At 41.9% G+C, this 144,179-nt stretch overlaps 1 protein-coding gene across 5 annotated transcripts; it reads left to right on the top strand.

Annotated features, from left to right (window-relative positions):
* Nucleotides 1-57,632: 57,632 nt before the first annotated feature.
* Nucleotides 57,633-119,626, top strand: LOC147451243 (phosphatidylinositol-3-phosphatase SAC1-like). Of its 5 annotated transcripts, none has more exons than XM_086520207.1 (16): nucleotides 57,633-58,061; nucleotides 58,507-58,711; nucleotides 58,787-58,952; nucleotides 72,536-72,758; nucleotides 73,458-73,534; nucleotides 73,638-73,825; nucleotides 73,913-74,010; nucleotides 74,252-74,385; nucleotides 74,455-74,589; nucleotides 77,840-78,245; nucleotides 78,788-78,909; nucleotides 78,985-79,098; nucleotides 117,116-117,340; nucleotides 117,469-117,651; nucleotides 118,463-118,571; nucleotides 118,679-119,626. In XM_086520207.1, the coding sequence occupies exons 1-16, from the start codon at nucleotides 57,918-57,920 to the stop codon at nucleotides 118,919-118,921; spliced, it is 2,772 nt and encodes a 923-aa protein (XP_086376333.1). In that variant the 5' UTR covers nucleotides 57,633-57,917; the 3' UTR covers nucleotides 118,922-119,626. The 5 variants fall into 5 exon arrangements, with proteins under 5 accessions (XP_086376333.1, XP_086376334.1, XP_086376336.1 ...); XM_086520208.1 differs by having other exon boundaries at nucleotides 57,634-58,061; nucleotides 77,933-78,245; XM_086520209.1 differs by having other exon boundaries at nucleotides 57,933-58,069.
* Nucleotides 119,627-144,179: the final 24,553 nt, after the last annotated feature.

Genomic DNA, 144,179 nt, shown 5'->3' with positions numbered 1-144,179 from the left:
TATGATTTCGTAATTGAGTTTCTACCCAAAGTCTACTATGGCAAAAGTGTCTTTATATTCAATCCCACAGGAATTAACTATCACTTTTTCTAGCAGTCCTAAGGGTCTTTCAATATGTCCATCAGCCAATTGCAACTTCATTCGAGTTTGTCTAATGGCTGGTTGTCCCCAGGATTCCCATACTGTTTTTGTGGCTATGGCTATGCCTGCCCCACTATCCGTAATTGCCATGGTTTCAATGTCATTATATTTCATTGGAAGGGTGGTGTTTCCTTCTTCCCCTTCGTAGTGTTCTCCGACTTTGTTCATTGGAACAGATCGGATCTCTTTGTTGTCCATTTTGTGTTTCAATTTTTCCAAAAATTTTACGATGAGCCCCGTTATCCCCACCTTCTCTAGGGTTTTATGTAGATCATTCCATAAATATGGTCTGATTTTTAACAGTTTTCCCAAAGTAAGAGTGTATTGGATGGGTGTAGACATGTTGAATGAATATTTTCTACTTCCGGGGTCTGTTCCACTCTCTTTACTTGAGTCGTCTTACACACTATGGATTCATCTTCGTTATCTCCCAAGTAAGATGGTAATGTTTTTAAGGTCAATGGTTTAGACATTCTTGAAGTTTCAGATCTGCAATCCCCGTACAAGGATTGTACATCAATGTCCATATTAGGAGGTAGATTGTCTAACCAAACTTCCTCTATAGGAGCTGACTTTAGAGTTAGGCTCCCATCATTGATCTCTCGAACTTTTTCCCATAAGTGTCCTAGCTAGTCTTCCTCTATGAATGGAATTTCGTGTAAGGCATCTTCGCTGTCCGGCACTATAAGTTCTAGCTCTTTTGGTTCAATGTGGGGTTCTACCACCACTTCGGATTTTTCTTTAGTGTCTCTTACCACAAGCTCCTCAGGTTTTGCCATACTTTTGAGCTTGGATTTTTGTTTTTCTAGCATTTCTTGCGTGATTCTTACCAAATTTTGATAAGCTTCAAGCTTAGCTGCTTCCATGTCTGGAGAAGGATAGTTTTTCCATTTGTTTTCCATGTTTTGGCCTGTTGTAAGTCCTGCTTGGTAGGCTTCCAAGGCTGCATTAATAGGCTCAAAAATTTTATCAACCAAAATTGATCCTCCAGATTTCACGGTTGTTTCTTTGATTTCACTTTCAGGTTCTTTCACCTTTTCTTGGAATAGATTTTTTGCTTTCTCCTCGATTTCAGCTCGTTGTTTCTGTTTTCTCAATTCATACCTTTTGCTTCTGCTTCTTTTGATCTTTTGAGAGGGAGCTTTTGTGTTCTCCAAATCATTAGAGGAGTTATGTTTCTTTTTCTTAGCCTGAGCTCTAGTGATTACCTTGACTGGAACAATCGGTTGACTCTCAGATTAGCTACTATGTATCACTTGGACTACATTTACTACTATTTTTTCCTTGTTTAAAGGATTTTTGGGACAATCTTCTGGGAAGTGTCCTCCCTTTTTGCAACATTGTATGCAATAAGCTTCAATTGGCTTGAGGTTCTTGTCAGGCTCTGGGCATTCATTTTTTCAATGATCATCTGCACCACAGTTGTGACAGTTTCCCATTCTTGGCTTAATCATGGGTCTTACCATAGGAGGTCTAACACCTTGATTAGCTACATAATACATTGGTGTGAGCTCTGGTGGAGCATAAGTCATGGGTTCTTCCATTGGTGGTGGATGTGAATTATACCAATCTCCTTCTACCATTATTGTAGATGGACTAGGCTCATCATAGGGTGTTAGGGTGTAACAGGCAATAGTGCTTGTTCATCTATGACTCCTTCTGAATGCATGTACTTTACAGGCACTGCATTATGTCATGAATAGGAGATTGTTGACCCAACGCAGGTTGAGGTTTTTCCTTACCCATCGGTGGTCTTTGAGTTGGTGCCATGTTAGGCTGGTATCTATACATGGGTTGTCCTTGTGGGCTCATGGGCAGGTACTGAACATTCCCATCATACTTTGGTTGGAAATAGCACTTATTGGTCTCATGGTTGGTCCATTTATCCTCGATTGTACACCATTTTTGCGGTCTAATTGGTTGGCCCTGTTGAGATATCCCTTGCCCTGGTCCCCTCATAGGTTCTTTCTGCATGTTATGCATCATGTCATTCATCCTTTTAAGCATGTCTTCTATGGCTGAAAGTGGTGCTACAGCAGCCGTTCCCACTTGTGATGGTTTAGTGGATGTTGTTTTCTCACTTTGATTATCCTTAGGGACATCTTCTTTGTTGAAATTATCACAATTGTCTCTTAAGTCAATAGCATCTGACACGCATGCTTCTAGGGTTGTATGCTTCTTGCTATACAGTATAGCATGAAGTTCTTTGTTTAGCAGTCCCTCTAGCAACAATGATACTAGTCGTTCTTCTGCAAGTATCTCTAGCTCTGGGTATCTGGCAATGTATTGCTTCATTCGAGTTGCACAATCCCTAACAGACTCACCTTGTTTCTGTTTAAAGCTGTAGATTTGAGCTATTGTATTGTATTTGCTCCCCGTTTTGGAACAAGCAGCTACAAATCCTTGAGCTAATGTGTTCAAGTCCATGATTGACCTTGGGGAAATGTTTTGGAATCATATCAATGCTTTTCCTTCTAATGTCATTCCAAACCCCTCGAATTGAGTATGGAAATCGAATATCGTTCTACTCTTAGCACTTGCTTAAAGCTTGCTAAGTGGTCGTATGGATCCCCTAATCCACTGTATTTTCTGACCCATTTCTAAAAATCAGCTGGCCTGACACGTCTGTTTGATTCAACTCCCGGTCTCCTAGCAGTTGGTCATGTTCCGAGTCCTTCAAACTAGTCTGTTGGAAATAGTGACTCATGTAGCCCTGGACTAGCCTTAGTGTCACCCAGTTTTCTACGTGATGAGGTGGTTTCTCGTTTCTCAACATTACTCTCAAATGATCTCTCACAGTGTTCATCTCTTCAAATTGTTTCTGATCCTTGTCCCAATATCCAATCCCTTATGGAATACCCTTGGTATTTGGTTTGTTCTACCTCCTCAGAAGTCATCATAACAAAGTTGTTGTTATAACAATCCCTAAACAGGTAGGTTGGTAGGTCTGCTGATCCCTTATCCTTGATCTTGAAGATATAGATGATCTTCATGGCCGTCAATTGTCCTAATTTGCATGCGAAGTCCACAGAAGATCTTTACATTTCTATTCTCCCAACAATAGACTCCGATCCTAGGATTATCAGTACTAAGCCGTTTCAAGGGCTTCAAATCAACTTGATCGTATCCCTCGAATTCTAAAGTTGGTGGTCCTTCTTTTGCAGCCATATCTGAAATTATACTATTTACTTCTAACCCCCATTTGTCTATCACGTCAGGGTTTTCGACTTGGAAATACTGAGTTCCGTTTCGATCCATGTCCATTTTTCCTTGTTTGTTTTCCCTAATCTCTTCTTTAAACTCAATACCATGGTCATCAATGCGAATGGCATACTCTTCGTTAGGATCCAGGTAAACCTGAGCTCCATGGTGATTAGTCTTATAGAGAGAGCATATGCTTGTAGCGCATTGTCGTCCCAGTTTCCGAGTGAGTCGAATAGGAAGACATTTCAGATGTCAAATCAAAAAAAGTGTCTGAGACTTCTTCAAGGATAGTGTGCAAGGAATTGCCTTGATTCACGCTTTCTTCAGTGGATACTCTATTGGAGGTTTCTCCAAATATGCCTTGATTTCATAGTACACGACCAGATCTAAGGTTCATAAATACTTATGCAGCCCTAGATAGAGTACTTACCTTTGGATTGACTTGTTGTCAATTTCTTCCACTTGACTGGATTGCACTTTCTGTCAAGCTACCAATTCCTCGTCTGCAACCTGATTCCTGTACAAATTTGATCAAGTTAGCTAGTCTTCTATAAACACAGTATAGTTTTTGCTAGCTGTTGTGATTGGTCTATGGGTATCACTGCAAATCGAGCTAATTGAGTCAATCGTTGTAATTTTCAAACTCGACTTTGGCAAAAATCAAAGGATTAATCTGCAACCTAGAAACTGAGTTAACATGTATCAATCTGGATCCGATTGAATCGAAAATTTCCCGGTGGCTTTGTATTATGTTGATCTAACACTGTACAAGTTCAAAAGTCAAAAATGGTGGCTCTTTGTAGCAGTAGTAAATAATCACGTTTATTTACTTTTGTCAATTTTTTACACTTTTTGGATTGATTTGCCAAGTATACAACCTGTTAAGGTCCTTGGATAAGTTTCAACAAGTTTATACAAAATCTGTTCAAGTTTATCAATTGTTTTGTGTCCGTAGACTCTGATTTCAAGAATCTAGCCTAAGTCTTACTTTTGTGATCCAAGTTTCACCAAACTTGATTTATAAGGTCTATTTGCTATGCTTGACCCTGTGGTATGCTCAAATATGCAAAATTGTCAATTTTTGGCGCAGGTGTAAATAATCACGATTATCTACTTTGGCTAACTTTTTACAAGTTTTTGTCCCAACCTTTGCACAGATCTGTTAATCACCTCTACTTAAGGTCTCTAGCCAAGTTCATCAAATTTGGACAATTTTTGGTCAAATGGTCATCAATTTTTGGTCCGTAGACTGACTTTGCAAATTTGATCACAATTTTCAATCCAAAGATCCAAATCTCACCAAATTTGGTTTGTGGGCTTATTACAACATGTAAAACCAGTGGTATGCTAACCTAGTCAAAAAAGTTGAAAAATGGGGCAGATGTAAATAATCGCGATTATTTACTTCTGTCAAATTTTTGCATCTTTTTTATCAACTGAGCATGTACACATGGCTAACCCATCAATACAAGCCTATGAATCAATTTTCATCAAGTTTGGACTTAGTTTTCCGCCATTTACACTCAAGTATTCAACAGTTAGTACAAACTTTAGTTTTTATCCAGTTTTTTGCCAGTTTGGTGATCCAAATCCAATGTGCCTTTACAAAGGGTGTTTGTACACATGCAATGAATCACTGGTATCAACCTTGGTCAAATCTGAGCTGAAAGTAAATAATCGTGATTATTTATTTCAGGCTTGAAATTAACCAATTTTTGTACTTTTTCCAAGGACAATCATTTCATGAGTTGTTTTAAGCCTATGAATTAAGTCAAACTTAATTTGGCCTAAGATGTCAAGAAAAAGCAAATAATCTGAGTTTTGGCCAACAAATGTGGGACATGTGTCTAACCTCACTCTCCTATCTTATTGCAGTTTTAGCCAGAACCACGATTAAATTGTCAATCCATGGGACGAAGCTGACTCGACTAGTGCATAGAGGCTACAAGAGGTTGTCAATCTCTCGGAAAACAACTAACAACTCGCATCTAACTCAAGCTACACTCAAGTGACTGAAATCATCAAAAGCCAATCGCTCATCGACAAACAAATCACATCCATTACAGCATCAAATGACATCCAAATGTAACGAAACTTCTAGGAAAAGTTTATAAGACCTAAGCACACATGCTTATGGTCTCACACCCCACTTTAGGTCAAGTTCCAAAATCGCGATTATTAACAGCAGTGGATTTTTGACCTAGTCGTTTTCGACCCATAATGTACCTAAATGCTTAGCAATGATTCTCCAATACCCCGCCTATCCGTAGTTTTTTATTTTGAAGTATAAATTCCTAATTATGATGAAATTAGGCCGCGGATCAGCGACACCAAAAGCTACAACTTATTGTGATGTGTTTACATCAATGCGTAGAGCTCTTACCTGCGGTTGCAATGCAGCAAACAAAACTGCAATGTGACAACCGAGGAAGGAGTAGGAAGCGTGAGAAGGAGAGAAGTAAGCGCCGTTAGCTCACGCTGTGTATTTCATTATCCAAACTTACAAATAACTTACAAAAATGTCTTTTATACCTTAGCCAAGGTTTTTGGTGGTCAAAACTAATAATCTGGGAGCTCTAACTAAAGATAGGCAATGACAGGTTGATACAATTTGGAAGCTTGTAGCCCCGGCTCATCAATTACAAGGTTTATCCAAAAAATAGGAGTTATAATATTCCCAATTTATCAAAAATAATAAGTGTTTTTTGAAAGCTCCGAAAAATGATATCCGTGCTAGCTTGCTGCTAACATACATAGAGACATTGCTATGTAAATTTGGACTTGAGGATTGCAAACCTATTGCCACTCCCCTGGAAACAGGTTTGAAGTTGAGTCTACATGATGTTGGTGATCATGTTGATGTCACTCTTTACCAAACTGTTGTTGGCTGCCTCATTTTTGAATGCAACACGAGGCCGCATATTCAGTTTGCAGTCTCACAGGTCAGCAGACTTATGCATAGCCCAGAGTCTAAGCATCGGCAGGCTGTCAAGAGGATTTTCCGCTATTTGAGTGGCACTTTACATCTTGGCTTGTTTTATCCCAAGGGGGGATCATTGTCGCCAGACATACATGCTTTTTCAGACTCAGATTGAGCTAGTTGTTTTGACATGCGAGTGTCCACCTGTGGTTTTTGTTTCATGCTTGGCAGTTCATGTATATCATGGTTGAGCAAGAAGCAACCTACTGTGGCCACTTCTAGTTGTAAAGCTGAGTATAGGGCAGTCTTCGCAGCTACGGTTGAGTGTGTATGGCTCATACGCCTTATGGCTGATTTGGGTGTTGGACAGGACACTGCCAACACTATCCGCATTGGTAGTTGTGAGGGACCCAATTTTTCATGCTCGCACAAAGCACATTAAGGTGCATTACCACTATGTCAGGGAGAGGCTCTCAGCAGGAGAGATCAGGTTGGCTTATGTGCCAACACAAGACAACCTTGCAGATCTTTTCACAAAGGCATTGTCTTGTGAGGAGTTCGAAGATTTCCGCGGAGCGTTGGGCTTACTCCCCTTTTGTAGACTGATCATGTCCTCAAGGCATGGCACTTCCCTTTACTCATGTGCCAGCTCTCATTCACCGCATCACTCCATGGGGGATTTGTTACCATATACATGTGGTAGTGATGTTGTGAACGCACTAGGACCGCCGGGGCATTTTTTTTCCCTCTTTAGGAGGTTTTTCCCCCCCATGCATTGTATATACATCCATTCATTCTAGGGCTATCTATCTTTTCATTGCACACTAAGTATACACTCTGTATTGTGTGCCTTGAGCTTCCTTCGTCTTCTCCAAGCTGTGTGTGTTTTCCTGCAACCCTAATTCCAACAGTGTTTTCACATCACTACCACATGTATATGGTAACATAAAGATCCACTCTTAATTAGTAATTTTCTTGATTAAAATTGATAAGTAATTACAATCTTTTGGACCTTAAATTTCAACATCATTACAGTTCAGGTCTCAATAGATAACCAAGAATTTTGTGTAATCTTCGATTGCTGAACTAGTATGCCTTAAAGGAAAAGAATTTGTTTCTAGAGCAATACTCCTTTTTTTAATATAAGCACAAATAGAGATAATTAGAAAGCCAAAAATAAAAATACAATGTCTAGGGATGAATCACTAGTAGATGGCTAGTCCATCTACCCATGGAGACTCTATTTGAAAAAGAGGAATGCTTCTTGCTTGAATCTTTGTGCTTGCTGCATTATATGTTATGAAAAAGACTACTTTCATGTGCTTCAAAAGGGCTTCCCATGACACCTTTTTTGAGAGGGTGGCTACTTAATACATGCACAATTGAATGTCAACAATGACTTGTGGTGTTGAGGTAAGTATGAGGTTGTTGATTTTGACTGTGTGGTCCTTATAGCCTCTGAAAATAGGTGCACGGTTGTCATAGAAAGTGTACTAGTGTCATGATCTATTTGTATGTACAATGTGTACTTTTTCCATTATCACTTTCTCTAGAAAAGATGTACCATGTACTAGTAGCAAGCATCATGACCACTAAGAGGTTTTGGTGGGGAGAGAGAGAGAGAGAGAGAGAGAGAGAGAGGTTGTCTATGTGTGAGACTATGTGTTGGTGGTTCGAGGGGGAGCAACCTTTGTAGTTTGGAAGCAATGCAAAGCAAGCATTATTTTTTGAGTGCCATGTGGTGTCCTTAGTGATGGAGTGCTCTATGTAATGGATCTATGAAGAATACGAAAGGGACATCAGGAGTTACATTTGGCAACAAGGCTCACCAAATTTTTTTCTTCTAACTAAAGAGAAAAAGGATACAATACAAACTTTACAAGCGTTTAGGTCAAAATTTGGACTATTTGTTGGTTTTTACACTGAAGATTGTAAAATTCATTCAAGGCGAGCTCGAAATCTAGCCATGGTTTTGCAATTTTATGTTATAAATACACTGAAGGCAGATTTTTGGGGAACATATATATTCATAAGGTTGCACGAAAAGGACCAGAGGTACTAGGGCCCTGCAAAGAGGATAAGCTCTTTTGCTTTCTTGCCAGGGCCTTTTTGCAGATGGGGTGGTGCCAAAAAGGTGCTTGTAAAGGGGGGAAAGGGGTTGGCTTGGGGGTCCCGGGGGGATTATAAAGAGGGAGAGAGAGTGCCGTGGGAAGGGTATATGGGAAAATGGGGAGCAGTAGAGGATGCGTGAGTGTAGTGGACGGGTGGTCGGGAAAGGTGGTGAAGCTGGGGGCGGCCACCAGGGTGGGCGACTTTCTGCAGAGCTACCCTCTCTGCCAACTCTGGCTCCTTCATGACGTCGATGAGGATGATGATGATGAGTACGAGCAAGCAGAGGAAGCCCAGATCAGGAAAGGCCCCCTGCCTCACTCCTGCACCATGCACATGGGCGGCCTCTACCTCCTCCGCCCGTCTCTGCGCCTCAAACGCTGGCTTTCCGAGCAAACACCCTCCCGCGCTGCAGCACCGTCATCTCCTTCTCTGACCTCTTCCTCGTCCTCTTCCCGGTTGCCCAAGCTGCACCCGCTTGTAGTACGGTTTCCATGCATTTCAAAGTCCTCTTAAGTCGCTCCACTACATAGCTGCAAAGCATCGGAGGTCGCTCATTTTTATCCAGACTGATGGAACCTCCCTTTCCTTGAGGCTTTTCTTGCTGAAGTGATCTTTTCTCTCCGCTACTCCATGAAGATAGCAGTCGCTTGCTAATGGATGCAACTTGCATGTACTTCTGGCGCTTGCAGACACTCAAGAGCTATCATTACAATACTAAGCAGTTCAAGCCACAACTTCATATCTCTGAGTGTTCCATTTTGAGCACACCAAGATACACCTAGTTACATACATATAGCTTCAACATACACACCTACTCATATACCTTAAACAAGGAGATATTGCAGTAAGCAATGGCTTGCTACTACTCCTTTGCTCCTTGTACCACTGTTCATTTAAGGATCTTTTCACAAAAGATAATGTGTACTTGAGATTTCTTACCCTCAAATTGAAGGATTAATCCATGATTTGCGCACACTGCTAAATACACTAAATCTTGAATGGTGATGTTATTTAGTTGAGGAATTTAGCCTTTCAGATTAATGGAACCCATCTAAACTAGGTGATCATCGATCTACAAATAGATCGATGGTCACGTATTATAGAATTCCATAGTTTGACTTGCAGTTTACGTAAGGATCGTCCGAGGAAAAGATCAAGCTAGGATTATGGCATACTTTCCTCCCTTCCTCTACCTTTAAGGGAAACTCAGACAATAATCATTTGTGCATATTGTTCATGTTCCCCTATGGTTCTCAAGGTTTCCCCTTTCTAATTATTCCAAAATTAATATGTCATCATGGTGCTAGGTTGTGATCTTCATTTCTTTGCAATTCCTTGGTAAAACAACTCTGAAATATAAGCACGTTTTCAACCATACCATTTGTAGCTTTAACATTTTGAGATTAAAACCCTCAAACACCATGTCAATGCTACATAGAAACACAATAGGAAAGAGTTGATGATGATGAGGACATATTTTTTGGATCAAAATATCCCATCACTCATAGACACGGATTTCATTAACGTAATCACAATCATGTGATTACGTCAATAACTCTAGTATTTGCACAAGAAAATCACGTGATCACGTTAATTATTAACGTAACTTTGATTATGACCTGCAAAAAATCCATAGAGCCAGTTACCTTCCGGGGTTTTCATTTTTCCCTGCGAGGCCCGCCGCGCTTTTTCATTTTCCCGACGGACCCGTCGGGCAATTACATATACCCGGCGGACCCGGCGGGAAAATGAAATAGGCCGGCGGGAGTAATTATATATAGTAAACACTGTGTTAGCCGCGGTCCTTTAGCTAGGCAAATGCTTGGGGAGTGTATCCGAGTGCCAGGTATAGTCATCTCCTTGTGAATTGACTTAAGGTTACAAAGTCACGGGTCTTTTTTTTGGGTCGAGTATGATTCTTAAATCGGTAACCACTTCTAAAAAATTTTAATTCGTTTACCGACATAAAGACACGAAACCAAAACAACTGAAAACTTGCAGAGTCATGCTCATTGCGAATAAGTCGTTGGTCCAAATGAGGGTTGTAATTGGTTTTAGAAGATGAGAATATGTAAATGACGAGTCGATAGTCAAGGGTCGGATGTCCTGTACTAGTGTACTCGACATATAAAGATCCTTGAAGTCTTGCATTTTTCACCATCATAGATTTGAGTTGATTTTACACTTGTCACTCCACAATATAAGAGCTGTAATCCTTAATTAGGTTAAAATAGCTTTTATATATTGAATCAGTTGCATGGGGGGCTACAATCTTTCACTCGGTACAAGTAGTCCTCAATTGAGTGATCATATTGAAGATTTATTTGCGTTAGTTCATGCATTGGTTTATACAGAGATTGCATTATGTATTACGATAGATTACTAGTACATGAAATGACCAAACATATATTTTATTGCTTTTGTTTGTTTTTTGTAGCAATTGAAATTAGATGTGTCTTATTGTTTGCAAATCAAAGTGGACATATAAATAATTATTATAATAACAATTGCATTGAGAGATTCATAGCATTGTTGTAGTTATTATACCGTGTATAAACTGTATTGCAATGTGTATGTTTGCTCACAATGACTAGCGTGCATTGAAAATCTCATATTGTGCATCATGGTTACTTTCATATTGAATGGTTTTTAAATTTTAATATATATTGAAAATAAGAAAAATGTTTCAAAAACTGAACATCTGATTCTTTTGTCTTTAGTTTAAATTTAAAAGCAATGGAGCAAAATGTGCGCACAAGCGGTATGAAGAAGCCAAAGAATAAAAAAGCTCTTGGCAAAAAGTGGGATTATACTCACAACATATGTGGCCGATATATGGAGTGGCAATGTAAATTTTGTCACACAACAAAATCAGGCGATGCACCACGTATTAGAGATCATTTTCTGGGTAGCGTTAAAACGAGTTGTAAAAAATGTGAACATCCTCAGGCACCTGCAGTTGCAAAGCGTTTGAGAGAAGAGCTCGCCAAAAAGGGTGGTAAGAGACAACAGATATATAGCTCTGTGGCTTTGATTCAAGAGTTCTCAGAGCCAAATATTAACTCTGCAGATCCTGTAGTGACGCCAACTAACCTTGGAGAACAACCTGCATAGGGAGAGGAAATTCCAAGCAGTGTTCCTTTTAAGTGTCACAATGAAGGTGGACTTAATCAAATGCATCAAAAATCCTTACATCAAAGCTTTCGAGTACAGTCTCTAGAAGAAGCACGATCTACACTTGCCAAAGCAATATTCCTTACTGGAACTGCTTTGGTCATGGTAGACAGTAATCATTGGAAGGCTGCTTGGAGAAAAATCGATGAGTTTGGCCCGGAATTTTTAGCTCCTTCTTATCACACGACATGAAATGTTTTCTTGGAAGAATGTTACATCGAAGTCAAAGAGCGTGTTGGCAAAATAATACTTGGAAATATTTCGCTTTCGGGATATATGATTGTGAGTGATGGCTGATCAAATGTTCAAAGAAGACCACTGATCAATGTAATGCTGGTTTGTCCAAGGGGAGAAATGCTTTTAAAGGTGATTCATAGTTCTGGTGCAATTAAAAGTGGCAAATACATTTCTGAGGTCTTGATTAATGTAATTAAAAAAATTGGTATTGAACATGTCGTTCAAGTAGTCATAGACAACACAAAGAATTGTAAAAACGCTAGTAAATTAATAAAGAAGTTCTTTTCACACATTATTGTCAATAGTTGTACTATGCACAACTTAAACTTGGTGCTGAAAGATTGGTACACTAGCGAAAAAACCACATGGTTCGCCAAAATAATTGATACAGCGCGTCAGGTTGTGAAATTTATCGTAAAACGACAAAGAGTGATCGATTTGTATAGGATGTGCATGTCAGTGATGTTGAAACTGTCTGTTGAAACTCCGTTTTGCACACACTTTTATACCTTGGAATCACTTCTCCGCAATAAATGTGTTGTGATTTGCACATTTAATTGCGCGGCCTTTGATGAATGGCAGCTTGAGCAGAAAGAAAAAGTGAAAGATAAAATTATATGTCTACGTGGCAATGTAAACAAAGCTGCTTAGTGGAGGAGTGTAATGGATCATACCATATAATGATGGCCGTTATGTTCGTGATCCGCAATCTTGATCAAAGGGCGCCAAACTTGGGCAAAGTGTGGATGACATGGTGGTCAATCCAACAGAGTCGTGAAAATCTCGAAGAGCTGGAAGAGTCTGTAGTAGAGAAGGAGTGGCGACTACCATTCTCTGGCAAACAGCAAAACATTTTGGCCAAGTATTTTCATACAAGGTGGAAGAGCGCTCATAGTCCACTCCATAGTGTTGCTTACATGCTCGATCTGGAGTATTGAAATTTAGATCTGATGTCCAATACAGAGGTAGTAAGCGATTTCTATCACGTGATCAACACATTCTACTCCAACGTTCAAGACGAGATTGATTGCATCAAAGAAATGAGTGCATTTATATTAAAAGAAGGTCCTTTTGTGAATGATTTTGTACAGGTAATGGCAAAAGAGCAACCTGCATGCAAGTGGTGGATGATGAATGGTGGAGAGAATTACTCTACCTTACGTCCCCTTGCAATCAAAGTAGTGGCACAATGTGCAGCAAACTCAAGTTCAAAGAGAAACTGGAGTATGTAGAAGTATGTTCACAGCACTATTCGCAACAGACTATTACCAGACAGAGAGGAAAAATTAGTGTATATGTTTTGCAACGAAAAGATATTGAATCACATTGAAAGTGATGGCTACGAGGAGAAAATGCCAACCTGGTTGTATGATTGTCAAATGAAGACGAAGAAGAGTTCAATGTTAGTGTATCTCAATGCACTATAGACAAAATAGAAGAGAATTTGATAATAGATGTGGAGGTTGAATTACAAGGAGAACCACAATACTCAGACTTAGAACCAGATAACAACTTTACAGATTCAATATAGCTTGAGAGTAGAATTAAGATCGTGTCAAAACCATTGTAAAAGACCTTCTATTCAAATGTGTTTTGATCATATACAATGCTTCATATTCGCGATTATACATAGTTTGTCGATCTCAATTGCGTTGCTCTGAAGCAGCATCTTGCTCATCAAACAGATTTCTAATTGTGCTAGGGGTATCTTGGCAAGCTTGCTTGAATTTATACTCATTTGCCATGCCAAACATAATATATATTCCTTGTGGGATATCTTGTGAACAGATTGTGCATCAGCTATTATTTTGCATTAAACAAATAAGACAAACAAAGTGATAATAATGACCACATGTCAATGTATAATATCCACTCCATCCATCAAAACTCTTATAGTAAACTGGACATTGGGAAGATGAGGATGCATCTGAAGTAGACGAGGACACCGAATTTGGATGCAGGACAAGGTGGCTAATGTGTGTTCCTTGTACAGGCGTTGGATTCACTCGCTGTGTTAGATTTTGAACGTCCTCACCTAAGCAGTGAATGCTTTTCTCCATCTGGACTTGTGAGGGTTGGGGTGTCTGGGTGGCTATAGAAATCCGTGTTATTTCTACATCTTTCTCTGCCAACTGTGTCATGTAAATATCCTTCCCTCTCTTTAACTATAGGTCGGCGCCTTCCACTATCAATGCCAGCTCATCTTGGGTGAAAGTGACACAACTCTCTCTTATATCATGAAGGGCAACAGTTATCTCCTTTGATGAAAAGTCTGGCCGTTGTTGCACAAAGTGAACATATAACATTTTTGCAAAATATAGCACACAATCTGCATTGTGCATGGGATGGCCATAAACTTCCAAGTAAATCCTCTTAGCGTTTTCTTTGATCGCATCATGATTGCACTTGGAAACCTTCCACCTTCCTTTCTTGATCTCTCCGTCCTCACATGGCCATATCGTCTTGATCATGTTCTTCGTTACTTCTTTATTGATCTCTTTCCATTGTATGTGGTTTGGATTTGCCCATTTTGAGAGTCGTCGAGCAGTACACGTTGCTTGTTGTGCCGACATACCGTGTGCTAGAGACTTCATGCGCTGAAATGCATTAACAGCCGCTCGTTGTTGATCATCGGGCACTGATTGGGTGTCAATATCTTGTTCTTCATCGGTCATTTTCTCTTGGAGTTGCAATCAACATATAGACAAATATTCAATATCATTAGCAAATAAATATTATCACGATTCAATAGTCTCACAGATGCACAAGATAGCAACTTCTTGTCTACTACATAAGACGTCAAAATCCACTAAATCAAACCACAACTAATGCAACTAATTGAACCACAAGGAAAATTTGAAATACCGACACTCAACACGATAAATTTGAAATGACTAAAGATAATTGACTCAATTAGGTGAACCACTTCAAACCAGATAATACACTTCAATAAAAAATAGAATACCCTGGACAAGACATGTATATCATAAAAATGTTTAGATCGGATAAAGTGATGGTGCAAGCTCAACAAGGGGACGTTGGACATGGTTAGGGTCTGTCTTTAATTGTTCTTAAAAAAATATCAATACGTCAGAAGCATTTCTTCTTTGTATTGATGCTCTTTTAGCTTCATCCAACAATCTACTTTAATCCAAATAGCCCTCATAACATCTTCGTCCAGGTGGTGAAAAACTTCTTCTGGAAAATAACTTTTCTGGCTGCACTCCAAAAATCTGACAGCATGTCGAATAGATAGCCCAATACATAAATGTCACTCGCTTTTGTGTATGCATCTGTGCACTGTGGATCTTATAGTTCTGGAGCAATCTACGGTCTCTTAGCCATCTCGGCATCCCCTGCTCTCTGTGCCTCCAAAATTGTAGAGTCTGACTGTGCACTTGGATGCAGATAATTAATTGTTGCGCGCTTAGCTTGCATTATGAGCATCATTCTCCAATCAATGATGCTGACGCGGGGTTTATTGGTGCGAGTAAAGTCAAACATTATGTTGAATGGGTGCAGGTCACTGTGCACTATTCCGACCGAGTGGACAGCCGCAACGCCATCGATTAAGGCATGACAAATGGCTGGCATCTGCTCGATCACTACTTTGATCCGCGCCATGTTTATCTCTTGTACAAGAAGTGTAAGGACATGGGTCCTACAGGCAAGGCCACCGGCACGGCCGGATAGTGTGTATGCTAGGGGGAGGCTATAAGATAGCATGGTTGGGTGGAGACTAGCACACGCATTACCACCGCCCTTTCACTGGTATCCGAGCTATTTTTGGGAGGAGGCAAAAAGCGGGTTGCATGTGCATGCGACGTTCGGCTTCTCTCCCACATTCTACAGACAACGACGTCTCCGCTGTGTAGTAAAAGAAGACAGGTACACTTTCCTGTGTGCAACGCATGGACAGATAGCGACAACCGACCGCGATCGCCCCATGTACGTCCTCCACAGTGCACGACTAAGGTGGGCGACCAAGGCAAACTTGACCGACAACTCGACGGCACCGAGGCTCCGAAGGCTTCCATTGGTGCCTTTGGCTACGCGTGTAGGAAGGCCCGCTTAACCCTTGAAGAAGGGTTGAACCCACCCCATGAGGGTAAGAGGCCAACACTTTAGCATCACGCTATTGACCCTTGTTGTGTATAACAAAGAAAGATAGCATGCTTGTGTTGAAAGGAAAACTAGAAGGAAAGGGAAAGCTTCAAACTTCAAGAAAGTAGCTTCACCCTTCCTTTTCACTTCTTGGAGGAAGGCAAGTTTTCCTCCAAAAATTCTTTTTTCCTCAAGGAGGTAGCTTCAAAGTGAAGAAAAGCCTTCACAAAAACGACGAGTTTCTGTGAAGAACCAACAAAGGTGTTCTTACGACGAATGACACGTGAAGCGCTCCAATTCTTGCAAGACAAGGTTCGCATGCAACAAAAATCGTGGAGCATACAAAACACAAATACTTCAATTTCACAAGGTACAAGTTGACATTTTTTTCTCTCTCTTTGCATTAGTGTGTGTTTACCATGGCTACTTAGGATATCCCACCTACACACACGTTTGATTTTGAGCACATAGATCAAAATCAGGGCACCATGGGTGCGGCTAACACTAATATGCATGATGACGATGATCTAGGAGATCATGGCCTTGTAGGTATGGCTGCTTTCAAGACTTTGAAAAATCACCAAAGCATACTTGAACACAACCTCTCTGCACTTAATGCAAATGTTACCAATCTTACGGAGTTACTTGTGAAATTTATGAATTCACAGACGAATCAAGGAGCCACAAGTGGCACGGTTCAAGGGAACCAAGATCGCACGACTCAAGGAGTCCAAGAGACAAGTGCTGCAGAAGATGCAGAAGGTAGCAATGCATTACTTAAGACTATCACCATTCCTGAGTTTCACAGAGAAGAGCGTGATCGCAACAAGGATGCTGTCAATACGTTCTTACACAAATCATAGATTGAGACACACCCCGGATATAAAGACGGATGTGGAAACAAGTCTATCTCTTAAAGGCAAGGCCTATAAGTGGTGGATGACATTTCCAATAGATGCCCGTCCGCCATCTTGGGTTGCATTTCAAGCTTCTTTCTCCAAAGAGTTTTTGGACTCCAATGAAGAAGATAAGAATTGGTTAGCATGGGATGCATGCCGCATGTCTAGCCTCTCTCTCACACGGTATCTTTCTAAGTATGGAGAAATCATATTAAAACTAGAAGGTCTAGATGAATTCCAAAATATACGGGGTTTTAATAGGTGCCTTGACAAAGACTATCGTCTTCATGTCAAGACCCAACATCCAAAAACTTTGGAAGAAGCCATCAGTCATGCCCAAAGATATGATGATGACCAAGAGAGGAAAGGAATTGTTCCCTACTTAAGAATACTTTTGCTAAGAGCCAATGGCAAGGTAGATCTCCCACACATTCCAAGAGGAATAAGAGACAATCTACCTCTCCACGCCCACCAGAGGCTAAGAAGTCTAAGCAATCACGAGATACTCCATGTGGGTCTCTCAGCACTGCTGATTTTGAGCATGCGAAGAAACACAATTTGTGTTTTAGATGTCTTTCGGACCAACATAACAAGAAAGATTGTCCTCTTTTGCAAGGCAAAGAAAAGGCCATGCACACGGTGCAATGCCTCACATTAGATTCATCTCCTAAATATTGTGATGTAAAGGTTCTTCATATGGAAGAAAAGCACAAGTGTTGTGTGCCTGCTTCAATGTGGCAGCCCACCTTTGGGCCCCATGATTTGATTCGCATGCATGGCACTATTAACGAACAACGTGTTCGTATTTTAGTGGATCATGGTGCAACACATAACTTCTTGGACTATAAGCTAGTCAAGAAATTGAAGCTTACACAGACTTCCTGCTCTCACAAGTATGCGGTGGAGTAGATGTCTGGGAATGATAAAGAAGTATGGGACACGGTAGTTCAAGGGGTTGAGCTTATTGTTCAAGATCATACGATGACCCTTGACTTCCAAGTTATGAACATGGACCGTGCTGATGTAGTTTTAGGACGGGAGTGGCTGCATGGTTTAGCAAACACATTGCACACTACTTATGAACACAACTCCTTATCCTTTATGGCCAATGGTAAACATGTGCTTTCACTTAGTGAGAAAAATATACCATCTACACCTCTTATATGTACAGCCGAGTTTTCTCTTTTGCAGAAAGTAGATTTAATAGATGAAGTCTTTTTGTATTACTACTTGTCTCCAAGTCTTGTGAATTCTCAAGAGCAAAGTGCAGTGAATTCTAGTAATGGTATGCAAAGTGCAATGAATTATAATGGTATGCAAAACACAATGAATTCTATTGATAAACAAAGTGTTAACAAATCTAACGAGCAAAGTGCTCTCAATTTTAATTCTAAAGAGCAACGTGCAACTGTTGTAAAACAAACATTACAGGAATTACAAGATTCTCCATCCCAGCATAACTCTAGTTTACTTTCTCCTTTTGCACAGCAAAAGCTAACTCACTTACTCACGGAGTACAGTGATGTGTTCTCAAGCGATTTACCACTGGGTTTACCCCCTACACGTGATGTGTTCTCAAGCGATTTACCACCGGGTTTACCCCCTACACGTGATGTGCAGCATGGCATAGATGTCTTGCCAGGCACTAAACCGGTGAGTAAACCACCTTATCGTATGAGTGCTAAAGAAGCCAAGGAGGTTGAGAGTCAGTTGGTTGACTACCTTGCTCATGGTTTCATTCGACCTAGCACTTCGCCTTGGGCATCACCAATTCTATTGGTAAAAAAAGAAATATGGTACTATGCGATAACCATCAAGAACAAGTATCCTTTGCCTCGAGTGGATGAGTTGTTTGATCAACTCCACGGGGCAAGATACTAAACAAAGATAGATCTTTGTTCAGGATACCACCAAGTGCCTATCCTATTACAAGATATCTCCAAAACTACCTTTAAAACACGGTTCGGACATTTTGAATTTTGGTTATGCCTTTTGGTCTAACCAATGCTCCAGCTACATTTATGACACTCATGGATAGTGTCTTGCATCCCTATCTTGGAAAATTTGTTGTGGTTTTCCTTGATGACATTCTCATTTACAGTAAGACTGAAGATGAACACATAGAACACTTACGATTAGTGTTCGAACAGCTACGAGCTAACGTGCTGTATGCTAAGCAAAGCAAGTGCGATTTCTTTAAAACAGAGATACATTACCTTGGTCATGTGATCTCTTATTTTGGCATCAAAATGGACACTGACAAGGTCGCTGCCATTCTTCGATGGCCACATCCCAACACGGTTGAGGAGCTTCAAATATTTTTAGGCACGGCTGGATTTTATCGACAGTATATCTGTGATTATGCCAAAATTTTTGTTCCTATGATAGATCAACTTAAAGCAAAAGGTAAGACCTTTTCTTGGTAAGAAGCCCAAAAACGCAGTTTCGAACAGCTCAAGGTAGTTATAGCCACTGCTCCCATCCTAGCAATGGTCGACCCACATAAGCCGTTTGTGGTAGAGACTGATGTTAGTGATAAAGCAAATGGTGCAATACTTCTCCAGGAGGGAAGACCTATAGCCTTTGAAAGTAAAAACTTAGATAGAGCTCAACAGAATTATTATGTCTATGAGAGAGAGCTCTATGCCATAATTCACGCTTTACAAAAGTGGCAACACTATTTATATGGTGCCGAGTTTGAAGTAGTTTTTGACCATGAGAGTATCAAATGGTTTACTAATCAAACGGACTTGAAGGGCTGTAAAGCTAGATGGGCCAAAATCCTTTAAGATTATGATTGTAAGCTACGATATCGCAAGGGGTGATATAATGTAGTAGCAGATGCACTAAGTCGGATGCCTCACATTAATTCACTTGGTTTCATGGAAATAAAGAGTGGATTTTTAGAGTCATTACGTGACAAGTGTGCACAAGATCAATCATATGCTAAAGTGTAGAGTGCAGTTTTAAAAAGGGATCCCTCACACTCACATGTCTCTGAACAGTCAGATCAACATGTCTCTGCACGTGCAGATAAAAACTCCAACACACGGAGCTCCACCCCTACTCAAGAAGAGCTTAAGCGATGGAAGAATTTTTCCATTGATGATGGCTACTTACTCCATAAAGGTAGAGTATGTGTGCCAAAGGACTCAAACACTAGGCGCCAAATCTTATTTGAGTGTCACGATAGTTCAAGTGCTGGTCATCCAAGTATTCGTAAGACGTATGCCTTAGTTTGATGGCAATTTTATTGGTCGAGCTTACATCATGATGTTCAAGACGTACTAAACTATCAACAGTGCCAAGTTAATAAGGCAGAGCGCCTCAAGGTAGGTGGCCTTTTACATCCTTTAGAGATTCCACAAGGTAAGTGGGAGAGTATCTCTATGGATTTTGTAGTAGGTAGTAAGGCAAGTAAGAGAGTATCTCTATGGATTTTGTAGTAGGACTACCTACTACAAATCGTGGCCATGATGCCATTTGGGTAATTGTAGACCGTTTCACAAAGATGGGTCGATTCATTCCCATTAAGACTACGGTTAAGACACCGGAATTAGCACGGCTATTTGTAGAGCATATATATAAACTCTACGGTCTTCCAGCTAGTATCATTAGTGACAGAGATCAAAAGTTCGATAATCACTTCTGGAGAGCTGTGTTTCAAAAGTTGGAAATTAAACTTAATCTAAGTACGGTTGATCATCCAGAAACAGATGGTCAAACAGAAGAGTTAATCAAGTGCTAGAGGATATGCTACGAGCATACATTAGCAAGAAGTAAAACCAATTGAGAAGACTACTTACCTATATTGGAATTTGCTTATAATAGTTCAAAGCATGTGACTACAGGGTTTAGTCCATTTATGCTTTTGTATGAATTTCAACCTAGATCACCCGTTACGATGGGGTTGGCTAAGGAGAAGATACAACAAGCGAAGGATTTTCTCCAATACCATTTTGACATGCTTCGAGTTGCTCGACAAAGCTCAAGATCGATATAAGAAGTACGCAAATGAGCATCGTCATCTTGCTACTTTCAAAGAAGGAGACAAGATTTTCCTCAAATTTTCGGAGCATTCGGAAAGTCTGAAGACGGAAAAAGTTGCGAAACTTTCACCACGCTATTGTGGACCGTTACCATTCTCAAACGTATAGGTCAAGTGGCCTATAAGTTAGCTCTCCCAGAGCACTCATGAGTTCATCATGTTTTTCATGTTAGCCGTTTACGAAAACACCTAGGACAGAATGATAATGTCATTGACACAAGTGTGTTAGTTGACCTTATCGAACTGCCAAGCATCCCTCATGAGCCCAAAAAGATTTTGGATTCTCATGAGCTTCGCACCAGACATCATGTCAGACGAAAAGTGTTGCTAAAATGGCTAGATAGACCTGAAGAAGGTTCTACATGGGATAATGTCTCCGTACTTAAGAAACATTTTCCTACATTTGTTTTCGAGGACAAAAATGATTCTCCAAGGGGGGGTTAATGTAAGGACATGTGTCCTATGGGCACGGCCGGACAGTGTGTACACTAGGGGGAGGCTATAAGATAGCACGGTTGGGTGGAGACTAGCACACGCATTACCATCGCCCTTTCAGGAAGATTTGCTGCAGGCAATGACCTCCAGCTCTATTGTAGCATGTGCATGTGTTGTCTGAATCATTTGTGAGCGAATGGTAAGCGGCACATCATGTCGCCCACGGTACCCCCATTGTAGTATGGGAATATTGTGATCCAAGGAGCTTCGGTAGTAAAGCCAATGCACCTTACAATGGAGGGGTGAAGCGTTTGCATTCCTCGCTCTGTCTGAAAGCTGTCAAATTTCACCTCACTCCCTCCCCTGTAACATTTTTCCACATATGTAATGTGGTCTGGAAAAAAAGAGATGCCTTTGATGGTGTACAATGTGCACACACCAAAGGACCCTGCTCCAACCCTCATACCTTCTACCAAGGCTTTGTGAGGGATGCCAACAAGATGAGCGCACTTGGCATTCAAAGCCGTGTGCATGATTGTGTCGATGCCGCTGGCATCGGATCGACCTCCCAAAGGTGCTTGCACATCTTGGGCCGTCTTCAATCTCTTGGGTCAGGCTGCTTGGTCCTACACTTTCACATGCTTCATCTTTACCTTCTATTCTTCCCACAATTTATCCCAGAGCTCTAATTTTGACATGCCGTAGGCAGGTGGGATATCCTCCTTTAAGTCTCTACAACATACTTTCATATTGCCCAACACTGTCCTAACCTTGTGGTGGGGTTCAAATTCTTGAATCCCTGCTGGAATCAACAACTCGTATTGGCCTTCACCTCACAGCCTGCGCTCTGTGTTCTTCCATATAGAGCTACTGAGGTCTTTGATGAAGACACCACTTTCACTAATATGTTGTATGTGACCATCTGCACATGATTAGATTGCCAAAATACATTCTTTACGAATGGCATGCATAATACTTTTCTTTTGATCTGGCGTCATATTTGCATTGGACAATTAAAAAAAGCATATCAAATACAAAGTCATGGTTGAGAATGACACTAGCACTCTCACACGACTTCAGGCAAACCCTTAACCACGACTTGAAGACTTTGAGAAATGTGCATGGAAATATTGATAAAAATTGAAAACAATCTTCACTTAAAATTGCAATCTGTTACGTGTGTAAAATGCATATCAAACAAGTGGTTCATAAGAACTTAATTCAGATCAAACAATACATGTTAACAGTCTGGCACATTTCAGCACATATTGAATTTTTAACTTATATTTTTCTCCGTGCGCACATACTAGTTCAAACAAAGCACCCACCGATTTAAAGACTTCAAAAACATTTAAAACATTGAAAATATACAAATCGGACTAGAAAATTGCAAAGAATGTCTTGCTCTTTAAAAAGATAGAAATAAATCTTTAACATGCAAATTGTGTTCACACAGTTTTTTACATAGAATTTATGTAAATGTAGCATTCAAAATAGCGATGATAATTGATGCTCTTTAAAAAGATACAAAAGAATATTTAACATGCAAATTGTGTGTAAATTATTTTTTACATAGAATTTATGTAAATGAAGCATTAAAAATAGCGATAATGCTTGAGGTCCTTTAAAAAGATAAAAAAAGAATACTTAACATGCAAATTATGTGTAAATACTTTTTTGCATATATAAATGGAGCATTTAAAATAGCAATGATTGATGAATAAAGCATTCTTTTGAATATGATTAGCTAGTATATAATTTCATATGGAAGTTAAAAACAACAAAATCAATTAATTCAAACATTTGTATATGAAATACTCTTCACAGTCGCGTTACCGACCAAGTATTTCATATACTTAATACTTAAAAAATTAACTTCACATGCACATACAAATTATATGATGTTCGTACGGCCAGGATAATGACTTGAACGCCACATTTATGGAAAAACAGATGCTTCTAATAAATGACACTCTATTAGTTGCGTTACTGACCGAGTGCCGTCTGAATCTTAAGGAGAAATAATGGCTTGCATATGACTATCATAGAGCCGCGTTACCAACCGATGCCCATATGTTTTTTGGGAAAGGGGAAGGGAAGTTGACTTACCATAAGGATACTAGATTTGTTGCGTTATCGACGTAGTACCCAGACAGTAAGCCAATGTCATCGAGGTGATGCCCCCGTGGTAAACATTGTTTCGTAGGACAGCTTACGCACACACTCCCATTGTGTGGTAAGGTACCTTATGACTATCGTGCAATACAACAAAAGGCAAGCTACCACACAACGCGTGCACACACACAACACATACCCGGATCGTGTGGTCATGTACTCCACTACTACCGCGCACTACGACCCAGAGCACGCTCCCACACAACCCCCTCTCTCCTCTCTCCTCTCGAAGGTGGTCGACTCTCTCTCTCTCTCTCTCTCTCTCTCTCTCTCTCTCTCTCTCTCTCTCTCTCTCTCTCTCTCTCTCTCTCTCTCTCTCTCTCTCTCTCTCTCTCTCTCTTTCAAGATGAAACAAAGAAATAACACTTAGCGGGCCCTATCAAGCCCGTATATGTTTAATTATGTGAGCCCGTCGGGCTTTTTAGTATTCGTGGTGGGCCCGCAGGGAATACTAGAAAGTCCGACAGAATTTTAGTGGATTTCCAGGTAGTCCTTAACCGGATTCTTTGTGATCATGTTTAGTGTAATCATGTAAATGTGTCAATAAGACCTTGTGATCACACAAAATTTGTCGTAATTACGTAAATATTAAATCCCTGCCGGAGTCATAGATAGATTTTCGTGTGTAAGATAGGGAATTGGCAAGCTAGATCAACGCTCGTGTTTATTGTTTAGGTAAAACATGCTCTAGTACCTTCTATCACATAGTTAACATGGTTAGGCTTGAGTCTCATAGCCACTTCATCACAAGTGGTATCTAGTTCATCGACATCACTACGAAAGGGAGACTTGTGCTTACATTATTTGTTGGCTTCACCAATACTCTTTTCTTCCAATGTAGCGAGGAAACACTGCTTTAGCAAATGACAAACTTATGGTAAATTCTTGATCTTGTTACAGCATCGCATATTTTTTTGGATAGTCCGCAGATTTTTTATTTCAAGGACCTTGAGCATTGCTACTATATGAATCTTCGATCTTTCTATATAAGCTTGATCATTTCCATTTTGTAAGCATCCATATCATGTATGCATGTCTCAATCTTCTAGTTTATGTTGAACCCTCCAAGATCATTTTGTATTTCATGCTAATGCAATACACATGGAGGAATAATTTCGAAATACAAGTTAATAGAATAAGTGGCTAGAAAATCTATTGGATTGTGTTAAATATAGCCTTGTTTCATTCTTAGATTTTTATAAAGGAAATATAGGATTTTTCGTTGAAGAACCCTTTACATCACCATCCGAACCATTTTTTTAAGACCATGGAGACCTCAATTAATCTGAGTATACTACAATCATTTCCCAATCTTTTTGCCTTAGGTTTGTGTTTGCCACAAATTTAAGCCTCCTTATTATTACCTTAATCAAGACATTTTTAAAGGCAATTCATGAGAGTCAAAATTGGATTTGAGATCCAGTCCTTTGCTTCACTTCGTTCTAGGGGATTTGCACCTTTGTGTTACCATATTATGGTAAGGGAATTTTTCTCCTCTTTATGAAGGTTTTTCCCCACCCCTAGCTTGTATATACGGCCATCACTCAAGCGCAAGCCTTATCATCATATTGGCACACTCAATAATACTACAACTTGTGTTGTGTGCCCTTGAGATTCTCTTCATTTTCTCCATGTTTGTGTGCATTCCTATAGCCATATTTCCAACAAGGAGAAGATTCATTCCATCAAGGACTCTCTTGCACACGAATGATATGCTATAAGCATAAAGAGAAAGCTTCCAAAGTGCACAATGAAGAGTGTGTGGATGCAGATGCATGCATGTATGGTCATGCGGTGAGGAAGGAGATGAAAGCTCTCTTGGTAGAGTCAGTAGTGGTGTGAATGAATCTCACCCATAGAGCCCTTTTTCTATTATGGTAAAGAATAAGGTTAGTGGTTAGCGGATGTGTTAGGGTTATTGGGTGGTCAACCACATGGTGTGAAACCACAACAACCTCCCACTTGAAGGCCAATTTGGTCCAAGTGCCATAAAAACAAAACATGTATAACCCGTGAAGCATATCAATATATAACTTCACCCTACATCCATCAGCTCAATGCACTCTGCAAATCGTTCAAAGGCGAAGCTCTTCATCACAGTGTCTACAGGATTGTTATGATCTATATGGACCTTGACAAGCTCTATGCACCTACCTACCAATACAGCTTGTATGAAGTGGTAAATCACCTCAATGTGTTTTGTCTTTGAGTGAAACATGGGGCTATCTACCAAAGCAATGGCACTCTAATCATCATAATGCAGCACTAGAATCTGCTGACCCTTGTCTAGACTTCCCACTAAACGTGTCAACCATAAAGACTCCTTGCTAGCCTCTAACACTACAACATACTAATCCTCTGCATAGTGGAAAAGGAGGTGCAATCTTGAAGACATGATCTCCATGAGATAGCTCCTCTAGCTATCATGAAAATAAATTTCTAGCCTCCTAAAAGTATTTTCCAACTTAAATTAACCACTTAAATCCAAGGAAAATAAAAAGTGAACAACTAAAATTGATTAAGTGCTAATGGACAAATCGATCGGGCTTGGGACAAAAAGGGAAAAAGTCCATAAAAGAGTAAGAGTAATTGCCAACTAGTTATCTCAATCATAGGTATAGGTCAAGGAAGGATAAATGTATCCCGTGCAGCCTTGATCAAAGGTACAGAATAAAGAAGATGACCAAGAGCAATTATAAGAGTCTTAAAAAGTGCTAAGCTCAAGTCATTAGAATAACTCTTTAGAGTCCAAGTATGAAATATGGGAAGCCTTCGGATGAAATAAATTAACAAGTAGATTGTAGCCCCGGGTCAGCTTCATAAGTCTCCAAGGTTTGTGCAAAGGTCTTGCGCTTGAGCTGATTAATAAAAAGGTAAGTTTATGGTTTTTATTATATGAATGAGAAAAGATAAAGACTAATGTTAGATCATCCCTTCCGCATTTAATAAGTTGACTCTAGTCTTTGTTTACCAAGCTTGGCTAGGCCACATGTCCAAAGTAGCACACCCTTGCTTTGAGTGAACTTAAGAAGTGTGTGTGGTATCTCCACTTGCCAAGAAGAGTCCCCGGGGGGGGGGAGAGTTCTTCATGCATAGCAAGCTAGGAAAAGTGTGGAAGGGGGGGGGGGGGGGGGGGGGGGGGTTCTTTACGCATAGAAAGCTAGGAAAAGTGTGTGGCTGTTAGGGCCTGATGTATCGGGGTACTTATATTTTAGACTTTTAACTAAGGTCTTAGCTTTAAACCTTAGGGGCATGTTTACACAAGTGCCTAATGCTTAGGTAGTTTGAAATATCCGAAATGTCTTAGGACGTGTAGCAGTTTTGGGATGTAACCAACTAGCAGTTTCCAGTTTGCAATATTCTTACAGTCGCACTGTTGTCTTGGGCCTGTAATTTGATCATGATGATGAATACATAGTGAAGCAGTACCTTATTTCTCTCAATCATGGTGTTTATTATTTATATGCTTTGAAATTTTGTGACTTAATGTGCTATTTGATGTCTTCTCTTTCTCTTGCACTACATGTCTATTATACTTAATACTTGTTAGGCCCTGTGAGCCCCTAACACTTTGGCAATTCTGCTGGTGTCTCTTTGTGGAGATTGGAACGAGCTTTTGACGTCTTAAGAGGATTGGTGAAGCGGATCTTGCAGTTGTATTGAATTCAGATTTACCATATGGCATTTGGGAATACAATGGGTTCTTAACATGTTAGTCAACCTCGACCACCTAAGGGAATTCTTGAATTGGGTAACCCCATAGGAAGATTCTGAGGAACATACATCAAAGTTATTGGAGGAGTTCTTCCCGACTCTAACGAGGGAAATCAAAATTGCAATTGCTGACAAGTTGCAGGTGTTTGCAGGTTCTTGACAGTTTTTGAGCAGTTTCTGTGGAGGCAATTTCGATGCAGTCAATTGAAGTTCGATTCAAGCAATTAAAATTTGCTACTACAAGCAGTTTTCAGTTTTTGAAAGTAAGCAAGTTATGAACTACACAAATTTATGCAGTTTTCTCAAGCTTATTTCAATATGCGGTTATTATTGTTCTCAATTTCTTTGATCTTTTCTTTATGACGACAAAGAAGAAGAAGAAAAAGTGCACTATTTGTCAAATAGATGGGCACCATGCAAAGTGATGTCCTTACATGTGTAAGCCTTGTCAGAAAGAGAATGTTTGTGTCAAGTATTGCATGCCAAAGTTGTGCAAGGAGTTGTATCAAATTATGCAAAGTTTTCAGGATGCATCATGTGAGCAAGACATGTGTGATGTTCAAGAGGATCTAGATTGGTTTTCTGATTTCTTGATGATGCACACAAGTGGCATAATAGTCAAGTTGGTAAGAGGAGAAAGTCATGCTCTACGGCTCAACGAACATCAAGGTTGCAAGAAGTGGTTAAAGGTCTTTCAGAGAAGTATAAAGAGGAGTTTGATGATTATCTTAGTGATGATGATTTCCATTTGTCTTTTTATCAACCTATTAGAGGTTCTAACATAAAACAACTTCAAGTTGTCAATTTTCAATTACCAATAGTTTTTCAGGCATCTGCAGTTTCAAAGCCTGAATCTAATTTTTCAGGACCTGAAGTTTTTCGACCTGATTTTGATGTTCTTGAATATGGGATCAAAGTTGTAGATACTCAGATTATTGAAGAGAAGAAGTTGATTGAAGAAGGAGATGTTGTTCAATGCAAGGGAGATGTAGTCCAAAAGATGATGAAGGAAGAAGGAGGAAGTCAAGAGCATCGCATGAGCCAAAGGAGCCAAGAGGACTGCCAGCTATCCTCAAACCTCACATCAAAGAGACTCACCTCTTTGCACGAAGAGAAGGCAAGTTATCCAAAATAAGAGTTGGTGATTGAGAAGAAGGGAACACAAGTGGAGGTGAGTCAAAGAAGCCACCAATATCCCATACAAACCTATATATCAACCTTGGACATCAATTTTGAAGCAGATGAAATTTAGGGAAAGATCAGATTTCAGTGTAATGAAGTGGAAGGGGTGAAGATAGATAAATACATAATGTGTACTGATGATGAGGATGATGTGATGAATCAGTTTTCTAAATATCTTGATGAGGAGTATTCCACAAGTGACAGTCCGAAAAATGTTTATGTTGATGGAGAAGTGTGTTTTGGAGTCTTGAAGACTGAAAACCAATCTCCAAAGTGGATATGAATTATTCAAGTTGTGAAGACAAGGATCTTGAATTTTATGTCCCTGAATTGCAAGTTTTGATATCGAAGGTCCCTGACTTACTGAGTTCCACAATGCAGGTCCCTGATCCTGAGATTACTCGTTCTCAAAGAAGTTATGTAAATGAATTTGTTGAATTACAAAGTCTTGTTATTTCTCAAGTTGAGATGATCCATAGCTTTCTTTGGAGTTGGAGAATGAGAGGTATTTAAGCATGATTGCAATAAATGAAGTGGTTTCCAAAATCAGTCAACTTCAAGAAGAGAAGGCATCATTAATGGTGGAGATTTCTCAGGTTCGAGCAGAATTTGACTTGCATATTTCTTACTGTTATGCAGTTCATGATTCTCTTGAGAAATTTGTTTTGGATAAGGATAATCAAATAGAGGATTTGAATCTTCAACTTACTCAAATCATGAATAAGGATTCTTCTTCAAACCTTGATGTTACAAAAGGTGTCTTGAATGATGATGTTGTCATCAATGATCTTTATGATGTTGATGCTTTTACAAATTTAGTCATGGATATTGAAAGTCCATCTTTTTCAATAAAGTTCAGTTTCCTGATGATATTCTTGATGATTTATGCCAAGTTCCTGTTGGCAATGGTTTTGTTGATGCTGATGAGGTGGTTTTGGTTGATGATTATGCAAGTATTTTGCAAGTTCTTCATGGTGAAGTGAGGTTTTCTGAAGATGGTTCTACATTTCTAAGTGATTTTGTTGATGGAGGAGATGATTTTGATATTCTTATATCTCATTGGTTTTATGTCTTCATGCTTGATGACATAAGGGAAGTTTTTTAGGGAACACAAGTCAAAAGCTTTCAGTTTCAGGGAGATATCACCGATTGGAGAGATTTGCAGCTACAAAGTGGATTTCTTTATGTTTTTGAGAAGGGATGTGAGCAAGCCATCTTGGTGGTGTTTTATGTGTGAAGGAGAGTTCAACTTGTTATTTTCAAGCCTTGAATCAAATCAATTTGGGTGTTTCTTGAATCAAGATTTTTAGGAAAGTCAATTCTTTTGACATACGGAGTCTAAATCAGGTCTCCCAATGTTTCATCTACATGCAGAGATATTGGATATGTTTAAGAGGCAGCGTCTAATGGTTGCAAAGTTTTCATCCTACCTTGAACCTTTATAGGATCTTTTTGAAGAGAAACCTGAACCTCACCCTGAACTTGAACCTAAACATGAAACCTGCTAATGTGTTTAGTAAGCCATACCAGGCCTTTGCTGAAGAAGAGGCTAAGGAAGAAAATCTATTGTTGCAGAAGAATTTCACTGAACTGAAAGATCATTTTATACATTTGAAGTATAAGAGGGAACAACAGGTTCATGACCAACTTAAACCAGAGGGTGCTGAATATGAAGTGATACTGATGGATAATGCAGATCAGGAAGTTCAAGAGCAGTTAATTGAAGATATGATTCCAGTCACCACAGGATAGGAGAATGAGGCAGAGCATCTGCATGTTGGGGAGGCATTATTGAACAATGTCAAGGCAGTGTTGGGTAAGAACATTGAACAACATACAATGGATGAGGTTGTAGCTGAGATGGAAGTAAGTATTGATGTAGAGGAAGAACCAAAGAAGGAGAATTTGTTATTTCAAAAGTAGTATGATGAACTGAAATAACAATATGAGGAATTGAAGAAGCAGTTGGAGCAACAAAAACATCATCAACCTGAACAAATGCATACTCAAAGTGATATTGTAATGTTAAAAGCAACTGAAACTGAAGTTCAGATGCAGTCAATTGAAGATGCAGTTACAGTTAAAGCTGCAGGTGAAGAGGCAAGTGGTGCAGGTGGACAACATAAATGTAAAGATCCAATACTGATTATTGTTGAAGATATACTCAGTAAGGAGACTACTTAGGTTACAAAGGAAACAACTTAAGTTGAAGTGAATGCAGGACTTGGTGAAGATGATAAGGAAACTGCAACTGAAGGGGAAAGTTCAAAGCAGACTGAAGTTAAAGATCATGTTGAGGTTGAAATTTCTGATCAAGGGATGGGTTCTCACAATGTTTGATAAACATTTCCCACCAAGTGTGCCAGGTGTTAGGGCCTGATGTGTCAGGGTACTTATCTTTTTATACTTTAACTAAGGTCTTACCTTTAAACCTTAGGGGCATGTTTACACAAGTGCCTAATGCTTAGGTAGTTTGAAATATCCGAAATTTCTTAGGACGTGTAGCAGTTTTTGGATGTAACCAACTAGCAGTTTGCAGTTTGTAGTTTGCAGTTTTCTTGCAGTCGTACTACTATTTTGGGCCTGTATCTGATGATGATGATGAATACACAGTAAAGCAGTACCTTCTTTCTCTCAATCATGGTGTTTATTATTTATATGCTTTGCAATTTTGTGACTTAATGTGCATTCGGTTGTATTATTTTTCTCCTGCACTGCATGTTTATTATATTTAATACCTGTTAGGGCTGTGAGCCCCTAACATTGGCATGCTTGAGTTGCATTATGATGTGTTCCTACCTCATTGGTCAAGTGTAAAGCATTCTAATTCAAGTCTAGTTGCACAATTGCACAAGCATATAAGAAGGGACTCGTGGGGATTTCTGGCTCTTCTTGCGCCCCCCCCCCCCCCCCCCCCCCCCCCCTCCTCCTCTCTCTCTCTCTCTCTCTCTCTCTCTCTCTCTCTCTCTCTCTCTGTGTGTGTGTGTGTGTGTGTGTGTGTGTGTGTGTGTGTGTGTGTGTGTGTGTGTGTGGAGCTTTGGAGCTCTAGAGACGGACTCTATGCTCAAGCTCCTGCCTATGGATGCAAATCCAATCCAATGAAAGTTTCTTCTTCTCCATCTCAACTATTCTATTATACTAAGCTATGCTAAGAGTTTGCCCATGAGCAAGCATATACGAAGAATCCATTCTCTTGCTTGAAAAATATTTAAGTTTCTTCTTCTTCATCTCTACTATTCTATTATACTAAGTTATGCTAAGAGTTTTCCCATGAGCAAGCATATACAAAGAATCCATTCTCTTTCTTGAAATATACTTATTTTCACTCTCATCTTCCTCTTTCCCCCCAATTCCTTTCTCTTCGTTGGGGTGTCTAGGGTTTGGGAAGGAGGGTTACACCATGGAATCTTCAAGAATACCATTTTGTTTATTCAAGCAAGGCTCTAGACAACCTTATTCTCATTGCTATGTTTCTCTTAAGGAGAATTTCATTCCTTTCATAGTTAAATTATGTTGAATCTAGAAGTAAGTATCAAATTCTCTAACACTAGCAAATATTATAACATAGCCAGACGTAGAGCTCCTATTATCTACATTCCCTATATTATCTGCATCTAAATATCTGACGATGGATGTGTCAATATTTTTGAAGCATAAGCACATGCTTATTGTACATGTCAAGTAACCGAGTAAATACTTCAATGCGTCCCAATATTTTTTGTCAGTTTAGCCATGTAACGGTTCACCACTCCGATTGCAAATGCAATGTCTAGCCTCGTAGCCACCATCATGTCTATGAGACTTTCAATAGCTGAGGAATATGGAATTTTGGCCTTCTCGGCCTTCTCAGCATTTGATTTAGGATATCATCCTTGTTAAATTTTACATATATTGACATTGGGGTACTACATGTGTTAGTACCCTACATCTTGAAATGATGGAAGACTTTATATAGACACAATTTAAGACATTGGGACTACAATACCATATACCTCATGCAGTCTAGAGTTATAACAAGTGTAAGCCTAGTAGACCATTCTTACAGGGATGTAAACAAATCCCCAATAGAGGATTTGGGTACCAGATCCTTAGCCTCTAGCAACACCAAATGTCCTTCGTGGCTAAAAGATGACACTCTTATGTGGATGTATACTTCATCTAAACATAACAAACTACACAAGGAGAATTGTACTCTGAAAATGATGTGATAAATGATGCTTATTTTTTTAACCCTTTCTAGAACATCTATTTGAGCCATTTGGATGGATGCATATTTTGGCAACCATGGACGTTAATGTTAATGAATCCCTACATATTGAATGAGGAAAGAACATAGGATGTCTGTATTGAGGATGCAAGACAAGATCTTCATTAGAGCTTGAACCCATCAGGAATTAAAAGAGGCATATTATGTTACCACAAGTGAATTTGAAGAAGATAGAGACCACAAGTGAGCCAAATTTAGTTAAGGAGAGTTCAAGGGATAAAACTTTGAATAGAATTGTAAAAGCCACTTTTTTACTTTTCAAATCATTAACTTACTCGACAAAAGATATATCGAAGAAAAATGGAGAAAAAAAACCAATCATGTGCCTCATGATAAAACAAGAAAAAATACCTTACACTTGTAAAAATAGAGGATTGTATAAAGCACAAGATAGTAGGTTATTATCTGAAGGGAACAGTGAGCTCAAAACGACCCAAGAATATGAAAGCAGTTGAACCCAAAGGAAAATCAAAGAGTGAAAAGGGGGAAACAGATGTCAAAATGTCCAAAACAAAGAGAAAAGAAAAGTATAGGGAGCTGAAATGGATGCTCAAAGAGGTTTGGACAACAAAGATGGAATCAAAAACCAACAAGGGAATTGATGTAGTCAATGATCCATCTCATTATAAAGAGTACACATTCTGAGACGAGAGGATTGTGGTACAATAGCTAGTGCAAGAGCACGTGCAAGAACGAAGGGAGCCAATAAAATCCTATGATGGACCTAAAATTTTTGACCTAGCCCTTCCATGCAAAGCACCAAAACTAGCATACATAGCCACTGATCTCACACAAGAAGAAGAGGATATTCTTATTAAAATTTTGAGGTAATATAAGGATGTGTTTGGCTGGTTGTATAAAGATTTGAAAGGCATAGATCTTGAAATCTGCTAGCACACTATACCCATGACACAGGATGCAAAACAAACACAACAAAAACCATGCATGTACAATGAAACCTTTGCTAGGGAGGAGATAAATCTACTTTAAGGATGAAAAATAAAAACTAGCAAAACTCAACAAAGGGATATACTTCCACTAGTACAACCCAAAGGACCCTAAAAATTAACACACATACTGCTTGAAGTGTTAATTTCAAGGTGATTACCCTTCAACCACAGAAGTCAATCGCAGATTTGAAGTGAATTCCATAGTCATTGTGAATTTTTATGAACCTAAGATCTAGAAAGTGTTAGAAAATCTTGGTACATTTGGTGAAAACTTTAGTAGAGCCTCAACGGAAGAGAGCGTGAACCAAGGAGACAGACTGCCTACCATTTTTTAAGAAGTACAAGATACGTACTATGATACCATCACAAGAATGTCTTCAATGTCGATGTGGAAACATCTTTAAGGATTGGGGGTTCAAACCCACCTCTATATATCTTGACTTTTTTGAATCAAACTGGTCATGAAACATATATCTATTAGGATGCAGAAGATAAACCTTGTGTGAGAATAAATGACCATGAGATAAAGTATGAACAAGAATTCTGAACAAATATAAAGAGAGGATCCTACATGGATTCTAAGGGAACAATGTATATGGTATTAGAAAACCCAAAAACTATGAATAAATGGGAAAACATAGCAAAACTTCGGACTTCTAGTGAGGATGTCATGGAAGGACTACCTTCCATAGGGCTGTTAGATTATAAACTACTCAACTATGGGATCATCAGACACTTGAGAGCTTGAGAGTCTACTACTGGGAAAATGTGGATTCAAATAAAATATTGTGGGTGGAAAAAACAAGATTGGAATCCCTCATGGATATCAAGATAGTGCATATCTTTAGGTTCCCAGACAAATACAACAACGGGTTTACATCCATGACACAAGAAGATATTGATATTACACTTCATAAGGGGTATTCATCAAAACACCACAAGTCAAGAGCGGGAAGAGTGGAAGCTCCACAACCTTCCATAGATAGCCAAAGAACTAGAGGATTTGATACCACAAGATTGGATTAATGTAGGAACCCATGAAACACCTGGCATGAATACAAATGGTGATAGTAGAACCAAACGTAGGTTTAGTGAGTCACATAAATGATAACTTCACAAGTCACTATGGATACATACAATCACAAAAATGCTAGGTTCTTATAATATTGAAATCAATTAAACATTTAGATAATAAGACGTAGAAGTGATATACAGGGAAAAAGAAAAACCAAAAAATAGCATAAATTCAGTGTAGTGATGAGAAGCACTTCATTCCAACAATAGAAATGAGCACCAAGCACTTGCATCACCTAAACCATCCATAAGAATGCTTCCTACCCAAATGTGTTTCCAGGTGGATAAGGGATGTAACTAGTTATAAAATAGGTGGAGGGTTCCATTCCAACAATAGAAATGAGCCCCAAGCACTTGCACCACCTAAACCATCTATGAATTTGCTCCCTACCCAAACTTGTTTCAAGGCACAGATAGACACCCAAGGGAGGTAACTGATTGTAAAATACAAGTATGCCAGTGTAATGATGTGGAGCACTCCATTCAAAAATAGAAATGAAGCCCAAGCACTTGCACCACCTAATCCCTCTACGAGGATGCTCCTTATACAAACTTGTTTCCAAGCGAATAGACACCCAGGAGGTAACTGCATATACTCCCTACCCAAAATTGTTTTCAGGTGGATAGACACCCAAGGGAGGTAACTGGTTGTAAAATACAAGTATGCCAATGTAATGATGAGGAGCACTCCGTTCCAAAAATAGAAACGAGGCGCAAGCACTTGCACCACCTAAACCCTCTACGAGGATGCTCCTTATCCAAACTTGTTTCCAAGTGGATAGACACCCAGGAGGGGAGGTAGCTAATTATAGTGAAATACAAGTATGCCAATGTAGTCATGAGAAGTGCTCCATTCCAACAATAAAATGAGTTGTAATCACTTGCACCACCTTGATAGCGGGAAAAAGAGCAGTGCAATCGGGTGGCCTCTGTACTCGTGCACACTCCACAAACCACGCCTCATGCAAACAAGCAAAGAACAAAACAAAGGGGGCACCACCCTAAATTAAGAGGTTTAGGGACCTCACACATAGTGCACATAGGCAAGTGAGACTTCTGGCATTATGATGGCATCAAAACATATGGCAAAACACATAGAAACGAAGCTTAGGGACCTTATGTAGCATATATATACACAAGACATCAGCTTAACAATACAACGGCATCTGATCATACATAACCAGGATATAGAGAAGCAAGCCAAGGATGGCATAATCCCTTGTCAAAAACAATCAACCCAGCAAGTAGGTATGATCCTACTAGCAACACATCAATACCTTAGAGAATGATGGCGAGGATGGTGGCCATGGAGCATGAGAGAAGACTCCTTATTTAGGTTTTAGGGCTAGTAATGTAGCATACTAGAGGGAGAGAGAGAGAGGGAGAGAGAGAGAGTAGAGCTCCATCCATAGCTCCTCGTTGTGAGCAACGTCGTCATAGCTTCGTTGCTTGGTGAAGTGGGTGAAGTGTTGGTTTTGAGTGAGAGAAGGCCTCCTTATATAGGTTTCTGAGAGGGTTTAGTATTAGGGATAAACATGCTTAAATCCGCTGATTGGGGTTACTTTTTGCTTAGGGTGGTCAACAGATTGAGGTCACCTAATATGTCACCATCAAGATATTCTCTAGAGTGATGTGAGAGGGGAGGGTAAATGCTGATTTTTCTGATTGTGACACATGGGGATAAGGCCTTGACCAGACTTTAAGAGCAGGTAAGGTGGCTGTTGAAACTGGAGGTTCTGCACATGTCAGGGGGGGACCTGCGGGGGGGAGGTGGCAGCTGGGTCCTCCTGAATATCAAATTCTCAAAAAATCCTCAACCATGGCTTCTTTTGACATGTGTTCTTTGAAAAAATCAGCATGTCTCTTTTCAACTCAAAAGTCTTTATCCCTGTTGACTCACCTTTACCATAAGATTTTCCCCTTTTCTCCTCCTGTAACTGCATTGTTGATGCCCAATCACTACTTCTAGTAACAGTGAACTGTTACCTATCAAATACTTATGGTGCAGTAAAAAAAATTTACCATGGGTAAAAAAAGTTACTGTAGGTAAAAAGTGATTTGTATTTACCATGTAGGTGAAAAATATTTACTATAGGTAAAAATATTTACTGTGGTAAAAAATATTTACTGTCGGTAAAAAAGTGAAAACGGAGTATGCTGTGCTGTGAGTCCACACGAACATCCTCGTGTAAATTTCACTAGAAATTCACACCTAGAATGGGCTATTCTGTAAGATATAGGTTGTAGGCATGCATAAGAGCTCGTTCCCACGTATCTTCTGTCCATGGCACTTTTTACTCTTTGGTGCTTGTGAAGTAGATTTTTTTTCTCTTTCGAGATCCCTTGGACTAGAGTATCCTCATCTCCCCAACAACTGACTGCGCCTTTATTGAATCTTCAGAAGGGGTCCTAAAAACCATGCATCACACCTCAACCATCCACGAGGATGCCACGTTCCCTACCCAAACCTTTTTTTAGGCACTGTATAGACACCTAGGGGGGTAATTATTCATGGAAGTTCTTATTGAAAAAAACGATTAAAGAAAATTACCTAATAAATCTCAAGCATAAAACCTCAAGTTCTAGCACAAGTGAGGTCTCTAGAGAGTGTGCCAAAATGGGTGTCTAGGAGGATGGGAGATTGTTTATATAGGCTCCTCCAAATGTGGCGCTTCTTTGGAGACTTTGGAGGGAATTTTGGGCCCATCCGGCTACCAAGGGACGCCGTTGGGCCCCGTCAAAAAAACTAAAAATCCCAACAAGAAACAGGAGCTCTTGGTTTTAATCAATTAGTGTGAATTTGATGTTATCAACACCCACATGGGGTGTTAATAACATGAGTTATTACCGCTTCACAATTCACTTGAAGATGTGAATGAAATCTTTGCTGGACAATGGAGCCTAAAATCAAACCATTGGATCTTATATATTGACCTTATATATGGAGAAACAACTAAGTATGAAGATCTCATCCAAAGTGAAGAAAAGTTGTCTCTTTGTATGGATTTCAAATGAGCACCTATGTATATTGAAATGGTTGAGCAAAAGATATGGACAACAAAGCTCCAACATGGTTGAGCAACTAAATGGAACGCTTTCAAGAAAGTTATTTGTTCTTGTTCCAAAAATTTCTTTGTCATAAAGCATGGAGAAAGCATGTCAAATGTGTCAACAAAGGTAGATCACAAAAGAGGTGGTTCGATCAAAAATGTCAAGATGCTTGAAATTCCTTGATAAAGCTATATGCAAATAAGGACAAAGATAACTATCAAAGTCATTTACATATGTAGAAGGCACTCATTTGAAAAGAAGATGGGAAGGAATTTTTTTAAAGTCCAATATAACGTAGGTGCATGTGGAAGATTTTGGAATAATCTAAAGGGTAAGTGGGTTTAGAGTTTTGGTAGCTTTAGTCTTATGGATATGTACATGCATTGTAGGTAGCTATATGAGCAATCAAATGTTGGAAAGATGCCATTTTATGGTTCACTCCCATATATTCCCTCTTTTCTAGTATTCAAGTTATATGTGGCGGGATTAAAAAGTTGGTCACACACAAAGCGGGATATTTTCAAGGTATCAAGTTGGAAATGATTAAATATATGGGAGAGTCTTCACATCATTGGATGTGTACTATGCTCAATCTTGCACTTCAATATGGTATGGCTTATGATTGGAGCCCTCATTGGGTCAAACCTTTGTATAAAGGAGGGGATAAAAAGACTGTGAATAACTACCATACCATAACAATTGGGTATCTTATGGCAAAGTTATTTGGGTGTGTACTCAAAATAACCTCGAGTGATTGTATTGAAAAGGATGGCAAGTGTGCAAAAGAATGGTAGCCATTGACCATCTTGTCACTCTTCGCATTCTCATGGAGAAAAGTCGGTTGAAAGGTAAGCTTTTGATAGATTCCATATAACAATTTGTGCAGAAGGATCGAAGCAATCCAAGCACCAAGTGAGCTTATTGCACATGGGAAGAGGCACTTTAGAACTTATTGCAAGCACTATTGTGGTTAAACAAGGGTTTCCATTGTCACCTCCTTGGTCTATGGATTGATCGATTGGAACAAATGGTACTTGAATTTATGCAACAAGAAGGCATTGAAGAGGTTACTATTTGCAATGTGGTAATCATGCTTTAAATTTTTTGTATGTAGATGATGTAGTTCTTCTATCACATACTCTTGAGGCGGTCACTTTTCAAAAAAAATATCATATCAGGTGAGTCGATCAAAGAGGATTATTGATTATCCAAATTGTATACTTTATGTATAATTAGAGGGGGTGGGGGTTTTCTAAATAGACTTGTATTATAAATATAGTATGTATATTGAGGTACTAATAATAACCTCTCAAACACACGTGATATAAGGAGCTTTTGATATAACTGACTGCCCCAAGCACATACTTTAGATGATGCACAAAAGCTTATGGTTTTCCTTGAGAACTTTTGCTTGCATAGTGGGCTGATTGTGAATGAATCCAAAACAAAGGTTATGCTTGTGAAAACCAACCATAAGAAGAAGCCATGCATTGTGTACAACAATGAGACACTTGAAGTTGTTGAGAGTTTAAGTTCCTTAGTCTTGAGGTTCTAGTCAATCACAATTGGCATGAATGTGATATGCGACACTTATGATAAGCTGAGAAGGGAGCCTACGATGGATTTGAGAACAAGTATAATGCTTCATAAGAAGTACCTTTTTGACACATTGGTGACACTGATTCTTATGTATGGAGTTGAAGTATGGGGTGAAAGCATCTCAAAGTCTACTTGGAAAGAGGTTGAGAATGTCCATAAGTGTTTCCTTACAAACTTTCTCCAAGTTAAGACACAAATACCATATATGCTCCTACTTCTTGAGTTAGGATCTCTTTTCATTGAGGCTATGGGCACGGAAAGGATTTTGGAGTATATGATAAAGATGTGTCAAAACCCCTCACATCGACTTCCTAAAATTGAATGAAAGGCAAGGAAAAAAGTTCAAAAGATGCATAAAAGCGAGATCTTGAGCATGATATGAATGCAAGAAGGTATGAAAAAGTGAGTTGGGAGATGGGATGCATTACACTTGCTACATGATGCCTCAATAGACTTCCAAGTGAATGAATCTTTTCTACAATGCCAATGTATTACAGGTTGGGATTACTAGTCCAATGGGTTTTGCTTCATACATTACACCACTCATATTGTCCCAAACTACAAAACCATGTTCTTCACTGCCAAAAGAGAAAACCATACTCACCCTTATATAATTGATCATATTCCCTTGCTGGTGATATGCATTATCGTAGCCTTTCATCTTAGCTCCCAATCCCTTCATGCAAGACAGGGTGTTAGAGCACTAGAGAAGAGTCACATCGACTTTGCACATTATGCTCACTGCAAATTCAAGTATGAGTACCATACACTACTAGAGTGCCCATCTTTTGCTCACATCCAAACTTCCTTACCTCACATTTTCAACCATGAGTTAGACCCACACACTTTCCTCTCCCAACCACAGAGAGTCGGCTTTCCATAATTCCCATCCACATCCTCGAGCATCGACAATCCCTATTCAACCCCATACATAGTACATTGCATGTGTGTTTGGTCACCTAAGACATATTTGACCTTCAAGGATGATTTTATATATATATATATATATATATACACACACACACACACACACACACACACACACACACACACACACACACACACACACACACACACAATATCATTTCAAGGAGGCAAATGCAAAGCCCCTTATACCACAAGGAGCTATGTGGAGACCTTCACAAAATTTTGCCTACTTGGGCTCATCAGGAGCATGCTTGTAAATGAGTGGAATCCTTGACTTCAAATTCCTTTTTTGCATGTCATATCACCTTCATCTTCCCAATCTATTGAAGTCACCATCACTACAGCTATACCAACATTTTTCAACACGAATTTCATGATATGTGCCCAAAGGTGACCTAAAGTGGCCACCCCAAGGGGCCCTTCCCATAAAAACTCTTTAGTGGTTTTGAATTATCAACCAAGTACAACCCCCAATCTTCTACATGCGGCCTTCCTCAAGCTAGTAAACTTGCTACCGTAACGAGTGGCCTTGGAAATCTCACACAACTTCATATGAGAGAGAGAGAGAGAGAGAGAGAGAGAGAGAGAGAGAGAGAGAGAGAGAGAGAGAGAGTGTGTGTGTGTGTGTGTGTGTGTGTGTGTGTGTGTGTGTACAAATGTGTGTGTATGCGGTGTGGTGCGATGCGAGAGAGAGAAGAGGAGAAGAAGAGTGCACAAGACTGTGTGGGTAGAGCAAGCCTCAAAGTGAGGAGCTCCATATTCATTATATATGTACATGAATAAGGCAGTGGCCAATGGGCAATGGGAGGTTGGACACTAGACATATGGCCCTGGGTAAAAGCACTTCGCCTTTAGCCCCAACAACCTCTCACTTAAAGGCGAATGTGCCAATAATTGGGTCCTACTAGCTAAACTACTAGTATGTACAAGGAAACATGTGAGAGACTCTCTCAACCTATGCCCACTGGCTTGCTCAGTCAAAGTACATGCAATTGTATCAAGTCCAGTGATAGGAAAGCATGTGTATCCATGCTAGAGCCTGCATGTCAACCCCACATACAACTTTGTATGGTTTGTATATCTCCACTATGCATCATGTTAGTGTCAATCATCGTAAGACTGAAAATACCTGCTATAAATTCTCCCATTATAGTTGATAGATTGGGCCTTGACACTAGTAGGTCATACATGAAACACTCGAGCACTAGAAAAATTTATGCAAACCTAGTTGTAAAAGCCTCCTCAGTGTTATCTGCATGCACTGCATCACAAGACTACTCATCACGTATGGATGTTTTATCTCATTAGCATTGGGATGGCTACGTCACTCTCACCCATAGGTATAACTATGTGTCCTTGCATCAACTCATCAGGAACATATCAAAGTACTCCATGTCCATCATCTCTGCTTGTGTCTCTAGGGAGCAGACCCGCTCTATCTCTGTTTGCATAGACTCTGATGACACCTATTGTGCCTCATTAGATTACTGTCACTCTACCCTTGTCTTTACATAGTCTATTGGCATGTCCCAACTAAACACTCTGTCTCTTGAGCATATTGGAGTTCAATCACAAAGGAGACACAGCTCCTCTCTTGCTCAATGCATGCAAACAACAAAATTGAGACTATGTCGTTTGTACCTCAAATACATTCAAAGGATATACCAAGCCACTGCGGCTTCCCTGGCAATCACAAATGATCCACAATGCATCTAGAAAGACTACTCTCTAAGCAATATCTAACCCCCATAATTTGCTAACTGTCTCATTGAGATCAACTCTATCTCAGTAAAGGAATATAGCGCACATGAGGTACTATATAGGATGCACCACTAGGAAAACATCTCCTGCACCTGCAATGTCAAATGCCGAACCATCGACCAAGTGTACACAACCAAAGCTCCCGCTAGAGAAAGTGTTGAACCACTCATGATGTGGTGTGACATGGAAAATTGCATCCTCATAGCTAACGGGGAGAAGTTTCATCTCTTGAAGACATGTAAGCAAGAGGAACGCTAAAAATAAATGTGTCATCACCTTCACTGGTATATGAAGCACTGTTCTAGGATGTGTCAAAACCGTCTCTACATCATGCATACATCTTCCCTGATGCCTCATACATCTGAAATAGTGGCGCCTAATGTGCCTTGTGTGACCACAATGCCAACATCGCATATATTTTGGCAACAACCAGAGTGTTGTCTCTCACGATTCATCATTATCAACTCTGAGCCTTCACACATCTCTGGTAATGGATGAGAAACTATGGCAAGAAATCTTGGGAGAAATCTGGTAGAGTCTCCTTTGTAACCTGAGCAAAACCTCAAGAAAAATATCCACCATAAACCGTGCCAAAATGGTAGCAAAGTGGAAGATCACTAGACCACTACACAATAATGAAAAACTACCTCAAATTGATGCGTACATATGCATAAAACGTATGCACAATCTGTAGGCATAAACGTCACTAAACCGAGTGAGCCCAATCTAAGACAAACAGCTAAACCAAGCATAAAGTGCATAACCGTATACCCAAGTAGTGAGCAAACGGTGCTCAAAATGCAACCCATACAAGATTGCCTGCAATCTATAGCCACAAGAGGATATGCAACTCTCACTCTTGCAAGAGTGGGTACAAGAACACCAAACCCGTGTCCAAACAAAACCTGTCAAAGTGAGAGTTTGAACTTGATCACTATCAAAGTGGGAGTCACGCTCGACCACTAAGCCATCAGAGAGTAAATTACAGATAGGCACAAAGCATAGCGAGAATTTGAGAAAAATCCGACAGAGTTTCCCCTATAATTAGAGTAAAAACTTAAAAACATCACAAAAACTACATAAATCATGATCAAAGCAAAAACTTAAAAATCTCACTAAAATCGCATAAAAAATCCACATATGGCATACATAAAATGCCCAAAGCCTAGGAATCCAGCTCACTCCTGAGTGAGTGGCTCTATGAACAAGTTTACCTATCCAAAAACACATGCAAACCTAAGAATCTATCACATGCAAGCTATACGTAGCTCACACTACATCCACATATGCATACATATAATAAAATTGCACCAAACATGTTGAAACTACTCTATAGACACCATGACCCACACATTCATACATGAGCACAACACCTATGCCACATAGTCTGCACTGGAAAGAACGCAACAACTTATAAGCAAAATGGCATGGAATCTGGCAAACCCTACCTCGTTGATGGAAAAACTCGTCAACCAAAAACCAAATGCATAGAATAACCAACGAACTTTGGTCGTAAATGCCATCCAAGAGTTGTGCTCGCTCGTAGGAAATCCGCTCCGAAATGGTCTGTTGGAGTGGCTATGTTGGTGTGTCACCAAAGGGGGAAAAGGTCGTCGTGGAGGAGACATTGCAAAGCCAAGTCGCTTTTGAATGCAATCTAGAGGAGAGTCGATGCCTCTCTCTCTCTCTCTCAATTGTCTCCTAGTAAATCAAGGCCGGATGCCGAGGATGTCAAGGAGTTCATTGGAGTAAAACCGCTTTGGAATGGGCGTCGGAGGGTAGCCAATGACGAGGCTATGCTAGAGGAGATCCAAAAATGCTCTCTCTTGCTCTTGCTATGTCAAAGCCGAAAAGAGGATGTCGATGTTGTCTTCTACCAATGGACTGAAGTGCTTGTTGATGCTGGGAAAGCCAACTCCAAAATCATAGCCGAGGGAATGTCGGAGCTACATGTGCTCAAGTGGGATATTGAAGCCAGAGAGAGCAGTGCCAGAGATGTCAAAGGAGAGCCTAATCTCTCTCTCTCTCTCTCTCTCTCTCTCTCTCTCTCTCTCTCTCTATATATATATATATATATATATATATATATATATATATATATATATATATAGATCTGTGTGTGTGTATGTGTGTGTGTGGAAATAGGATGGTGTTATGTGAGTCAAAAGCATAACCCAAATCTATTGATGCTTCATCGCAATCCAAAGCCTAGGATCCCAGTGAGACCTCCTTTGTTGTTGCTGATGCTGAGAATTTTTAGGAACCCAATCTATAGTCAGGGAAAGACCAACTAACGCCTGCCAACCTACCAAGGAATTAATGATAGTGGGTCAATCCAAGCTTATAGATAAAAAATCTCCAAAGCCAGCGTCCTAGTTACCCAGAAAACTAGAAAAACCTTGTGTGTAGGACGTGTGTGTTCTATTTTTAAACTAGTACTTATACACAAAAGAACACATCAATTCAAAAGACAGTTGGCTTTAGACAAAGGAGAAGGACAATCACAAAAACAAAAAAATCTCAGTCTTTGATTCATTTTTGTACATCATAGTAAGAATGAAGTATCATTCTAGTCATTTGTACATAAGATAGTTAAGAACAATTGATACTAAAGTGACAGAGGTCGAGTTTGACGATGACAAAAAAGTAGGAAAGTAAAAAAGATCCTAAGTAAAGATAGAGTCCTCACCTGCATCCATATAAACAAGACAAAAAATTTGTTAGCCGTGAATATGTATTACAGGTGTCAACAAACATATCAGTTGTTATCCATGTCCTACTTAAAACCTTTTTAACTTATGCCTACCATCCAAACAAACAATTGTGGGTATCTTTCTCAAAATTAAGCAGATGCCATTTGCTTTAAAGTAATCAAAAAGCTATTGTCCATCTGATTAAGTGCAAGGTATGTTTCTTTTCATTCCTTTTAAAACCATTTTATCTTATGATCATAAGGTCATCACTCCTTACGACCCAAGCGAGATTATAGGTTATAAGTAAGGTTACTAGTTTATCCCAGTTTTTAAGGGAATATTTACATATTTATTTAATTAGATTAAGTTCTTATCAAAAGGCCATCACCCCTTTTGATCCAAGTGTCTTACCCATGCTTTTGTCCCATGATGTTTGTGTTTACGAAGTTTTTTTTAGCAAAGTTACTTCCAATTTTCCAAGGTCGATGTTTACAAGATGTATCACCAATATAACTTCACAAAACCAGCTAAAGCAAGGCAGCGTAACTTGTGAATATGTGAGTTGAGTTACCACCAACGACCATACTATTTATCGGGCACATATAAGAGATCATTACTATGGGAAATTTCAAAATTATGCTAGCTGTGCTAAGTAAAAAAGACTATCCAGTTTTACCAAAACTCAAATTAGAAGCAATCTAGCTACCTTTTCCTATCATAAACATGGATATGATTTAGTGTGATATAATCGATTTAAAAAATCCACTTGCAATCATTTTTTTATATTTTGTATAAACTAAATAGAATTTGGAACGTAACGTGAAGTAGAATTAGTCCATACTGCTCAAAAAATCAGCATATGACAAAGTTCCAACCCTAGGTCCTATTTTGGCTATCCAAAACTAGAGCCAAGTCGAACTCTTTTGGTATCTCAGCTTATGAAGGCCATAACCAGCTCTCAGCAAGCATAGTAATGTCATAGCAATTATTGCTCCAATGCAATAAGTAATCACAATTAGTAAGTTTTATACCCAACTAGATGACAGGCTCCTTATGCAATATCAGAGTGGGACAACCTAAACCATACAGTAAATCATCAAGGGATGATTGATAAAATCCCATAATACTTTATTATGAAACGTTGTGGTAAATAAAAAGGGTTGATTGATAAAATACCCTTTTATGTCATGCATGCTCAATTAAAATCATCAGGTTGGGCCTTGCAATAGATAATCCCAGATACCATATATGTCGGCATAGTAAATAATGATTTGCTAAAGGCATTCAGAAACCATTAAAGTCAGTTCAGTCCCAAATTGTAAAGCAACAGTTTTCTCAACTAAATTCATATCAAAGTAGCATTTTACAGCCGCATGCATGCAAGGCTCATCAAAAATCCAGAACCAACTAACTTAGAGGTAGCATATTTCATCACCAATGGCCACATTATAATAACCAATTACACCCATAGTTTAGGCCATGCCAACGTGATATCATCGCATTTAAACCAAATGCTAAGCTATGTCAGACACTACTAAAGTAAAATGCAGTCAATCTCCAAAGTAGATCTTAAAGACTATTAGTAAAAAGCTAAGCAACTATATTTTATTCTAATCAGATGAGCAGATTTCAATACCCACAAAGTAAGTGATCCTCGTTTTTGTTATGCAATCTAAAAACAGTAGTATCAACCCTAGATCAGTTTACTCCAGAGCCCTAAATACTCCTTGCACATTCCCATCGTGAACCCACCCCTTAAGTCAGTTATGAAATAGCCTTTATCGGGGTATGAAACATAGGAAAGCTAGGTATGTTAGTTAACATATGAAACATTCCAAGCAAGCAAACAGTCAGCAACCAAAAGTGAATGTTGTTGAAACCTGTCCAGAATGCACGGGGTCAAGACATTATAATACATATACCGGTATACCTAATCTAAAAAAGTATCATCATGGAAATATTGCCAAGCAAGGACATAAAACCCGAGAAAATTTTTTTCAGATTTTTAAGAAGCCAACTACGTCTAGAGGTATGAGGAGGTAGTAGAGAAAGCTTCCCCAAAACATTATGAATCATAGTTAAACCTAATCCAAAAAGATATATCGGATGTATTGAGACCATATGGTATGCCATATCAAGAAGCATCATTTTTTTTACAGTCATCATGTACTTAATGCAAGTTTTAACACCATCCGATTGATTTCCGCAAAGCCTCAATCTATCTCTTCCAACTCTAAATTGAAGAAAAGCCGCCACCAACATGCAGATTTAGTCATCTATAAGTTTAAAAACGGGTAACAATGTTACATCATCGACTTGTAACGCATTGACCAACAACATAGTGTGGGCCAGCAGGTGAACTCCTCAATCCATTTAACAAATGATACCCAATAATACAGTATATTCAAGGCTAAGTCATCAAACTGTAAAGTATTAACCAGCAACATAGTGTGGGCCATCAGGTGAACCCCCCAATTCACTAACAAATGACATCCATAAAACAGTATATTCAAGGCTAAGCGGGGCTAAATTGAGTCAAAGAAGTGGTCAAGAAAAACCATTTTCGATAAGTAGCTTTATTAGACAAACCAAGTATTTTCAACTTTATGCAGCCAACCACAGTGAATACCATATCAGCATCGATATTTTCAAATGAAAGGGAACCTGAGTAGGAGCATTTTGCTATAAAATTTTTCCCAAGACCCCAAACAAGCAACGACACCCAATAAAACGATTATCACTCACATAATCAAAATTAACATATTTTCAAGGAAAGTGAGGGGGAAGATAACCCTCACCTTTGTAAAATAGCCATTTAAATAGTGGAGAACACCTCATTAGCATTGAGACCAGCACGACAAAAGTAAACGCCCGCAGACAGAGCCTCCAGTTCATCATTGACTCCAACAACAAAAGTAGTGTTGCAACCAGTGTAATCCTGCCATTAATGTCTTTGGGGATGAGAGGGAAAGAGAATCAATTGAGAGCAGAACAAATAGACTCGTAAAGTAGCAAGCGGGGACAAGTGAATCATCATGCACCAAGGCAGGTAAAGGCGCAACAATTACTCAGGGACAGCTCAGCCGAGCGGTGGGAGAAAGCCATAAACACGCGACCCATCACACTTGGGAAGGGGGTCACCTTAAAAGTCTTTACAAATTTATGCCAGGGTAATTAAACCATTGAAAATAAGTTTTATAGGGGAGTATTCACACCACTGCCTAGTGGCAACAACATAAGTGTACTTAGGGTTGCATTCCACCTTATGCCCACAAACCAAAGAGTTATAAGCCAAAAAGGGTTCGGTTCACAAGAGCACCACAAATCTGGGGAGGAATGTGTGTGAATCTAGGATGTAGCTGCACAGGTAGTGTAAAGTGACCAAGTGTGTGTGTGTGTGTGTGTGTGTGTGTGTGTGTGTGGATACACACTTTGCTCTCTAATGCTTCTGTGTTGGGTAGCTCACACACTCCAATTTTCAGCGCTTCCCATAGTTTGCTTCTTAGCACTACCTGAGGCCTCAAACGTTGCCTTTTTTAAGCCAAAAATTCAAAAGTTCTAAATAATTTCAATGTTAATTTTCAACTCCCCTGCTTCAATTTTAGCGTTTATCTATGCTCAATCTCTTGCAAGCACTATTCAATGCTACTACAAAGATCCCCTATAAGTGCTATTCAATGTCCCCTGTGGCAAGTGCCTATTCTGCCCAATTTCAGTGGCAATGTGCAACCACGCTCTCTAAAAAAACGTTGCACAATTGCAAGATCTTCAAAGTCTCCCGCGCTGCCCATTTCAAGATCTACAACAATGTGTGTGTGTACACAAAATCACACACACTTGTTGCTCGTGAGCTCAATTGCTTTTAAAATGACGCTAATCTTGCTTGCATGGCCTCACCCCCCATCCCCACATCAACTGAGATTCCCTTTTTTTATTGAATTTACCCCACTTGGTAACCCTTATCGGTAGCAAATCTCAGAATGAGATAGATAGATGTAGTGGATTTGAGTGAATTTCCCCCTTATAGTGTTAAAGTTGGAAAACGTATCCACTCTTTATCTATAAATGTCACTTTTTTGAGATAATAAAACAAATCTTGGGATTTAGCTTAGCCAAAAGGGCTATGAGAGGCTTCACAACGTATGCGGATGTAAAAGCTATGATAAAGGGTAATTGAAGGGATGGCCAACGCGATCTTTTTTTTGTTGCAAAACTCCCTCAACAGAGTGAGTAATTAAATTAATCGCCAAAAGCATGCAGTGGGTCCTCCCAATTTTCAAAATGGGTTAATTAACAAGAATCTAGCAAGATGCTCACATAGGTTGAGGAGAAAAAACGCCAAATTGGGACATGGAGGAAGGGGGGAGAGAGAGAGAGAGAGATCCCGTGCGTCAGCAAAATGGCGCAGGTGGAAAGAGATTTTTTTGGGCTTTGTGGTTCGCTAAACATAGTGCTCCTGCTGGTGATCTGTGTGACGTCGCAGCCAATGCTGAGAGGCATTGCGGACATAGGGGTGAAAGGAAGGGGGCCATGGCCAGTAGGTGGTTTGATGAAGTGAAGAGGCATGCAGCGGCAGCGCGTAGCTACAAGTAGGACATTGCAAGGGCATGTCCATGAGAGGAATGCGAGACAGGTGGAGTGTGAGACGGAGCTTTGTGCAGCACGGAGAAGCGATGGCGGCGCACTCCTTTGGTCTCTCTCTCTCTCTCTCTCTCTCTCTCTCTCTCTCTCTCTCTCTCTCTCTCTCTCTCTCTCTCTCTCTCTCTGTCTCCGCCTGTGTGTGTGTGTGTGTGTGTGTGTGTGTGTGTGTGTGTGTTTGTGTTGGGTCTGGTCCTGAAGTCGTTGTCTGACGGCCCGCCGACTGCAAGTGCCCGCTTGCTTGTGTATGCGAACGATTGGTTAAGTGGCGACAAGCAGGGTATTTCTCCTTAGAGTGGCGAACTAGTTGATAGTTCTCCGTTCTCTGCATGCCGAAGGAGGACAAAAGGCGCAGGCGGAGCAGTGAATTTGAGGGCGGAGCTGCGAAGACAGGGACAAGCTTTCCAATCCATCTTCAGTGTCTCACTGTTGTGCGTACGGAGGTGCCAGCAGGAGGGTTGCGAGGTAAGCTGAATCTGTTTCGTGCACAGAAAGCGAGTGCAAGCGATTGCGCAAAGCCGGGGGAGTTGCTGTTCAGAAGCAGGCGCCGGGGGGGTCTGCTCTCAATCGCAATGGAGCTGCTGAGCACGCAGGGGAAGACGGAGGACAGATGTGAGAGAGAGGACATGGGATCTGGCGAGATTCCGCTTAGTCAGAACGTCTAGACCGAGTAGTAGTAGGTCCATGCTCACAACAAGCCATGGATTCAAAAGAATTACCAAAGTATCATAAGAGCACAATACAACAACCAACTTGAGCTACAACATGCAGGGACTGCCACCCCCAAAGAACCCCCCCCCTCAAGATGCACCAAATCAGAGGCCGGGCTACATGCAATACAAAACCTTGCAGGGACTGCCACCCCCAAAGAACCCCCCCCCCCCCCCCCCCCCCCCCCCCGATGCACCAAATCAGAGGCCGGGCTACATGCAATACAAAACCTTGCAGGGTGTACTATAGAACAACATAAAAAAAAGAGAAGGCAATACTGCTGCCAATGGGGGAGCCCTAGCACTCCATCGCCACGAGAATCCAATAAGTTGACCCCGCTACCGACTCCACGACATGTCCAAAGAACCTCTTGGATTTTCTCGAAACTCGTGCACCAACACAAATCCACCAACTTTATCATTTGAATCACCTACTCACCCTTGGATGCCACCATCTATCAAGGCTCTGCCACTACCCCCAAAGTGTCCAAGGCTTACCGCTCACACAGACCAAACCATTGCACAACTGATGCAATACTCCCCAACATTAGAGAACCATTGAACAACACCAATCGGGCTATGGGGAGCCAAGCCCCTACAAAATGAGGCCCTCGAAGCCACATGCGTCGCCACCCCTACCATTGACAACCTTGCCTTCGAGAATTGACGAGATAAACTAGCCCGCCATTGGACCTCCAAACATAGGAGAGGGAAGCGGACACCCTCTTTACCAAAAATAAGGGCAAATAGCAAGGACAAAGACCACCTTAGTGCTCCACAAAGCCAACACCCTAGCCACAATATCGCCTTGCCGTAGACCACCATCCTGGGTCTCCCCACCCCATGTGCCTCATAAGCGGCAACAGATGCGACTGAGGCACTCTGACCCGAACCCTAGATCTTTATACACGCTCTCTGTAGATTAATAATGAGTAGCACTTTTAAGATTTTTTGCCAGCCTGGACACTAACCGACCAACTTGCTGTGGGTTTTCTTGGCACTATACATTTTAAAGGTTATCGATAGCCCCATTCCATGCCTTGCGGGAGGGTCCAAAGGATGTCATTGGAAAACATTCTCCTTTTTGGGTGCAAGTCACCATGGCCACTGACGATCAACTTGTACTTGAGTAAAATGGATTTCAAATGTCCTTTGAGATACTTTGTGACTATTCGAATAGAGAAAAAATGTCCATGATGTCCACAAAGAAAGCTGTCGAAGTTCCCTGATTCATAACTGCATGGCAATGTAATGAGCCTTTTGTCATAAAATCTAATATCTAACCAACCCAAATGATTTTCTCATAGTAAAATGATCATTTAATGTGGGAGAATAGATGGGAACAAGGGCTAGAATATAGACATGTGCTTACATATCTATCTCAACACGGGGCCAATGGTTAAGGGGTCCAAATGAGAGATGGTATGTCAAAGAGCAAGGCTAGCCAATGGAGCTTAAAGACCTTAGGGTTAGCTTCATTAAATACCTCCAATATCTAGTGTGAAAAGTCCTTTGAACTCAGGCTTTAAGCTAGGGTTGTGCTTGAGGTGGGAACCCAGCCCAAGCTTGCGATACTTGTCGTGACTAAGGTGCTTGAGGTGCTTGATGAATGAGATGCTTGAAATGCTTGCCGTGCTTGAGATGCTAGGGTTGTACTTGAGGTGGGAACCGGGCCCAAGCTTGAGAGGCTTAAGGGTCGAGTTTGTGGTGGGAACCGGGCCCAAGGTTGAGGGGCTTGAGGTGTCAAAAGGTCAACAAGGATCCCTACAAGGAGGGGGCGATCCCTACATGTAGGGGCATGAGAGAGAACACACACACCCTCACACAAGCCAACCCTAGACGAAGGAGGCATATTGGACACATGTCAAGCCCCCAGCTAGGTTGCCCTCATAATGTGCCTAAAGCCTATTGGTTAGCCTCCAAGGGTCCAATGCTAATTTATTTGATGTAATTAATTGTTTTTACATTTATCAAGTCCTCTCTCTCAAAGGGGAAACGGGGACACTTGTCCCAAGACTACCCTTGTTGCTTAATATGCACTAAGCCTGTGATTGGCCAAGCTTGAGGAGGTCCAATCATAAGCAAGATAGTGCTAGAAGAGTGGGTCGACCAAAGCAAGGAGGGGGGTTTCTTGGGGGGTATACTCTCCCCCCCCCCCAACACACACACACACACACACACACACTATCATTGTGTGAAGTGCAAAGTGCAAGAGCTCCATCTCCTTCTCCAAGCTAGTAGGAAAGTTGAGAGCCTACACCAACACTCTTGGCTATGGAATACAAATCTAACCAAGAGCCATGCTTCAATGCTTAAGCTTGCCATCTTCTCCATCTTCATTACTATGCTATTATGTATGCTACCAAGAAGAGTGATGGTAAGTGAGGAACTATTTCTTTCTTCTACGAATTATTCTTCTTCCTTTTCTCTACCCTCATTCCCCACTAGCTCTTTCCACCTTTGAAGGTGTTTGATGCCTTGGGAATGAGGCTGGGGATAGTTAATGTTTTTTACAAAGTCTATGTTATACTCGTGATGCATGAAGCTTTCCATCTTCATTGCATCACCTAGGTCACAAGGAACACAAAGATTGTATTGTGCCAAGTCTCTCTTGATGGGAGAACCTATAATACAAAAGCCTATTGGAGGGGGGACCGACTCCACATAAATCCAATCCTCAACTGTTGTCAAGTTCTCTAACCTCTCTCTTTTGCAAAAGTATCGTTGATGCCAAGTTTATTAAGTACTATGATTATGTTGCTACTGTCAATTAATTTCACCCTTTATGTTCTCAAAGTAGTCTCACAAAAATGCTTTCTTTGATTCTGCTAATTCTACTATTCTCAAACTTCATAGGCCATTTCCATTACACCTTTTGTGTTCTCTACACTAGCCAGGTCTACACAATATAATATGTGTAATTTCATGCCATTTCTGCCAACAAATGAGGGTTGGGGTCATAGTTACCTCATTAATCTTTCCTTTGTAGGGTTATGAGTTGAAGACCTTGTTCGCAATTCACGTTGAAAACTAGTTGCCCAGTGCTTCGTTCTGGTGGGGCATTTTTGGAACATTCTGTTGGTGCAATCACACGCCTCTGCCTAATGGTTAGGTTGTGCAGTCTGAATGCTGCCATGCAACATTATGGGCATGCCCTTTGGGAAAGCTAAAATGCAGCAATTGTATTACTTTGAGGCTACCCCATAGGCAATGTTCTAGAGAGGTGTGTCTCATCTTATGATTGTTGATTGATAATCCAACATTTCTGCATAGAAGCAAGAGGAGAAGGACATAAATTTGAGCAACCTAGTGTAAAAATGTGAAGCAAGGTGAAATTAACAAGGCGTCTAGAGACAAATGTTAGTACTGCCTTTCACTTTGATTGTAGAGAGAGAGAGAAAGAGAGAAAAGAGAGAAGGGGGGGGGGGGGGGGGGGGGGGGGGAAGAAGAGAGACTATAGATTAAAGAGGAGAAAAATAAAACATACCTTTGAAAATTTGAAGAGTGCTTGGTTGTACATGGGCTGAAACTCCCTGGGCTTTGAAATGAAGAGACCTTTTGTCAAATCAAGTATGTCCCACTAATCTTTTTTTGCGTTTGTTTTGAGGGGAATCTACGGAGATGCTGGTGAGAGTTTTGGGGGAAGAAAAGCGTAGTATGGTGTGTGGAGGGGTGAGAGATTGTGCATGCATCACGTGCAAATAGCGAGGCTCGAAGATAATTTTTGGATGTGCGCAGGCTGTCGCAAGAGCGAGAGAGATGGCATTACACGTAGCGGTCAGGGGGCACAACAGTGCAGAGACAGGTCTCTCTCTCTCTCTCTCTCTCTCTCTCTTTCTCTCTCTCTCTCTCATGCGCGACTGAATGCAGGCCGTAGGTAGTGCGCTCCCTCTAATTGTCTTTGGTGTGGGCAAAGGCTGAGCATTCATGCAGAGACAGCTCTCTCTCTCTCTCTCTCTCTCTCTCTCTCTCTCTCTCTCTCTCTCTCTCTCGCGACTGAACGCAGGCCGTAGGTAGTGCGCTCCCTCTAATTGTCTTTGGTGCGTCCCTGCGTGCAATTTGTCTCTTTGGATAAAGCTTGCACACAAGCGTTTATCTCTTTGGCATTGCCTCCAGATGAGGTCCTGCTTGGTACTGTAGAACAACGTTGAACGTCAGGCAGGGCAGGCATCGTGTGCATCTATCTGCAAGGCATGCCAAGTCAGGAACCATGGTACACGGTTGTCTACATCGCCAAAGGATGCGAGGCGTATAGAGCAGAAGAGGGCACTAGGACACACGAGAACTGGGGCAAAGGCTGAGCATTCAATTTCGCAAAAGTGGGAGAAGGAATCTGCACATCTAATTAATTAATGTGTGTCGAGTAGACCCACTATGAGTCTACTATGTTTCTCAATTATCTACTATGATTATCATTATCTTACAAATCAATTCTCTATTAAAAGATCTTATTATCTATAGTAAATTGCACTAGACTATATATATCTACATGTTTTCTCTCTATTTTTGCCCCTCTCTATTTATAAAAATCTGCATTGTTTCCTCTCTAATTTCACTCCTCTCTCAATTCTCTCATAGACAAAAGCCCGATCTACCATGGAGAAATATACACTCCAACAACATAGGTGCCACGTTAAACGGTGGCCTCTCTCTCTCTCTCTCTCTCTCCCCCCCCCCCGGCTGCGCACTAGCCCAAAGTGGGATATAAGGACACATGTTTGTCAGAATCCCTCTCCCCTTTATATATAGCATAGAAGTACAGATGTGTAATTAGATTCCCTCTCCCCTTTATATATAGCATAGAAGTATGTCCCTACAATTTTTGTAAGCAGGTCAAATTATAAGGTATCTCATGAGATACCCTCCAAAAATTGAAGCAAAAGAAAACTGCACTGACGTGGAGAGAGAGGGAGAGAGGGCGCGTGTCGGTAGGTGTTGAGAGAGAGCGGGGAGTTTTGTCTCTGTCGTGGAGTGGAGCCAGGGGCGGACGCGGCGCGGCCATGACATCTGCATGCATCGAACTACAGAGGGAGCAGAGTCAAGGACGAAATGAGGGGGCAAGGAGATGTTGGGTGGGCCCGTGCCATTAGTGTTGCCAACACAGAGACATCATCTCTCTCTCTCTCTCTCTCTCTCTTTGTGTCAAGAGCACAGGAGACGGATATCTGATATATTGGTTGCAACAAGTCGAAAGGGCGTTAGTCGCAATAACAATAACATCTTCTATTCGATGCAGTAAAACAGAGAGGGAGTTACTATGCACGAGAGCCCATCGAGCTTGGTCTCTCTATTGGCCATAGTGACTCGCTGTCCTTGAGGTTGGTGAGAGGGGATGGTGGGAGCAAGCCTGCACAGAAGGACACAGACGCCAATGGGCAGAGCGGCCTAGGTCGGAGTGAGTGCACCAAGGAACACATCCAAATACGCAAGTCTTTGGTTTGACGTGGGTGGAAAAAGGAATCTCACAAGGTAATTAATTAATGAAACTTGGAATAGACCCGTATGCATCATAAGATCAATACCTTGGCTCCCCGTATGTTTAATTCAAAAACAAAAAGTTGGAAAGAAAGTCTTTGGGCTTAAACAAGCAACGAGTTACAAATTAAAATAAGCCTTCTTAAAGTAAAAAGTTGCTAAAAAAGTGCAAGAAGGATTCACTTACGAATTAAAAAATTGGATTAAAAAACTTGTTCTCGAATAAGGCATGTTTTAACATTCCAAAACGAACATTTAAAATAAAACAAGGTGAAGAGTCACGAAGGCCTACTAAAGGTAAGACCCATTAGCAGGGGGGGATAAGAGTTGTGAGAAGCAGGTATGAATGAGTGGTTACAATCACACGTCATTTTGTGTAGGACCATTGCCATTTAAATTAAAAAAAAAAGTTTTCATAGGAAAAGGTAGACATATGATATAGTAAAATTAAAAAAATTGATAATTCTCACAATTTGTGAAAAAAATTATATAATAAAAAATAAAAGTAAAAACTCACAATAAACATTTACACAAAAGAATATTTTGATGATTTTTAATAAAAATATAGTAATGAACAATTTAGTAAAATCAAAATTTTTAAAGTCTTTAAATAAAAGGACTCTTTATCAATACCTCACATCATGCGATCAAACTCCTATGAATATATTATTTAATCTTTTGTTCTCGAAAGCTTTTTTAAGCATGTACGTTTTAAGCTTTAGAGAATCTATACTATATATTAAGGAGACTAGTTTTTCAGTGCCACGTGTCAAAGTTTGCTGCATCCTGGTGAGTTCCGATTTATATGAGTGAGGGGGAGAGGGGGAGAGAGAGAGAAGCCACCTTCGACGGCCTGTCGTACTAGTAGCATTTAAAAGGCTATGTCTTCTTTCTATTCACAAGACTTTTAAGCTCCATAGGAGACACTTGTCTCACAATGAAGATTGAACGACCCTCACCCTTGGGGTACTAAGGTCTTTAGAAGCCAAAAATAAGAAATCATGTAAGTATGGAAAGTTATGAAATGCAAGGATCCATTGACACACTAAAACTTAAATTTCAGTTGTGCACATGAAAAGAAAAGGTCCAAGTAGTAGGTGGTACACATTTTAAAAAAGAAAAACGTTTGAATCTTTATATGATGGTGAAGGGGGAGCGCGAAGAGTTTAATGGGAGTTGGAGCCGAAAAGATAGTGCAGATAACTAGGACTTGCTGCATGCAAGGGGTTGTGGCGAGCTGCAATATCTCTCTCTCAGTAGGTGTTGCGAGCATGGCAAATCCCAGGTTGAGGGTTGCGCTTCTCTTTCTCTCGCGTGAGTAGTGTGCAGGCTCCGCGGGGGGGGGGGGGGGGGGGGGGCGGGGGGGGGGGTTGGGGTCGAGTGGGTAGCAGAGGCCTGATGATCGAGGAGGCAGCGATAGGGCTGCTGCGCGGCGGAGTCTAGTGGGAGGAAAGGACACGGCTTATGCAGAGGCGAGAGGGGGAAAAATTGGGTTGAAAAATAGGCTAAAGGGTGGGAATAATTTGCATTATAGTATTCTATAAAGAGTAGAGCCAGTAGTATAGTATAGTAGAGGTCCAATTAGAGTAAGATTTTGAATGAATGCCTAACTCTCTTCTCCTTTAAGGCTTGTTATAGAAAGCCAAAAAGATATCCATGCTTCAAGTGAAAAGTTAGGTGCAATCACTGTAAGAAATAATGTAAAATATTAAAGTTAGGTGCAAACAGTTCAAGAAATAATGTAAAATATAAAATGTATGACTAACTCTCTTCTTCTCTAAGGTTTTTTTTGGCCATACTCACAATTACAAGTTGAGAGAATTTATATTAACTCGAAAAGTATACAATTTCCCTCAAGCACTGCATGTGCCCTAAGGGAGCTACGGTTCCAATAGAGGCTTGTACACTCAGACCAAAGATGATACACCTACCCTCTTGAGTGTTCTCAACACGTCAATGCATGAATCCATTCTTCATCCTTGTCAGCTGACCCTCTTCTTGCTCCTACAACATGTATGAGCTTAGTGCTCAGATGCACAAAATGAGCTAGAGCCAGTTTGTCCTCCTCAAAAACTTGTTTTAAAAGACCAAAAATAGTAGAAATTTCTAGAATGTCCTCCTTGAACTCGGAATTGTGTATATAGTAATAATTTTCGCAGGTCTTGCACGGTGCAGCCTCCAGGACCAAAAAGTATGCTTTTTCTGAGGAATGCACTTTGCGTGAGATCTTGCCATTTTCTTTAGTAGCTGCTACACGTGTATGCATGAAAGCTCTGAGAAACGTTTCGCAAAATCCAGACATGCTCGATGATGAGTGCGGGAAGCCGACTCGACTTTGCTGAGCTCCTGAAACCCTGAATGATGGCCATCTTCGAAAATCCTCTCAGTTTCAGTAGCACCATGAAATCCTCTGCACCTCTTTAGCTCATGTTGGGTGCCCATCTGTTATTCTCTCCAATTGCCATGCCGCTTAGGGTTGCAAGCCCGAAGCCCAGGGAGGAGGAGGCTCCCCCTGATGGCGAGATTGAACATCAGACCCTTGAGAAGTTTCAGCTCTACGAAACCAGGCAGGTCAGATGGTATACCCACACACAGCTACTTTCTTATGTAGATGCATTTCTAACACAATGCATTTTCCACAATGTGTGTAGATGTCTGGCTATCGTCTTCACACTCACATGGAATTATAGGCATGCGCATGGAACGCGAACGTTTACTCGTAGTTATGCACCACTTAAATGCATTTGTTACTTTCCCAAATCAATGTGTGTATATGCTTGACAGTCATCTTCACGCTCACGTGTGCTTTTAACATCTGTGTATTTCACTGGTCATTTTCCTCTCATGATTGTTGTTCATTGGTTTCTATGGGTATAGCATGGGCTTTTTCATATTCATATGCACACTTTAATGTGTAATGGGCATTTTGTGTTCCCCCATATCTATATGCATGCCCTGGTGAAATAGGTGCTGTGGTGTTTGTACTGATTGCACACTCACATGCTGTGGGTTACAGAGATTTTATCTCATTGGGAGTGACAAAAGCAAGAAATACTGGAGAGTCTTGAAAATAGACAGATCTGAGCCTTTTGAATTGAACATGAGTGAGGACCCGGTTGCTTATACACAGCAAGAACGAAATGATCTACTACAACGGATTGCAGATGGAAACCGTGCAACTGGAGGCCTTAATTTTGTGACAAAAGCTTTTGGCATTGCTGGTTCGTGAAATGTTTCTAGAGAAGAAGTCTTCTTGAGGTTAATTATGTAGGTATCTTACAGCTCATGGCTTCCAGGTTGTGTTAAGTTTTTGGGATCGTACTATCTTATTCTCATCACCAAGCGTCGGCAAGTGGGAACTATATGTGACCATGCTATTTATGGGATTGAAGAAAGCCAAATTCTAACCATACCTCATTCTACAGTGCAAACAGAAGCGGCGAATTCCAAAGCAGAGTTAAGGTTGGCATTCTCTATCATGCAATAATACTCTTGGTGGTATTCTGTGATGTATGTATCGTTTTGGTCTCAATTCTTCTCATAAAAGGAAGTCAGTTTAATGTGTGCATATGTGTGTAGAATATATAGATTGCTTAGTTATTGGCATCTGCATGGAATTGGAGAGAGCTAGGAGGAGAGATGCAAAGGAAAGGAGGCATCGGCTACATAGGTAGGCAGAGGCTCTTTGGGTCACACAAGTCTACAAGCATAGGGGTTTTTGTTACAGGATACATCTCCAAATGTTTCTTCTTCTTTTTTGATAGCTATACCACCTTTTTCTCCCAAGCTTGATAAGGCTCTAGAGGATAATGCTCCTTCGTGTAGTTTAGACCAAGATGAGATTCCCCTTGCTATACTTATGACACAGAATGAGGAAAAATTTATTTTCGAAAGATGTAAAAGTTAGGAAACCAAGAAATTGTCTAGGTGATATTTGATTGTCCACTTTATAGATTTTGAGGTTCATACAAGAGGTGATCATCATTTTTGTTTTTATCTCGAGATATCATCTAGCTATATTTTTCAATCGTGTAGGGGACATGTAGACCCCACATTGTGAAGTTTTCGTCCAAGTTACGACCAATTGATATTGTGTTAGTTCTTTTATGTTTCGTGGTGCGCATGCCCTATCACTTACCTTATTTTTGTGTTAATTTTCCTTGTTTAATGCTTCTTTAGTTCTAGCCCTAGGCTTCATTATGGCTGAGTTTGCCTTGCATCTCTTTTCACAAAGTGATGACATGGCTACATCGATCAGACAGAGAAAGGGAACAAGAAAACCGATTGATAACATGGCTGTATGGATGCCGACGTGGCCCAAAAAACGCGTCGTGTATTCTGTTGAGATTCGTGAGCTGCCGTAGCAGGTTTTTTCGGAGGGCAGTTTTGAAAGCATTGACTGTGGAAGCTGTTGGGACAACCTGCTTTTGGGCACCATGGCTTTAGCAGATTGCTTTTGGGCCTTAGTGCCTTTATAAGTGAGCCTTTGGAGCCCACTCTTCGCAGATCAGAGCATGGTTGCATAGTTGGAGAGTGGACTTCCCGATAGTTGGTGCACTGTGACTTGTTATTATAAAAGGACTTATTAATATTTTGGGCCTCAGTGCTTGTATGGTAAGGAGGAGGATGAAGGTGTAGCTAAAGGCAAGTTATGGCCTTAAGCTTTAAAAAGAGATGTATCAGATAAGGTGGCTCACCAGAAGCTATGTCAAGTGGGACATTTACTCGGGAAACTACAGGGTGGTTAGATCCAGTGGATTCCCTTGTGGTATATGCATTTATTGGTAAATCTTAGGCCAATGAAGCTATAGTGGAAGAGAAGCATAAAAGGGACGAAGATAATGCAGGATTGCCAAAGAGGGCAACAAGGTCCAACAACAAGGAGGAGGAGGAGCCTACTTCCAAGCCAGTTCCCGCTCCTGAAGTGGTTATGGAGGAGGTGCCAAAGGACAAGAAACAAGGTAAGCTCAGAGGACCTTATAAATTGAAATCTGATATTGAATTGGCTACAAATTGAAAAAGGTTTTGGGGAGCGTATCCTCAATAGCAAGGTGAAGCTCCCATTGGGCGACATTTTGAGGATAGCCAAGTGCGAACATCATGAAGAAATCATCGACATCATTAAGAGGAAATGTTAGGTACCAAGTGAATATGAGTCTCATATGGTCAAGAGTCGAATGATTGGACATATTGAGTCAGGTTTGGATGCTTATGAAGCAGAATCTGAAGATGAAGGGTTAAAGAGGTGGTGGTTTCAAATCAAATTATACTTGAGGTAAAACATGTTCATTTTAATGACGATGGAGACGAGGAAATTATACCCAAGAGCCACTTTTCAAGGATCCGTTGGGCTAGAGCAACAACGAAGACGGCGACATTGATGAGCCAATTTTAGCACTTGTGGACCATGGTTCAAAAATTAATCTTATGGCGAAAAGCTTGCACAAAAGGGGAAAGTGGCTTATTGCTGTGGATCACTATTGGCGGATTCGATAAAAGGAGATCAAATGCTTTTAGGAGATGCTTGTAGGTCATGGTAAAAGCACTAGAATAGGATGTTTAGATTTAAATATGAAACAGAAAGCAAAACACCAGTTAGATTTTTTGTACGATTCGGCACAGTGTCTCTCTGAGATTTATAAAAATGCATAGTCCGTTTTCTACTATTTAGTCATGGTATTCAAGAGCAAGATAATGAACCTAAATTTCTCGTTGATAATTTGGTATTCAAGTCTTTGCCATGACTGTGTGAATTTTTGTAGGTTGGTTGTGAGTTGAAGGATGGATACTTGTTGACCCATGTTTTGTTTGGTTGCTCGTAGGCTTGTGTTTGTGTTAGCTTTTGACCTCTAGACTCTAGCCAAAAGTGATTATGCATTTTACTGGTTGGAAGCCTAAAGGTTTTACTATTTGTGCTTGTAAAGAGCTTGAAGTAAAGCTTCACCAAGGGAGCCAACGAGGCCGCATGACAGGCTAGCTATTGAGGTTTCACGTGCTTACATTTTCTGTGTTTATTGAGGCATGGACTGCCCCTTCCTAACTAGCAATTCTATTGAGATGATAGATGTATCCCCTCTTCCACATTGCCATAGGCCACCTTTTGCTCTTTGGGTGCAACGATTGGGACCTGCTTGCACACAAGCTCCCCTAGGTTCATTGTATCACGTTGCGGTATGCGTTGAGGGCTTGCTCTTAGATTCCTTGTGTAATCCAAGGTCGGGGCTGAAACTTGAGATGCCTCGTTGCTACGAAGTTGTAAGCACCCTAGTGGTCTATTGAGGTCTCGAATCACCTTTTCGTTGCTGCATATATAAGGATATCTTTGAGAGAATCATTGGAGTGGGAGACCACTGACGGAGACCATAACGACGGCAAGGCAGTAGAGCAAGGTTGCATTCCAAACTCGTATTCATTATTCTTTCCATACCGTACGATAAATATGCATATTGGTTTAGTACTTAATGCTACTTATATGCACTCGCCAGCACGTACAAGTGTGTATGCATGCATGTATATTAGGTTGTAGACATATGTGTGTATCTATGCATACGTATGCATGCATATTTACATGTATGCCAATCTATTTGTGATCAGTACTTTTAACTTATTTTTCGTACGGGTAGTGATTATCCATTATGTGCAATGTTTTTTACTGTTTTGTTTGTACCATATTTATCGTACCTATCCACCTTGCAGTAGAGTTGCACGTAAAAAAAAAAGCATGCAAATGTAATTGTATCTAATAGTTTAACTCTGTATTTGATAATTGACGGCTTAGATCTTAATAGATAAATGGCATGATGTAGGCTAAGTGTCTCTCTCCACGAGCTTCATTTGCAGAAACCGAGGTAGTCTAACCAAGTAAAGATGTTGTGCAGCCTATAATCTCAGTTTGTTGCGCTCAAGATTGGTGTTACCTGCCTTTGCTTTGGCTACTCGTGCACATACGTGCTCCGTTGCCGCCTCAAGGACCTAGTTTTGCAATAGCCATGATTGCAACACTCCATAAGCAATGGTTAAGTATACATTGCCTACTCCATCATGCTATTGGGTGTCTATGTCCCACTACTTAATGTTGTGGCAAGCATTGGTCTCAAGGTCTGTTATAACTTATCCTAACAACCCTAGGATCTGATTTCATCTGCTTCTTTGAGTAAGTGTTCTTCATACATGCTGTCAAGTTGTGCCCTTAGAGAGCATGGTAACCTATAGAGCACGGGGAGCTATCTAGTATCCATACTAGGTCGACCGTGAAGTCTTAGTGTTGCAGGGATATCAATGTCGGCGCCACTAGAGGAAGGGAGCCCCACCCTTCTCCGATGATCACTATGGATTTGTTGGTTAACAAACTCCGATCACGTCACTAGTCCTAGTGAGTAAGTGTAGCGGGGCCTGTGACCCACTGCAAGACAGTAGGTGACCACAATACCCTTACGACATGCGAGACATTGAATAAGGGAATGGCGGTTGCACAACGTGCACGTGTAGCAGAAGTGTGGGGTGGCTTGTTAGCAAAGTAGAGACGTTCTTGGATCTCACGTGGGGGCAACGGGCTTACTTTGTCCCTGTTTGCAGTCTTGCTTTTAGGGGAACGAACAACAAAGTACTCAAGAAGCTCAATGCCTTTCTCTGTGAGGCTTTAGGAAAAGTGTACTGCTTTCTACTCTTCTGGGCAAGGTCGATGGTGACCTTTGCTAACTTCTGCTAACACTTTGTAAGAACAACCAATGTTGGCTTCGAGCTTTGTGGAGATGAGGGACCTGTTCGCTGATGTGTCACAGATCCACCACAATCTTGTAAAAGTTGATGCACCTTGGTCCTTGTTTCTCCCTTGTTCAAAAAGCATGGTTTCACTTGCAAGGCTTTACTTGCAACCTGCAATGTTTAATTAAGCACTACGCAGATGAAAAGCAATGGCATCTGAAAAGTAGAGGTTGTTTATATTCTTGTTTATTGATCATACGATGAGGTTCAATATTTGACGTCAGAGATATAGACAACGTGGAGGAGCGCTAGGCCTCATTTGACAAAATTGTTGCTGTAGCTCAGCTGCACGAACACTCTTATTAATAGGAATGCAACTCGGACCGGCCTTGTGGTCGTGGTTGTTTTAGGCCAACCAAGTGATAATTTCGCTTAGCTACTCAGAGGACACACTTGCAGATATTTGGGTTTTCATCTTGGCATCAATGTGTTAGTTGAGCAGCAGTTTGAGCTAGTTTTATAGTCTATCAGAGGAAACTTTACCATTGGTCTTCCTTGCATTTGTCTTTGGCTGACAAAGCTCTTGTGGTGAATTAGGTATGTGACGGCTTGCTTCACTACATCGTGCATGACTCTTCACTCTGGCATCATAGCATGTTGGTGGCGCCTAGTGAACAACTTTTTGCGGGGTGCCTGAGATGGATTCACTGACACACGGCCTCGAGTTCATTAGGACACAATTATATTGCCTAGAGAGGAGTGAGGTTTGGGTCCAGAGATGCACAGTATTTGGTTTGTTTCCTAAGGCCGAGCCTTGGAAATAATTTTTGTACCATGCTTTGTCGCGTGCCTCTCCTTGGATTGGGTCTATGGATAGTGCCCCATAGCTTGGCACCCATCAAATTCATCTTTACAGTTTCTGATTGAGATATGGCGCATTTGTCACCCTTTATGTGCTCCTTGTTAAGGATTTGTGTCTTGTTTTGATTCGACACCCACCTTCTTGTGTGGAGGAGGTAGTGAGGTAGCCACTTTAAGTCAAATATGTGACAGATTCAGAAGGCCATCAACTAGGACGGAGGACTCACATTGATTGGGCTAGATAGGATGGTGCTCGGATAGCTTCTTTATGTCGTTGGTCAGATGCTTCCTTGGTTGGTGCACATGTCATTGGTGCTACCTACGGGATTCACAGCTTGTACGAGAGACATTGATGAGGCTATTCCTTATGACTCACATGGCTACATTGAGAGAGAGACTTTTTACATTCTCGTCCAGGTTGGTGGGTGTTTTTCGACCCTCACTTGGGAGACCCTATTGTTGCGCAGCAGGGGAGACTGGTGTTTGGCATTGCACGGACTGTCCATCATAACATCACATTAGATTGGAGTTCTAGGGTGAGGTACCACTTGATTAGCAGTTGGATGCTGATTGGTAGCTTGTTGGATTGAGAGGTTCTTTAGAGAGGCACTCTTGTGTTGACCTTGTTTTCACTACATAGGAGGCACCTATTTGGAGATTGTGGACGTAGTAGGGAAAGCGCCTAGCTGAGTTGGCTTGGGATCCTCGTGAGTGGCAGTGGCCTTCTTTGCAGGTTGATAGGGATCCTCTTTCCTTTTTAGAGTATGCCATCTCTCTTGGGAGAAGGCTTATCTTGTGGACACGACACCCACCCCACCGTCCACATCAATCAAAGGTATGGCAAGATCAACGCATCTACCCTGCTTTTCAGCGATAGTTTTGGTCATGCATTTGGATCTCGGGATCAACTGCATGATATTTTATTTCATGTGGATGATAGATTGCTTGTTGGCACTTGTGCTGCAGTCACTAGTCGTGATCTGACTTGTCAAAGATGTACTTTACAGCCTAAGTCTTTGAGGCATTGTTTTTGGGTTTGTCCATATGCTCAGCAAGTGTAGAGGGCAGTTTGTTGTTTCTTGATAAGAGTGGGCATACATGATGGGTTCATGAAGTGGGGGTAGTTGCATGGCTTTTGCAATTTCCGAGCCCACACAACTTTTTTCAGGGCTTGCCGACTGATCCGTCTTCATGCTTACTTCGTTGAGATATAGATTGGGCACTCTACAGATGATTCTAGGTGCAGGTCACCAATTGGACTTCTACCAGCGGAATACAGTTTTGACTACGATCTGCACCATCACTGTCACAAGACGGGCACCACGTGCCAATAGAAAAGAACAGACTGAGCAGACTTTTAGCACTTCATTAACAACTGAATTGAAATAGAGAGAGACGACACGCGACACGGAGTGGCAAAATTCCAACCCAGAGAGTATTGGCCCCAAACCTTGGCGCCCGTTTCGGTATTTCTTTATATTGCATCAACAGAGTACAAGCCGGTACTCTAGACTTTACACCTTCTCCAAGAAGCATGCCAGAGAATGAGCCCTAACCTCATATTTAAAGGCCCTAGGCCCCAAAAGCAGTTTTACATGAAAAGCCTTCAAACTCAAAAGCTTCTGGTCCAAAAGCAATGCCAAAAAGCTGATAGCGTAAATCACGGAAATCCATACAGTCTGCCAACGGGAAGCCGCCTCCACGTGGCGGGACTGGACGTCGACTAAGTGCTTCCCAAAAACTCAATGGGGGGACCACGTACGGTTGAAAAACCCTCTCCGTGTGTAGGAGTAAAATCCCAAAGGGGAGGGGGGAGGACATTAGTGATCATAATGCCTTAAAGACAAGTATGAGCTGCAAAGCTAGATCGGAGTAGGTTGGGACTGGGAGAATATGGAAGGCAAGAAGGATGGTCGGACATAGGGAAAGCCCTGTAAAAATCATCCGAGGATGTCGAACGGACCCATCCAGGGAAAGTTCCGTAAAAATCATACAAGGATGTCGAGCGGACTCAAGGGGGGAACACTTTGAACGCCCAGATACTTTCCGTCGGTTTCCAACCAACCCCCCTAGGTTTAGAGGCTCGGCTTCTCATATTTGAATGCAAGGGGAGAAAGAATGTACCTCATGACACAACCGGTGGTAGCCAAGAGGGACACAATCCCTGGAGGACCGCTTGGGGGGAGAGGCTTTTGGCCGTAATTCCGCACCAACGGTATGAAACACTTACCCAGTGGAAGGGGGGACGGTGACAGCCTGAGACCAGAACCTAGACTGGTGGACTGTGAAACGACGGACGGGTGAGGTGAGGCGACGAGTTCCCCTGACCCACTTCATTTCACGATCCACCAGCGGATGGGTGTTTCATATAGCTGAGGTTGGTGGGTTGAAAGCGCTCCTTGTGTAACCTTTTCGCTGGTCCCCCCCTTGACTCAAGGAGAGAGTAAACTCCAAACTAAAGGGGTGGCGGTGATGTCTTGAGACGGACTAGTGGGTTGTGAAACGGGGGACGGGTGAGGTGAGGCGACGAGTTCCCCTGACCCACTCCATTTCACGATCCACCCTCCCTCGGGGCAGTGCCAATGTCACCCTCCACGGAACAGTCAACGCTTGTGGAAGGGTGGGTGCGCCGTGAAACGGGAGACGGGTGAGGTGAGGCGCCGAGTTCCCCTGACCCATCGCATTTCACGGAACACCCTCTACTTCGAGCCAAAATCATGGACCCTCGGGCTTGGTGATCCACCCGCAAGTGTACCAACTACGTGATGAGTTACAGTAGGGTGTGCATTTTAAAGTCTTGCTAACCACGGGACCGTTATGGACCACACCCAGATCAAGGACCCGCTTGTCCCTCGGCTTCGCCCACCGATTGAGAAGCAAAACGTTGTGCGGATTGTACCGATACCACATGTGAATCCATGAGTTTAGAGGATGGAGTTGATTCGTCAACACGTTGGCAGTTGTGACCATGAAATCTTACATGCAGGACAACCACAATCCGGAAAGTGGGGTGTCGATCCCCCTGGAACGACATACCTAACCCGGACCCATCCAAACTAAAGGTGAGCAACCTGTTCGTAAAGTATAGTCGTGCATTTTCTATGAATTCACAACCATATTATATAAACGATCCAAGAGCACTAGTTAAGGGTACCTGGGCTGACGTGGAAGAGGGCTGCTACTAGGTACCCTCGGGGAGGCGGGCGCTGGGAGCTTCCCCGAGTACTGCGAACGACAGCACCCCAGAAAATGGGGAGCGGGGCCCCGCTGGTCGCTGCTACGGTGAACCCGAACTCACAGAAACCGGGAAGGACGGGATGAACCAGTGCGTAGCGGGGCACCAAAACTCACTAGCTATGGCTGAGACTGGACGCCTCACAGTTAACTCGGAAGGGCAACCATCTGAGGAGCTGAAGGGCGGGGGCATAGACCAAGATGGACCGAGCTCAACAAGGGAAGTACGGTACATTGAGGTCATGAATGCCGATCAACTTCAAAACAACAGGCTAAGATCCTTGTCGATACCCGAGATTGACCCGGTCGCCGCCCCAAGCAGACCGGCTAGAGAGGAACGGGTAATGATGAGAGGCAGGCTTGGGAGGGGTGTTTCAGAAGGGACGGTTGGCAAGCTGTGCATTTGGGGCGCTAATGAACACACCGAAGTGTCATTCAGCAAGGCCTTGAAACGCGCACTAAGATCAACCTCCCTGTTTGCAAGTATTGAGCTTTTGGATCGATTCCTTAACAATCGGACGGGGAGCACCCGCTTTGATGTTTTCACTTCTAGTAAACAAGCAGCCCTAGATATCCTCCAGGTCATCCAAGCGGAGTGTAGGCTTAGGTGGTTTGCTAAGATCTCGCTTCCTTTCGCTAGGAGAGATAGGAACCGTTTGAGGCCGGCGATGGAAGTGTTGAAATCGCCGATCTTTGCCACGCTTAACATTAATGGACTCCGGTCGAAGAGGGGGGAGTTGGAGTACGTAATGTTACAGAAGACTTGGAATGTGGTGGGTCTCCAAGAGACTCGACTATTCCAGGGTGCATGGCCCCTTAGAATGGCGGGGTATTCGACATTCCAAGTGCCAGGGTCTGATAAGCCAGGGGCCAGGGGACTTGTGACCTTGGTCTCCCAGGAACTCAGAGCCTTTGAGTTGGGAATGTCGGACGTAAACTCCTCGTTTGTTCAACTCTTTCCTTTAAATATGAAGGATGGTTGGATTTATGGAAATGTTTATGTCCCGTAGAGGCAATTAGTGGATGAACGAGCAGAGGTTTTAAGCACGTTAGCTTCGAAGCTTCGTAGGTTGGGCAGAAAGGGCCTTCCTCTCCTGATCGGAGGGGATTGGAATCTTAGACGGCGCCCGATGAAGAGATGGCTGGGGAGTGAAGACCTTGATTTTAAGATTGTCCAAACGAGAGGCTCTGGACTCTCGTATCACTCTTCCCGTGGTAAAGGGTGATCAGACATTGACTTCTTTTTGGCCAATGATCTGGCCCTTCAGTTCCTCGGCCATGCCAGTGTCCAGAGATCGGTGGATGTGTCGGATCACTGGCCTGTTAAGGTGATGTTGGTTTGTGATGCGGTGTGTGCGGAGCCTCCCCCACCACCCCCCCCCTCCATTGATGCGACTAGAATTGAGCCAGCGGCTCAACTCTTTTTACACCACAACTTCTGGGATTCCCTACCAGAAGCAACGGATGAGGGGGAAATCACGCAGGCGGCGGTGAACCGTCAGTCGAAGAGCTTTGAGGAGGCAGCTGAAAGAGTCTCTCGAGATGTTGGTGCGTTCTCCGTAAGGCCCCCCAAGAGACCTAATAGAGGCTTTAGGCTAGACCCGAGAGCCCGGAGATCCATCAACCGAAGACGGGAAGCTTGGAAGTCTCTGCGGGATGCAGAGAGTGATTCCTCTAATGAAGATAGGGCGTGGAGGAAGTTTGTTGAGTGCCGAAAAGAGGCGCGAGCTGAAACGAAGAGAAGCGAGAGAGAGGCTCTCAAACGATTCATGCTCAAGAGCGTCGAATTGGCAAGACGCAAGGAGTGGTATGCTTGGTGGAAGCATATGAAAGCCGTTCTAGGGGGGAGCAGAAAAGGAGGGCCCGCTCAACCCCTAAGAGACCAAAATGGCGAGCTGCAGGCGGACGAAGAGAAGATCCGAGACATTTGGAAGGATCATGCTTCTCGCGTCTTCGCCGATCCCTCCGGGCACAGCAAGGACCCAGAACACTGGCATAACCATGCTGTGCGACTTTGGCCTAGAATAGAGGGCATCAATGACTATTAGGTGGACTGAAGTTCGAGAGGTATGTCGCAAGATCAAGCGACATAAAGCAGCTGGGATTGATGGCATTCCCCCTGAATTTTTCAAGATCCTTATGCAAGACAAGGGAACTAGATCGGATCGATTTAAACCAAATACAGACATGGGAAGAGCAGTCTTCAAACTGCTATGTACTTGGTTTGATTCAGGGAAGTTGCCGGAGGCATCATCTACCTCGGTAGTGGTGTATATCCCGAAGAAGGGTGATCTGTCTAATCCGGACAACTACAGAGGGATATCTCTTATTCCAATCTCTCTGAAGCTCTTGACCTCACTCGTGATCAATAGGATCTCAGTGAAACTTGAGGAAAGAAACTTCTTCTTGCGTGGTCAAGCCGGATTTCGGACTCAGGAAGAATGTGTGGCACAAGTGATTGCCTTGAAAGAGATTGTGCTCAAACGAAAGGTTGTTAAGAAACCGACGTTTGCGGCATATATTGACTTTGAAAAGGCGTACGATACAGTGCCACACGAGGCGCTCTTTTTAAAGATGGAAGCCATAGGGATTGGAGGTCGTTGCCTGAATTTCTTTCGAGCCTTGTACCAGTCTTCCAAGGTCAGAGTGCGGGTGGGAGCGAAGTTGAGTGAGGAGGTCCAAATCGCCCGTGGCGTGCGTCAAGGGTGTCCCGTGTCGCTACTCTCTTTAATATATTCATTAATGACATCTTGGATGAGAGTGCGACTGACCTTGGGGTGGCTATTCCAGGCCTACTCCTGAAGATCTAGGGCCTACTTTTTGCAGATGATTTAGTTTTATTTGCGGAGTCTAAGGAGGAGTTGCAGGCTAGTTTAGATAGATTGCATAGTTGGGCGGAGAAGTGGGGGATGAAGTTCGGCATAAAGAAATGCCAGGCGACCGTGTTCAACGGGGACCTTGAGGAACTTATTGCCTTCAAACCTCACATCGGACCTGAGGAGATTCAGGTAGCTTCGGAGTATAGGTACTTGGGCATCTTAATAGACAGCGAAGTCTCGATCGATACTATCCTTAAGGATAGGATTGAAAGTGCACGTAAGTCTTTGTATGCTCATAAACATCTTCTGTGCTCTAAGAAAATTCCGATGTGGTCAAGGTTGGCCTTTCTCAAGGCGTGCGTCTTCCCAGTGGCGACTTATGGAGCGGAGATTATGGGCTCACATGACATGAGGAAGTTGAACCCATTAGAGACTTGGATTGCAGATTTGGTTAACAATATACCAGAATGGAACCAATTCAAGAAGTGGACTTGGTGTAAAAGGACAAAGTTATGGGGGGAGAGGTATATCAACGGCGCTTCTGTTGAAACCGCAAGACAGGAGAGCTGGAAGCTTTGGGAACACTCACATCAATGTGTCTCCCTTGATCCTTATATCGAGAGGAAGTATGAGGACACGCGTGGATACCTCTTTAGGCAGAGCATTGGGAAGAACCCCGGTGGGATGGAGGAGAAAGTCTTGTTACTAGCAAGAGTGGATGGCTTAATGCTTAAGGATAAGATTGAACGGGCACAATCGAGGACTTTCCCGTTGTGCGGAATGGAAGAAGGTTCAAGGTCACTTACGCACCTGTTGGTACAGTGCCCTGAACTGGACAATCTCAGAAGCTCAATACGACCCTGTTTGGAACATGCTAGACGGCTGTTAAACAATCCTAGCGGTGAAGATACCGAAGTGTTACTCCTGGGAGGGGAGATTAGCGGAAAGCGATTGCCAGGTTGGGTTGTCCCCCGCGGGGCCCATAATGGTCGTCGTGGACTGCAGCTGAGGAGTGCCTATGCGGATAACGTTGCAGCATTCCTCTGCGGGGCCGTACCGCGATACTACAATGCTCTGGCCCATGAGGGTGTTTGAAGCTCGTAGGGCTTGTAGTTATTGCGTACGGTGCGGTCTCGCCTAACATGGTCCTGGGGCTTTCCGAGCGGGCCTTGGTGACCATGGTTGGCCGGATCGGGATGCCTCCTTTGAGCCGACGCCCACTTTGGGTATGGCAGTCCTACCGGACATCCGCTGGACGGGGGCCTTTTTCTACCAGGCGAAAATCTTGGAGTACCTGGGCAAGATTCAGTACGGTCTGTGAGTTACAAGGGTTTGTCCCTCTCTCTCAGCCTTGGTCCTTAAATGCATCACTGAATTCGTTTGGTGATTTCCCGACGTTACCCTCGGGTGGCGTGACTAACAAGGGAACATGGACTGACTAACATGGCATGAAAAGACTTTTTACTCCCCCGAGGGGGAAACTTGCTTCCATTCCCCGTTGACATGCCATGATACGGCATGGAGGCGCTTTTCCCCTTGTGGGCAAGTCCGCAAGGTAATTTGTCTTTGACTCGTTTGCGTGCACGCGAAGCAAAGGCAGTTCCTTGCTGGCTTGCCGGCTCTAGCCCAAAAAAGTAAAAAGTAAGAAGTAAAAGTGCAAATCGCGAAAATCCGTACAACATGCCACGTCATCAGCTAAGTGTGATTTTCGGAAATCTGCCACGTCATTAGCCAGCTTCGCAATTTCTTGTGTGCGTGTGTGAGTCCTGCTTTATTTTAATCCCTTTATGTCATTGGGGCCCCATCGGACGGGGTCCCCATAAGTTGGTAGGACTTCTTCTTCTTCTGCTACTTGTTCTTCTTAGGGTTTACGCCCCTCAGCCGGCATCTCTAAGTTGGCTCCATTCTTTAGGCTTTGACACGTCAACAGTTTGTTACAATCACTCTGTGGACCATGTGGAAGGCTTGTTGTGCTCACATTCTCGACTCACAATCTTCTCCTACATCCACCATTTTGACAACCATTTGGACTGAGCTGCTACATACTCTTCGTAGTCAGTAGGATACTTCAGTCTTCAGCATGCTCCTCTAGGGCAGTGGAGGAGTGTAGATACTCCTTTCTTCACTCATGGACAAGATCTTCAGTTCTTTTCAGCTGGGACCATGGCCACATCACATGGCCTTATGGACCTCCCTAGTGGTTAATTCTGCATTCATCATACATGCCACCTGATATCCACATAGCTCTCACATTGTTATCCGAACTTTGTACTATCTTTGGGTGATAGGCCATTGAGCATCTCCAGAGGTCTCTTTTGTACACAGGACACAGCTGCCTTTAGAGAGAGAGAGAGAGAGAGAGAGAGAGAGAGAGAGAGAGAGAGAGAGAGAGAGAGAGAGTCTAAAAGTTTAAATAACATGCTCCAGGTACAAAAAATTACTTTCTAGTGTTGATTTGACGAAGGATTTTTTCTTTAGCTGCACTTATCCGATGATGCAAAGCTTACAGAGAAATATGCTAGTGGATGAAGCTGAGAGGATGCCGTATGAGAATATGTTTGTTTGGAATTCCTTCCTTACGCGTGCTATTCGCCAAACTCTTAACAATTGTCGGTGGATAGTTGCTTTAATCCATGGATCATTTGAACAGGTTTGTCATGTTCTATTTGATTTGAGTTGTCTAAAGATTATTCATCACTGGCCATTTTTAGTTTTGGAGTAGACCATTTGTTATTTTAATTTTTAGTCTTAGCCCAATCGTTATGAAAAGAAGTTTAGTTTCATTTCATATCCTCTCTCTCTCTCTCTCTCTCTCTCTGGCACACAATTGAACCGTCATTGGAAGAATGGATCCATGAGAAGAAGTGTAACCAGTGAGTCGTTGACAGGCGATGAACCAGACAACACACCATTGATCTAGACTGAAACAGAAAGTATTGGCACTGAAAACTGTAGACAAGACACAATGGAGCGGAGTGATGCGGTGGTCCGTAAGGCAGGCGCCCCTTGCAGTCCTTTATTATGGGTCTTCGAATAGATACAACTACTGAGAAGTCGCTTTGCAATCTGTAACCATGCACTGATCTGCAGAGAGATCCCCAGTGTTTCTTTATGAGGTGGGAGAGGGAGGGAGGGACCCGTTCAATGTTTTTTTTTGGGGGGGGGGGGGAAGGAGAAAGAGGGAGAGAAGGGACATTGAAGCTTTTTGGCTCCCGCTTCTCGTTGATTTTGGTTTTTGGATTGGCTGGAAATTGTTTCAGTCTTTTGATTCCAATTGTCTTGCCCATTTTTAATATTATTAAGGTGCTTTGATGTGCTTATTGCTCTCATATTTCCTCTCCCTATGTAGGTGAAGATGTCAATTTTTGGGCGTGTATTTGCAATAACATTGATTGCTAGAAGGTCTCGCCATTTTGCAGGGACAAGGTGAACAATTGAGTATTTGGAAGAAACTTGATAGACAGATTTCTGTGCCATTCACTTAGATTATTTGTTGTTAACTTGCTATAGCTCCTTTTGCGTCAATCAGGTATTTAAAAAGAGGAGTCAATGATAAGGGAAGAGTCGCAAATGATGTAGAGACAGAACAAATCATTACAAAGGAAGAGTCACCCGTCTCAAAGTGGGAAGTTGCATCTGTCGTTCAAATGCGAGGATCAATTCCACTTTTCTGGTCACAGGAAGCTTCCCGACTCAGCCCCAAACCTGATATTATACGTGGGTTTCTGGAGGTCTACTTTTGCTTTCTTTAATTAAAATTAACATGAAAGCCAGATGTTAAGGTTTGAAATTTTGACGTCTCAGTCCAAAGATATGACCCAACCTATCAATCAACAAGATCACATTTTGAAGACTTGGAAAAGCGATATGGAAATCCCATCATTGTCCTGAACCTCATCAAGGTAACAATATAGGTGTGTTGCCTCTATGTGAGGTTGATGTATGTGCACAGCCTTTTGAGTTTGTTTCCCACAGGCGGGTGGAGTGTGTGTTTGTACAGGCGCGTTTCGTGTGTACTCAATATCGCACACATATGTTCACACAAAACATCTTGTTTGGATCACAAATCCTTAACAACTGATTTCTATGTCCTTCGCATTCACCTTTTTGAAGTTTCACTTTTTGTCCTTTGGTTTTCAATAGAAAGTTGAAAAGCGTCCCCGTGAGATGATGCTGCGTCGAGAGTTTGAAATTGCTGTGGATTATTTGAACAAAATCCTGCCTGAAGCAAGCCGTTTGCAATTTATTCATTGGGATTTTCATAAGTTTGCAAAGAGGTATGAAAAATGTTGTTTGCTTTGAACCTTATATTTGTGACAGAGCGTTTGCTAAAACTGTGTCTGCAGTAAGTCTGCAAATGTGCTAGCAGTACTTGGAGGAGTTGCAAGCCAAGCACTTGATCGTACTGGATTTTATTGTAGCGGCAAACCATATGTGGTGAAGTCCCATTTGCACCAAAGAAATGCTGTATCGTCAACTAGGTATTTGTGCTCTATTCATGGTTTTATTGTTTGTTTAGCTGAGGAATTTATGGAATATCAACATCACAATTCAAATATTTTTTAACGGTTTTCCAAGAAAAACAGATGCTTTTCCGCGAGGAATCTGTGTTTGCATTTCATCTGTGCCTAAGAACTGCATCCAGGGACGCCTGGGAAGTCTTGTGCAGCATTGGGTTTCAGCTCGCTAAGTTTTATGGAGTTTTTAAATAGGTTCACACATTGTTTAAAAAAGTGACTGGCCGCCCACTTGAAATAAACCAAGGCTCTAGAAAAATAGCCAGCGTTCGTTCCATCCGACTGAATAGTGATCTCTCTCTCCCTTGTGTAGCCAATTCTGCGGCCAGTCCCTCCCCTCTAGCACTCCCTCAACAACTATTTTCACCGGCTTCACTCCTCTATTCTTGCTGGTCCGCAATGCCAATAAAAGCAGCCCACTCTCTCTCTCAGCCTCCTGGTTTGACGAGCACTAGCAGCAAGGAGCACCCCCACCAGGAATGTGCAAGTGATTGTGCGAAGCAAGTATGCGGAGTTCTCTTTTTTGCACTTGGGGCGATAGGTACCGATTGTGAATTTGCTATACCAACTGTTGTTTCGTGTTTATGTTTTTACAGGTAGTCCGCCACGACGGAGGAGCAAGGAGGCCTCGGCCTATGCTCAGGGATTCTGTTCTTGGAATCGGGAACAGTCTGTAGGGCTTCACGCTCTAGGTATTGACAGAAACGAAATTGAGAGCTCGTCTCTCGGGAATTTCCCACACGGGAAGGAATCTACCATCGAATTCAATGAATTAGAACGGAGGGGTCACTCTAGCTTTTGTGCTTGTAAAAAGATTCTTCCTAATAAAGATTCTCTTGGGGGGGGGGGGACCAGCCCATCTTCTATTCCCGAATACTATGTCGATCTTCTCCCTCTTAACTCTTTTGAGTTGAAAGTCTATTCATTTTTAGCTTGTTGATCATTCGTGTGCGCTTCCGTTTGTGACACCCTCAAGAATAGGTCGAGCTTTGAAATCCCTTAGTTGTAGGTTGAGCCGTGAAAGCCCACCACCTCTAGTCCCCTTCAGATGCCTCCTGAGAATTAGGACCCGGGAACCATGGTCGAGCAGCTGCTGCTGCTAAATTCGAATTTTCTGAAAGGTGCACTGACCAAGGCTGGCTCGTACCAAATGCAAGCAAGCAGACTGTCCTCCTGCACCTTGTCTTGTGGTTGTACAAGCTGTGGCTGTGATCAATACCTCTATCTCTGTAAAAGCTCCTATCTAGGTTGGAGCCTGAAGCTCAAAAGGTTAACTCCAATTTTCCTGGAGCACTACCTCGATGTCTTGCCTCATAGCTAACCCTCCCCGAAGTGTGCTCAATTTGTACACATCAACATCCTCAAGCATGTTGCAAAAGCGAACCCTCTCCATAACTCTTGTGCAGGTCGAGTTGCCATGGGACCCCAAGTTACATATGGTCGACCGCATACCATATGGCCTTGCTAGTTGCGCAGGAAATCAATGGCTGGTAAAGTCTATTCTCCATGTGTTACAGACTTGGGCACCCCGAGTCAGAAATCGGGCACGACACACGAGAGAATCACTTAAAAACACTTCACAACCTTAATCACAATTTACTTGAGTCGACATGGCCCGGCGTAGTTTCGTGCCCAGAGATATTGGCCCCAAAGATTGGCACCCCTTTCGGTACTTATTTTATATTAATGCTTGAGCAAAGTTACAAGGCTAGAGGGTCCTCTCTACTCTATTGCTCGTCAGCAAGAGTGAGCAGAGAGTGGCCCTGGGTTCGTATCTAAAGGCCCTAAGGGCTCTACAAAAGTAGTACATGAAAATCTTTAAACTCAAAAGCTTCGGGGTCCAAAAGCTAGCGCTAATTCTTGCTAGCACAAATCACGGAGTTCCGTACGGCTGCCACGTCACCAGCTAGCATGAAACGTGGAGTTAGCACGATTCCGCGATCTTCCTCTCCCTTTAATTCTTTAGTGTCCCTAGGGCCCCATCGGACGGGACCCTATAAGTTGGAACAACTTGTAATTTTAGATCTCATCAATTGGACATGCCATGTCATCATTTTGTGACACCATGCAAGAAGGTTACCGTTGAAACAGGCCAGATTGCAGCCTCTCCTGGTGGCTGGCTCTCAACAAGCTCGTGGAAAATTTGTCCTTCCCTCCCCGTCTAGACTCTAAAGTGATTCGTGTCAAAATTCAACGAATCTTGGGGTGCCACGGGCTTCTTGCTTGGGGAACACGAGCTTGAATCTTGGCCGAAATAAGCGCTTTCCAAGGCTCATCATCCTGGAGGAGACCGGAGACAATGAGAATACCTAGCAAAGCTGGATCTATGAGCTCAAGACCACCCTGCAAAGTGGGTAAGTGATGACCGCCCAGGCCAGCTTGGCTCGTGCAGGCTTCCCTTATCTGCTATAGTTCCTGATAAGCTACTGAATCTGGTCTATGCTGGAATCTGCCAAGGAAAGTTGACACTGTAAACTCTTCCTCTCAATGCTCAGGAGGGTGGCAATGTGCTGCTCTGGAGTCGTGACCCCTGCAGCTTGGCTTCATGGCCATTCAAATAGAATGCAGAAGCTATAATTAGTGGTTTTTCACTCCCAACACCTAAAAATACTCTTAACAAGTTGATCTAGTTACTTTGTTTTCAGCATCTATAATCTCTCCCCTGTTTGGTTCAGAAGCAACGCACTGTTATGTGCACAAAATGAAAGAATTTTCAGCTTGCATCCATGTTTTTTATGCATTGATAGAAGCTTGATTACTGTCTCTTAGTTGTGTCAATGATTAGTACAATGATCAGTGATTCACTTACGTAAATATGTGCTGAAATTTGCAGCTTCTATTCTTTTGCTATGACTTCCTTTCTTCTGTTAATTGTGTTGCTCTAATGATACACAATAATACTCTTTTAGTCTTTCTTCCTGTCTTGTTTTTCTGTTAGTGGAAAAAGAGAGACAGTGGTTGCTTGAGGGGGAGAGCTTACTTTTGACTGGCTCTCATATAGGTAGTCCACACGCTAACATAGTTGTCCAACAAGTGTAACATACTTGCATATGTGTATTCTGGTCTCTATAATTTATGCATGCAAGCTCTACTGCTACTCTCAAGTCATTTTTTCTTATGTTTGCATAAAAAATTCCTGCATACATGTGTCTTTGTGTCACAAATTTCTCTCTCCATTACTTGTCTAAGCTACCTGCCCTTAATTTTTGTGAAGGGATAATGTGGTTACAAAAGTGTCTCCTGTAAAAGATGTGAAAAGGTCTTTAACAGAGTCTATGGAGGTCTCAAAGGTGTTACATTCTTGTAGCATGAAGAGCGGTGAAGTTGAACGAGTATCTGAAGATGGCCCCCAAAACAAGGACAAAGAGGTGAACTCAAAAGAAGCAAGGTATCAGAGTGGGGTACTGAGAACTAACTGCATCGATTGTCTTGATCGGACAAATGTCGCTCAGTATGCGTATGGTCTAGCGGCCTTGGGTCTCCAGCTTTTTGCGTTGGGCTTATCAGATGTTGTCAAAGTAGAACCTGAAAGCAGTATTGCTGGTGCACTGATGGATATGTATCAAAATATGGGAGATGCATTAGCTCTGCAGTATGGTGGTTCTGCAGCTCATAATACTGTAAGGTCCAACTACCACCCTGTTTGTGTGCGCGCGCATGCACACACACAATACACCCCTTTGTATAGGTGTGCCCGATATTTATACACATACGCACCCATCTACATACTTGTATATGTGTTTTTTGTGTTAACTATTTAGAAGGGTATATACGTTAGTGTGTGGGTATGCATGTACCTAAGTTTAAGTATATGCTTGTCATCCGATAATTAAAGACTTTTGTGTGGCGGAGGGGTTGATCAGTGCCAATGGGTTTTCAAGGTTTCAATAAAGCATTTTACACCTTAAAATTGGTCAAGAATATGTCTGATGAGAAATTGCCAGTGTAGGAGAGTTGGCCCCTTCTCCTAGTTTACGGTGGTCCAGGTTAGGTAAAAAGAGTTTATCCTGACTGCACTTCACTCACTTTAGCATGGTGCAAGTTTAAGACATTGGATAGGTAGGCTGCCTCAAGGAATCAGTGGTATTTAACTGGTGAGCCAGCGGTTTTTATTGGGTTTTCTAGATTATCTATTATAGCTCTTTAAAATTATGGCTTGCAGGTTTTTCCAGAGAGGCACGGCAAGTGGAGGGCAGCCACTCAATCTCAGGAGTTTTTAAAATCAATCAAACGCTATTATAGCAACACTTACACTGATGGCGAAAAGCAAGATGCCATGAACTTGTGAGTTTCTTTAGTACTATTCGCTGTTTTTCAAAGATTGCTGTATGTTTGACTTTCTTTCTCACCATTTGACAGGTTTTTAGGCTACTTTCAGCCTCAAGAATCAAAGCCCGCACTGTGGGAGTTAGATTCTGATTACTACCTCCATGTTGGAAGCAACGGGGATGATTCACACGCATCTGATGCTTGGTAAGTTGTAACAAATTGAGGTGTCACCCTTTCTCCCCACCCCATATACCCATGAAAGGAAAAAACAAAAACGAAACATTATGGGCGCCACGCCCGCGTGAGTGCACGCGCGCGCACTCACACACACGGTCCTTTTGGTCGAATTGTTTTCAACAACGTACAGGACATAGACTCTTAATATGGGTGGAGCAATGCAAGAAGGCTGGAAACAATCATAGAAATTTTCAAACTCTACTGAATTGAAATGTCCGTCAAATGGAGACAATCACAGGGAGACTGAAGGAGCAGACTACAAAAGGTATGGGTAGGGCACTGGGAGGACTGGTGCCATGATGAGAAAGCTGCTGAAGATGGTTGCACAATGCGTGAATCAAATAGCCCAACGCACCCAGAATTGCACCACAATATAGTCATGCTTGGGTTGTGCCAGGCTTAATCTGCCAAAAGTTGCTGAAGATGGTTGCATGTGTGATGAATAGCCCAAAGCACCCATCACCACACCCTAGTTAGAAGATAGTGATACTCTAGTAGCGCTGGGCTCAATTTCATGAAATAAATGCTGAAAATGAGACGCCACAACATGTGAGGTACAGCCTCATCGTGCTGGCTTAGTGTGACACAAATTGTTTCGTGGTCTTGAAACGTTTTGTTTCAGGGTCACAGAAAAGCGAAAGAAGTGTTGTAGGTTTCATATGTATATGTGTCCATTGTGAGAGGAGACCGGGTATAGAGGGAGGGAGGTGGAGGGAAAGGAGGGAGTCAGTACATTGAACTTGAACTTTCACAAAGAATAGAAAGTAAAAATCGATGGAGCATGCCAAAGAATTCAGCTCGGTTTTTAAACTTTAGCTAAAAGCGTAATAGAATACAAAGTCAAAATGTTAAAGAGTTTTAACTATTTGCGACTATAGTTGAAACTTGAATTGATGAAGATTAACTTATGAAAAATGCCTTCGTATATTCTATTTTGCACACATGAATTAGTTTGGATTCACTAAGGCTTTAAGCAGAAAATTGCCCATGTATGGCACCATTTGTAAAATTTCACGAGTTACGAAACAAAAAGAGAGAAAAACTAATTTAAGAGAAAAACTAATTTAAACTTAGACGGTAGGTCAAACAAAGTATACGTCAACAAGTTTATGATTGAACTTTAGCTAAAAGCGTAATAGAATACAAAGCCGAAATGTTAAAGAGTTTTAACTATTTGCGACTATAGTTGAAACTTGAATTGATGAAGATTAACTTATGAAAAATTCCTTCGTATATTCTATTTTGCACACATGAATTAGTTTGGATTCACTAAGGCTTTAAGGAGAAAATTGCCCATGTATGGCACCATTTGTAAACTTTCATGAGTTACGAAACAAAAAGGTAGTAGGTAAGCTTTAAGTAGCCGGACATAGTATAGAGTGCGCAAATACAAGCACATAGATAAAGGTGGATTCCTGTGGCAGTAGATGAATAATTTTGGAAGTCTTGTTAATGATTGTCCGTGCACGGTGACTATACGACAAGGGGCGCCTACCCTAGGGGCTAGTGCATTTGTGTAGGAAACTCTGCCGCGTTATCTTGTCTCCAGTGTTTGGTTCTCTTTCAAGAGCAAGGGTTTATTGTATCAAGTCAGTTCGCGGTGGTGCTGTCTGTCCTACCTCCTTGTTAGGTCACTTGCCGGTTACAACAGGCATGGGAGCACCTCCACCTTGGCCTCACCTAGAGACAACCTTCTTGCATGGAGTGGAGAGTCTGTCAGTGCTACATTTTAAGTCCTTGATTCATATGGAACAAGGCTATATGCAGGGCAGTCGATTACAGCAGGCATGGGAGCACCTCGAGCTTGGCCTCACCTTGCATGGAGTAGTGAGTCGGTCAATTGCTGCAATGGAACTCCTTGATTCATACGGAGTGCAGCTATATACTTGGCAGTCGATTGCATGTAGCTTAGGGTCCCATGGTTGTTGGTTGCACCCGGAGCTTTGGGGAGTGGCTTCAATTTTGTGTCCTATAGGAGGTTGTGTAGTTGATCGGGTCAATCCTTATGAGGGGTGTATTTGTCATGCACATTTCTTTTGAGCTTCAAGCTCTTGAGTGGATGAGAGCTTTAAGGAATATCAAGGTTTTGATTGTTGTCAAGATATGTACAAATGCTTCGTTTTTTAGGTCCTAGAGAAGGGAAGGCTTTTTTACGTTCAATGAGAGTCTCCTCTAGTTAGGAAATGCATTTTCCTAACCTCTTGAAGTAGCTCCCTGGAGTGGATCTTAGATTTAGCTCTTAATGAGACTCTTAGAGAGGGTATGAGGCTATAGGCCTTTGGGGCAAGGCCAATAGCCTGATTATAGTGGGTCTTTGAAGAATGGCTCCCTTCGATCGCATGGATACCTTTTGTCCCAATACATTGTACGGCTTGACCATCAGACATTGATGGCTTGATGGGAGGCCATCCTCAAGCAAAGCAAGAGGGCCTATGGAACTCCCCTCATGCAAGAAAAGTCTTTGCTGCTCGCTCAACAATCTTTGCGCGATAGTATCTATTCTTCCAAATATCACTCAATACTTTGGCAGCAAAGGCTTGGCCAAACCTATCAACACTTGGTTACAAATCTGAGCTAAGGAGTCTGGCCATTCAGCTGCAGCAGGGGCACCGTTGCCAGTGCATCGGAATTGAAGATTTCAGCCATTCAACAACTTCCATCACGAAGGCTTCGTTCTATCTACTCTCGTGCAGGCATTCTTTTGTCCGACGTGCTTGCAAAGATTGTGGCTTCTTGTTTGGAAGACAATTGCAAGCAGATGGAGGAGAATGTGGGCACTTGAGAGAGTAGATAGAAGGAACAAGCGGGGTGGAAAATTAACATAGACATTCACTTGTTTGCAATGCTGAATTATTTACTTGCTTCGATATGGAAGTGTGGCATTGTATTGTCCATGATACTATGAACTGTCTCCCGTGAATAAAGAGAAGTTTTGAGGGAGGAGCTGGCCGTTCTAGCCGTTCCGGCTTGTTGTGTGCCTTGTTTCATTTCAGCTTTGTCTTTGAAGTATACAAGTGTTTGTCCTCTTAGTATCCGACCCAATAACATTGATATCAGTCTATCAGACATAGTAACAGGGGATGGAGGGGACGACCCCTAGAGACGGGGGACGGGTGGGGACGTGTTGGGACGGATGGCAGCTGGGTTTGCTAGCTGGGGTCGCAGCTTGAACATCCTGGGCACGGCAGGGGACGGCTGGTCAACGATCAAGATTTTTCAAAATTTAGAAAACTCACCGTTTCTAATGGTCAATTTCTCTCCAACAGCCATATTTTTGAACTTTGAAGCTTTCAAGCCTCAAGGGGTTGCACCCCCATGGCTACAAAAGCCACCCTTGTGGCATGTACTTTTCATTTTGTATCCATCTCGATTGTCGTGTCATCAATGTTTTGTTAGCACATTTGTGTCTATATGACTCATCTTCTTAGGTCTATTTAGTGTAAATTTGTGATCAAAGTGATGCTCTATGTGTGTAGATCAAAAAATCTTCAAGGACGGGAATAAATCCGTGAACTTTGATGCTTTCTATGATGAGTATGATGCAAGCAAAGGGTTGGCATTTGTTGCTCAGTTTGATATTGCTTTTGCCGATGAAGTCTTCACCAAAATATCCATGCTTCATCATGTAAGTATGCTTTTGAAAGGTACAATTGCACATGGGTGGATATCCGTAAAGCTATCACCTCAACCAATCAGGACTTGGAAAGTCTTTAAAGAACGCTTCTTTGCTCAATTCCTACCACCAAATGCAATGCAAACCATCACTCAAAAATGGGACAAAATTCAGCAATTAGAGGGTGAGAAGGCTCTTCAATATGTAGAGAAGTTTTGGGAAGCTTTGCTACAAGCCTCCCCGTCGTCTATGTTTGAGGCGGAGAAGAAGAGAATGTTCATTGGAGGCTTTCTTCTTGCGTACCAAAAGGGGAAGGAGTTGCATCCTAAGGATACTTTACCTCAGCTTATTGCTTTGGCTCTTGCGACAGAGGCATTGAAATAAAAAAATTTGCAATCGGGCAAGGATGTGACTCCTACGAAAACAAAGAGAGGGCTAGTCATAACATGCAAAATTCTGGATTTCGGCTCTTCCCATAAAAGCATTGAAATCGAAAATTTTGCAATCGGGCAAGGATGTGACTCCTACGGAAGACAAAGAGAGGGCTAGTTTGCAAAATTTTGGAAAGCCATCTAAAAGGGAGTAAACCTCAAACAAATGAAGTTTGAAAGTTGAGAAGAAGCCTTTCAAGAAGCGTCCATTCAAACCTGCAACTAATGGGTTTACTTTGGAGTTTGAAAAGGAGTATATGCGCCAAGGCAAGTAAGTGCTTTACTTATGGAAGTAAAGAGCACATGGGCAAAGATTGCCCCAAAAAGAAGAATGATGAGATTAAGAATGCAAACCCTAAAGTGCACACGGTTCTGGATATACAAGGGGATGCACCACATGAAGACAAAGCAAGAGTTGTATGTAAAGCTTGGGAACAATTTAAGGATCAGCCCGCTCTCTTTATGTTTGATGTTTGTGCAACTGAAAATTTCATATCTACGCAAATGGTGGATGCTTTGGGTATTGATGTTCTTGTTGGAAAGAGGCCCAAGCTACATGGATCCTTGAAAAGCCACGCATGCATATTCAAGGCTATTTGGATCATGAGAAGTTTCTTGTTGCTCCTTTTGATGATTCTGATGCCATTGCTTGGTAAACCATGGTGCACACGTATTGATCCACAGCACACGTGAGAAAAACTGAAAGAAATGAACAAAATCGAGAGAGAGACGACACCGCATGGCGTAGTCTCACCCCTAGAGAGATTGGTCCCAAAGACTGGTGCCCCTTTCCGCATTTCTTTATTATTAATGCTTCACAAAGTACAATGTCCGAGGGTCCTCGTCTCAGCAGTGCTCCCAAATGTATGTGCATGAGACTGAGGCCCTGTCACTTCATTTATAGGCCTTAGGGACCTTCAAAAGTAGTGTACGTGAAAAGCTTCATGTCTAAAAGCATCTGGGTCCTAAAAGCTAGCTCTACTGCTGTCAGCACAAATCGCATAAATCCATACAAGAGCCATGTCAGCAGCTAGCGCGATTTGCAGAATGTTCGTACAGTGCTGCCACATTGGCATCTCCATACGATCTGGGGTTTCTTGCTTCCTTTTAATCTTCTAGTGTCCCTTTAGGCCCTGTCGGACAGGAGCCCATAAGTTGGAACAACTTTAAAATCTTTGGTCTTTATTCTCAAGTCTCTCGGCTAGGCTCTGCAAGTTGATAGCACTTCTCTGGATCTTTCCGTAGCCCTGACCCCTCTCTGTCCGGAGCTTGTTCTTTAGGTCACGTCACGTCATCACTTTTGTGACATACCCTCCTCTTGAAAGAAATGTAATCGGCCTCGATCACGCTTACAAAACCAACGTAAGCGAGCAACCAGTTCAGTAGACACCGACTCTAAGGACTGACGCACTAGACAACACATATCCAGTACTTGCATGAAGGCGACAATTACTAAACATTCACATCACTATCCCTGTCGAGATCTTTAATGGGAATCATGATCATCGTAACGTATTTAGCAATCACATCCAGATCTCAATGACGAGAATCTCCTTTGTCTCTTCCACTTCAAGTTGCTCCTCAGTAGCGGCCATTTCTATTGCATTTCACAACTTATCAGTGATGTGTAAAAAGTATGATACAGATGTTGATTTCATAGCTATATGGGCTGATTTGATGGATGGTCATGCACATTCTTCTTATGTCATTAAAGATGGGTATTTAATGAAGGACAATCGTTTATGTATTACAACGGATTTGAGGAATAAAGTTATGGATGAGTGCCATGCTCCTCCTTTTGCTAGTCGTAGAGGAATAATGCCTTCAACACATATGATAAAGTGGATTTTTTTTTTGGCCAAGTATGCGGCAAGATATTGAAGCATATGTACGTGAATGTATTACTTGCCAAAAAGGTCAAGCTTGATAGGCATAAAAAGCCCGGCTTTACCTTTTGTAGCAAGCTTCTGTGTCGCTTTCACAGGACACACAGTTTGTACAGTTGGTCTGGTCTCGTTCACACTGGATGGACTCTCTGGGCAGGGCAGTGACATGTGGCAGGGATACGGACGGTGGTCTAGTGGACATCGTGGCCAGGTCACCACCAGTTTGGGATAGACTTAGATGGTTGACATTTATGAGCCGTTGGTGGCTCTTTATGATTGTACATGTGAGTAGTAGCTGTTGGGTCGGGATTATCTTCTTCTTCATATATGGTCCAGCGTTGTCGTCTTGAGAGCGAGTCTATACGCAGCACGTCTGCACTATCCCTGCACATCTGAGCCTCGACACCCCATTGCACCTGTGAGTTCTGGGCTTGAGCTGAGTGTGTTGCCACGCCAGAGTCTGTATTGGTTCTTTGAGATAGTCGAGTCCTTATGTTCTGGTCTGCTGTTGTGTCTCTGTGTTGATCAGATGTTATCTATTGTTTCCTTTGTTTTTATTCTGTTTTGAGTGAGATGTCACGCACATTGCAGTGAGGAGCACCCACTGTAGAGAGCACGACACACTATCCGCGCTACAGGTGCTCTCATTTTTGGCACGCCCGGTGGGACCTCAACTGAAGTCTCACTCTTTGTTGAGGTACAAATCGAGGAGCTGGCTGGTTTTTACCTAGCTTTGCCTACTTTGCCTACTTTGCCTTGCACTGTGCAGCCTGCTGGTCTGGTCCTCTCTCGCCCTGGTCCAACCAGCTGTCATCCTGGTCTAGGCCTTCCTCGTCCTTGGTCTAGTCCTTCCTCGTCCCTGGTCCAGCCAGGTGGTCTAGTCACTTGCCCTGGTCTAGTAGAGTCTAGACCTGTGTTTAGCCACTTAAAGGTCTTCTTGCCCAAAGCTTGGATGGGTTTGTGGTCACTGCATGACACATACAAGGCGGTCATTAAAGCGTCAAAGCGTACTATTGAGTCCTCTGAAGTACTTCAATAGAAGACGTCAACCTTTGGTACCTAGTAAAAGGCCACCAACCTCATCACCCATACCTCCATCCGGTTCTACATCTTCTAGGTCACCTTCCCCAGTAAAGCTCTGTCCCATTTTGTTACAAGTTATTGAGCAACGGGCTCCTGAGCAAGCGGCCATGGAGGCGTTGACCAATGTTTTGACCAAGGTAAGCATCAAGTTTCCTATCTTCAAGGGACTGTCCTCAGAAGATGGAGACGACCATGCAAGGAGGTTTGTATCTCTTTGTAGAGGTCGTGGTCTTAATAGAGAAGATGCTTATTTGGTACTCTTTCCATCTACCTTGGACGGCTTAGCAGACAAGTGGTACAGTCAGTTTGCAGAGAACCATTTTGCAACTTGGGCAGCTTTAAGACAACAGTTCTGTGCAGCATTCATACCATGTGACTACCAGGAAAAGGTTTTGGATGAGTTGGCCAACATGGTGCTCCAGCCAGAGGAGACTTTTGTAGAACTCATGACTAAAACCAAGTCTCTGGTTGCCAAGCTTCCTCAGCCACCAGGTGCGTTCATGGTCAAGAAATGGGTAGAGAAGGCTCTTCCAAAGACTTCTCATCAAAAATTGAGAGAGAATCTCCGACCTGATGCCACCTTGGAGGAGTTTGTTACGGCTGCTACTAGGATAGAGGGGGCAAGGAAGCTGTTTACCGACTCTTCTCAGGTAGAGATTGCCTCTGTACTCTTGGAGAGTCCATCTGACCCTTTGACTTCTTTACGTAGGGAACTTGAAGCCCTAAAACTACAACGCGCTCTTCAAGAGGAGAAATCAATCTCTCTTAGACAGGAGAAGCCCCCACATCACGAGGCTTTGGATCAAATGAAGAGAGAGCTAGAAGAGCTTCGGTCTCAGCATGAGACTAAAGCTATGGTACGGTGCAGCTCGTGTCGCTCTCTAGGACACCCTCCACAGGACTATCTCCTTCGGGCTTATTGCCACTTCTGCGAAAAGTCTGGGCATGAGGACAAGGACTGCTACTACCTCAAGGGATTGCGACAAATACAGCAAAGTCTTGGTCCTACTCTTCAACAAGGGCCATCACCTGCATCCAACATGGTTTCTCCCTGTGGCCATCCACACCACATGCCACCTTTATTGTCAGCCTCTCCTATGCAAGGTATGCAGAGCACTTTCCCTCTCAGAGCTTTTATCACACCCATGCTCCCTCCCTACCTCATAGCTTCTATGCCTCCACCTCCAACTCCATGCACCAGGAGCAAGGACCACCTCGTCCTTCGACTCGTCCATTGAATGGCCCATTTTGTGCTACAAATGCGGGGAATATGGTATTATCAAAGCAAATGCCCTTTGCCCGAAGGGTCCCATCCCTGCCGTCATTGCCCTGAAATGAACGATCACTATAGTAAAGATTGCCCTAAACTTCGTGCATCCACGACTGCGAACCCAAGTCAAAGCCAAAATGAGTTTACCTTTCCCAAGCTCAATTTGATAGCAGTTAGCACCACTCCTCAACCACCCCCTTCCGCCCATGTGGTTACCACTCAAGAGATGTTGCAGTTGGTAGAGGAGCCAGCGGGCGTCCTCACCCGGGTCCAGAGAGCCGCTCTCGGTCTTAGTATTCCAACACGTTCAACTCCCCCACACATTCTCCCAACAATGGATACTTTGCCTTCAGCTTGCGCCAAGCCCTCACTCAGTGACAAGCAAGAATCCAAATCTTTGCTCTCCGATATTGATGAAGCCTTCTTGGAAGCAGTGACTGATCTACAGCAGATCAAGGTACCTGAAAAGCCACTGGAAGAAAAAGAAAAGCCTACAGCAGAGACAATATTGAAGAACACTTTTCAAGAAGTGTCACTCTATGACATGCTGCGGCTAGATGCGAGTTTTCGAAGCGACACCCTTACAATTATTCAATCACTTTACCCTGGAGCAGGTCCTAGTGGCGGGCACCTCCCAGTGAAACCATCCGAATCCTATTTGATATCCAATCCCGCTGCCCCCCTCGCTGATTATAGAAGCCCTCGCTTGACAATGTCCGTCTTGGGTCGGCAATTTTCAGGAGTAATTTTGGATGGTGGATCTGGCATCAACATGATGCCTGAGTTCACTATGATGGCTTTAGGCTTGCGGCCTACTCAACTTGCCCCCTTCACAGTAACATTGGCCGACCAGAGGACAGTATACCCTGTGGGCATAGTGGAAAAGGTGCCTTTGCAGGTGCAAGATTTCACTTTTAGTTTGGATTTTGTTGTGGTTCGTCTTCCACAGGTGGAGGGTGGATTTCCCTTGCTTATCGGTAGACCATGACTGAGACACACTAAAGCACTTCATGATTGGAGAAACGATGCCATGTGGATACATACTCCTGGCTCCCCGATGCAACCCATTCGCCTAGAAGGCATGGATCCCATCGTGCAACATAGTTCTTGTCCCTAGCAACCAGCCTTGAATTGGAACAGCCTACTCCACCTGACGGGTCAGACGAGGATCTGTTGGAATGGTTGGATGCTACCAAATCTATGTCCTGTTATGGAGTCTCTATTCACTCTTTGCCTGAAGGTACAACCTCTTCTAATGTTTCCACCGTAATTAAACCTAATGAGCCACCTGAGCCAGCTCAAAGGTTGAAGGTCACAGAAGCTACTCTTGATGCTTCCTTGGTGGAAGCCTTTGAATTTGGTGAGCCTATGAAGAAGCATAGAAGCGGGAAGAAATCTCCTCTACAGGAGTTCACCCCCCCTCAAACATCAGCCCCATTGTTGTCTGCTTCTCCGACCAGAACAAAGCTCTCCTTTGTGTCTAGCAAACTCCCTTCACAGAGCCCGTCTTGCTTGATGAATTCCATACTCATGATAGCTATCTGCTCCCTCCTCGCCCCTATCTACCCCTATCCCCTCGCCCCTACACACAATTAGAATGCCCACATCCTTAGGTTTCACAGCAGTTTTGGCAAAGAGATAATCCAGAGTGCCGAACATCACGCTTTGCTTCAAGGCGTGCCTCTGCCATACATGGATTAGGCGGCTCCCTAATCACAGCAGGCGGCAAGTATGTATGTCTCTTCACCAAGCCTAGATCGCTCACAAATCCTACGCTGAAATTCCAAGCTCTTATCATTGAAGGCACCCATGGTAGCAGAGTAAATAGTAATGACAAAGACAAGTGTGGTGGAGAAGAGCATGACATTGACCAGAGTGTATTGAAGCATATCCCAAGTGGCTCTCATACCGATATGCCGAAGGCGACCCATCTCTATTGCCACGGCCATACACAAGGGAAGCAGAAACACGTACATGGCATGCTGGATCAGGTAATGATAGCCAAGATTCACGTATTTGAGGTTTACTGTCGTAAGGAAATCCGGCATGACAAATTTCTGCTATTCGAATCAGCCAATGAGGGTGCCTTCCAAACAGCTCGCTCATAGGGCGACCATACTCGAAAATTGTTGGGTAATGCTCCGAAACAAGAACTCTGCTGCATATCAACTCACGCCCTGCAGAACCAGCTCAACCCTCACCAAAGGAAGAGCTCTAACACAGCAGCTAACTGCGGGCTCATTGTTAAGGAGAGCAAGGGACTATTGCCCTACGCCTCTGAGCACCAGCCACCTCACTGGTCTGCTTGAGGCTTTAACAAGCCCACCCCTGGATTCACTAAAAAAACATCTCCTTGATGGGCAAGCTGCATCCCCACAGGGGCGTGGTCTCTGACCTGTGCGCACAACCTTGCTGCATTGAGAACTCGCTATGTGCTCCCTTGCCCCCTATCATGCTCTTGGCCCCCCCCTCCACTGCTCTCACCCCCCTACCCAGCCCTCGTCCCCCTACCCACTCACCCCTCGCCCACCCTGCCCCCCCCCCCCCCCCCCCCCCCCCGCCCCCCAACTCACCCTCGTCTCCCTATCCTCCTCTCTCTCTTCGGCGAGGAAATGGAGACCTCCTGTAATTTAATAATCAAGCAGCCCTCTAGCTTTGTTTCCTTGTTCATGGGAGGTAGCCAGTGAAACCGGCCCGTAGGGCGGTAGGCGTTGGCTTTCACCCGAAATTCTTTACTTTGAACACACACACAGAGCACTTAGCAAAGGAGACCTGTAACGGGAATTAACACTTAATCACACACACGGCTTGGAAGCTAGAATGCTCCGAGCAGACACCGACAACCTATAGGCCCCAAAATTGGCGCCCCTTTCGGTATTTCTTTATTCTTTAGGAGGGTAAAGTACAAAGAAGAGTCCTGGGAATCCTTTGACTGTATCCCACTAGATACCGCCTGTTTTGGCCAAATTTCGGCAGCATAACAGCCCCAAAACTTGCGCGAAACCAATTCCCCTGCTGGAACTCGCTTCTACTGGCGTATACCCTCTGATTCCTGTCCAAAAACAGTAAATTCAGCACTCTGTATTTACTGGTTTTTGCCCTGTTTTCAGCCCCAAACAGTCCCCTAACTGTCCTCTGCTAGTGGGGCACGATTCCCAATGGTCCTGGTGTCCGTATGGCTGAAAAACAGTAAAATTACAGCGCATACACAGCGCTGATTTTGCACCTGTACGGTGAGGTTATGACCCTCACCAGTGCCTACTTTGGAGAAGCAGCTAGCTACCCCTGTTCCTGCTCAAGGAGGCTCTTGCCTCAGCACAAAAGCATGATGAACCCACACAATTGTACATCAGTCAAATGAGTAGCCCTCTTGTGGGGCATCACATAACTGCACGTAGGGGAGAGAGAGAGCAGTGTGTAGTGTGCAGGGCATCACTCCTAGCACCACACTGTACATGAGAGGGAAAGGAAGCACTCCATAGCTCTTAACCTGTGACAAATTGCATAATGAGGCCTCTCCCAGCATAAAATTCAGCGCCACTTCTTCTGCAAGGGGAAAGTGCATGAAAATTCGACACTTGGCGCATTTACAAGCATTTGCCCGTTTCGGGTTCGCCGCTTAAAAATATCCCAACCGACGCATCAGTTGACTTCGCGGCAGAGTTATAAAATGTTCCCCTAGTCATACCGGAGGTAATGACGCGAACACATTTCACGGCCCACAATAGCGATTCCCTAAATTTTAGGAGATGCCATTGGGCTCCCACCAGTCTTCTGACCATCTATCCTCATTGGGACCGCATCCAAAAGTGCAATGTGGCCCAACTGTCGGATACTTTTTGTTGGTAGTCCCACCTTGACTTACGCCTTAATTGAGTTCACTTCCTAGTATCCACCAACTTGCTAAGTGCGACGGGGGGACCTATATGATCTTGCTCTGAGCCTAGACATCCTCTTACCATACGAATTCCAGTGCCGACCACTTCCCGTCTGCGGGTGAATCTACCGTTCACCTTGGCCATACAATGTCCGACCGTTTGCTACTTCAAAAAGAGGGTCTCAAAACAAATAAAATAAACCCCATTGGAAAGAAACCAACAACCAAGGTTAGCAGTTGCCACATCTCTGTGACATGGTTAATAACTGCCACGTCCTCGTGACATACCCCCCTCTTGAAATCGCAAACGTCCTCGATTGCATACCATAAATACACGCCACTGATTATCTTGTGCTATCAACACTCTTTTATCATCGCATGTATCCGCAAGAAAGGTCGTAACATACATAGATACAAATGACTTAATGAGGCCTTCATACTTTTGCCATTTCCATATATGGCACTGAATTCATATGTACATTTGATGTACTAGCTCTATCATTACCCCTCGTTTGCACACGTTGGGTTGGGGCATAAGTAGGCTGTAACCCAAAGGCTTCAAGGTAAAGCTGCAATACATTTGGTGACTGTGACTGTTCATGCTCTTCCATCCACTTTGCATCCATAGGTGGATAGTTCTTGAACTTCACCAAATAGCGTCTTGCAACTTTTCCTTTAACTTTTCTGTCCTTATGTGCCAAAACTTGCTCAGGTACCAGGATCTCATCAAGTTCCTCAACTTCTGGCTGATCCTCAACTGGCATAGCTTCTGGCACATCACCCACGAAGGGTCTTAGAAGACTCACGTGAAACGCATTATGAATCTTCCATGCATCAGGCAATTTCAGCCTGTAAGCCACATCGCTGATCTTGTCAAGCACTTGAAAAGGCCCATAGTAACGCATGCTGAGCTTAGGAAACAACCGTTCCTTGCCCTTCATCTTCTTCAACCTTGCCTTTTCGAACCTTAACAGAACCCAATCACCAGGTGATAGTAGCAATTCACGACGGTGACGATCAGCAGCCTTTTTCTGCTTTGCCTGAGTCTTCTCCAAGGCAACTTTAATTTTCTTATACATCTCATCCATGTTCTCAATATATCGATCTGCCTCAAAGATCTTGTCCTTTGTATGCAAAATGGGAGGAACCTTTTTGCCGCCTTCAACAATTTCAAAAGGTGCTTTGCCAGTAGACGAATGCACCGTATTATTGTACGCATACTCAAGCATAGGCAAATACTGTTCCCACTTGTCCTTATTATCTGACACATAACATTTCAGCAGATCTAAGACAGTAGAATTAGCCTCTTCTGACTGTCCATCAGTTTGTGGATGAAACGAAGACGAGAATTTGAGCGTAGTGCCCATGTTCTCAAACAATCCTCTCCAGAACAAACTGGTCATGCGAGGATCACGATCACTGATAATCGATTGTGGCATACCATGGTACTTAAACACATTGTACATGAACAAGCGTGCCATCTGATCAGATTTTATCTTCTTCCTGACAGGGATAAAATGGGCTTGCTTGCTAAACCTGCAGATAATGGTCCATATACCATCATTCCCTGTTGGCGTCCTTGGAAGATCAGAGATAAAGTCCATAGCAATGCTTTCCCATGGCTTATCCGGAATTGGCAGTGGTTGTAACAACCCTGGTGCCTTTTGCCTGTCAAACTTGACCTTTTGGCAAACTATGCATGCTCGTACAAAGGCATCCACATCTCTCCTCAAGGTAGGCCAATAGAAGAACGTCTCTACTGCTTTAACTGTTGCATCAATGCCACGATGCCCTGCATACGGTGGGACATGACTCTCTTCCATGACCTTATGTTGCAGTGGCCTAGTGACACAAAGTCTTCCATGCAGCATCATAAAACCATTCTGAGGAGGTAGTGCTCGTGATGTTGCCCCTCTTGTAACTGTTCAAAGATCCTTGCAAAATCTTCATCAGCAGTATACTGTTCCTTCATGTCATCTAACTCATTGTGATAAGGAATTGACACAACTGAAATTTGTGGCTTTCTTGATAACGCATCAGCCACAACATTCTTCTTGCCTTCCACATGCATAATCTGGAAGTGGAACATGGAAAGAATGTTTGCCCATCGCATATGCTTTTCGGATAACTTTGACTGTGTCAAGAAGTATCGCAAGGTCTGATGATCTGTTTGGACAACAAAATGAGCACCTAAGAGGTAGTGCTTCCAGCTAGAAAGCTCATGAATCACGGCTAAGAGCTCTTTCTCATAGACTTGCATAGTCCTCTCTAGCCCTTGCAAAATTCGGCTTTCATAAGCTACTACCCGTCCGTCTTGCATTAGCACTGCTCCGATGCTACTGCCACACGCGTCACACTGGACCACAAATGACTTCCTAAGATCTGGCAAAACAATAACTGGATCTGAAGTCAACTTTTCCTTTAAGAGACTAAAAGCTGAAATCTCTTTTTGGGTCCATTTGAAAGTGACCTCTTTCTTTTGCAATGTGTGAAGAGGCGATGCTATCTCTGCAAAATTTCTGATAAACCTTCTATAGTAGGAACACAATCCCAAGAAGCTTCTGACATCATGCACAGTCTTCAAGTCTGGCCATGTCTTGATAGCTTCGACCTTTGCGGGATCCATTCTAACACCATCCTTTGAGACTATGTGGCCCAAAAAGTGGATCTCTTCGAGGAAGAATTCACTTTTCTTAGGATTGACAAGTAACCTGTGACTGCGCAGCTCTTCAAACACAATGGTCAAGTGACGCCTATGCTCCTCTTCATTCTTCGAATACACTATCATGTCATCAAAGAACGTTCCAACAAACTGTCGATGCGAGCGGAAAATCCGGTCCATCATTCTGTTGAACGTGGCAGGAGCATTTGTTAGCCCAAACGGCATCACTAGAAACTCATAAAGACCAAATGTTGTTCTAAACGCAGTCTTGTGCACATCCTCTGGCCTTATACGAATCTGATGGTACCCACTCTTAAGGTCTATCCTGCTGAAAATTGCAGCACCCTCTAAACGATCGAGAATATCATCAATGCGAGGAATAGGAAACCTATTCTTGATGGTATTCTTATTCAACGCACGGTAATCAATACACATGCGCCATGAGCCATCCTTCTTCTGCACTAGGAGCACTTGGGAGCAAAAGGGTGAAGAACTAGGCTGAATCAGCCCCTTCTCTAATAACTCCTCAACTTGGCCCATAATCTCTTTCTGCTGCACCGCACTAACCCTGTAGGGAGGTCTATTTGGTGGGCTACACCCTGGCACTAAATCTATCCGATGGTCCTCAAGTCTCTCTGACGGCAATTGCGACGGTAATGAATCAGAAAAACAGTCACTAAACTTCTGCAAAAATGCTGACCTTTCTTTATCTAACACAGATAAATTTGACTGATCACTATCTGAGACATCACGTGCAAAAATCAAGTACACAGAAAGATGATTCTTTATTACAGAAGTGATAGCAGAAGCAGATACAATAGGGACTGACTCTCCTTTAAGCTTTACATCCAAGATGTGAGTTTTGCCCCTATGCTGTACAGTGATCTTTTTGTTGTAGACATCCAAGACTCCATGCACTCGGAACATCCACGGGATCCCCAACAAGGCGTCACAACCTTCCAGCGGCATGATGTAAAACTCTTGAGTGTCCACATACGATTGAATATGCAGACGCAGTTTTCCAATGATGGGAGTAACACACTCTGAGTGGCCAGGACATGCCAACCCTGCCTCTGCTGTGTACCCCATCTCATTAGCTCTGATGCCCAGCTTCATAGCTAACTCTGGTGAGATAAAGTTGGCTTTGGCACCTGGATCAAAGAAGATGAGTGCCGTCTGATCCCTAACTTTACCCCATGCCCTGCATAACTCACTGGCATCTGTGCTGGGCCTGTCACCCACCATGTCTGGCACTAAACCTGCCGTGGGTTTTGGCTTCTTGCCTTTCTGATCTTCTTTATCCTCTGAGTCAGCTGGCCTTTTCCTTTGTGGACAATTGATAGAAAAGTGACCAGGCTGCTCGCATATAAAGCATTTGTTCTCAGCCATTAGGACCTTCTTTTCCTCGAGCGACTTGCGCACAAAAGGCTTCCTTTTTTGTTTCTTTGCCTGCGCTCCAGAAGTCCCGGCTGAATCCTCGTCTTTGGTGGCCTTTTCTGACCCCTGTGACACATCAGGAGCCGTCTTCACAAAAGGCTTCTTCGCTGAATTTTTCTTTTGCTGCCCTCCTTTGTCACTGCTCGGAAATCCACTGTCCTCTCCTTTCAACAAGGCAAGACCAGTGTTCACAACTTCCATAAGCTAAGTAAGGGTAGCCTCTCTGTTCTTTGTACAGTAATCGCAAAGCCCTTTGGGCAGCCCACAACAGTACTTCTCTATCTACTCTGTCAATGGCACAAATCTGTAGGAGGTCGCTGAGAGTAATGCTTTACAAAACCTCCTATTGTACTCTAGCAAGCTCTTACACGAAGCTGAAGTAAGCTGGTGCCAATCTGTCAGGACATCGGCTTCAAATTCATTTGATAGCCAAGCAGATGCAAACATTTGCTTGAAGTAAACCCAAGTGGCGGGTGCCTGTCCTTGCATTAACAATGTCGTCCACCATGTAAGCGCATTGTCCTTTAAGAAAGTAGCAGCTTTCCTGACCTTCGAGGCCTCTGTAAAATTCCCTCCCGCATAAGCTGTATCAAACTGCTGGAGGAAAGTGAGTGCCTTTGTCTTATCCTCAAAACCACTGAAGGTACTGAACTTTACCGCTGCACCACCTTCTTTGTAAGCCTTCGGCTTCTCTAGTGCCCCCAAGTTGTCATACGGGATGGTCTGCAACATGGGCACTGTACAAGGCATGATCGGCACGTGTTGGCCATTCACATTTTGCGTTAGAGGTGCGATATCTGGCTGCTGTCCAGAAAAACCAGCCATGCCAAAATGACCCTGTGGCACCCCAAACTGACCCTGGTTGCCGTGGAAACCTTGCTGCATGCCGATACTACCATACATGGGGTTTGGCATGATGCCTTGCATACCCCCGAACACTGTTCCTGGCATGTACGACTGACTTCCAGACGCATAACCAGCCATACTTTGGAACACTGATCCACCCCCGAAATACCCAGGATGTACCGTGGGTGGTGGAAAAACTGAGTGCATAGCTTGGTATCCAGCTCCCTGTCCATTCAAGACAGCATGCTGGCTCTGAAAGGTGGCGGGCTGAACTGGCATAACCTGTGGAATAGGCGTTCTAGCCACCTGTTCAAGCACGGGAGGAACCTACTTTGGAGCCCCCGACTCCGCAACATGCGAGTGTTCCCTTTCCTCCTGCGTCACATGAAGTACCTGGGCTTGAGCATCAACAAGCTCCGTACGCGGCGTAGGTTGCCTATTTTGCTGTTGCACTGGTGGCGCTTGCAAGAATTCCATAAACCTCGGATTCTGCACCAGCTGCGAAAAGACATTCACCGCGGCAACTAATTGAGTCTTGAACGCATCATCCTCAAGTTGCCCTGTCATAAAGCCCTGTACTACTGGAGGGACATTCACGTTGACAGGAGGTACAGACTGACGTGGCCGTGAGCTCTCGCCAATCTCAAAAACTATAGGAATCTCCTGCCTGTCCTTTGAAGAGGAACCCTCTTCCATAATTCCCTTCCCCTTGTCGGCCATAGTGTAATCCCCGTGTTCCTGCACTGTGTGTCTTTACCCTGAACAATCCAGGCTCACTCTTTGAGGAAAAAGTGATCGATGTCGCGGCAATGGAACCATGAAACCGGCCCGTAGGGCGGTAGGCGTTGGCTTTCACCCGAAATTCTTTACTTTGAACACACACACAGAGCACTTAGCAAAGGAGACCTGTAACGGGAATTAACACTTAATCACACACACGGCTTGGAAGCTAGAATACTCCGAGCAGACACCGACAACCTGTAGGCCCCAAAATTGGCGCCCCTTTCGGTATTTCTTTATTCTTTAGGAGGGTAAAGTACAAAGAAGAGTCCTGGGAATCCTTTGACTGTATCCCACTAGATACCGCCTGTTTTGGCCAAATTTCGGCAGCATAACAGCCCCAAAACTTGCGCGAAACCAATTCCCCTGTTGGAACACTCTTCTACTGGCGTATACCCTCTGATTCCTGTCCAAAAACAGTAAATTCAGCACGCTGTATTTACTGGTTTTTGCCCTGTTTTCAGCCCCAAACAGTCCCCTAACTGTCCTCTGCTAGTGGGGCACGATTCCCAATGGTCCTGGCGTCCGTATGGCTGAAAAACAGTAAAATTACAGCGCATACACAGCGCTGATTTTGCACCTGTACGGTGAGGTTATGACCCTCACCAGTGCCTGCTTTGGAGCAGCAGCTAGGTACCCCTGTTCCTGCTCAAGGAGGCTCTTGCCTCAGCACAAAAGCATGAACCCACACAACTGTACATCAGTCAAATGAGTAGCCCTCTTGTGGAGCATCACATAACTGCACGTAGGGGAGAGAGAGAGCAGTGTGTAGTGTGCAGGGCATCACTCCTAGCACCACACTGTACATGAGAGGGAAAGGAAGCACTCCATAGCTCTTAACCTGTGACAAATTGCATAATGAGGCCTCTCCCAGCATAAAATTCAGCGCCACTTCTTCTGTAAGGGGAAAGTGCATGAAAATTTGACACTTGGCGCATTTACAAGCATTTGCCCGTTCCGGGTTCGCCGCTTAAAAATATCCCAACCGACGCGTCAGTTGACTTCGCGGCAGAGTTATAAAATGTTCCCCTAGTCATACCGGAGGTAATGACGCGAACACATTTCACGGCCCAAAATAGCAGTTCCCTAAATTTTAGGAGATGCTTCCGTTGGGCTCCCATTGGTCTTCTGACCATCTATCCTCATTAGGACCGCATCCAAAAGTGCAATGTGGCCCAACTGTCGGATACTTTTTGTTGGTAGTCCCACCTTGACTTTACGCCTTAATTGAGTTCACTTCCTAGTATCCACCAACTTGCTAAGTGCGACGGGGGGACCTATATGATCTTGCTTTGAGCCTAGACATCCTCTTACCATACGAATTCCAGTGCCGACCACTTCCCGTCTGCGGGTGAATCTACCGTTCACCTTGGCCATACAATGTCCGACCGTTTGCTACTTCAAAAAGAGGGTCTCAAAACAAATAAAATAAACCCCATTGGAAAGAAACCAACAACCAAGGTTAGCAGTTGCCACATCTTTGTGACATGGTTAATAACTGCCAGGTCCTCGTGACAGCCAGAGACACAAAGGGGGAGAGCAGTAATCCGATTAAAGTAGACGAGCAAGCTTAAGAGCCTTTTTGGCTGTTTCCTTGTGGCTTTCAAGCATTCACCTGGCTGCCATCCCGTTGCTATTAATGCTTTTCGTTCTGCCATCACGATGGAGCTTAACCTTATTTGCGATGTTACTCGAGCTTATGGTCATCCCTCTTTTCGAGAAGAGTGTTGTTGCAGAAAGTGTTGCAAGGTTCATCCACAAGCATGGACAGGTCATAGATAGCTGGATCCAAAGCGAGCATATCTCTTTGCTGTGGAGCCTTATTCTGTTTTGCCAATTGGGATTCTTGGACTATGCAATCATAGTGGGTTCCGCCTATTCAAAGGCTTAAGGCGTTTGCAAGCAGTGCAGTGTTTTTAACCCCACTTTTGAGGCATGTAAGGACATGGTTGGGCCTCGCACCTGCTTCACAAAAGATGGGAAGGCCTAGACCAGGACGAGAGCTGGGTCTAGGACAAGAGCTGGTTGGACCAGGGCGAGAGAGGAGTAGACCAGCAGGCTGCACAGTGCAAGGCAAAGTAGGCAAAGCTAGGTAAAAACCAGCCAGCTCCTCGATTTGTATTTCAACATAGAGTGAGACTTCAGTTGAGGTCCCACTGGGCGTGCCAATGAGCCTATGAAGAAGCATAAAAGCGGGAAGAAATCTCCTCTACAAAGCTGAGTGTGTTGCCACACCAGAATCTGTATCGGTTCTTTGAGATAGTCGAGTCCTTATGTTCTGGTCTGCTGATGTGTCTCTGTGTTGATCAACTGTTATCTATTGTTTCCTTTGTTTTCATTCTGTTTTGAGTGAGATGTCACACACATTGCACTATGGAGCACTCATTGTAGAGAGCACGACACAGTATCCACGCTACAGGTGTTCTCTTGGGTGATGCAAGACAATTTTTTCACAAGGACAGTGCAGTGCAATAGTGGTTTATTTTGCTGTCTTACGACCTTTTAGCGGTTTCAATTGTTTCTCTCATCGAAATGGTGAGCCGTCTTGTGGCGGGCAACCTGTAGCAGGCTACAGTGTCACTTTCACAGGACACACAGTTTGTATAGTTGGTCTGGTATGGTTCACACTGGATGGACTCTTTGGGTAGGGCAGTGACACGTGGCAGGTATACGGACGGTGGTCTCGTTGACATCGTGGCCAGGTCACCACGAGTTTGGCATAGACTTAGATGGCTGACATCTATGAGCCGTTGGTGGCTTTTTATGATTGTACATGTGAGTAGTAGCTGTTGGGTCGGGATTATCTTCTTTTTCATATATGGTCCAGCGTCGTCGTCTAGAGAACGAGTCTATACACACAGCACGTCTGCAGTGTGCACTATCCCTGCACATCTGAGCATAGACACCCCATTGTACCTGTGAGTTCTGGGCTGGAGCTGAGTGTGCTGCCACGCGAGAGTCTGTATCGGTTCTTTGAGATAGTCGAGTCCTTATGTTCTGGTTTGCTGTTGTGTCTTTGTGTTGATCAGCTGTTATCTATTGTTCCTTTCTTTTCATTCTGTTTTGAGTGAGATGTCACGCACATTGCACTGAGGAGCACCCACTGTAGAGAGCACGACACACTATCCGCGCTACACCTTTTCTCTTGCAGCCATGGAAAAGCATAATGGATTTGTCAAGGACTCAACACGGCAATCATGCTATTTGAACGATTGTCAATAGATTTAGGAAACAAGCTCACTTTTTACCGGTTAAGAAAACTATCAAAGCCGAGATATGGCTAAAATATTTCTTGCACAAGTGTTCAAACATCATGGAATGCCAAAGTCTATGAGAGAGATAAGAGAACTACAAGTTTCTTTTGTAGAGCATTGCTTGATAAACATGGAAACAAAACTTCAATTTCTATTGACCTATTATTCTCAAACGTATGGGTGAAGCGAGGCTGCAAATTCAGCGGTCTTGGCTATGTTGAGGATCAAAAGACTTCATGGCAAAAGGATCCACTGCTTGTGGATTTTGCTTATAACAAGGGTGCATACATCCATAGGAAATGCTCCTTTTGAAATTGTATATGGCATAGTGATTCTACCACCTATTCTATGCACTAAGGACGAAATCTTTGCAGTTGATGAATATGTAAGAGGATAGCCATTGCAAGGTCACAAGAAAAGCATAAAAGCGTACCTGATAAGCACTAAAGGCAAATGCATTTTAAAGAAAATGGCTGGGTATTGCTGAAAATTGAGAAAGCTAGACTAAGAAGGAAGCCAGGTGATTGGAATTTGAGTTCTAAAGGAAAAAGAAAAGGCTCTTAGAAAGAAGGAATGTATCTTAAGCTCACTACTAGGTATTATGGTCCTTTTCGTGTGACTAAAAGGATCAATGAGGTGGCTTTCAGACTTGTGTTACCTAGTCATGGCGAATACATAATGCTTTTCATGTTAGCCTTCTTCGCAAGTATGTTGGACCATAACCCACAGGTCCAATCAATGAGGATCCACTAGAAGTGGATGAGCTTAAAGAGATTTTGCAACCTGAGTGAATTGTGTTTCACAAAGAACGCAAAGCAACACATGGAAAGGTTGTGAGGTGGTATCTTGTTACGTTCAAGAAATATCTTCCCATTGATGTTGACGAAGAGTTCTTTTAAACATACTCCACATTTGTTTCATGCATATTTGGATGCTTTTTAGTTGTGGAGAGCTGTTTAGGAGCCACTTTTAAGATCGATTCTATTGAAGCAAGTAGACCCATGCAATCTATGAAGTATATCATCGATCCTAAGTCTTCGGAACTTGTTCTTGATGATAATCTTATTGAGAGCCCATCATCAATACACATCCTCGAAAATTTTTCTTTCTTCTAAACAAGCAATACTTGGGAACATAAAGGTAAGATATTGTGTTGAATCAGACCCTTACAGTTGAGACAGTCAGACAAAGAACAAGAAAACCAAGTAGTTCAAGGATGGGGTCAAGGAGTTAAGTTTGACACGTTTTCAGGCTACCAAGACACACGTCGAGCCCTTGAATTCATAGAGCAATTTGACGTCCCTTTCTCAGGAGGTCGTTTCTTGGAATGCTCCAAGGTAGGAAGGGCAGCATCTTACTGGAAATGCATATACATGGTGGTCTACTGTGTTGTTGCACACAGAAGCACCTTAGAAGTGGGTAAAATTCAAGAGAGTTTTTACTTCTATCTGGATAACAAAAGAATATGAAGAATGTCATCATCGCTTGTCATCATCTGAGAATGAATATGGAAGATAGTCTGGATGACTACCACCAGAGGTTTCGGAATACCTATTGCGAGTGTCCTTGTTTCGGAAGATTACTTTGAAGGACCACATTGAGGGGTTTTGTTGTGGATTGCCAAAAGAGTTTCGACAGTATTCTCTTTGCAATAAAAAATTGACTTCATTCAAAGGCTCATGGGACATGTATAGCAAGTTTTGGTATGCATGCCGACTCATTCACCTATCCTACGGACAAGGTGTCACAAACGGGAGTGCACACGAATAATCAACAAGGTGAAAATATATAAACTTTCAACCAAAAGAGATGAGGGAGAAGATTGATACAATATTTGGGACCAGAAGATGGGTTGGTCCCCCCCCCCCTAAAAGAGAATCTTTATTAGGGAGAATCTTTTTACAAGCACAAGAACTGGAGTAGCCCCTCCATTCTAAATCTCAGACTTGATGGTCGGTTCCTTCCCCTGCGGGAAATTCTCGAGAGACGAGCTCTCAATTCCGTTTCTGTCTGTGCCTAGAGCGTGACACCCTACAGACCGTTCCGGATTCTTTTCCTGGAAGCCCTGAGCAAATGCCGATGCCTCCTTGCTCCTCTGTGACGGAGTTTCTGCAAAAGTACAAACACAAAACATCAACTCGTATAACAAATTCACAATTGGTACGTGTCGCCCCAAGTGCGGAAAAATGAACTTAGCATGGAGGCATCGCACGAGCTCCTGCAGCTTCCCGCCGGCAGAGTCTTTAACTGGTAGCGTTGGCAAAAACTGTATGTAGAAGAGAGGTGTTGGCTGATCTAATAGCCAATATATGGCTGGCAAAGACAACAGGGAAGGTAGCGCTGGAGGAGAGAAATAGTTGGAGGTAGTTTTTTTGCTACACAAGAGAGAGAGGGCTTGTAAGTTATTTCATCGAGAAAGGTCATGGCTGGTTATTTTTTGTGAGAATTTTGTTTTGTTTTAAGTGGGCTGCCCACTTATTAAGTGGCGGTCGGTTGTCACTTTTAAAAAAAAAATGTGAACTTGGACAAAACTCAATAAAACTTGGTGAGTTGAAAATTGATATTACACACACATTCCAGGTGTCCCCGGATGCAATTCTCAGATTCTTTGCGGGAAAGCATCTGCTTTTCCCGAAAAACACTTAAAATATTCCACTTTTTAGACAGAAAGGTTCTCAGAACCCATCTTTATTCTTGTGCTTGTGTCTCTACGTGTATTGCTTTTTCTAGTTCGGATTTCCTGCCAGACCAATGGAATATCCCCTTTCCGATGCTCCCATTACCCATCATGTGACGCATCAGAATATTCTTTTGTCGGTCTCTCCTACCGAACTAACAATACGACCCCTTGCGATGCTTAATGTCACCCATCATATGATACATCAGAGTTGTCCGTTCTTGATGGCTTTTAATAATTCCAGTAGATCTACAGTTCCTAACCTTTATGGTTGAAGTGCACAGAGTTAAAATATTCTATTTTCAATAAATAGAAATTACTTAAAATAATAAGAAAATAGTTCATTTAGCAACACAAGGGCAAGAGTCTTTCACGGAAAAGAAAGAACCAAGGAAGCCAGATGATAGTTCATCAAAGAATTGTGAAGAAGTAAGGAAATCAGTTGATAGTGCATCCGAGGGGTTCGAAGCAGCAAGGGAAGGGTTCTGAAGGAGCAAGCGAATCAATTGATGGTTCATTAGAGAATTCCGACGATTCAGATTGAGGTGCCCGTGGACAGGCGAGGCAAACAAGGCTATCAACAGGTCACAGGAGCAAGAAAAGAATAGAAAGGGAAGCTAGGTCCACATTATAATTTGGTCAAGAGCTTTTTTTGTCATCACAAAATATTCTTTAGTGTTGAGTTGTACATTGAAGCTTTTGGATTATTAGCAGTGTCTATGCCTAAAGTTACCGAGGAAGCAACTTGTCGAATTTGGTGCGGTGCAGACTACACAAGAGGGGAGCCACTCCACCGCTTTGTTGCAGAATGCCTAGATTGAAATACGTCACTAATTTCTCCTTAAGATTTTAGGGATACTGACAAGCTGACAATATTTTTGCGGAATGACTTTATGAAAATATGTAAATTGAATTGGAAATCTCCTTGATTGAGTTAAGGATATGTGCTCTTTCATATTGTATTATTAGAGACATGTAGAGAAAGATGAAATCTCTATAGCATTTTCTTTGATGAATGATTTGAACTTAGTATATTTGCTAGAGGTCACCGAGATTTGGATGTGATGGCTAAGTGAATCAGAAATGAATGAGCTTCTAGTGCATCAAGATTTCTATTTGGATGAGATGACTGGATACTTTTTTGAGTGCATCAAGAGTCCCGGACGGATGAGATGGCTGCACAGTGATCTAGGTGCATCAAGAGTTCTGGACGGGATGAGATGGCTAGACAGTGCTTAATGTGTACTAATTTTGTGATTTTGTGGTCTGCAAGCTATGTGAATGTAGTATGTACTATCTTGTAGGGATGGTCATGGACATGGTTTGCTTGAAATGTGAAAAGAAAGGGATAGCAATAAGAATTATTAGATCAAGGCATCCATGAGAAGATCAACGCGATCTTTCATGATTTGTATTTCAGACCCTCCACAGAAATGTGATTGATCAGTGACTGATGTCTTTGTAGAAGTGAATTTTTGTCCTTTGGTTGTTTTTGCAGGTGTAATCGAGGGCTATTATAATTCTTTCAAGAGGAAGGAATGTCACAAAATGATGATGTGGCATGCCCAATTGGAAAGAACTGGCCAAGAAGACAAGGAAATTGAATTCAAAAGATGGGCCGAGGGGCCTAAGGGGTTAGGGATTAAAATTCCTAACCCCCTACCAACTTATGAGCATCGTTCGAGGAGCCTAAATCCAAATCATCAAAAGCTTAACTTTGGCTTTGTGATTTTCGTAAACTGTGTTGACATGATGACGTAGCATTGCTGCACGGATGTTGTTTTTGGCAGTTTTTGCGGAAGGATTTTTAGGTTAGAGCTTTTGGGTGTAAATGCTATTGGATCATGTGTTTTTGGGGCTTTGCTTTTGGGCATTCCTTGTAAATTTATTAGTGTCCAGAGGGCCTTACTTTAGAGAGTATCGAGACGGAAAGTTTCGAAGAGAGTTGGACCCTCAGGAGTTGTACCTTTGTGAAGCAATAATAAATAAATACCAAAAGTGGTTATAGTCTTTGGGGCCAATGCGACTAGGGATAAAACTTTGCCGCTTCATGCCGACTCTCTCTCTCTCTCTCTCTCTCTCTCTCCCCCCTCAAGTTCAATGATTTCGCAATTTTTTTGTGTATTGCTATTGATTTCTGGCTTGGAGTGTTCAAGCCTGCACAACATTCTGACGCCTTTTGACACAAAAACATGCGTAATCATGTAAGCCCACATTGGGTAGTTATCCCCATCCAATTCGTGATCCTCTTGGTTCTGTACGTAACCTTCGGATTGAATGTACTTATCGAACTTGATGTACCATTTTCATGAGCCTTGCTTTAATCCATACAAATCTTTCTTGAGTCTACACACCAATTATGCCCGTGTTGGCTTCTTAGGCTCTATCACAAAACCTTCTAGCTATTTCATGTAGACATCCTCTTCAAGATCCCCATGAAGAAACATTGTCTTCACATCCATTTGGACCAATTCCATGTTCTCGATGGCTACTAGACCAAGCATAAGATGCAACGTAGTCATCTTGACCATTGGAGAAAACATTTCATCAAAATCCACGCCTTTTGTTTTCTTGAACCCTTTAGCAACCAATCTAGCCTTATACTTAGGCTCAGGATCATCTCTGATATACTTCTTCTTGTACACCCATTTGCATGGCAATGCCTGTTTACCCGCTGGTAAATCTGTCAATTCCCAAGTTTCATTTTCTAAGATTGAGCTATGCTCAGATTGCATAGCCTCTTCCCACTTCACGCTATCATCCATATGAACGGCCTCTTTGTAGCAAGTGGGTTCACCGCAACCAGTGACTAGCAAGTAGTCCAATCGTGACTCAAAACGCTCAGGTGCATGAGATGTACGAGTAGATCTCCAAAGTGCCTGACTATTGGATTCCACTCTGTCTGGAGAAACATGTGTGTGTGTGTACTAGTGGAAGGTGCATCACTAGCACGTCCAACATTCTATGCAACATCTCAAAAACATCTGTGTTGTTGTCAGCCATGGTGAGTGACTGCCCTCGATGTGAAAACCGCCTAGAAAGAGGAACGAAAGTAGGACTAACATGTGCTATATGACACAATTGGAAGGACCTCCTCTGCAGAAAATTGCAAAATTTTGCACAAAAGGACGATATTGCCCGCGCAATACTAGTAGTAAAAACGAAAGTTGAAATGGACCCGAATCAAAATTCTTAGCACACCAAGCTCTATGAGTTTTCCCAAAGCTTTCTAGAAGTATTACTTGACCTGCTGACGCTCACCAAAGCTCTCCCAATTTAAAAAAAGTGAGTAGTGGGGTGATGGCGACATTGGCGATTGCCTGGGAGGACGCAACCGGCTTTGATACCAACTGTTGGAATTAGAGTTGTAGGGATGCACAACAGCTTGGAGAAGATGAAGAAGCTCAAGGCACACAATAGAAAGTGTATTGCTTAGTGTGCAAATGGAAAGATAAGTTAGCCCTAGAGTGATGGGCGTACATACAATGCACGGGGAAAAAGCCTCATAGTGAGGGAAAAAGTGCCCCAACGGTCCAAAGTGTGTTCACACACATAACTATCACATATATAGTAACAAAGAAGTTGATGTTCATGTTTTGGCCGCATTCCTTGAACTCTTTCTTACCCTTTCTCTGTTCTAGGTTGTCATACTTCGGTTTCCTTTGGATCAGCCTAAGGTTCAACCGTTCAAGAAAAGAAGCCAAAGGGAGTCAAGAAAAGCAAATGTCTTACTTCTTTACAACTACGGCCTATATGCAAGAAGAAATTGTTTATTTTGTTTGAGAAAGGCCTTATAATAAAATACCGGATTGCCTACACCGCAAGAAGGATTCTACACCTCTTGCCTCAAACTTGGTACTTTATGTATAGGCTAACACATAATTTTTGAGAAAGCGGGGTGGTCTCAATGGATAGAGAGTTTTGATTCTTTTTCATCCAGGCACCACAGATAACTTCATTTTCTTGGATACTTCAAAGTCTTAACAAGGGTCAACTATGTAGATAGAGAATCTTTTTTAGCTGCTCCGATACAAGGTTGTGATGTTATCTTAGGAATATCTTAGCATTACAAATTTATCCTATTCGAGGTTATGTAACTAAGAAATCGTCCTTCCACTTTAAAGGACAACAATATGATGTAGATGCTAAGGCAGGTGATTGGCTAGTTCGTATGGTCAGTCATATCTTTGAAAACAGAGAAATAAAGGAGTGTTTTTCTGCTTGATCTTTGTTAAATAGAGGGATGTAAATAATGAAAATGTCGTGTATAAGCTAGAAAAAAATCGTTTAACTTTCCTCAATCACTGCCAAGATTGTTTCTCGGAGACTTTCCTTGATGAAATTTCCTCCCCCCCCCCCCCCCCCCCCCATAAAAAGATCCTTGCATTAGTTATAACGAGAGACAAATTGCCCACAAAAAACATGGGCTACAAAACTATCCCTATAGAAGGGGAATATAATTGTGAAGGAAGACTCTCCCTCCTACAAATGTGTACAAAAAAAACTCGTCTTGAAAACGACTACCTCATACAATTTATTTTGGGGGGCAGGGAGAGCCCAATAGGCGGTTTGTAGCCAGCGTAGTACTCCCTCTTGAAAAGAGTAAAAAGGCTCTGTCTCCCTAGTGCTATGAAAGGCCTGGCATTGACAGAGAACTCAATTTGAGGATCCCTACACGAGATTATACGGCCCTCGTAGGGTGTGGATCAGCTCCAACCATATGGCTGTCCTCATCCAACACCTCAAAACTAGAGATAACGGCCCTCCTCTGTGCACGCTCTGACCACACTTCATTGCTCTCCTCTACAAGAGCTAGCCATTTCTTGAAAGGCCTGGCATTGACACAGTGCTCGATCTGAGGATCCCTACATGCGATCATACTGTCCTCATACGGTGTGGATTAGCTCCAACCATATGACCGTCCTCATCCAACACCTCAAAACTATGCAAGTAATGCATTGTCCATGCTTACTCCCAACATCTGGTAAGCCTGTAACCATCTGTTCACAATCAGAATCTCTACCTGATAAAAGCGCCCATCCATGTTGGAGCCTCGTGCTTAAAAGGTGTGTGCCACTCCCCTTCTTTTCCAAAATTCTCAAAAGTTGAATGTCGGCCCAAATAGTTGGGGAACAACTCCGACTTCGGTTTCTTTGTGCGAGTTTTTTTCTATATTGATTTTGTTGATCTTACGTTTCACGGCTCAATCAATTTCCTTTGAAGTTGAAAGAGAGGTCTTCTTATCTAATTTTGGCTTTGCTGTCACTTTCATTTGCTGACTTGAGAGGACCTTCTGTCACCTTTCATAAAATTCTGAAATCGGTTGCTTTTTCAAAATTTTCGTATGTTTTGGATCCTTTGAATACTTTATATTAGGTGCTTAGCACAAGTGCTAACTTGTAGTTTCCTTCGGAGATTTGCAAGGTGTGGATTCTGATTAGGGATTGTTGGAGTTGGTCACCCAAATCTTCGTTAGTCAATCTATTGCTATTCGAATCTCCATTGCCGTTAGGTTCTTTTTCCAGCGACACTGGAGGAAGGAGTGTTTCCTGTTTCTGATCAGATGGCGTAGGCTTAAAAAAGTCTTGGAACCTCCATAGAAGAGGAATCGATTGAAGCTCTGATACCACTGTAACTGGCTTGGCACTGACAAGGTGGAAATCTCACAGCAACACATGAGCATAACTGAAAATTCACTACTAGAAAAAGATCGTAATTGTGATACAAAGTGACGGAGTTTCGCTCCCAGATTCATTGGCTCCAAAGTTTGGCGCGCCTTTCGGTACTTCGTTTTCCTTGGATGAATCAGAGAGAAGAACTGCTAGGAAGTCACTGTGGAATCTCGGTTCTAAGCTGATCTGAGAGAAGTGACCCGCTGGGCACCCTTTTAAAGGCCCTTGGCCTAAAAGCAACAGATACAAAAAGTTGGTGATAACCCAAAACCAACGGCTAACAATAACTGGCGCTCAGTAGCTCTCACACGCATAAAAACTGTCACGTCATCAGCCGTACGTCTGCTGCAACAGACTTGGACACTCCAAGTCAAGAATCAATCGTGACATCACCAAATAACCACTTCAAAACAGTTCACAATTCACAATAGATTTGCAATGGCCCGGCGAAGTTCCGTGCCTAGAGATATTGGCCCCAAAGACTGGCGCCCCTTTCGGTATTTCTTTTTGTATTAATCAGTGTTTCAAAGTGGTTGGGTCTCTCTCTCAGACTCTGCGTCCAGATGCTCTGCAGAGTGGGAGCCCAATCAACATATTTATTGTTTACAAGGGATGCCAAAAGCAGAGCCCCAAAGCTTCAAATCAAAAGCCTAAAAATAAAAGCAAAGTTTCTTTCTCTCACAAGCTCTCTTGAGCTTTAGAAAAATAAAGCAAAGTTCCTCTCTCTCTCTCTCTCTCTCTCTCTCTCTCTCTCTCTCTCTCTCTCTCACACACACACACACACACACACACACACACACACACATAATTGCGTAGAGCCAAAAAGCAAAGCTGCCGCAATTTTTGGAAATCTCCGTAAAAAGCGGAATCTTGCCGTACGATGCCACATCATCACATCTCGGCATTTTTCGGGTCCTGCCTTGCTGCCACTAGTGTTAGGGTTAGGGTTTTTTTGTTTTAGGGTTTTTGGCAGATTTTAGGGTTTGCAGGTTTTAGGGTTAGGGTTTCCAGAATTAGGGTTTTCAGCAGCAGCTAGGGTTAGGGTTTTCAAATGCTCTCGGGCAGCCATGTCACCACTTTGTGACATACCCCCCTCTTGAAAGCATTGTAATTGCCCTCGATTACGCATGCAAAACAGACAGAGGCCATAAACCGTCTTAGCAGACACTGACTGTTAGTACCTACGTACTAGGAACACACATCTAGCACATGTACCAATCAACAGTCACATCACAGGACATCACATGACATTCAACATTAATTCGGATCTTAGACCATGATTTATCGACAATGTAGCTAGCAATCGCATCTAGGTCCAATCGGGACCTCATCAATGTCCGATTGACTAACCCCTATTGCCACCATGTCTAAGCGAGATCAATCGGACCAAAATGCTACAGTCATTTCGTCTATCAGAGCGTGCACTTAAAAGAAGTCAAGAACAAATCAGTATCATATTCAGGAATTCCATTTCATTAAGGCATACAACAGAATACTGTCAACTTTCAGTATCCTTGAAGCTCAAAGAGACATCAGTGACTCTAGTATCAAAATCAAGGCATGTGTTGACAAAGGAGCGGAGTAACTCTCCTCTTGTGCATCCCACTGCACCAGATCTCCGGTCAAGCTGAATTCTGGGTTCCATTTGGAGTAGACTATGCTAAACCAAAAGCCTCGAGGTAAAGTTTCACAATCTGAGGAGTATTTGCCAGGTCCTCCTCCTCCATCCACTTCGCATCCAATGCAGGATAGTTCTTGAACTTAACCAAGAACCGCCTTCTAACTTTACCTTTATTCTTCGTATCCTTATGTGCCAAAATCTGTTCAGGAACAAGGATTCCCTCGTTTTCTTCCATTTCGGGTTGCTCATCAAGCTCCCCATCATCAGACACATCACCTTTGAAAGGTTTCAAGAGAATCACATGAAATGCATTGTGAATCCTCCAAGTATCAGGAAGTTTCAGTCAGAAGGAGACATCATTTATCTTTTCAGAGATCTGGAAAGGTCCGTAGTATCGCATACTAAGCTTTGGAAAAAGCCTCTCCTTTCTCTTTTTCTTTCTCAGGCGTGCCTTCTCAAAATGTAAGAGCACCCAATCATCCTCCTTCAATTTCAAGTCGCGACGATGGCAATCCGCTGCCTTTTTCTATCGTTCTTGAGATTTCTGCAAAGCCTCGCGAACCTTCGCAAAAGTCGTATCTAAGCCGTATATTCATCCGCTTCAAAAATCTTATCTTTCGTGCTTAGAAAGGGTGGAACCTTCGCAACACCTTCAACAATCTCAAATGGTGTCTTCCTCGTCGAAGAGTGTATCATGTTATTGTAGGCAAATTCCACCAAAGGTAAGTACTTTTCCCGTTGAGTCTTCTGATCCGAGATATAAGACTTCAATAAATCTAAAACCACTGAATTGGCAATCTCAGATTGCTTGTCAGTCTGCGGGTGGAATGATGACGAGAACTGCACCGCGTGCCAATGTTCTCCCAAATTGCCTTTCAAAACAAACTCGTAAATGTGGAGTCCTTGTCGGAGACAATCGTCTCAGGCATGCCATGTAATCTGAAGATCTGGGCCACAAACAGTCTTGCTAAGTGATCCGGCTTGACTGTTTTCTTCACTGGAATGAAATGAACCTGTTTGCTAAATCTGTCAAGAACAGTCCAGATACCATCGTGACCACTCTGTGTTCTCGGGAGATAAAAAATGAAATCCATTGCAATACTTTCCCAGGGGCGGGTGGGTATGGGTAAAGGCTGTAACAATCCCTATGCTTTATGCTTGTCAAACTTGACCTTCTGGCATATCAAGCAACTGGGCACAAACTCTTGCACATCCTTCTTGAGTCTCGGCCAAAAGAAGTATCTCTTTACCCCTTTCATGGTGGTAGCAATGCCGCGGTGACCCGTAAAAGGTGGACAATGGCATTCAGTCATAACCTTTTCCCTCAACGGCTGTGTAACGCACAACATGGTTTTTCTCATCAAGTAGCCATTCCGAATGGAATATCCCGCTACTTTCCATTCCGCTACTGTCTCCCCATCCCGTATCCATGTGAAAACGTCTGCAAAATCTGTATCTGTGGCATACCGATCGACCGTATCCTCGAAGCTCCTATGATGTATCGCGGAAATAGCCAGAACCAACGGCTTCCGAGACAAAGCATCTGCCACCACATTCTTTTGTCCCTGCACATGGACAATCTCGAAGTGAAGCTGTGACAAGATGTTCGCCCACCGCATCTGCTTTTCCGAAAGCTGCTTCTGTGACAAGAAGTAGCGCAAACTCTGATGGTCTGTAAAGACAGTAAAATCCGCTCCGAGTAGGTAATGCCGCCACTGAGTAAGAGCATGGATAACCGCCAAAAGATCTTTCTCATAAATCTGTGCTATCATTTTTGGCCTTGAGAACAATCGGCTCTCGTAAGCAATGACATGGTCTTCTTGCATTAAGACCGCACCCAGACTATGACCGCAAGCATCACAATATACTTCAAATGACTTATGCAAGTCCGGCGAAGTCAAAACTGGTCCTGTAGTCAATTTCTCTTTCAGTGTCTGAAAGGCAGTCACCTCTGTGGGTCCCCACGAGAAAGGGACTCCTTTCTGTGTCAAGATATGCAAAGAGGAAGCAACCTCTGCAAACTTTCGAATGAACCGCCTATAATACGAACACACTCCCAAGAAGCTTCTACTTCATGGACATTCTTCAAATCGGGCCAATCACGGATAGTGTCTATCTTGGCCGGATCCATTTGCACTCCCGCTGCTGAGACAATGTGTCCCAAAAAGTGTATCTCTCGTAGGAAAAATTCACTTTTCTTTGCATTAATCACTTACTTGTGATCTCGTAATGCCTGAAAGACCTGAAGCAGATGATCTCTGTGTTCTGCCTCATTCTTGGAGAAAACAATGATATTGTCAAAGAAAGTGCCAACAAATAGCCTGTACTCTCGAAAAATTCTGTCCATCATCCGGTTAAATGTTGCAGGAGCATTGGTTAAGCGAAACGGCATGACCAAAAACTCAAATAACCCAAAATTCGTCCGAAAAGCTGTCTTGTAGACGTCTCCCGGCTCGATTTTGATCTTATGATATCCACTCTTCAAATCAATCCTGCTAAAGCACGAGGATCCCTGCAATCTATCGAGTATATCATTGATCCTAGGAATCGGAAATCTGTTCTTGATGGTGATTTTGTTGAGAGCTCTATAATCGATGCACATTCTCCAAGATCCGTCTTTCTTCAAAACCAACAACACTGGAGAGCAATACGGTGAAGTACTAGGTTGGACAAGACCCTTTTCTAAGAGTTCTTTCACTCGGTTCATAATCTCTTCATTCTGTGCTCGGCTCACACGGTAAGGTGGCCGGTTCGGTGGTGTGCTTCCAGGTATCAGATCAATGGTTTGATCTTCAGGACGAGCAGGTGGTAACTCGCCTGGTAGGCCCTCTGAGAAGCAATCGGCGTGAGAGTGGAGAAAATCTTGGCGTTCTTTATCAAGTTTAGACATATTTGTCCTATCCTTATCGCTCAATTCTTTCATAAAGATCGAGTAAACAAACAGACTTGATTTCATTAATTTAGAAATGGCCGAAGCTGATACAATAGGGACAGACTCGCCCTTCAATTTAATGTCAAGTACAATGGTTGTGCCCTTCTCTATAGCCAATGTTGCTTTCCTCGCCCGATAATCGACCACGGCGTTTTCTTGTGGTACCAGGGAATCACAACCTTCCAAAGGCATTATGAGAAAAGTCCTCATACCCTAAATACCTTTGACAATGTAACCGAAGTTTGCCAATGACAGGTGTAATGGCTATGTCCCCGCCGGGTGCCGCTAGAACCGTCTCTGCAAGTGGTCCCATCCGATCGAGAGTGATCTCGAGCCCTGCCGCCAATTCTGGTGAAATGAAGTTGGCCTTGGCTTCTCCGTCAAAGAAGATTAGGGCCTCTTGGTCTTTCACTTTGCCCCAAGCTCGGCAAAGTTCTGTACTTTCGTACATGGTGTTGGGATCGGTACCCACACAATCTGGAACCAGTCTTGTTTTCATATTGCCTTTTCTTCCACGTTCCTCAGCTGCTCTCGAACTCTCAGGCCTTTCGTCGTCCTTGTCATTCTGTTCTTTCTGTGCCTTTTTAGGGCACTTCACGGAGATATGTCCATGTTCCCCGCATCCAAAGCACTTCCCCTCTCTGATGAAGCGAGCTCTCTCCTGAGGAGTAAGCTTGGGTCGTGCATCCTTCTTTTCTGGGTTGCTCTTTCTCTTTCTACTCTCACTCGTTGAAGTCTGTTCGGCTCGTTGTGTCATGACCTCATCGGTGGGGTAGGTCAGACTGCTAGAGTGAATGGCAAAACCCTGCTTCGCATGACTCATCAACTCCTGAATAGAAGCTGACTTCTGTTCCAAGTAGTGATCTCAGATCTCTGTAGGTAGACCCAAGGTAAGCCGCTCAATCTGTTCTCTGAACGAGATCTTCTTGAATGAAGAGGCGGGTAGAAAAGAGCTCTAGAATCTCTCGCAATAAACATCCAGTGTATCTCTCTTGGTCATCCGAAGATGGTTCCAAGCAGCTCGTATGTCGCGTTCATACTCTTGAGTCAACCAAGAAGAAATAAAAAGCTTCTTAAATTTCAGCCATTTAACTGGTGCAGTCTTGTTTAAAAGAAGCGTGGACCACCAAGTTTGAGCATTCCCCTTAAAATAAGAGGCAGCACTTCGAATCTTGGAGTGCTCTGAGTAGCGTCCTCTCGCGAAAGCGATGTCAAATTGCTGTATAAAAGACAAAGCCTTTGAAGCATCTTTATATCTTGAAAAAGTATCAAATTTGATTGATTGTCCACCTTCCTTAAACTCTCGGACTTTCTTGCTTTTATCTTCCAGAAGTCATACTAGTTGGCTTTATAAAAATTCTTCTTGTTCACATAAAAGTTGTCGTCGTCAGAGTCTGAACTGTCTGTAGACGAGTCCTCTGTAGAATTGTCACTCACTGGGCGAGATTTAGACTTCTTTGCCTTTTTATTGCCCTTTCCGAAGCGTTGTTTCTTGCTTCGCTTTTTGCCTTTTCTGTCTTCTTCGCTTGAATTTGAAGAGCTAGAAGAACTGGGTACTCCTTCAAATTGAACACGCTTCTTCTGTTTCTTTGCCTTATCAAATGTCGACTGACGACCCAAATAACCTGGGAAGTCAGTGCCTTTCTTCTGCTTTTTGCCGTGCTTTTTAGCTTTGTTCTGCGCGTCAAAAAGCTGAGCAATCCGTGCATCAACCACCTCTTCTAATTCCTTCTTTGAATATGTCTTGTAAGCAGAAGGTTTCTTGAGAGCGGGTTTTGGGGGGGGGGGTGGTGTGGTTTTCTGCCACTGCTCGCACACTTCCTGAAAAGAAGTCTCGCTCATATATTTTGCGAATTTTGGGTCCTTAGCAAAACTGAGCATCGTCTTTGTTGCATCGTCGATCAATTGACGACGCTTCATCTCTCGTTGCTCCGCTTGAGTAGACCGAGGCGGGCCATACTCTCTACCGGAATCTTCGTTGTGATCCCTTCCCGCATCTGTGGATGTAGAGGGAGTCGACTGATCCTTGCGTGAAGCCATAGGTGCCGCGGAAAAAAAAAAATGGGATCGGATTTCCCGTAGAAGAGAAAGCGGCCGTGCTCTGATACCACTGTAACAGACTTGGACACTCCAAGTCAAGAATCAATCGCGAAAACACCAAATAACCACTTCAAAACAGTTCACTATTCACAATAGATTTGCAATGGCCCGGCGAAGTTCCGTGCCTAGAGATATTCACGCCAAAGACTGGCGCCCCTTTCGTTATTTCTTTTTGTATTAATAAGTGTTTCAAAGTACAAGAGTGGTTGGGTCTCACTCTTAGACTCTGCGTCTAGATGCTCTGCAGAGTGGGAGCCCAATCCACATATTTATTGTTTACAAGGGATGCCAAAAGCAGAGCCCCAAAAGCTTCAAATTAAAAGCCTAAAAATAAAAGCAAAGTTTCTTTCTCTCACAAGCTCTCTCTTGAGCTTTAGAATAATAAATCAAAGTTCCTCTCTCTCTCTCTCTCTCTCTCTCTCTCTCTCTCTCTCTCTCTCTCTCTCTCTCTCTCTGTGATAATTGCGTAGAGCCAAAAAGCAAAGCTGCTGCAATTTCCGGATATCTCCATGATTGGCGCTGTAAAAAGCGGAATCCTGTCGTACGTTGCCACGTTATCACATCTCTGCATTTTCTGGGTCCTGCCCTGCTGCCACTAGTGTTAGGGTTAGGGTTTTTGCTGTTTTAGGGTTTCTGGCAGATTTTAGTGTTTGCAGGTTTTAGGGTTAGGGTTTCCAGAATTAGGGTTTTCAGCAGCAGCTAGGGTTAGATTTTCCAGAATGCTCTCGGGCAGCCACGTCATCACTTTGTGACAGCCGCCCATAAGTGATTTACTGGCTTGTCACATCAGCGCCACACGGGTTGCCACGTCATCTGCTTGCAATCTTTTTCTCTCCCCTCTTCTGGCGGTTATTATGCCACGTCATCACTTTGTGACCGCTCCCGCTCCGAATTTTTTGAGGGTTCTGTCTTGGGAGAGTCGTCCCTCTCTGTCCATGTTCCTGGGGTTGATGTCAGGCAGTGTTTAAACTAATAGAAGATCTGTTTTGTGCACACAAGAAAAGGTCACTTCTTGTTTAAGAACTATTTGCTGGCATAGTCGTGGATCTCGTCAAGCTGTTCCCTGAGTCTCAGTTGATCATTCGCTGCCCATGATGGCCTCCATTCTCCCTTTTTTTATTAGGCGGACTGGTAGCAAGCTGAAACCTCAGGATTATGAAACGATTGGAAGCGGTAAAGATTAGTTATACCATGGAACTTTTGTGACACAGTTTTTGTTGTCTTTCCACGTACCAATATATAATATTATTTAAGGTCCCAAGCAATTTGTCCATATCAGGGTGTTAATTTCATGTCATCATTCCTCTTAGAGCCTCATCAGGTCTTTATAGTACCTGCTGCTTATATTAGGAAGATTATCCTTTATGTTTTGAGTCAACAAATTTATAGTTCTCGATCCCTAATATTACCTCAGATTATCCACACATTGTACAAGCACCAGAATAATGTCTCCCAGTTTTGACTTGCTCCAAAAATTTTCTTGCCTTGACTTAGCAGCTTGAGGCGTATTTTGATTGGGGTCATGGCCATCTTTAACTTGAACCATATTGTAACTATGCACAACAATCGTTTTTCCTGTTGGTTGTTGTTGATTGTGCTACAATACTGTTTATTGCTTTTAGCTTATCTTTTCCTATCTTGTTTCATCTTTCGAAGGGAGTGGAAAACAGACATTATCAGTAATTGGGCCGTGGAGTGAGTGAGTCTTTTCTGTTTTGTTATGAACTTTTGCTTCTTCTTTGCAGATTTTTTTCCCCCATAATAAATGCAGGCACTATTTGTTCTTGAATTTTTTTTGCTTTTGGCTTTGCGGCATTTTGAGAATATGCATTATTTGATGAAGGTCCCTACTACAAGTGAGTGAGAGAGTGACGGCATTGAGGAGAATTGAGATTGCTCTATGTAGCAGTTCTCATTTAAAGGGCGAAAGCCAGCGGTTAAAGCTTACATCCTTTGACAAACTCTTGCAAGTTACGTGCGGATCATTGAAAAATGTACGAATGTGCAGCGAACCTGACTTTAAAAGCAAACTGGCTGCAAAAAATTCTCGAACTGCACCAGATGCTGCGTAAGTCCCTATATTGATATATGAAATTGTATAGGTTAGTTTATATGATATCAGAATAGCGCCGTAGTCTATATGATATATCAGAATAGCATGGCTCTATTTTTATACTTTATTGTCATCTTTTGCAGTGAGGTTCAATTGAAGAGCCCAAACTGGCTGTATGGCCAGTGTAAGCAAGAGCCAAGCTCAGAGAAGTCCCCTGGAGCAAATGCTCTTTCAAGAGTAAATGAGAGACCGGAGGTTTTTGATAACACGGATCTGAATCGATTGCTTGAGTTAGAGAATTTTCGAGAGATGGAAGTTTTTGAAAGGTTGTTTGCAGGATCACTCTAGAAGCCTTGAAAATTCCCGTGTTGCTATAAGCATATCACTGCATTGTCTTCCAAGTCAGAATCTCGGTCAAAGGAAAAGTTAATTCTTTGTACTTTTTCTTATTCGAAGTCCGAAAATCAGCTCTTTCAAGAACAACTTGCCATAGGAATATATAGTGTCTTTGATCTCAACATACAGACCTTTGCATGAATATGTGGTCATGAGTGTTGTGCGGGTGTGTGTGTGTGTGTGTGTGTGTGTGTGTGTGTGTGTGTGTGTGGGGGGGGGGGGGGGGGGGGGGGGGAGGGGAGCATATATTGATAGCTTGTTCTACACCCGCTTTTAGAGACCAGCGATATTAGCCAGTGGGGATGTTATCAACTAGGCATAACGGAGCTAATGGCCAGTTTGTCCTGTAGATGTCTGAGTTATCTATACTCAATATTTAATGCTTCAGATTCGTAGTTTATTCAGCACCAACTTTCTGCTGTTCATATAGCCGCATGGTAATAGTTGTCCTTCTTTTACACGGCATAACCATGAGGCAGGCACTTTAGGAGTAGTTTATTTGCCTTCAAATATGTGCACAACGGTTCTCTGCACACTTTTCTGTTTGAGACTTTGCATGGAGTGGCTCTAGTCTTCGAAGAGAAATATGCAAAAACCCTTCCAATTTCCGCTGCAAATATCAATGTTTATACGTACAAGGACATTTAATTTGTTTAAGTTCTGGAGACTGACATTTTCATGGAAATTAGCGCTCAATTGATTTCAAAAGCTGATAGGGGCAGAGTTTTATGTTTGATATAGGTATTTGCAGATGGCATCTACAGAGAATGATAGTTGGTATGGATGTGGTCTTCTTCCTGGGTCGGTCGAAGACAGTGAGGCCAACAAACACTATGCCCAATTCTGTGAGGTTAGAATTTGGGCTATTTCTGAATCCTCTTCGTGCATGTGCGGGCGTGCACATGTGCGTGCTCAATCTTAAGGGAGCATTTGCTTGATTGTGATTTATGTATGCAGGTAACAAACTTGGATCCTTTCAATCCAGCTCTTGAAGAGAATGAGGGTTGCATGTATTTCTCGGCTGATGACATACGAGACAGGGATGATGCAAGTGTAATACTAGAAATGCAGTCTGCTTTGAATGAGTATCAAGATATAGGAAAGGACTTGGGCAATATAACAAGCAGGTCTAACTATGAAGACTCTGATACGCTGACTCATTGTATACTAGGCAAAGAGAGAACGGCCCTTGAGAGGTAAAGTCACTGGTCAGATTCCTTCCTGATTCACATACCTTTTTCTTCACATATACACACATCAAAGAGGTGAGAGCGTACTGGCTTGTATAATGATGGCCTTAACTGAGGGATATATGCCTACTCGTGCTATTGTCATTATCCTGAAGATAGGATAATGCCCTGATGAGAGTCTTAAAAGACATACCCACAATGTATCAATAATGTCTTATATTTTCCCTCATCACAAATTTTGTATATTCCACCCCCGCGGCTCCCTCATGCCCACTATGTTACTTCGGTATGTGTTCGCAGTGCTTCGGAAGGACAAAAGCACCTCAAATACTCCCTCCATTTTTCTCTAAATCCACCTCAAGAAATCCCAACTCTCCTCTATGCACTATCGCAGAATGGCCCTCCATGTTCACCTTAAACCATTGCACATCAAATATCTTCATGGTGTTTTCTCTGTTATATCCCCTATAAGGGTCCCTCATCATGTAGCTCCTTTTGCCCCAACCACTCCCAAGCAGACATTTTTCGAGGCTTGTGTCCCATCATGGGGCTTTGGAAGAAATGCTTGGTGACCAATGTTGCTCCGCACACAGGGCATGCATTGTATCCACTAGGTCTACACCCAATTTTGGTCTTGATGATGTTAGTGGGGATTTTGTGAAAGTCTGTCAACATGGTGTGATGGAGGTGATGGTTTTTTTGTTTTGTGGTTGGCTATCACGCGTTGCACTTTCTTTAATTGACGATCAATGCTCTTGATGTATTACACACAGATTTTGGATTGATATAAATACACATACGTACAAACTCATTGATTATTCAGTGAAAGTTAGTCACATTGTGTGATGGGGATATGGCTATTTTGTGTTGTAGTTGACTTTAACACATCTCACACTTTCTTTTGGCTTTCTAAAATATATAAGGTGAGGAGTCTCGAAGGCTTGTATCGATATGGGGAGGTGGTTCGGGTTGGAAATCGACCTTAATGCCTCAAATATATCTAGCTCCCAAACGACCATTGTTGTGGGTGATGACAAAGAGAATGAAGGCTTGCATTCGAATGAAATGGAGGAAAACATTAGGAGGGAGAACTTGGAGGGGAAGTTGAAAAGTTTGTTTCTCTCTCTTAATGATGGAGGAGCTTATTTTTCAGTCTTGGAATCTAAAAGACAGTGTTGGCAAGGAAGAGCAGTATTTTTTATGAAGAGGTAAGAAGGTCAATCACGAGCTCTTGGGTGATCCAAGAACATCATTTGGATGTCGCCAATTGCAAAAATCAAGCCATAGGAAAAAAAAGCTGATGTTCTATGTGATGGGCCCACTCGGTTAAAATGGAGTACTAACCATTGTGGATAGAGATTTGGAAGGTCACAAGTGGTGCTGAATTATGTTTCAGGGAGATCCTTGGGCATAAGAATAAAGTGAGCAGAGCAATTTCTCATCCTTATTAACATATAATTATGGGTGTGTTGAGGGAGACCGGTGCATCATGGAGATTTCAACATGGTGGAGGCTAGAAAAGACAAGATGGAATCTTCTAGCATTCGGAGAGGTTCAAAAAAAAAAAAAAAGTACTCTACCAAAATAGGCTCTAACCAACTTGTGGCTTGTTGGTCCATGGAGTAGCTCACCTAGTGAGCTACAAAAAAGGAAAGTGCTCCACACAAAAGTCTGGTCTTTAGATAGATAATGTTATAGTGATGCAACATTTCAAGTACAACAATATTTCTTTTGTTTGTCATTTGTGATCTTCATTTATGGCCATTGCAGCAGCATGAATACATCAATTTATTTGGAGGGTTCAAACATAAAATAGAATGTCATGTTATGAACTCGTACATATGGGAAAAAGAATCTCAAATAGATAGATTGAAAAATTTGTCCGGGCTACAATGTCTAAACTTGTAAATGTCCAACAAGTTTTAAGGATTATTTAAATGAAACAAGTAATGTTGTAGAAAGAGCATGAATTCATCATATGTTTGTGGTTCCTTGCAAAGGCAAAGGTTCTGCGCTTCAATCGAACAAAAGAGAATTGGTAGTGCCAACTCATAATGTATGCATAATTGCCTTTCATGGTGATCTCAAGGTGTAGGGAGTGGAAGCAATTAATAGTACGGGGGAAAAAGTGGTAGAGGTCCTTTCCCGGCTTTCAAGTGTCCAAGGGAAGGGGTAGTCAATGTGAAATTATTTTGCAAGTTTTTAATAGGAAGCAATCCAACTCTATTTGGAGGACAACAGCACCTACAAGACTGCACAATACATTTCTGCCATCGATGACAACAAATTCAAGGTAGGGGAGGAGGCACAATGGACATGAAATACAACTTCAAGAGAGACATGATTGGCGTGCAAGTCAACGAGAAAGTGAAGCAAAGGAAAGTTGTATTCTTGGTGTTGATGTATCGGCCCTAGGTTGTTTTTACTTTTTTTTTGAGAAAAATAGAAAATTGAATTAAGAGTAAAGGTGGGAGATACAAAGTTCCCTTAGAAAGGGAGAGGGAAACCCCAACCAAAGGCAATCAAGGGGAACAGACAAAGGGATTAGCATAAGTTAGCTACCAACAATAGATAGAATGGACTCCAAACAAATGCTTTAAGAGCCTACATGACTTTTGGCCAGCATATGTTGCTCCAACTCTAATTTTCTTCTATGTCCATGCTAAAATGTGGGACTTCTTTGATCTATAGCTAGAGTCTTTTGGCAGCCCTTGTCAGATTATATTTGATCAGAGGTAGAGGCTCTTAGTGTTTGTTATTGAAGATCACTAAATTTTTGCACACCCATAAATACCAAAGAAATATACATTTGATGCTGTTCCAAGTTAAAATGCCCATAATAATAAATTCCCCTAGCAAAAGTATATGTTGTCTATAGATTGCCCCAATACATACATAAATTAGCTTAACAAGGTTTGTGTAAAGAAAAGAAGATATCAAATAAGGAGATTTGTTTGAAGATTGCCCTGACTTCTTTCCAAAGGTTGAAGTTTGGGCCCCTTGCGTGACAACTCACAACCTTCATAGGTGGAAACAATACATTTTAAAAAAAGCCTTGGAGTGTGTAACGTATGGAAAAAAGGAATCAATGCAACGCTATGAAAAAGGAAAAAAGAAGAAATCAAATATAGGATATTTGCTAAGAGATATGGCTTGCTGCCTAACTTCTATACAGAGGTTAAAGTTTGGTCTCTTGTCCCTCTTGAGTCTCATCATGCCGTGATCGTTGCTCACAGGTGGAAGGAATTCTATGCGAGTGCTTTCCTCGAGTCCACCTAACCCTCTATGATCTTTCTCTCTTAAAGACTAGTTCCAATGTATATTAGTTGCATTAGTAATACTTGATATATAATAAATACATATGCAAAAAAAGAATATACAATAAAAAAAAGCCTTGGAGAGTGTAATGTATGAAAAAAATGAAATTGATGCAATGGTATGAAAAAGAAAAAAGAAATCAATTATACGAGATTTGTTAAGAGATATGGCATGACTTCTATGCAGAGGTTGAAGTTTGGGCCCTGTCCCTCGATCATGGCACGTTCGTTGCATGAGAGCTCATAGGTGGAAGAAAACCTATGCGAGCACTATGTCGCTTTCCCTGAGTCCACCTAACCCTCTATGCGATTTCTCTCTTAGAGTCGAGTCCCGTGGTATATTAATTGGATTTGTGATATTTAATATAGAAAACATACGTATGCAAAAAAGAACAAAGAATCCACATAAAAGAAGAATAAAGAATACACAATAAAAAAAAAGCCTTGGAGAGTGTAACGTATGGAAAAAAAAGAAATCTATGCAATCGTACGAAAAAAGAAATCTAATATAGGTTATTTGTTTGGAGATATGGACCGACTTTTATGCAAAGGTTAAAGTTTTCACTTCCGTTTGTTTCATCATGGTTGGTGGTTGCATGACAACTCATAGGTGGAAGGAATCCTATGGGAGCGCTATCTGCATGTCTCCTTCTTACCCCTCTAGTATCTTTCTCTCCTACCAGCGCAAACATATCTCTCCAAACTCTTCTACCCTCTACCACCTTCAACCTCTAGTCTCCATCTGGTAGTTTCCAAACGCAGTGTCCCCCCCTCATATGTTCTCCTTATAGTGTAAAGTGTGAGCTTTGTCCTAAGGTGTGAGTCAAGGAGAGGGGAGTGGATTTATCCTACATACTGTGGAGCAAAGCTGTAGAGCTACTTAAAGCTCATTTCTTGAATCAATAAAAAAACAACTCATTTTGCACTACATGCTTGTTTATGGTGAGCTTGTGCTAAGCTAAGTCAATACTCAAGATTGTGTTTATGAGTCCAAGCTAATCTATCTTGGAACCTAATTCACTTGAGTGATAAGCTTACTTACACACACTCACACACTTGCACCATGTTTCTCTTTCATCCACCATAGCTAGCACGATCCAAATCCTAACATTTGGTATCAAAGCTTTGGTGTGCTAGCTAGGATTGTCATTATGCATTAGTATGTGTTAATCATTAGCATCTCCATTAGATCGATTAGCATTGCATAATTGTTGTCACGGCCCATTAACAGTTTCATAGTTAAGTTGCATATCTCACTAATTAAGCACTAATCTAGCTATCTGTGGGCATGTCCTTGGCACACCCAAGAGGCCACTACCCTCCATGGCTAGATAGGCTTGATTAGGGAGAAGATTAGTATCCAATTTTTGCATGCTTTAGTCCTTTTTTGTGTCCTAGTTTGCACCTTCAATTAATCTCTCCACTTTTGCAATCACCTAACAATATTGAGCTCATCTCGAAGTGCTCGACGCAAGCTTTCCATAGAGCCTGCAAGCTCTGCAATCTGAGCTCAAAAACCTCTTAAAACTCCATCCCCAATTTTGCCTATATTTAGGTGCGTGTGTGAGTTTGTGTGGGAGAAGCCCTGCAGAATAGAACTTCATATATTCTCATTTTGACTCATTACTCACGTGGAGCCCGTGGGGCCCCTTGGATTAGCTCATTGACCCTATTAAGGGGGTAGTGTGTGGAGTCGTGTGGTCAATTACCGAAATTGGAAGATGGGCTTCATGGGCGGACGCGAAAATCGTATGCAACAGGCTTTTGTGGACCTGGCGGGTCCGCTGGGGCAGGTTCCCACACATACGCGCACGCCTTCCCTTGCCCAAAGCACTTTTTGGCGCTGCCTGGAACTCAGTCGCCTAGTCTTCCCGACTGCCCGCGCTTACCCGGACGCGCTGTCCGCTGCCCAGGACTGCCCACGCCTGACCGGTGTGCCCCCGCTTGCCCAAAATTTCTTGGCCCTGCCCGCGCTTGCCCTTGTGTGCCCGGCTTGCCCGCCCCTACGGGGCCCTCACTTCCCACGGTGCTGCTTCAAAGGCTTCAAGCCCATTAACCTTCCAAGCGGGCAGTCCTGCCTCAAAGCCTCAAGGGCTCCCATCTTCCCACAAAGGGGTGCTCCCCATCCTAAGCACTGGGTCCTACTGCCTGGCATCCGGCCTCAAAACCCCAAGGCAAGGCTTTCTTAAGCTTCTGCTCCCATGGTGCTGGGCAAGCCTGCATAAGCTCCCTTCCCCGCAGCCTCCTGTCGAGCACCTCCAAGAAGTTCAAAGCTCCCAAGCTCAAGGCCTTGCTCCCACCAAAGCTGCAGCAACGCAACCGCAAAGTTTTCAAGGCCTTCCAAAAGACATTCAAAGGCGGATATTATTGCGCTTCAAAAGGCATCTCCAGGCCAAATACGCCAAGGTAAAACCAAGCTGTGAAGGGTGACTTCACCTCGAGTGAAGAGGTACTTCACATTTTATTAAGAAGACATTAAAATTGGAATCTTGCAGCCAAGCACAACAAAATTCTTGCAATGTATGTAATTATATTTGTCTACATGGATGACATTGTGTGCTTTTGTAATGGGATAGACATTGGCATTGGAGAGTCTCCAAATCGCTAAAATCTCTCCATGTGTGAAGAATTTGTGACAAATTGTATGAGAAATTCCGCATGCTTGGGCTCTCGGAGTATGACCAAGATGGAAGAGAGCATTAATTTTTGCATAAACCTTTTCATAGGATATTTTCGCATATTGTTTCATGTCATTATGATGCATGGAATAAAGCCTGATTGTACCACAAAAAAGGGGACAGAAGTACTCATTCGAGGAGAGGATACGAAGTCAAACCATGAAGCAGTTAAAAGCAACACTAGAAGCAACGAAGAAAAGAGACCTGACAGAGGATTAGCTCACATAGTAGAAGACAAAAAGGACGAAGACGAAGGTAGCGTTTGGGAAGACCCATTTTGAAGATGCAAACTCTCTACTTATAGGGGAGGACTTTTTTCCTATGTGGATACCAGCTTATCATCCTGTGTGGACATCACCATCCTTTGTGGATTCTTCTTGTGTGGATTTTACCATCCTGTGTGGATATCACCATCCTTTATAGACTTTATTTTCCTGTGTGGATATCACCATCCTGTGTGGATTTTGTTAGCTTGTGTGGATCGTGCAACTTCAGTATCTTGTCTTAGTCCAAACCTCAAGGGGAGGATTGTAAAGTGTGAGCTTTGTCCTAAGGTGTGAGTCAAGGAGAGGAGAGTGGATTTATCCCACATACTGTGGAGCAAGGCTGTAGAGCTACTTAAAGATCATTTCTTGAATCAATAAAAAAACAACTCATTTTGCACTACCTGCTTGTCTATGGTGAGCTTGTGCTAAGCTAAGTCAATACTCAAGATTGTGTTTATGAGTCCAAGCTAATCTATCTCGGAACCTAATTCACTTGAGTGATAAGCTTGCTTACACACACTTGCACCATGTTTCTCTTTCATCCACCATAGCTAGCACGATCCAAATCCTAACATATAGTTCCCCTTCTACTCCTGTTCAAATTTCCCTCCAAGTAGTCCCTCATCTGTCAAGTTTTGAATTGTTCTCCATTCTCTAGCTCTCAAAATGTCCCTCGTCTATTGCACTCATGGCTTGGAAGTGGAGAGCATTAAGTGTGCCAATTTCTCTCCTCTCAACCTTCTTGCACTATCCTCGTTCTCGGTTTTTTCACTTATGGGGGACCTATGAAATCATCTTGGCTCACCACTAGTACATGATGTTCTTCTACATCCTCTTGCTATTACACAGGCCCTCGGCTACAACGCTCATAGGTTGGAAGGAACGAGCTTTGAGTGCCAATTTCCCTCCTCTTAACCTTCGTGCACTATCTCGTTCTTGGTTTCTTCACTTATAGGGGGACCTATGCGATTGTCGTGGCTCACCTCTAGTACATGCTGGTCTTCTCAACAATAAGATAATCTACAACTCCATATCCATATCACTAAGGTGCTCAACTCAATAGGGCCTCCCTCATTCCATGTAGGCAAGGTTACAACTTAATAATGTTTTTGTGAAAACAAAACTTTTTCTTCAATTTGGGGGGGAGAGAGAGAGAGAGAGAGAGAGAGAGAGAGAGAGAGAGAGAGAGAGAGAGAGAGTTAGTTATTTCTTTGTTGTCAGATGATAAAAAAGAGAATCTTTGTCGATGCTAGACCCTGTGATCACTGCAACACTTGTTTATAGTGTTTGTCATTCAGTCAATGAGCATCTCACGAAGATTTTATGTATAGAAATACTATGTAGCCAAAATATCTAGTTATGTTACAACCTTTAGAAAATGAAATATGTGTAGCTTCATTTTTGGTGTAAATCCAACCTTATTATATGTTGCGCTTATAAACCCACCTTTTGGCCCTTTTCTACGGTTTAAGATATAGTGTTATGCATTCAAGTCATTTTTGCCTTTTCAATCAAGGCGACCTATAAGGGTGGTTTAATGGTTGTGTTTCCACCTACAAAGAAGCCCAACTCATTAGGGATTGGGTGTTTTCATGTGTTCTCCAATATCCTCTTTGTTTACGCCATCAACACTTAAAGAATGCATGACGGATGGTACTACTTGTACATTAATTTTTTTATAGCTGAAAAGGATTCTCTGACTCCTCAAAGTGTTCAACTTGCAGCAGAGCGAGATGGGAGAAAAGTGATGGTGTCTGTTTCAACATCTCAAGTTCACAGGAAGAAGATCAGAAAGGTACCTCTTTTGCAAAAATCCCTAATGCAAAACTTGGTGAGAAATCCTCTGACAAGAATAAGTAATTATTGTTTTTCTTTGATGTTATCATAGTCTCATGATAAAGCCTCCATAATTTTTGTATAGGAATCAAAGATAAAAGACGTTCAAGCAAAGAAGGATGTTTATGGGTCTTTTATGCTTACTTGACGTGTATTAGTCTTTTGAACTCCCTTTTGAAAATGATGTCACATTGTTTGAAGATAAATATTTAAGAGGATTTTGAAGCATATATTGCTTTTGACGGGTCAAATAAATTGTTTCCATCTCTTCTGAATGTTTATTATCCTACATCTTGGTGGTTTATGATGAGAAAATCTCGCATGAAGAATTCTACTTTAAATTAAAAGAATTTTAAGCAAAAAGATATCCAAATTAAGTGGATATTTTTAACTTAAAAATCCATTTTTTCTAAAGTACATTTTTTCAAGAGATATTTTTTCATCATAATGTAACTCATTGAAAGTAAACCACCAAGATTGAAGATAATAGACATTTTAAGAAGAGATGGAAACAATTTATTTGACCCGACAAAAGCAATATATGCTTCAAAATCCTCTTCAAAAACTATCTTCACACAATGTGACGTCATTTGGAAAAGGAAATTCAAAAGACTAATACATGTTAGATGACAAGTAAACATCAAAGATTCATAAACATCATTGTCCTCTTGCATGTCTTTCATCTGCGATTCCAGTAAAAAAAATTTGAGGCATTATCATGAGTGAGATAATATCAGAAAAATATATTTTTTACTAATTCCTATAAGAGGATTTTTGACAAATAGCATTAAGGATTTTTTCAAAATAGGCACCTTTCTTCTCTTCTTCCTCTGAGCCCAAGACGTTGAAACAAACACCATTGCTTTTCTCCCATCTCTCTCCATTGGAAGGTCAATTCTTTGAGGAGTTAGAGAGAGCTTTTCAGTCCTAAAAGACTTACAAGTAGTATCATCTAGCATGCAATTTTTAAACGTTGATGGCATAAATTGAGAGAATATTGGAGAACACAAGAAAACACCCACTCTCTCCTCACAAGCCAGAGCTTCTCTGCACAGGTGAAGACTTAGCCATTAAACCATCCTTACATGCCACCTTGATAGAAGAGGCAGAAACGACTTGAATGAATAACACTAATAGCTCAAAATTCTAGAAAAGTGCCTAAAGGTGGATTTATACATGCAACATATAATAAAGTTGTAGTTACACCAAAAAAGTGGCTATACATATTTCCTTTCCTATAGATTGTAATGTAGCTTGGATATTTTGGCTACTTTGTATTTCTATACATAAAATCTTTGTGAAATGCTAACCGACTAATGAGAAACATTATAAATAAGTACTACAATGACCACGGGATCCAACATCGCTAAAGGTTCCCGTTTTTTTTAATTTAACAACAAAGAAAGAACATTTTCTCTCTCTCTCTCTCTCCCTCTCTCTCTCTCTCTCTCTCTCTCTCTCTCTCTCTCTCTCTCTCTCTCTCTCTCCCCCCAACACACACACACACACACACACACACACACACTATACATGACTTGTAAATCAAAATGAAGAAAGAGTTGAAGTTTCTACAAAAACTTTATTAAGCGGCAATCTTGCCTACATGGAATGAGGGAGGCCCTATTGAGTTGAGAACCTTAGTAATATGCATATGCAGTTGTAGATGCTCTTATTTGCTGAGAAGACCAACATGTACTAGTGGTGAGCCAAGACGATCGCACAGGGCCCCCGTTAGTGACAAAACCAAGAACATGGATAGTGCAAGAAGGGTGAAAGGGGGAAATTTGGCACTCAACACCCTCCCCTTCCAAGCCATGGCGAGGGACTATGTAAGAGCTAGAGGATGGAGAAGACCAACATGTACTAGTGGTGAGCAAAGACGATCGTACATGCCCCTTGTAAGTGAAGAAACCAAGAACAGAGATAACACAATAAGGTTGAGAGGGGCAAATTGACACTCCTATGTGAGAGCTAGAGGCTGGAGAACAATTCAAATCTTGATAGATGGGGGGCTTCTTGAAGAAGACTAGGGGATGTAGGGAAATTTAGATAGGAGCGGGAGGGGAACGATAAGGAAAATAGATGAGGGATGGGCACTGTGTTTGTAGACTAGAGGATGGGAGACTAGAGGTTGAAGGCGGTAGATGGTAGAAGGGTTTGGAGAGATATGTGTGTAACGGTAGGTGAGGAAGATACTATGTGTGTAACGGTAGGTGAGGAAGATACTAAAGGGGTAAGAAGGGGATACGCAGGTAGCTCTCCCACATGATTCCTTCTTTCTATGAGCTTCCATGCAACCAGTAACCATGATGAAATGAACAGAAGCCCAAACTTCAACCAATATACAGTGGGACTTGACTTTAAGAGAGGAAGAGCATAGAGAGTTAGGTGTCATGCAACAACCGTGCCATGATGAGACGAGAGAGAGAGAGAGAGGATTCCAAACTTCAATCTTCACATAGAATTCAGGCCATATCTCTTAATAAATCTCTTATATTTGATTTATTTTTTCTTTTTCATACCACTTCCTCAAAAAAAAATTCCATACGTCACACTCTCCAAGGCTTTTTTTATTGTGTATTCTTTATTCTTTTTTTGTATAGATATTCTTTGTATTTTAAATATTGATGACGCAATTAATACATAGTGGGACTAGGCTCTAAGAGAGGAAGAGCATAGAGGATTGAAGAACTTGCGCTCACATAATATTTTTTCCATGTACAAGCAATGATTGTGCCATGATGAGACTCGAGAGGGATAGGAGCCCAATCTTTAACCATGAGTTTTTAGGCATCCAATGGCTAAGTGGTAGGTTATGGTGAGTAATGGTAAGTATATGGACAACTTGGAACCCTTGTCCCATGAACTTTGGACCTTGATGAGCTAGATATCACTTCCGATGACACAAAGTGGCTATGAATATGAGATTGAAGCCTAAGAAGGTACGATAGAGTATATTGTGCCTAAATAGAAAATGCAAGCATTGTCCTACCTTATTGATTTCATATCTTACACATAGAAACTATAGAACCATGTGATATTTAAATCCAAAAATTAGCTTCTCATCATCCTCAAAAAAGCAGTGTGAGCATTCTCGCTTGCATGATACAATGAGCATCCATGAGTGCTATCAAGGTCACCTGACCACACTAGAACCCATGACTTGAGTCACAGAGGACAAATGCTCAACCAACAAAGCTAGCTGCACAACCTACTAAGTAAAGAAGGCTCACAACCATGGGAAGAAGATCAAGCGTTTCCAAACACTTCTACAATAGCCAGAGTAGCCAGGCGATAAAGGCCAAGTGATGAGAGTTGTAAGCACAAATTAACTCGTGGACTTTCAGTGACTACATTCCAAAATTGATTAAGACCTTGGTGATTATATTTGAGCTTCAATCCCTTAATACCATATTAAGATATCACATTATCCCATTTACATAAGCTATGCCTACTATATTCATGATGTATGGTGATGATGTGGTCACCCTAAATTTTTGAAGGTTTCTATTCCTTTGGTAAGACCTCTCCTCACACACTTCTCTCACCATGAACCTCTTATACACGTATGGAAGGGTTCATTAGACAAATTTAGTGGCCATGGATTTCACACATGGCAAGTGAAAGTTGAGGGGTATCACTTTGGGGGCTTATCAATTTTGCATCACAAGAGGGAGACATAGTAGGTCAGGGTTAGCATAACTTCAAGACAAGGATGAACAAGCTTTTGGTGACAACTATGTGCACTTTCTTCATGAGGCTTCTTCAACATATGAAGCTTGGAACATCTTGGAGAAGGAATTTGGAGTAGTGGATGCCTCCTTTGCATTTACTTCATAGCCATCTAGTTAACACCTTGTTGTCTATTTAGGAGAGGATTTTTGTAAGGAAATTTTGTTGAAATAACACCATATTAGAGAATATGGGACTTTCCCTTAAGTTTGGGACTCATGGTCAAATCTTAGAGTCATCATATCTTGAACACTCTTAGTCCAATTTGGGCACTTTGGTGGCACAATAAATTCAACTTTCAAAGTGATTTCCAATGATAGGTCACTTAATAGGGTTTTTTAAAACTTAGAGATGTGTTAGCTAGTTCTCACTTCTTTATTCGTTTATTGTTTTGCAAATGCAAGCTTACTAGGATTTTGATTAGTCTAAGAAAAATTGTTCAAAATCTAATTTTGCTACACTCCATAAGTTGTGATGCTACTTTGTCTTTGAAATAGTCTAATTTGAGAGTTGGAAGTATGATTACTAGCTCTAAAATTACATTGAGACAAGATTCTTCATGACTATGTGTTGGCTGTTTGTTGTTAAAAACTAGATTGTTTCTTGAGTAGACTTGAATAGCTCAAAATATCAATTAAAATAAACATTTTGGTAGTTCTGATTGACCAAACTTAATTGACATCCATGACACATGGTTTGGTGTATTAATACATGTAAAATCAACCCATGCTAACATTTGTTGGATGGATGCAGGTATCAAGACTCCCCTTCTCTTACTGTCTGAAATTAGCTACTTTGAAAGATTAGAGATTGGATTGAAAAATGTAGACTCATCTTTTCCTTACATTAAGAAGAATTGATGTAGTCTACATGTTTTAAATTTATGAGTGTTCTTTTAAAATAATGTAAAAAGAGACAATACAAAATAGGAGGTTGCTAACTAGATTTTGTGTATGACTCTAAGAATAGTCAACCTAAAACTAAAATTGATTTTTTTTTTTTTCATAAGAGTTCTATGAAATACAAGTACATCAGAGTTCTATACAAGTTCACAAGAGTTCTATGCAATACAATACATGAGAAAAGTGAAAGTCTCATGTTTGGCATTTCACTCACAAAGGAGATCTAAATTGGGATAGAAATTCTATTAAAGCAAAGATTTTAGGTAAAATTTGTTATCAAACCATTTATAAAATCTATTAATCAACCCAATAAATATCTCTCATAATAGTAGGTAAAGTGGGGTCGACACACACAATGCATGTGTGTACGTGTGCATGTGTGTGTGTGTGTGTGTGTGTGTGTGTGTGTGTGTGTGTGTGTGTGTGTGTGTGTGTGTGTGTGTGTGTGTGTGTGTGTGTGTGTGTGTGTGTGTGTGAGAGAGAGAGAGAGAGAGAGAGAGAGAGAGAGAGGCAGTTTTCATAATGTGACTAAATATCAAGGGAATTTTAAAACATCAGTGCAAAGGTGGGGAGAGTGATAGAAAGAAAAAAGTGAGGTAAAGTGGTTCTTCAAAACTCAAAAGTGCCTAATTTGAGAAGGCAACACTTGAGAGAGAGAGAGAGAGAGAGAGAGAGAGAGAGAGAGAGAGAGACCAGGGTGCAACACATTTTCAATGTTATTTACCTTTACCAAGAAAAATATCCATGTAATTGAAGAAAATGCATTGATATAGGTAAGGTGTATAATAAGAGGAATTGATTTTTTACACCTAGATAAGGTGTATAGGGTTTAAAAGAATCACACATGGTGGTTTCAAAGAATGGGAATTGCAAAGGCTAGTAATATCAGCTGTATTGAGTTCTTTGTCATTCCAAAGAAGAAACATGTTAGTGCTGCCATGAAGCTATCTTTGTAGAAATCTTTTTCCGACCATATGCATGGAGCATGTTGACACAGTGTTAATGAGCTAGAAGTTAGACATAAATTCTTTACTTTTGAGCTGTATGGCCATTGCAAAGACCAGGCAGATCAAAGTCAAAGAAACAATAATTGTGAATCTCACTCTGGGCTTTGAGCAATGATTGGTAAAGGATTGGTAGAATGATCTATATTATGACCAGGCATTAGGCTGCTATAATCCTCTTCAGAAAGGAGCTTCTCCCGTGAGAACTTGTTGTAACCATGACAATTAGCTCCTTCTAAAGGTTCACAACCACTGACCATTGTTTGTGAACCTGTCAAATGAGAATCTTGGGTTGTTGTGGAAACCTGTTTTTCACACACCATAATACTTGTCACTTATTCTTGAACTTTTGGCTTTTTGAGCAATTTCAAAGAGTTTGTATGCATTCTAAATTTTTTTTCTCGGACTACTAATTAAGGATTACTATATGGTATTAGGTGAGTATACAATAGATGGGAATTACGAGACAAATGCACACAGTACACAAATTGAAGAAAGATTGAATAAATAGTTGGATGTGCTCAAAGCTATTGGGGAAAATATTACTAGTGAGTCCCCGAGGAAAGTTTCTTTTACAAGATCAAGATATCGATCCCTTTTCAGATCGTACTGCTTATGATTGTGTATGTTTTGATGATACCCTGGCTAGTTTGTGAGTAGGGCTTACCATGTAAATTTTTTGATTAATTCAGAATCTACTCACTGTGGTGAGTTTTGCGAAAAAAAAAAGATATCGATCCTTTTTTGGGCACAATTTTATAGTTTTATGGGAGGATGTTTTGCATATAAACATCATTCCATAGTTTTTTTTTCCATGTTGGCCCTTCCCTCCTTTGGGAATGCCAACAACAACGCATTATTTGTAATACTAGCTGAGTTGCACTCAGAGATTGAACTTCTATACAAAAAGGTCTCAACAAACTATGTTTTGTTCCCTCCTCTAAGAATGTATTATATCATTGTAATAAACCACCTTGTTTTCTTTTAAATGAAATTTATTATAGCTAGTAAGATCTCTCTCTCTCTCTCTCTCTCTCTCTCTCTCTCTCTCTCTCTCTCTCTCTCTCTCTCTCTCATTTCTGCTCCATTTCTTCTATGTGTGCGCGCGTCCCCACTTCATTCTAAAAAAACAAGACTCATCTGCTGTTGCAAAAATATATACTACCTATTTGCTCTTTTCTAATACAACAATGCATCACACTAGATGGCTTCATGGAGAGAGAAAAATACAATAAAAATAGATAACTAAAAATGGCACAAAGAGTGAGGAAAATACATAGTAAAAAGACCCCCCATGTGCAGTGGGGTTGTAAGGCAAAAGAATTTTTGGAACAATACATACTTTGAAATTTTCTCCATGATTTCAATGAAGAACAAAGAAGATCAATGATCAAGCTTACAAGCTCAAGTTTCCCCTCACGTTAAAATACACAATGTTTCATGTAAGCCTGCTAAAATGGAGTCTTTGTCAATGTTTCTCATACAATGCATAGCATCATGCGCTTCTGCTCAAGAGGTACCACATACCTAGCTAGGTACGATTGGGGGCAGGCCGGGACCGTCGGCCCCCCCCCACCGGGCCGGCGGTCCCCTGCCCCCAATCGTACCTAGCTAGGTATGCAGTGCCTCCCTCGCAGAAGCTCATGATGTTGAGGTAAGTCTCAATGTGAGAATTATTGTAAGAATCTGTCCAAAACTTCTTGTGATCACGTCTTGAGTTCAAACCTCGTGGGATAAATCTGCGAGGTCTCTTGGGATTGTTGCTATGACGTTAAAATCTCCTCTCTCTCTCTCTCTCTCTCTCTCTCTCTCTCTCACACACACACACACACACACACACACACACACACACACACACAAAAACACAGATCACCAATGAGATCTCACCTCTGTTGTTGGGCTGCTTTGTGCAGCAATTGTATGGTGAGTGGGGAGGTGCAACAGGAGAGGCCTTATAGCTGCGCAACAACATCTACGTAAGTAAAACAATAATGATGGCATTAATAGGTCTATGCAGAAGCCTTACGTACACGTACCGCGAGTCCAAAAAGGGTTATTGAGAGGGAGCGCGTGCAGGCCATGGTAAGGAGTGGACAAGAAGAGCAAGAGGAGGCCCGACAGCAAACAACGCTTGAGATGCATTGTGTCTGAGAGAGAGAGAGAGAGAGAGAGAGAGAGAGAGAGAGAGAGTCTGTTCTCTCTATATCTTGCAAGAGATGAAGTGCCTAGTGAGAATGAGAGAGAGCGCATGTGTGCGTACGTGTGTGACGGTGTGTGTGTGTGTGTGTGTGTGTGTGGAGAGAGAGAGAGAGAGAGAGAGAGAGAGAGTGTCGCTTTAGCGCCACCCTGCTAATAATAAGCTATTTTTGGAACCGACGTGGTTGACTTTTGGGAAAACTCCACCTGAGCTTCCAACAAGAAGAAGAAGCACAATCTTTCTGCACGTCCCTTGCACTTCACTCTTCCTTCATGTGCCCCCCAAAAATGAGCACCACACACCCTTTCCAAAAGTCAAAACATTGATGACATTATAATCTAAGCCCCTTTCACACGATGCATTCTTACTTCTCGTCAATCCCTCCGCCGCATTCTTTTTTGAAGCAATATGATTTTTGATTTTTATTTTTTGGCTTCCTAAAACAAGCCTTAGTGAAAAATGCCTATGACATATATTTGAATCTACTTAACATAATATGGCGGAGGGGAGTCCCCCTTACACGTGGCGCAAACTGCGAGATGAAAGCTAGATTCCAAAAGAGGGAGAGAGAAAGAGAGTGAGGCCGCCTTCTGCGGCCAGCCGTACTAGTATTGTATTAATTCCAAGTGGGTGCACCTTTGCATGACATGAAGAATTTCCTTGTTTGATTTTTTTTCATGATGCAAAGGACCCTCTTTGTCTTGTTTTAAAATGCCTACTTGAATGATTCTTACCTCGTTTCTCTTTCTTTTTCTTTCATTTGGAGATAAACTAATAGCATTTGATATTGTAGAAGGCAATATACTAGTTCTACACATTTAGAAGTTAATCTAATATTAGTAGCAAAGCACTACTACTACAGAGGATTCAAAGCTATGATCCTTTTCGCTATGTGAGTCGCTATGCTTACTTTGATATGCCAACCTATTGCTATGAATTTCATCAAAGTCTAGACAAAGCCGCATCATTTGCTACTATAGAGGGGAATCTCTTAGCTCCACTTCTCGGGAGGTCAACCTAGCATTAGTAGCAAAGCATGGCTATAGAGGCTCCTTGTGTAGACATAAACTGAAACCTTCCTTTCTCATCATGCTCACCAATGATAGGCACTTCAATTGCTTTGTTAATACTTAGCTATAGGAGTTTTAACTTTATAAATGGACTAGTCTCTGGACTATATTATTTCATCAGCATATGGCTTTAATGTGTTATTATTGTGATGATTGTAAAATTTCATCAATGTTCGAACTAGTCATTATCAATAAACTACTCTTTAAATTTGGATGGATTTTGATCAGTGTAGTGCTTTTAACGATCCTTAGTAACCTAAATATCTTGCCATATGGCCTTGGTCTATGCCTCCAATTATTTCAACATTCTCTTTGAAGCCTCTAGCCTTATGGTTGGGTCAAAGAAATTTAAAGGAGATATATACATTCATGTCCATAGAGCGCATTGAAAGGTGACATTCTAATGCTTCTATGAAAAGAAGAATTTTGAAGAATTTACAATAAATATAGAATTTTTAAAGACTAATAACCCACTTGGGGCTTATCCGGAGTTGGAATTGGTAGGGACACTTTTGGCCTAGTAGCCATGTGTGGCCCTATCCCTCTTTGGAGCAACCTCCTCCTTCAAATGGAAGCTTGACCATGTCCTTTTTGGAGCCATATTTACTATCCTTTTTCAAAAGGATACTTAATCATTAATAAACTTTTTTTTCAAATTAATAAAACCATTTATTTTTCTAGAATTGCAAGAATTTGATTTGTTTATTTGATTATAGTTCTATATATAGTAGTTTTTACTATAATATTTTTATCATAATTTCCTAATACTCTATTATAGCTTTGGTATTTACAGATATAATTTTCTAATCTTTGTAACAATATTTTCGCTTTGATTTATTGTCAAAATCAATACATTTTGATCCTAATAAGTATTTAAACTAAGAATGTGATCATCATATTTTTATCTCAGTTTTTAAACAATGTATTTAAACTCTAAAAGATAACTCATATTTTTCATAATTATTTTTTTATTTTTTCTTTTGATTTATGATCAAAATTTTAAAAAAATAGCCTTGAAAATGTGATTAAATATTTTTTTTCTCAACTTTAAAACAGTGTGTTTCAACTCTTAAAAAATACTTCACATTTTTAAAAGTTATTTTTGGTCATTTTCACTTTTAGCTTACTATCAAAGCATAGAATTTTGGCCTTGATAAATATCTAAATTAAATTTGATTATGATATATTTATTTATTTATTTGCTTACAATGTGTTTCACCCTAGAAAATTCTCTCATAATTTTGTGAATCAATTTAGTATGTTTTTCCTTTCAATTACGACTAAAATCAGACAATCTTTATCGTAATAATAATCAAATAATATGTGACAAGTCCAAAAATTGTCTCATAATTTTCCAAGTTAATTTATTATTTTTCTTCTTTAATTTGAAAATATTCTATCTTTATTATGTTCTTAAAATTATTATTTTATTTAAAATTTTCAATTTAAAAAATAAGCTTTCTAAACGTAATTAGACCCTTAAAATTATTGTTGATATTAATTTAATAATCTTTAATTTTTCTATGTTAAAAATATAAAATTTTAAACTTAATATAAGCCAATAATAATGTAATTATTGTTCTTGATCAAAGAAATAATATTTTAGATATTGAATATATAGAATGAAGTTAATCTTGGCTGTAGAATGGCTTAATCCTTTTAATATAGAATATAAAGCATCAAATAGTTTTAGATTAATTGCCTTTCACTAAACTAAGCGATTTAGGATTAATTATCTTGATTAGCTCACTAGATTTTTTGCTCTCGTAGTGAGTTTGAGTAGACTCTCTAAAGCTAGAGAGGGTTTTGATAGAGTCTTTTGTTAGGAAATACGACGTAGCTAAATAGATAATTGAGTAGATTACTTAATGGAGAGAGACAAATTTACATACACGAGATTATAGAGTAGAGAGAGAGAGAGAGTACACACGATATACGTGGTTCACCCAATGTGGGCTACGTCCACGAGAAAGCAACCACTCAATGGCTTTAGTACTTCAAAACAAGAAGTAGTTTACAAAGGGATTATACCCTTAATGGAGCTCCCGCCTTGCTTCACTCTCACCACCTCACACTCACCTTGTTGCATCAACTTCACACTCTACGAAATGTGTGTAGAAATGGCCTCCTTTTATAGGCCAAAAGGGCTGCCCTCTCTCATGAGAGGCAGCCATGTGTAGCCGCCCTTGTGTAGATAAGTCCAAATCGGACCCTTCAATCCGCCCATGTGTGGCCGCCCTTGAGAAGACAAGTCCACTTTTGAATTTGGCCACCGGAATTCGACCACCGGCCATTGATCTGACCACCGGCCACCGGCCATTGACTACCGGCCACCGGCCAACCGACGGTTGTTTTCCGACCACTTTTCGATAGCCGTTCGACCATAATATTCTAGCAAAAAGGAATATTCCGACGAGGAAAAAAAAGTCTCGAGGGCTTCCGTCCCCGAGGCCCCTAAAGTTGCCCCTGATTTTTGGCTGTGAAAATTTTGGTTTCCGGTGAGTGATTTTCCTTTACGCACGATGGCTTCTCCTCATAATGGGGGCCTTACAAATGTGAGCTTTTACCACAGAAAATTACAAGGGTAAATCAGGCTCCATACTTAACATCTTTGAGTCTAAGTGAGTTTGTGAGAAGTGAGGGCTTAATATATTTTTCTATTGGTAATTTGGGGCTAGCTTAGGTAGCCACCAAGCTTCACAAGAGTCCCTTGTACTAAATCTGGCAAGCACATGTCGTGTTAACACCCCTGGTACCCACCCAATCTGAAAATGAAGCCATGCTATCTTGGTTGCATTCCATGCTTTAACTAGGAACATGTGCCTATGTGGTCAGAGCCATGTGACACCTTGCCCTAGCCATGAGTTATAATGTATATCGAGTTTTTCAATTATTTATTTATCTCAAATAATCATATAAAATTACAAGGATGATTTAAGGGTTGGGCTACATTTGATTTTGATTTAGAAAATTCCTAAATGAAGTAATGTTGTGTTTAAGATTCTAAAATTTATACTAAGAACGACTATTTTTATGATAAGGATTTACCAACTTTTGTCCCATTCGGAAAGGCTTTCTGCACTTTGTACCTTTCATGCCCCTGGAGGTGGTGCTTTCCAAAGGAGAGTGGTGGTGGCAACAAGATAAATATCTACATACTTCAAGAAGTATCTCTTTTGTATTCATATGTGTTGATTTGTATCTTTATTGGATTAGGAGCTTTATTCAAGAGACATGTGGTAGTGAGAATACTAGTGATTGAGTGAATTTATTGCATAGTTGCCTCACCAAAGAAGCCATCTATGACCATATGAGGTATTATGGTACAAAACTCGCATTATGGAAATCTTCAAATCAAGCATATTCATGTAATTTGGGAATTTCCCACTAAAAGTGGGAAAGAATGAGGTAACTATATTCATCTATGGTTGGTGGCTATAGATGATAATCTTGTAAACTAAGGTGTTGATAAACAACAAAACTTAAGAGAACACATAGGCTAGAATTAGAAGCATACCATGAATTAATTAAAGCAGAAAAGATAAAACCATCGATCTCGTTTATAAAATTGAGTAGTACAATGACAATATAAACTCCCATATATTTATTCCTCATTTGATGCCATATCAAGCCTTTGATTCAAACATGGTTGATGTGGACGGGTCAGCTCTGCTTTGGCTTTTAGAGCATGCCTTTTAGGAATTTTAATTCTAGAAAATGTCCCTTGTTTGTTTGGTCTCCAAGAACAAACAATTGCATCAACATTTTCCCACACTTGTGGGTCCTTGTAGTTTATAGCACAAAAACCCTTCCAACAATTGGTGTAAGATTGACCATGAGTCATACCACTCTTTCTAGCACAAGGTTCCCAATATTGAACTAAAAGCTTTCTATAGTATGGTGATGTAGGCTCTTCGTCAATGTTTGACAAAGCCACGGCAAGCCAAATAGGATATATTTCTATGTCACTTGGTAGTAGCATTACGAAGTCACCCTATTGCACATCAATCATGGGGTCAAATTCTTCCCTTGGTCTATCTCGTCGAGGTCCAAAAAAATGATCATTCAACTCTTCCAAGCCTAAGAACCTTTCTGCCCCTTGTTGGAAATTCATCACATTGCTTTGTAATTGATGATATTCTTGAGTTTTTGGCAAAAAATGTCCATATAACAATGCTTCTAATCTGATTTCTTTTCAAATCTCTTCGATCACCTTACTTTAGTAATCTATCATGAGTCTATAGTACCTTGACACACTTGTACCACCTCCTAAATTCTTCCAGAACCTTATGTAATTCTTTAGTCCTAGAATCAATTCCTCATGGGCCTTAACATATTGCACAATTGGTACCAAAGGAGGATTTCCTTGTGGTAACATTGGACCCTTCACTATTTGTTTTCCAAAGATGAATACTTCCACTCCAATTTGAAACACCTACATGTGCCTTATATTGCATCACTGGTGTTTGCTCTTGCATAAGAATTTAAATTGAAGTGGTTTGGTGACCAACAAGTATGTCCAGTCCATCACAACGATAGCCATCACAATATTTCTTGAAATCAAGAACCTTAGAGAGCAAGAACGGAGCTAGAGATGAAGATGAGCTAGTTCGTAATGTATCCATCAAATGTGGCAAAGTATAAGTTTGTCTAACTCTCCATTTCTATGAAAACTTGATAAACATAGCATCTATGTCCTCATGTGTATGTCCAACCATTAAAAATCCTAGCTGGATGGTTTTGAAAACCCCCCTTGCAATAAGCAACAACAAATAAGCATAAATATCGGTTTTTATTCTCCCTAGGATAATTATCCACTTGTAGCAATGAGCTCTTTGGAAACTTGCAAAATGTTAACCGCAAATCCTCTTCTGCAATTTCAGGTGACAATAGACTTTTTTTCGTCACTCATGTTGTGGTAGTCTAAAGAATCCCTTGTGTTCAAAGCATATAGTAGTGAAACATTGCTCCTCGAAAGCCCATTTGTTACCAGACCACCAAGTAAATACTTCTACATCTTTTCAAAGTTTTGTAAACAATTAGCAATTGATCCAACTATAAGGTTTGGATCAGTTGGCCACAAACCATTCAAAACAAAGTGTCCATAATGACCTTCTCCATGTCCATGAGTGATCATGCCAATTAGTTCCACCTACAAATTGTAACTTGAATCCACACCCTTGGGAACAGCGCATAGTCTTGGAATTACTGTCTTCTTTTGATCCATCTTATCACTAATTATGCATACATATTTATCTGGTGAGTTTCTAAAAATATGCACCATGGATAATATAGGCTTTTGCAATTCTTATGTTGTGCCATGGGAACTTATCTCTCCCTCAAGAGGAGAGCTCTTTCTTCAAGGTTAGGTTTGGCTTCCAATCTTGCTTTGATTGAACTACAAATATTTGACATGTCTTTGTTAAGGTGACATGTGGGGACTCTTTGTTCCAAATTCTACCAAAAGAAGACTGGAAAAACTTCTTTTCATACCCCATTTATTCAAGTGTCGTGTTGATTTCACTTAAAATATTCACTTGCTTGTATGTTGATGGAATTACCATTTGAGTCTCCCTTGAGCCATCCAACATTTTTCTACTTCTATGTGGCATCTTCTTCATTGAATAATGCTCTTGCTAATCTAGTATGTTGAAGTCCTCTTCTCAATGCACATGTGTTTCCATGCACATATTGATGCACACCATTCTCAAAGTTTTCTTTATAGTGGTAAAACAATGTCTTTGGTGTTCCATGTAGCTCACACCATGCCCTACAACAAACAATAGTCCCATTTATCTTGAACTGGTACCACACTTTCTCATCTTTTTGGTAGCATATTGAGAGAACATCATAGACATAGTATGTTAGTGTCTTTGGAAATTCTCCCCAAAATTATTTTTGTAACCTCAACACCATATCATGATCTGCATACTGACAACATTTTTGTGCAAAACAATCAATACATGAAACCCTTTGAACCGATTCAATTGACAAATAGAACCTCGAAGTTGGTTGTGCTTTTTCTTTTTGCATCCTATTGATGAAAGTGTATGGTCTACTCCTTAAACTTTGAACTGCATTAATTTCATGACTTATTTGAGCATTGTCTTCATTGACAAATACATCTTCACATCATGTATCCGTTCCATCAATGGAAACAAAGCATTGCAATGGGCTCCCATCCAACATTGTTGTCTATTTGATAGGCCATTTCACTAATGTAATGCTACCCACTTCAACCACATTCTCATTGCTTACATTTTCTCTTTCAATGGCCACACCCACACAATCAAGAACAAGTTCCTAGAAGTCGATATAGTCATGTGAAAATACATATAAAATGGTTCCCTCATTGACAAAGTGCATAATTGTCTCATCCTTTAAAAGGACCCTCTGATTTTTCCAAGATTCTCGTATGGATGTTTCAAACTCTGGGCTTGTTATTGATACTACATCTATAGCTTGTGCATCCACATTATCCTCCTCCTTATCACCATTGTAGTTTGTTATTGATATTGCATTTATAGCTTGTTTTTCATCCTCTTCCTCATCACCATTGTAGCTTTGCATTGGTCCAAGTAAGTTGGCATTCACTATGGTAGACTGTATTTGAACCTTTGGCCATCGAATGGCACTCCAAAGTGAACCTTGGAGGGTGATAGTATCCATTGTAGGAAAGGAAGGACCACATCCTTCAAGCATTCCTTCACTAGTATGGATACATTTCCTTGGCCTATCTTTATACGACCACGATTGGAATCTTTATCAATTCTACACACACAACCAACAACAACAATTTCATTGTCAAATATCATATGCACTTTCTCCCCAGATTTAAATTCCATCCTGCAAATAAAAAAGATTAAATTGTTAAATAAATAATCAAGTAGAAATTATGTCAAATTACATACAAAATAATGTTAAAAAAGTCAAAACCTAAAACCCCAATTTTCATATTACAATGGACTATAGGTTAGACAGGTGGTGGTGATTGCGACCAAATAAACCATGATACTTTAGGTTGGAGAAGTGGTGATTGGGCATGAAATGGTTGGACACCATGATACTTATGGTTGGACATATAATAGAGCTTAAGAGCAATGAATGGTTGATATTAAAGAAGATGTATTGGAGATATTATGGCCATATAATCTATCTATCTCTATTTGTATGCTTCAATATAGCTTAGTTTGGACAAGTGGTTGACCCTATGACTCTTTATGCTTTAATGGAGCATAACCTATACAAGTAGTGGACAATACATGTTATGACCCTCTATGATTCTATGCTTATGCTTAAATGGAGCTCAACTTCAATAAGTGGTGGACCTTATGGATATCTATGCTTGAATGGAGCCTAGCTTGGACAAGTGGTGGACCTTATGGGCCTCTACGCTTCAATAGAGCATGAACCTTGTGGACTTGTATGCTTGAATGGAGAATATCTTGGAAAATTGGTGGACCTTATGGATCTCTATGCTTCAAATGAGCATGCATTGGACAAGTGGTGGACCCTGTGGCTATAAATGCTTGAATGGAGGCAAGTGGTGGATGTTATGGCTCGCTATGCTCCGATAGAGCATATATTGAAAAAGTGGTGGACCTTATGTTTCTCTATGTCCCTATGGAGCATAGATTGGACAAGTGGTGGGTATTATAGCTCTCTATGCTTCAACAAATCATAGATTAGAAAAGTGGTGGACCTTGTGGCTCTCTATATCTCTATGGAGCATAGATTGGACAAGTGGTGGGCATAATGGCTCTCTATGCTTTGATAGAGCATAGATTGAACAAGTGGTGGACCTTATGGTTCTCTATGTCTCTATAGAGCATAAATTGGACAAGTGGTGGGTGTTATAGCTCTCTATGCTTCAGCAAAGCATAGATTAGACAAGTGGTGGACCTTGTGGCTCTCTATGCGTGAATAGAACTTAGCTTGGACAAGTGGTGGACCTTTTGGCTCTCTATGCTTGAATGGAGCATAGCCTGGTGGATGTTATGGATCCCTATACTTCAATAGAGCATAGATCAAATAATCGGTGGACCCTATGGTCCTCTATGGTTGAATGGAGCATATCTTGGAGGATTAGTGGACCTTATGGCTCTCTATGATTCAATAGAGTATAGATTGGACAAGTGGTGGACCTTATGGTCCTACATCCTTGAATCAATCATAGCTTGGACACGTGGTGGACCTAATGGCTCTCTATGTTTTGATCAAGTATAGATTGGACTAATTGTCGGCCTTATGGCCCTCTATGATTCAA

This window comes from Adiantum capillus-veneris, chromosome 9 (genome assembly GCF_014529385.1).
Source record: "Adiantum capillus-veneris isolate H3 chromosome 9, ASM1452938v2, whole genome shotgun sequence".
Classification (NCBI taxonomy): Eukaryota; Viridiplantae; Streptophyta; class Polypodiopsida; order Polypodiales; family Pteridaceae; genus Adiantum; species Adiantum capillus-veneris.
Note: the sequence above shows the minus strand (reverse complement) of the source record. Positions and strands in the feature narration are given on the sequence as shown.

Bases quoted from the DNA above. Each gene is read 5' to 3' on its own strand.
- LOC147451243 (XM_086520207.1), top strand. From the start codon at position 57,918: ATGTTGGGTGCCCATCTGTTATTCTCTCCAATTGCCATGCCGCTTAGG. The intron at 58,062-58,506 runs GTCAGATGGTAT...TGTGGGTTACAG, and splicing joins AGCTCTACGAAACCAGGCAG to AGATTTTATCTCATTGGGAG. The intron at 74,590-77,839 runs GTATTTGTGCTC...ATTTTTGTGAAG, and splicing joins AATGCTGTATCGTCAACTAG to GGATAATGTGGTTACAAAAG.